The 144,179-nt window shown below is 42.8% G+C and overlaps 2 protein-coding genes and 1 pseudogene across 9 annotated transcripts in view, besides 3 other annotated features; all 3 read right to left on the bottom strand.

The window, feature by feature from the left end:
• Window positions 1-38,902, bottom strand: part of PHEX (phosphate regulating endopeptidase X-linked) — a 218,986-nt gene extending 180,084 nt beyond the window's left edge. For 3 of the 5 annotated variants that reach the window (NM_000444.6, NM_001282754.2, XM_047442159.1), the window contains exons 1-3: window positions 38,104-38,902; window positions 32,690-32,758; window positions 24,016-24,177 (exon numbers count right to left, since the gene is read on the bottom strand). In NM_000444.6, the coding sequence (NP_000435.3) occupies window positions 24,016-24,177; window positions 32,690-32,758; window positions 38,104-38,221 (349 nt within the window). In that variant the 5' untranslated portion in view covers window positions 38,222-38,902. Of the gene's footprint in view, window positions 1-24,015; window positions 24,178-32,689; window positions 32,759-32,832; window positions 33,073-38,103 lie in introns of those variants that run through there. The other 2 variants (XM_024452390.2, XM_017029579.2) reach the window with 2 other exon arrangements.
• SMS (spermine synthase) lies at window positions 76,390-130,518 on the bottom strand. 4 transcript variants are annotated; one of them, NM_004595.5, is made up of 11 exons: window positions 130,354-130,518; window positions 103,911-104,031; window positions 99,237-99,330; window positions 98,656-98,720; window positions 93,991-94,166; window positions 93,113-93,267; window positions 92,261-92,350; window positions 86,809-86,923; window positions 86,004-86,083; window positions 78,515-78,630; window positions 76,390-76,915 (listed from the first exon to the last, which is right to left on the bottom strand). In NM_004595.5, the coding sequence occupies exons 1-11, from the start codon at window positions 130,400-130,402 to the stop codon at window positions 76,876-76,878; spliced, it is 1,101 nt and encodes a 366-aa protein (NP_004586.2). In that variant the 5' UTR covers window positions 130,403-130,518; the 3' UTR covers window positions 76,390-76,875. The 4 variants fall into 4 exon arrangements, with proteins under 4 accessions (NP_004586.2, XP_011543870.1, XP_005274639.1 ...); XM_011545568.3 differs by lacking the exon at window positions 130,354-130,518 and adding an exon at window positions 129,860-130,230; XM_005274582.3 differs by lacking the exon at window positions 130,354-130,518 and adding an exon at window positions 111,238-111,371.
• Window positions 77,924-77,973: an enhancer, noted in NCBI's record as "active region_29487". NCBI's record gives its function as "activates an Ori minimal core promoter by ATAC-STARR-seq in GM12878 lymphoblastoid cells {active_cell/tissue: GM12878}" and the evidence as "EXISTENCE:reporter gene assay evidence [ECO:0000049][PMID:35858748]".
• Window positions 129,836-130,065: a silencer, noted in NCBI's record as "silent region_20701". NCBI's record gives its function as "represses an Ori minimal core promoter by ATAC-STARR-seq in GM12878 lymphoblastoid cells {active_cell/tissue: GM12878}" and the evidence as "EXISTENCE:reporter gene assay evidence [ECO:0000049][PMID:35858748]".
• Window positions 130,256-130,725: a silencer, noted in NCBI's record as "silent region_20700". NCBI's record gives its function as "represses an Ori minimal core promoter by ATAC-STARR-seq in GM12878 lymphoblastoid cells {active_cell/tissue: GM12878}" and the evidence as "EXISTENCE:reporter gene assay evidence [ECO:0000049][PMID:35858748]".
• On the bottom strand, window positions 131,090-131,748 carry CYTH1P1 (CYTH1 pseudogene 1; annotated as a pseudogene).

The following is a 144,179-nucleotide window of genomic DNA, read 5'->3' as shown; positions in this document are numbered from 1 at the left end:
CTTTATCATCCATTCCCAATGCCCTGCTCTTCTACACTGGGGAGAAAAAAAATACTTAGTTCTGCTCGGAAGCTGAGAGAGGACTATCAATCCTCACTCAATTCAATTCTGCTGCTCAGACAGGACATTTATTGAGTGCTCTAGAATACAAAAAGGAAATTCCAAAGGAAGGATGAGGCCCTTGAGGATTTTACAGTACCATGCTTAGTCAAGAGTTCATAACAGCCATCTGCAGCTCAGGCCAATCATTTAAAGTTTCTACAATATCTAAGACATATCCACCTAAAACATTTTTCAAAAACTCCACACATGCAAAGTTTTAGGCCTATGAGCAAAAACCTACCAAGAACCTTGATTGAGCTGACATTTGAATGAAGTGGCTCAGGAGCACAGGAACACTTAAAAACACCCTCCTTTGGGTTCTTTCTCCTGACCCTGCAATATTTCCATGTGCCTATTCTGAAAGGGGGCCTCTGGCTCTTTGCTAAGAGACCAGTGAATCCTGGAGCCACTTGCTTGATTTGCTTAATGGGTACTTTTAGAGACAGGGTCTTGTGCTGTCACCCAGACTGGAGAACAGAGGCATAATCACAGCTCACTGAATCCTCAACCTCCTGGGCCCAAGCCATCCTCTCACCTCAGCCTCCCAAGTAGCTAGGACTACAGGTGCACACCACCACACCGTGGCTAATTGTTTTATTTTTATTTTTGTAGAGATGGGGTCTCGCTATATTGCCCAGGCTGGTCTTCAATTCCTAGTCTCAAGTGATCCTCCTAACTCAGCCTCCCATAGTGCTGGGATTACAGGCATGAGCCACTACACCTGGCCAGCAACTGCATTCTAAAATCTTCACGTCAGTGTCAGCAAGGTAAATTCTCAATTTCATGCAGATTGTGGTAACATTTCTCTTTTGGAAATCAGAGGGAGTGCCCTCTGATTCTGGTGAAAAAAAGAACATGAAAAATTAAAACTCTGGAAAACCAAATCTATACTTTAAGCTTCCACATCTACATAATGAACAGAATGTTCTCTAGACCTAGATTTTTTTTAAAACTTATTATAGAATGGCCTGCTTTCTCCTTTGGTGGTACTTAAAAACTACCTTTGGATGGTCTATGGTTGAATGCTGCCTCTAATCCTACTATTTTTAGCTCTTGTTGATTTTCTAGGCTACAGATTTCAATTTGGTTTCCAGGCTCCTCAGTTTATTTACTATACTGAAAATTTTCATTTTTCTAACTCACACTGCATGGGTATTAAAGGTATTAAACCCTTATGCACTTAAAGCTGCAGACTCTAAATAAGCTTGCAAAGCTTATTGTTATTCTCATTAAAAAATAAAATTCAAGTTAACTAAGTCATGGTCCGTGGATCCCGTAACTCTCATATATTTTCACACGAATTGTGTGACACTCAGCTTGGCAGTTCCTCAGCCTCACGGCCAGTCAAGCATGGGATTAACTGAATCTGTATGACATACTGAAAAGCCAATAGGAGCTGATCTTTCTCATTCCTCTAGAAAACTCCCACCTAAATATAGGGATAGAAGCTGTCAGAATTATTTTCTCTGTTCATTTTTTATGATCTTATAAATGATAATTGTTGGTTAGCATCAGCTTAAGAAAAAGGTGCAGAGATGATTTTAAGGGGATTAAAATCCTCTAAATCATTCTAAATCATGGGTTACCAAATAACACAAAAATGTCCCTGTTAACACAAAAGACCTCCTTGTCCATAATGAAATTAATTATATAAAATTGCCAGATACTACAAAACTCTAACAGAAGATAACTCTTTTATTATGTTCACTTATAAGTGAATTTATAAGAATTATACTTATTATCAAGGTTATACTTCAAAATAATTTCAATTTTAGCATTATTCTTTGATAGCATAGCATTACAATGAATCTGCCAATCTTATGTTTTAACTCAATATAAATAGCTTTCCTATTTAGATATTTTGTATCTTAGCAGATAATTCCATGTAAGGTCTGTGCCAAACTTGAGGTTTAAAATAAATCTATCCTCAGTTTTTTCGTATAGCATTTTTACTACTAACTCTAATTATTTATATTTTTTCTCCCTCCTATTTGAGACAGTCTCACTCTGTCACCCAGGCTGGAGTGCAGTGGCATGATCTCAGCTCACTGCAACCTCTGCCTCCCGGGTTCAAGCGATTCTTTGCCTCACCCTCATGAATAGCTGGGATTACAGGCACGTGCTACCACGCCCAGCTAATTTTTTTGTATGTTTTTAGTAGAGTCGGGGTTTCACCACATTGGCCAGGCTGGTCTCAAACTCCTGACCTCAAGTGATCTGCCTGCCTCGGCCTCCCAAAGTGCTGGGGTTACAGATGTGAGCCAGCACACCTGGCCTCTGCCTCCTATTTTATCCATCTTAACGTTACAAGGAAAAAGCCGTGTATGTTTATATACTCCCTGCAATGGTCGTTCCTGAACAATCCTAAGACATCCAAGGACCAGTAACGACAGTGTTCATTTTTTAAGCACCTGCTCTGTGCCAGATGTATTGTATTAATACATAACCTCAATTAACCTGCCCAGCAATCCTAAGAAACATATATCATAACTCCATTGTGCAGGCAAGAAAACTATAAGAACTTGTCCAAGGAGACTCAGTTAGTAAAGGTTAGAGCTAGGATTTGGACTCAGGTCTCTGACTCCTGTTAATTCAAACATCAGATACCCAGAAAAATTCTGCAAGTTGCTTTCCTGTGAGAGAATGGGCCCCCAGTGGCTAAATGAGAGGCAGCTATGCCCTCATGGAATTCCCTGACAGATCTCTCCACCATAACTGAAGGAAAGACCTTCCCTGGTTACATCATAACTTCTTTTTGCAGTGGTGCAATGTCTTTGTGATGAGCCATCTACTCCCTTTGCCCTGTCACCCTATTTTTGACCAGGGACACAGACTCCTGGGGCACCTAACCAGAGGTAGGAGGCCTGGTGAGGTTAGAACAGAACAAAGTTGGCTGGTCCTCAAGGCTTGACCTCACATTTTGCTCTAGTCTAAGCCAGTGGTTTCTAAACTTGAGTGAACATTGGAATAATAAAGAGAGCTTGTTAGGCCAGGCGCGGTGGCTCACGCCTGTAATCTCGGCACTGTGGGAGGTAGAGGCAGGCGGATCACCTGAGGTCAGGAGTTCGAGACCAGCCTGGCCAACATGGTAAAACCCCATCTCTACTAAAATTACAAAAAAAAAATTAGCTGGGCATGGTGGTGGATGCCTGTAATCCTAGCTACTCGGGAGGCTGAGTCAGGAGAATCACTTGAACCTGGAAGGTTGAGGTTGCAGTGAGCCAAGACCGTGCCATTGCACTCCAGCCTAGGCAACAAGAGTGAAACTCCGTCTCAAAAATTTAAAAAAAAAAAAAAAATGGGAGCTTGTTAAAACACAAATGGCTGTGTTTTAACTTGAGTGTCTAATTCAGTAGGTCTGGGGTGGGACCCAGGATTTTGCATTACTAACAAACTGCCAGGTAATGTTGATGCTGCAGATCGGGGGAATACACTTTGAGAACAACTACTTTAAACCAACAGCACTCACCGGTCTTTCTTGATGCCTGCAATCCCTGGAAACATCACCAGCCCAGAATCCCACCTCTGCCTTTCCTACCCTACCTCAAATCAAAAAAGGAACTTTTGTCCTGTCTTTACTGATTTCCTCACTCTGCAGCTCCATTTTAACTCAGTGTCAACATTCTTCAAGGAGGACACTAAACACTTTGTTTTGTTTTGGAAACACCCTCCTTGCATAGGCCCATTTAGGTCTAAGTTTCTCAGTTCTGCCAACCTCAGCTTTAAAAAGTTCCCTTCTTAAACATAAAATGCAATAGGGGTTTGATGTGAGGGTTGATTCACAGATTCAAGAGTGGAAAAAAATATTAGCACTATGCCAGAAAGACTCTCAAAGTGAAAGAAAGAATACCATACAGGGTATTTCTTTCTTTTTTTTTTTTTCGAGACAGGGCCTCACTCTGTTGCCTGGGCTGGAGTGCAGTGGCGCGATCTTGGCTCACTGCAACTTCCGCCTCTTGGGCTCAAGCAATTCTCCTGCCTTAGCCTTCTGAGTAGCTGGGACCACAGGCATGTGCCTCAGTGCCTGGTTAATTTTTATTTTTAGTAGAGATGAGGTTTCGCCATACTGCCCAGGCTGGTCTTGAACTCCTGGGCTCAAGCAATCCACCCACCTCAACCTCCCAACGTGTTGGGATTACATGCATGAGCCACCACGCCCAGCCGGGTATCTATTTTCAATTCCAGTTTATACCACATCCTCAAGAGAGGAAGAGAGAGATAAACATCACATCCCTGAAATCCTAAAAAATCTGAGCTTCAGACAATTCCTCCCTCGTCTATGAAAGTGACATCAAAACACTGTAAACATAGGTTTAAAAAGCCACTTCCCAACTAACCCCTGTTTTCACTCCCACCTTCTATGAGGAGGTGAGAGAAGGAGGGGTTCTATTCCTGGCTGTTCAAACCACAATGTGTGGTCGAGGGAGACTGCTCCTCCAGAACTGGGTTTCCGACAGTGAGTGATTAGGGGTAAGGCTTTCTTTCCTTCTCTATCCAGAATCCTCTCCCCCAAAAGGGGGGAAGCAACAGCACCTTTGGCACAAGCAGTGAACCCAAAGGGGCAAAAGTGCTGGTAGAACGAGTACTAACTACCATGCCCACCAGTAGCTGCCATGACTTCCCTGGCAGATTTTGCCCCATGAGTGGGGGTGCTTGACAAAATACCTTCCTAAGTTCAAAGAAATCAAGGGCAACAAAGAAGAAGCAATGATCTTTCATGTTGACCTAAGGAGAAAATAGAGAAAAGGATAAACAATCATGCCTTGGTATTTTCTGTAACAAGGAAGTCAAACTCCACCTTCGTTTGGATACCAGACTAGAAAATAGATCAACATGATGGGGCCTGTAAAGCATGAATTGGTCGCCATTTGTCAGCTACCTCCTCCAAGCCACTCTCCACAGACAGCAGCAAGCTCTGGCAAAACATATCGCTCATTACATCCCTCAACATGACATTTACAAACGCCTTCCCATTGCCCTAGGATAGAGTCTAAAATCTTTACACGGCCTACAAAGCCTGTATGCTCTGGCCCCCGCCTTTCTCCTCAGTTTTATCATTTATGCCTCTTCCCTTCCAACTCAGAGCTCCAATCACACTGGGCTTCTTGGGTTTCCTCAAAGGCACCAGCTGGACAGAGTCTCTGCGCTTGCAACTCTTTCCGCCGGGGTTAAAACTGGAGACATTTGAAATGAGAGACCCATAATCTGTGGCGAACAAATTATATGGCTGGATTGGTTTGGGCAAGTCACATAATCTTCTTGACCTTCACTTCCTCAGATATAGGGCAAAGACAGAAATAAACAATGATGACTGCTGACATCACAGAATTAGAGTGAAGACAGTAGAGAAAACAAATGATTCTCTGAAGAAATAAAATGAGTATCAAGAAATGCTTGGGCCGGCCGGGCGCGGTGGCTCACGTCTGTAATCCCAGCAATTTGGGAGGCCGAGGCAGGCGGATCACGAGGTCAGGAGTTCAAGACCATCCTGGCCAACATAGTGAAACCCCATCTCTACTAAAAATACAAAAATTATCTGGGCGTGGTGGCACATGCCTGTAATCCCAGCTACTTGGGAGGCTGAGGCAGGAGAATCGCTTGAACCAGGGAGTCGGAGCTTGCAGTGAGCCGAGATCATGCCACAGCACTCCAGCCTGGTGAAAGAGCAAGACTCTGTCTCAAAAGAAAAAAAAAATGCTTGAGCCTTAAAGAAGTGAACTTGTGAATTTAGGATAGACCAGTGGGTAGTAGAAGCAGTTCAATTCGGAACTTAATCTAAATGGCCACTATAGGAAGTCTTTCTGCCTAGTGACATAGGTAAACTTATGAGTATATTAGCACATATTTGTGTTTGTGCTGCTCTCTTTCATAAATATCAGTCCCTACACCTATTTTAACTGTTCATGAAAATAAAATTTCCTTCTCATTTTACAAATTAAAAGGTTCATGAATGTTTTAAAAAAAGTACCTCTCACTGCAAATATCAATACCAATGAGGCTTTCCAAACAAACATATCTTCTTTGTGACAAGCTATTATCCAACCAGCATATAATTAATTTTCCTGTTACGGGTAGTGCCTTTTTACATGGAATGTTCTCTTGACGCTTTAAAGCAAATAGTCCATCATTACAAATTCATTAAGTATTCACATAGATGCTATTAATCATGATGAACTAATGTGGTATTAATGGGTAGGTTATTAATCTGCAATTACATGCAGATTTCCTAATAAATTCAAGTTTCCCAAGTTGGATAAAGAAAGCAAAGGAAAAGGAAATGAACAAATCTTTCATGAAACAAATTAAGGGGAAAAAAATCTCTCTCCCTGTACCATAAGATCAGACATACAAAATTCCTGCTTTCTTCCTTTGCATTTACCCAATGCAAGGCAAACAAATTTGCAATATATACATTTTCATCAAAATAATAATACAAATGGAAGAAAAATTAAAACATCCATGTACCCTGGAGAGGTACTGAATTTCTTCAGTGACATACTATGTCCTTAGACACACTAAAGCCTAGCTATTGAATGTGTGGTCCCCAAACCAGCAGCATGGGCATCGCCTGAGAACTTTCTGGAACTACATAAAGAAAACGTGGTACACATACCACGGAATACTATGCAGCCATAAAAAAGAATGAGATCATCCTTTGCAGGAACATAGATGGAGCTGGAGGCCATTATTCTCAACAAACTAATGCAGGAACAGAAAACCAAATACTGCATGCTCTCACTTATAAATGCGAGCTAAATAATGAGAGAACACATGGACAGAAAGAGGGGAACAACAGATACTGGGGCCTACTTGAGGGTGGAGGGTGGGAAGAGGGGAGAGGTTCAGAAAAAAAACAAACATCAGGTACTATGCTTAGTGTCTAGTGACTAAATAATCTGTACACCAAACCCCCAAGTCACAAGTTTACCTACGTAACAAACCTGCATAGGTACCCCTAAACCTATAATAAAAGTTAAAATATTTTTAAACAGTTATGTCTAAGTCAGGCTAAAAGAACTTCAATGAACACAAAATAAAATTCCAAGTGATAAAAAAGCGTCATGTAATAGCTTACTCTTTCTTAGCTCATGTGAAACAATGGTGCATCTTACAGTTGACAATATTTTTGATTTGATGAAATATGGTATTCATTTTGGTAAGGCTGTGGAAGACACTGCAGTGTTTGCATATTCTCTGGCTTAATTTGAAGTCAAATAAACATAACTAACAAAATTGACTATAACTAAATAGCTACCACTTCAGAAGAACTAGTATTTCCATTCTGGAAAGTAATAAATATGTCAGAAATACTGAAGCTATATTTGGATTTAAATGAAAGAAGCCAATATAGAAATTATTCCAAATGAATCCAAAAGCATTTTAAGGACAACTGAACCTCCGGGTGAGATGAGACATTTTAATTCTTCAGTATTGGGTTTCATATCCAGGGTTCAGGGGCAGAATCAAAAATTTGGTCCAGTGGGAAGGTGGACGCGACGCTTCTGGTGAGGGCAGCTTTGTGAACGTCCTGAGACACAGCGGGCTATGCAGCCTTCAGACCTCAGGCGAAACACAATTGCCTCCTTTCTTCACCCAGCACCTCCCACGCATTCCCCACTAGACTTGTCTCATTCTGGCAGCCACCTGCAGCTTTCAAACCCCAACTTCCTCTTCTCCACAGCTCAGAGATTCCAGGCTGACACCAACACCTTTGACCTCAATTAAAAGAGTAGAATTTTATGTCTGAATTTACTTTCACTGGTATGTATCCAGACCAATGTGTAAATCAGCAAGAGAAAGAAAATCTCTTTTCTTATATTATTCTGGAGACTTGGTCAACATGTTGGGAAATGTAAATGGAGAGAAATTAATAAATTAGTTGGGCATTGCTTGGCATTCATTAATGTCAACTAGCAAAGCATACTGCCAGAGCAGTCATTCTGAATGGTTCTCATCTCAGAAAACTCACAGAAACTTCTCTAATGTACAAAGGCTACAGTTTTCTACTCAGTTAGTTTGGGCACTGCCTGGTCGGGAGGGAGGTCGTTAAAAATCCTCACATCTAGCCAGGTGCAGTGGCTCACGCCTGTAATCCCAGCACTTTAGGAGGCCAAGGTAGGCGGATCACTTGAGGTCAGGGGTTCGAGACCAGCCTGTCCAACATGGTGAAACCCCGTCTTTACTAAAAATACAAAAATTAGCCAGGCATGGTGGCACACACCTGTAATCCCAGCTACTCGGGAGGTTGAGGGACGAGAATCGCTTGAACCTGGGAGGCAGAGGTTGCAGTGAGCCGAGATCACACCACTGCACTACAGCCTGGGCAACAGAGCAAGACTCTGTCTCAAAAAACAAGCAAACAAACAAACAAAAATCCTAACACCCAAGCAGCACCCCAGATCAATTCCATGAGAATCTCTGAGAATGGGCCTCAGGCATCTGTGTTTTATAAGCTCCCTAGTAATTCCACTGCACAGCAAGGGTTGAGAACCACCACTCTAGAATTGTACTTTTCAGTAGTCCCACGAGGCTACTGGGTATTGCAATGTGGCTGGTCCAAATGGAGAAGGGTTGCAAGTTTAAGATATGCACCACATTTGAAAGACTTAGTAAGAAAGAAAAAAGAGAAAATGCCTCATGGGTAAGTTTTCTACATTGATTACATGTAGAAATAACAGTATTTTGGATATATTGGGGTAGATAAAATATATCATCCCAACTGCTGACACGTTTACTTTTTAAAGTGTGGCTCCTAGAAAACATAAAATCACATGTGACTTGCATTTGTGACTCACATTATATTTCTATCGGACAATACTACTCTGGAAGGTATCTTTATAGGTCTCTAATTGTGTGAATATGGGTAAATTACTTAACCTGTTGTTATGGTTTGGCTCTGTCTCCACCCAAATCTCATCTCAAATTCTAATCCCCGCATGGGTGGTTCAGTGGCAGAATTCTCAAATTGTAATCCCCATAATCCCCACGTGTTGAGGGAAGAACGTCATGGGAGGTGATTAGATCATGGGGGCATTCTTCCCCCATGCTGTTCTCGTGATAGTGAATGAGTTCTCAAGAGATTTGATGGTTTTATAAGGCAGTTTGCCCTGCTCTTGCTCACTCTCTCTCACCTGCTGCCATGTAAGACATGCCTCCTTCCCCTTCCGCCATGATTTTCAGTTTCCTGAGGCCTCCCTAGCCATGCAGAACTGTGAGTCAATTAAACCTCTTTCCTTTACAAGTTACCCAGTCACAGGTATTTCTTTATAGCAGTGTGAAAACAGACTAATACACCTCTCTAAGCCACAGTTTGCCCAATCGTAAAACAGGAATAATATCACCTTCCTAGTTTTCAGGGCTTTTACCAGGCAGTAAAGGTCAAATGGCCCAAATCTAATCCTGGCTCCATTGCATATCAGCCGTGTGACCTTGGGCTAGTTATACTGCTTGGTGCCTCTGTCTTCTCATCTGTAAAATGCAGATAAATCTTACATCTTCCGTGTTGGGAGCTCAGTTCAGAGTCCAATAAATGATAACTAATGATATTATTAAATAAGGTCACCTCAATAAAGTGCCCAGCCCTGTTAGGTCCTGCCCTATGTGACATATTCTTACAACTTTTTTAATCTATTAAAGGCTCACTTCACAGTAATGAATTATCTCCCCATTAGTAGTAAATCAGAGGAGAAATGGGGATTTTGTCACATTGTAAAGATGCTTGACCCATCCACACCTCAGTCACAGTTGAAAAGTTCTCAGAATTGGGGGTGAGAGCATAGCTAAAACAATCTAATCAGAGAGTCTGGAAATACAAGGATAAAATTTTCAACTCAGTTCCACTATGAATGTTAGCATGCAACCAACTTTTCAATTTTTGTAGGGCTTCCATTCTGCCGTTGACCAATTCAGAGTATGGTAAAGGTAAGGGATTCACGCATCTCTCTAAGGCGCAGGACATCTGAGTCATCTGCTTCTGCTGTGAAATCTGAATGCCCCTGGAATTTCTCACAAAAATCCCATATTCTCAGCTCCATTATTATTCTGGCTTCTGGCAACCAACAGCAGGAACACGTGGACCCTTGGAGAAGCTTCAGGAATTGTTACCACCAAAGCTCACGTGGGTATGCCTCCCAACTGTTACCACCAAAGCCAGCTAGGATTTTTCTTTCCTTTCCAAACAGTCATCCTCTTTCAGGAAGTAGTTTTTCAAAAATATGCAATCCTTCTGAACAACTGCAAAGTAAAATACACTTAAACATACCAACCTTGTAAAACAGGACCTGGGTGTGGGCAGGTGGAAAAGTGTCATTGTGGGTGTATACGTCTTTCTCAGGATGCACATATCCTGTGTTATTAGTCATGCTGAGGAACTTATATTTAGTCAAAGGAACCTAAATTTAGCCCACAATCTTCTAAAGTGAAATGTTTCTTTCCTCCTACAACATTCAAGCTAACTCACAGGAAACTTTTCATAATGTGTGGCAATATTTATGCTACAAAAATGCCCCCTTGTCTGCTTTCCCATTCATTTTTTTCAGCCAATATTCCCATGCATAGCATTTTGCAGGCTATTGCTCCACTTCTCAGAAACCTTAGCATTCCCTGCTGCAAGTCAAAAATCTCACCAATGGATTTCAACATCTCTTATCTCCTGTCATCTCTCACCAAAGGCCCTGTTCATTCCTTCCTTCCAACAAAGCCAAGCTATATATATTGGATCTGACCCTTAGGACTTAGCTCCCAGCACCTCCAGGTTTGCAGTTCCCCTACTCCCTTACTCCCCACCCTTCTAAGTTCAATCAACAGCCCCTGTCTTCAACATTGAATAACAAGCTAGCTCTGTTGTACACCATGTAGTATCTGCTTATGGATAAACACTCTACTTGGTGTATTACTATTTCCAATCATTTGCACTGTTCATAAAAGCTATATCACTTCGAATAAGAATTGACTTTTTTTTTTTTTTTTTTGAGACAGGGCTTTGCTCTCTCACCCAGGCTGGAGTGCAGTGGCACAATCTTAGCTTACTACAGCCTTGAATTCCTGGGCTCAAGCATTCTTCCCTCTCCAACTTCCTGAGTAGCTGGGACTACAGATGTACACTGCCAGGCCCAGAATTGACCTTTAATGCCCTGCTTTCATGATAAGCACATGGCAAGCCTTAGTAATTTCACCTGAAAATATACAGGTTCCAAGGCATAGACAATCATAAAGACTGCATTTAATCAGTTCAAGGGTTGGTACTGGTACAAACTCCAGTTTCATCTAATATCCTCATAAACACATATTAACTGTCAGTAACATGCTCATTACCCCGGGAGTCTAGACAGTGAAGTACTCAAAGATTTGGGCATGAGTGGACCCATGAGGCCACGTAATAGTCAATGCCACTCCAAGCACCTGAATTAAGATGGATCAAGAGGCTGGAGCTAAATAAAACTGCCTTCTTGAATCTTGCTCTAGCAATCCTTACATACACTGGGGTTCTTAATGGTTTTTTCTGCCTACATCTCTTGAGCAGTCTGTTGAAACCTATGGACCATTCTGAGAATAATGTTTATAAGTACATAAAATAAGAAACATAGGCTTACAAAGAAAAACAGGTATTTCAAAACACAGCACAACTTTTTTTACTGTGTGAAATATATATATGTGCTATTTGATTAATTCATTAAATACCAAGCCCTAACTTTGAGTCTGACAACTACTATAATTTTGAAGTAGTGATACGTGTACATAACATTTCAAGATACCTGCAACATCTGCAATAAGGTAGAAAAATAATCATGATTGCTGTTGGTAACAAAGTCACAGGCACTGCTAATAGTACCAGGGTTTGTTGCCTACATTCATAATTAAAGAAAATGCTAAAATTCTGTGAGAGGTTAGTGAAAACAAAGGTGCAATTTTTTCCCATCCAAGTACCTGAATTGTATTGACAGCCCTCTTGTGGGAAGACTGTGGACTCAAGTTAAGGATCCCCTAGGGATAAGAAAGAAGAGAGAACAAAGGGAAATGAGGGCTGTGCACGCTGGCTCACACCTGTAATCCCAACACTTTGGGAAGCCGAGGCAGGTGGAAAACCTGAGGTCAGGTGTTCAAGACCAGCCTGGCCAACATGTTGAAACCCTGTCTCTACTAAAAATATAAAAATTAGCCAGGCGTGGTGGCAGGCGCCTGTAATCCCAGCTACTCGGGAGGCTGAGGCAGGAGAATCATTTGAATCGGGGAGGCAGAGGTTGCAGTGAGCCGAGATCGTGCTGCTGCACTCCAGCCTCGGCGACAGAGTGAGACTCCATGTCCGAAAAAAGAAGGGAAATTGGTAGAATTTTTTTAAGTGGCATCCAGAGAAGCTCTAGAGCGGCGTAAGAGGATAGTTATTCTTATTTTTACCAATTCCCTTTTCCTCTTCTTTCTCTTCCTGTGGGAGTGATTTAAAAATCACATGGCCTCCAATGAATGTGTTATCTGACAATTAGATTATCAAAACCGTCCAGGGTTTAGGGTCATGACCAAGGTCTGGCAATGCAAGTTGGGAATACGTACAAATGTCCTCATCTGCTGTTTTTTATCTCCAGCCTTGCCTCTTTCAGAACCAGCTTCCTTATTTACAGGCATGTGGGGAGTTTGAGAAAAAAAACTAGATCACAATATTTTATTTTAATAGTGATGTCAAGGTCTTCTTCTAAGTTATTTTTATTTGGCTGCAGAACATTTCTTAAGCATCTACTATGTGCCAAGTGCTTTTAAAACATTAATCCTTGTGAAATTAACAGTAGCAACGGATTCCATTTATTGAACCATGTGTAGAAGACTTTCTACGCATCTCATTGGATTTGTCCAACAGTATCACCAGATAAGAAACGGAGGCTCAGAAAGAAGTAGTTTGCCCATGGCCACACAGCTGATAAGTGGCAGAATCCCTTTTTTTTTTTCTTTTCTCAGAACCCAAACTTGAACCACCTGCAAGTTATTTTTCTTGTCTGTAACTTGCATCAGATCCCACCAACAGGGAGTCTTAGAAGGGCCCAGGCCTGTCTCATTGCCCACGTCCCTGTCCTGCCTTCCTGAGGCCCAGAACACAAATGGAAAATGACTGATGATTTTGCTTCCCCTCCTTTCAGGGGCAAGCCCCAGTTGCATCTCAAGAGTCTTCTGGGACTGTGGGCACAGGAGGAGATGGAGTGAAACGGAGAAGAAAAAGCCACTCCTCCCTACCCAGTCAGCTGCCCCCACAACTGCACTCAGCCAACCACAGAGGGCACATTCTTTTCTTCCTTTCTTTAGGAAGTATTTACTGAGCACCTCCTATGGCAGGCACTATGCTTGGTGCTGCGGTCACAGTGACACCCAAAATGGACAAGGGGCTGGTTCTCATGGAGTTTAACATCTACAGGAGCGGGGATGGGTGTAAGTGAGAAGAACAGCAAGCATGTACACAAATGACATCATTTCAGATGGTTATAAGGACCACAAAGGACACAAATACAAAGGGATTGGAGATTGGGTAGGGGACTTTCTTTTTTTTTTCTTTGAGATCGAGTCTCGCTCTGTTGCCCTGGATGAAGTGCAGTTGTGCAGTCTTGGCTCACTGCAACCTTGGCCTCCCCAGCTCAAGTGATCCTCCCACCTCAGCTCCTGAGTAGCTGGGACTACAGATACATGCCACCAGGTCTGGCTAATTTTTGTTGTTGTTTTTTATTCTGTTGGCCAGGCTGGTCTCAAACTCCTGGCTTCAAGTGATCTGCCCACCTTGACCTCTCAAAGTGCTAGGATTACAGCCGTGAGCCACGGCACCCAGCCAGAGGACTATTTTAAATAAAGGTGTTCTCTGAGCTTTCTCTAGCACTGAAATCCATTTGAGTTATTCCCAGATATTTCACCTTGCTAATAGCCTGTTCAGGGCTCTAGAGCAATGCTGTCTGGTAGAAATATTACCCAAACCACATACGTAATTTTTAATTTTCTTGTAGCTAAATTTAAATAAGTAAAAAGAAACAGGTGAGATGTTTAATGGTATATCCTATTTGCCTTAATATAACTCAAAATATTATTTCTACATGCAATTACTGATTATAAATGAAACTATCAATTAATGAGAGTGCTTTCATTTTTTAAAATGAAGTATTTAAAATTTGGTGTATATTTTACACTTACATCACACCTCAATTCCACCTAGCCATATTTTCAGGTACCCAAAAGCCACAGTGGCTAGCGGCTACCATGCTGAGCAGGACAGTTCTAGAGTATTGATTACAATACCTATGGGAACACTCATAAGATGCAGATTGTAATTTCCATGAGGATAGTCTAGGGGACATTATTATTATTATTATTATTATTATTATTATTATTATTATTTTGAGACAGAGTCTCGCTCTGTCACGCAGGCTGGAGTGCAGTGGAGCGATTTCGGCTCACTGCAACCTCCCAGTAGCTGGGATTACAGGCTCCCGCCACCACGCCAGACTAACTTTTGTATTTTTAGTAGAGACAGGGTTTCACCATATTGTCCAGGCTGGTCTTGAGCTCCTGACCTCAGGTGATCCACCCACCTCAGGCTCCCAAAGTGCTAGCATTACAGGCATGAGCCACCCCGCCCAGCCTAGGGGACCTTATTAATCTTTGTACTTCTGTATCCCTTGTGTCTAACACAATGCCTCTTGCTAGATATGAATGAGGAAGTATAAATTCTGGTTATTAGCAACAATCTCATGACCAAACAGACTTAGAAGGAAATACGACATGGTGGATGTCAGAGTAGAGAGAGAAAGAAAAAAAAAATGTGATCCTTAATGACATGGTTCAGTTGCTGGATCAGCCCTTACCTGAAGTCTACATAATTACTAGGCTTTTTGGTTACATGAATCAGCATATTTTATTGTTTAAGCCAGTTTGAGTTGGGCTGTCTGTTACTTACGATTGAAAGCAATTAGTGCCAGGAATAAAAGTAAATGCTTGGTAAATAAGACTATTTTCACAGAGTAGTACAATCAAAATGTTGTGCATTTCAATCTATTTGAAGTGGTGAACTTCCCGCCAGCTGAATATCATACAACTTAGAATGAATGGAATGAACAGAGCTGGTTCTTACCAAGCATACCCAACTTATTTGTAGTAGAAACCGCTAATGACAGAGGAGCTACATTAAAGCAATAGGGGAAGAGATCAGATCTTAAAATGGAAGGCTTAGAGCAGACAAGAGTCAAAAAGTAAGACAAGGACATGCACTGAGGGTGGAAAAGCACACATAAGAAGAAAACCTGTCTGGGAGCGGTGGCTCACACCTGTAATCCCAGCACTTTGGGAGGCAGAGGCAGGTGGATCAACTGAGATCGGAGTTTAAGACCAGCCTGGCCAACACGGCAAAACACCGTCTCTACTAAAAATACAAAAATTAGCTGGGCATGTGGCACATGCCTATAATCCCAGCTACTCAGGAAGCTGAGGCAGGAGAATTGCTTGAACCCGGGAGGCAGAGGTTGCGGTGAGCCGAGATCGTGCCAGTGCACTCTAGCCTGGGTGACAGAGCGAGACTCCGCCTCAAAAAAAAAAAGAAAACCTGACAGGCTGACTGTCAGAACTACCAAAACACAAGCTTTTACACACAGTAGTCACTCTGATGGCCTCTTTAGTTCATTTAGCTATTTAGAAAGAGAACATATCCTAGAGATACATTCACATCTTCCACAGAGCCTTCAGAAAAAAAAATTTCTATATTTGTCCAGTTTTCCAATTTTCAATGATTATGGATACATTATAGTTTACATATTTATGTGGTACATGTGATTATCTGATACAAGAATACAATGTGTAATGATCAAATCTGGGTAATTGGGATATCCATTGCTTCAAACATTTATCATTATTTTGTGTGTTGGGAATATTTCATATCTAGCACTAGGTCTGTTTTTTTTTTTTTTTTTTTTTTTTTTTTTTTTTTTTTTTTTGAGCTGGAGTCTCTCTCTGTTGCCCGGACTGGAGTGCAGTGGTGCTATCTTGGCTCACTGCAACCTCTGCCTCCCAGGTTCATGCAATTCTCCTGCCTCAGCCTCTGAGGTAGCTGGGATTACAGGCGCCCGCCACCATGCACAGCTAATTTTTTCTGTTTTTAGTAGAGATGGGGTTTCACCATGTTGGCCAGGCTGGTCTTGAACTCCTGATCTCAAGTGACCCAACCGCCTCGGCTTCCCAAAGTGCTGGGACTACAGGTGTGAGTCACCACGCCCAGCCCTAATCTGACAACTTCTTACCTTCTCCCCACACTCCATGCAGCACGCACACCTACCAATACTCAAACGGTATATCAGAGCAGGAAAACTATGAATAACAACAAACTTTTCAAGTAAAATTATTTAATCTCACATTCCAAAAGTCTTCAATACAGGCCCAAATCTTCATGCAGCACCCCTTTGCACATATAGGACTGTGGTGATATATTTGTAACTTGGCAATTTGTTGCTTTCTATGTGGCCACGTGAAAAAGAGCCAGCATGATCTGAGAAAAATGGGAATCTTCTCTGAAGGGGTGCACCCAGTTTACATAGGAGACTCACACAAAATTACAGAAGCTGAGTTTTCACTAGTAATAAAAAGCCCACCACAATGGATGCTTGGTCCTTAGCACTTCCCCACTGCATCCCCACATTTGCTAGTCTGATATTACTTGTTTCAAAGAACTTCATGAAGTGGCCGGGTGCGGTGGCTCACACCTGTAATCCCAGCACTTTGGGAGGCTGAGGTGGGCGGATCACCTGAGGTCAAGAGTTCAAGACCAGCCTGGCCGACATGAGGAAACTCTGTCTCTACTAAAAATACAAAAATTAGCTGGGCATGGTGGCAGGCGCCTGTAATCCCAGCTACTAGGGAGGCCAAGGCAGGAGAATCACCTGAACCTGGGAAGTGGAGGTTGCAGTGAGGTGAGATGGTGCCACTGTACTCCAGCCTGGGCAACAAGAGTGAAACTCCATCTCAAAAAATAATAATAAAATAATTTTAAAAAATTAAGAACTTTATGAAGTCAAAGCTCTACTATACATACAACATGAGGAAAATGACAATTCACTGTTTTCAATAATCTGAACTTCCTAATCACTAAATGACTTTATAGGAACTGAAGTTTTCAGATTTCCATTGTCTGCAAAAGATGATTTGGCTAGGATCATTTACAGAAAAAAAGATTATTTGGGGAGGGGGTGGTGTTTAATTACGAGAACTATTTGAATCTCAGCCAGAAGGTATTTACAAATAAATGGTCTATGAATCACAATCATCTCTTTCTGTTCATTAATGCAGAGTCCCTACTTCATCTTATTGTTCTGCTGAAGCTGGGCTTGAAAATAATATATTGCATTTCTTCACAAAATATTGGCAAAGATAGCTATTCCGTAATAGAGATGATCTGGCCGTACCTTGAGTCATCTGTCTTCTGTGTGACATAAGTGTTCTATCTCATTCATTGCCTCATGTTTCATAAGTGCTCATTTGCTAAATTTCCATCTGCTCATTCATAAGCAATGCATGCTGTGTCTTCTTCATGGTCACATGAAGACAAATTTGGGGGGTTTATAGAATGTGGATCTTAAGACAAACATATGATTATATTCGGCTTTTTAAAAAATCTCACTTCTTGGAGAGAATAGGAAGTAATTTTATTTCCCAAGTCGGAATCTGAGTCTTATATGCCATTTAAAGAAAAAAATTCACAAAGCCAGGTTGCTCACTTCAGTAGAGGGCAATTTTTCATCAGCCAGGTCTGTCAAGTCCATTTTATTTCACAAATTGGACAGCCGTATCTGTGTGTTTTCTATCAGCCTTAAGAAAATGGTATTCTTTCGATTGGTAGTATTGGGTTTTATTTTGGGATGTTCTCTCTTTTTATCAAGAGTGAGCAAAAATATCTTGACAGTATTCAATATTTTTGAAAGCACATGATATTTACACAAAGGATAATACCAGAATAAAACTTAAAGCATTTGATAGACATTACTTCATGAATCTTAGAACTATCTTTGAAACAAAGCGAGGAACAAAGGACAAATATTTACGGAAGGCCTGCTATGTGCCAGGAACTGGACTGGGTAATTTATATAAATCATCTCCTTTAATCTTCACAAAATCCCTATGATATGGGTATTCCTTTTTTTCCCCTTTTTTCAAAATATATATATTTTTTATTTCAATAGCTTTTAGGGTACAAGTAGTTTTTGGTTATGTAGGTTAACTGGATAATGGTGAGGTCTGAGATTTTAGTGTACCTGTCACCAAGTAGTGTATTTTGTACACAACCTGTAGTTCTTTTATTCCTCACCCTTCTCCCACCCTCCCCCCTTTGAGTCCAAGGTCTATTACACCACTCTGTATGCCTTTGCATACTCTGATATGTATATTCTTATCTCCATTTTAAAGATAAGAAAACTGAACTAGGTGAGATCAGTAATTGGCCCAAAGTGATATAGAGGGTAAATGAAAGGGAATCAGGATTCAAATCCAGCTCTTGATGTTTCTAAACTCATGTTCCAAGTGGCTTACAATGAAGAAAACATAAAAAATAACCTAAATAACACAGGCATTGATTAAGTAAATTATAGTATATCCGGCTGAGTACGGTAGCTCACACCTGTAATCCCAGCACTTGGGGAGGCTGAGGCAGGCGGATCACCTGTGACCAGGAATTTGAGACTAGCCTGGCAAACATGGCGAAACCCTGTCTCTATTAAAAATATAAAAATGATCTGGCCATGGTGGCGCATGCGTGTAATCCCAGCTACTTGGGAGGCTGAGGCATGAGAAACACTTGAACCCAAAAGGCAGAGGTTGCAGTGAGCTGAAATCGTGCTACTGCACTTCCAGCCTGGGCAACAGGGCAAGGCTCTGTCATAAATAAATAAGTAAATAAATTAATTAAATAGAATGTATTATATGATCCCTTAGAAGATATGTATAATTTTATACCTATATTTGCATTTAAAAAGTTGTTATTGCTGGGTGGTGAAGTATGCTTCTTTTGCTGTTTATTTGTGGTTGGTCTACGATGAGCCTGTATTACCTGGATAGAATGATAAATGAATAGATAGTTGGATGACTAGGTAGCTAGACTGACAGACACATAAATAGATAGATATAGAATATATTAAAAGATATAGATAGAATTTAAAGATTCAGTGTTTCAGGAAAAGAAATAAGATTTTTAGCACATTTGACATTTGAAAACCTCTATACACTTTAAGAATATCTAATCATCTGTAACATACTTGCAGAGTTCAGAAAAAAATCTATGTATCTGTATTTATATCGATATTTATCTCTACATTTATAGATATATTATTTTATCATATACTATCTGCCCATGTGTATAAAAGTATATAAGTATATATGTAGAGGATGATACACTATATATATATTTACAGATGGAAAATGAAAGTATATATATAATAGAACAAATGTAGTAAATGGTAATAATCAGGGAATCTGGGTAAAGGGTACATAGAAGTTCCTTGTGCTATTTGTTCAACTTATCAAAGTTTGAATTATCTCAAAATAAAAAGTTTTTAAATCTAATAGATATTTTATGCGGTTGTTTTTTGTTTTTTTTGAGATAGAATTTTACTCTGTCACTCAGACTGGAGTGCACTGGCACCATCTTGGCTCAATGCAACCTCCGCCTCTTGGGTTCAAGCGATTCTCCTGCCTCAGCCTCCTAAGTAGCTGGGATTACAGGCACCTGCCACCACACCCAGCTGATTTTTGTATTTTTAGGAAAAACAGGGTTTCGCCACATTGGCCAGGCTGGTCTTGAACTCCTGACCTCAAGCAATCCACCTGCCTCAGCCTCCCAAAGTGGTGGGATTACAGGCAAGAGCCACTGCGTCCAGCTATTTTATATTTTACCTATTTTTGTTAAAAAATACTAATTTTAAGAGATCCTTTTCCACCATTTGCTCTCCTTCTTGACATATGAAGCAAGAACCCTAATGTCAGTTTGTGAATTTGGCCTTTACAGTGCTTGTCATAGAGTAACTTGGGATTTATTGAATTATGTCTTTCCCAGAGCATAGAAACACATATAGGAAGCCTCCCACTTTGTTTGACAAGGCCAGCACAATCTTAATAACAGAATTCGACAAACCTAGCACACAAAACAATCACAAACCAATATGAATCATAAATATAGAGACAAATGTGTGAAACAAAATGCTAGCTTCTTCAATTCTGGTAATGTCTTAAAAAATACAAACCATTAATAGGCAGGATTTATTTCAAAATTATAAGTTTAGTTCAGCATGGGTAAATCAAGATAAGTTAAAAGAGATACTCCATCTGAGTCTCTTGATAAATGGCAAAGAGGCATTTTTCTTGAGCAGCAGCTTTTTGCAAACTAGGAACAACAGAACACAAAAAAGAATAACTATCTAAAACAAACAAACAAAAAAAGTGTACGTTTTCAGGGGAAATACTGGAGGCATTACCACCCAAGCAAGGCATAAGAAAATTACACCCATTATCATTGCTATTATTTCAACACCGTTCTGTTTTTTTTTTTTTTTTTTTTCCTGAGATGAAGTCTCACTCTGTCGCCCAGACTGGAGTGCAGTGGTGCAATCTCAGCTCACTGCAACCTCCGCCTCCTGGGTTCAAGCAGTTCTCCTGCCTCAGCCTCCTGAGGAGCTGGGATTTCCACCATGCGTGGCTAATTTTTTTTGTATTTTTGGTAGAGACGAGGTTTCACCATGTTGGCCAGGCTGGTCTCAAATTCTGACCTGAAGGTGATCCACCCGCCTTGTTCTTCCAAAGTGCTGGGATTACAGGTGTTAGCCACCACGCTCAGCCTGTTCTGGTATTTCTTAACTTTATTAACTATCTAAGAAATTCAAAGAAGCTACCAAGGAGCTATCAACTAATAAGACAGTTCTAATTGAATCCAATACATACATTCAAAGCTTTACTTTATACTAGGCATCAGGGATTGGCAAACTGTCTATAAAGGTCAAAGAGTAAATATTTTAGGCTTTTTGGGCCATCCAGTTTCCATTGCAACTATTCGACTGTACCATTGGAGTGCAAAAGCAGCCATTAATAATGCATAAGCGAATGGATGTGGCTGTGTTCCAATAAAACTTCCAGGCAGTGGACTGGATTTTGCCTACTGGCAATGGTTTGATGACTTCTACTTTATACCACAGAAAGCAGTTGATGGGAAAAAGTTATCCTTTAAAACATCAAAAAAATATAAAGACCTAGAAACAAACTTTTTTTTTTTTTGAGACAGAGTTTCATTCTTGTTGCCCCGGCTGGAGTGCAATGGCATGATCTTGGCTCACTGCAATCTCTCCCTCCTGGTTCAAGTGATTCACCTGCCTCAGCCTTCTGAGTAGCTGGGATTACAGGTGCCACCATGCCTGGCTAATTTTTTTATTTTTAGTAGAGCCGGGGTTTCGCTATGTTAGGCTGGTCTTGAACTCGTGACCTCAGATAATCCACCTGCCTCGGCCTCCCAAAGTGCTGGAATTACAGGCATGAGCCACCGTACCCAGCTGAAATAAACTTTCTAAAAGGCAATTTGGCTATATGCATCAAAAATGAAATTTAGAGTACTCTTTCAACCCAATAATTCCATTTCTGGAAATTTATCCTAAGGATACATTTAGATAAGGACATAAAGATGTGTACACAAGGATGTTTATTACAGTGTTATTTATAATAAGAAAAGTTGGCCAGGCGCGGTGGCTCATGCCTGTAACCCCAGCACTTTGGGAGGCTGAGGCAGGCCAATCACTTGAGGTCAGGAGTTCGAGACTAGCCTGACCAACATGGTGAAACCCCATCTCTACTAAAAAATACAAAAATTAGCCAGGCGTGGTGGCAAGTGCCTGTAATCCCAGCTACTCGGGAGGCTGAGGCAGGAGAATCGCTCGTTTGAACCCAGGAGGCGGAGGTTGCAGTGAGCCGAGATCGTGCCATTGCACTCCAGCCTGGGTGACAAGAGGAAAGAAAAGAAAAGAGAAAAGGAAAGAAAAGAAAAGTTATCTACTGACATAATCTATGTCTATGAGGAATGCATAGTTTTAAGTTACAGAGTAGTATGTATAATACCAACTAATTTTAAAAATTAAGTTAGAGTAGTATGTATAATATCAGCTAATTTTTACAATATATAGGTGTGCATATGAAGTTATGCATATGGACACACACATGCAACAAAACCTGGAAAGAAATATCCCCAGTTGCTTTATTAGCAGTTATTTCTTGTGACGGATTTATGAGCGACCTTTCTTCTAATTTTTGCTCTTTTTTTATTTCTTCAATGGAGCTGAGAAATAAAATTTTTGATTTTTAAAAGGAAGCTAGCAAATACAAAAACCCTGTGCTTAACAATTTACTTGCATTTCTATTGATTTTGAAGGAGCCTGTAGACAGTACCCTCCTCAAACAAAGCATATTGACACTGATTTTAACTTTTATGTTAAAATTCCAGACACCCCTGGAAAGTTATTTAAGTTATCGTTAACCACTTCATGTCCTGAATATAGAAATCTTTGGGTTATAACAAATGCAAAAGGAGCATATGCCTGGAAATCTTGTAGTTTTCTTATCTTTCAGTAATGTTTCTGTATGCATGACTGTGCGCGCGTGTGTGTGTGTGTGCACATGTGTGTGTACACATCTGTCTATTAAGAAAAGCCAGAGAAGGGAAATAGGAAATGGACAAGAATGGTAAATCAAAGACCAACATGAATTAATGTTCTACAGGGAAAAAAGTATTAGTAAACTCACTCCTCAAGGTCTTATTTATGATTTTATAGTATGAGAATTTTCCTTTTGGGTTAGGAGAAAACCCTGACATCCTTGTAAATTCCCATTTATAATTTTCCAAGACTAAATTTGGGTCTCCTAATAGAAAATATAAGTCCATGTGATTTATATCTAGTTGTGAAATTTAAGTACATTTTTCCTTACAATTGACAATAGGTATCTAATTATTTATTTTGCCAAGAGTTTTACTTATTGTAAAATGATACATATTTAATTTTCATGTATTTAAAATCTTGGGAAAATGTAAATGGGAAGGGAAAATGATTTTTATAATTTCTCAGGAGTTCTTTGTAGGTGTTACTGAATGCAAGTTACATGGTGTAACTCACAGTTGTCAAAAAGAGCCAAAAAAAAAAACCATACTATTTTTGCCTTCTCAAAATAATTACCTTATCTGGCTTTGAAATCTTCCTACTTCCCTCCTGAGGTGGCCTTCTCCAATAGCTTAGCATAAAAATTAGATCCAATGCTAACAGAATATCCTCCAATAACAGACATTTCCAACTTTGGCGGGGGGCAGGGGAATGTATTTGAGAACATATGTATGTTTCTATGCATCCACGTGTGAGTATGTGTGTGTGAGCTTGTCATTGCTAGAGTGGCCATGGGAGAAAAGTGAATCTCCCTAGAGCCAACTTAGAAGTTAACAAGAACAATATGACAACCACAAGGTCATCCAGAGTTCTCAAAAGTGATGTCAAAAGATGATGAGGTGTTAAGTACATTTTGTAAGCCATGAAAATCCAGGACACAATGAGCAAGAAATGAAGTTTACTCTGAATACAACAAATGAGTATATTGATATAATTTTCATTAACTATTCCTTTGCTTCCAATCTCAATCAAATGCTCTTTATCCTTTGGCAGTAGAATTTACTATTACCAAACATGAACATAACAACCTACATTAGTCTTATGTTGAGATCTGGGAGTCCAGAATTCTGCAAACTTTCCTTTCAATCTTTCATTTTAAAAATTCTTGGAAATGAATTTAGCATGGTAGTTAAAAAGTGAGAAGTCATGCTTCAAATCCCAAACTATGTTTTTCCTGTCAAATATTGCTCTCTATAAAGTGTATCACCAAACCCCAGTAGAAACTTACCCTTCAACTTGAGGTCAACATTATGTCTCAGCCAAGGATAAACCCCATAGCTTGGCATATCTTCGGGAATTGGATTATTGCTTATCCAGCCATCACAAGCGAACCGGAAGAAATTATCACAAGGATCCACAGACAGATTTACTTTACTTAAGATGGCAGCAGCTATTTAGAAAGAAAATCATAGGATTAATGACAAGCACTGAATGTTGTATACTGTTCTTTTCCAAATTAAACAACAATTCCATATCAACCAGTTTCCAAGCCTTGGCATTTATATTTCCCCTTAAATAAACTCTCTGAATCTACCTCACTATATGAAATGACTACATTCAAAGTGAATGGATAGGCCGGGTGCAAGGGCTCATGCCTGTAATCCCAGCACTTTAGGAGGCCGAGGCAGGTGGACCACCTCAGGTCAGGAGTTTGAGACCAGTCTGGCCAACATGGTGAAAACCCATCTCTACTAAAAATACAAAAATTAGCCAGATATGGTGATGCATGCCTGTAATCCCAGCTACTCAGAGGCTGAGGCAGGAGAATTACTTAAACCTAGGAGGCAGAGGTTGCAGTGAGCTGAGATCGCACCACTGCAGTCCAGCCTGGGGTGACAGAGTGAACCTGTCTCTCAAAAAAAAAAAAAAAAAAAAAGGGAATGGATAAAAGTTTGGTGGTATTATCATCACTGGTTTTTGCAGGGCCATCCCTAACATCTGTGGGGTATGGGACAAGAATACAAATAGAGCGTGTGGTCAATTGTTTGCAAAGATAACTGTGACTATTTCTTCTATCCTGCTTGTCCTTCTGCAAAGTGACCTTGCTGCTCTTCCCATCAAGTGGTAGAGTCTATTTCCCCTGCCTGGAATTTGGACTGACCTTGTCACTTGCTTTGACCAACAGAATTGGCAGAAGTAACTTTCTGTGAGTTTCAAAGCTAAGCCTTAAGAGGCCTTGCACCTTCCATATTAACTCCCTTTGAATGGAGCCCTTTAGCTGCCCTTTGAAGCAGCCTCCTGGAGGACAAGAGGACACATAGAGAAGAACCAAGCCAGCACAACTGCCAGGCATTGACTGAGGCCATCATTCGCCTTCCAGTCCAGGCGCCCATCTAGCTGAATGCAGTGGCACAAATGAGCCTAGGCAAAAATCGGCAGAGAAACCATCCACCAAATCCACAAAATCATGAGAAATATCCAATCATTTTTGTTCCAGGCCTCTATGGTTTGGGTGGTTTGCCTCACAGTGAAGGCTAATGGAAACAGAAGTTCATATGTCATCTATCTAAATATTTAAAAGTTATATTTACAAAATACTTTCAAATTCTTGAGCTCCTTGATATTCAGTGTAACTCTCAGAGAAATGAAGCCCCAGAAGAGACTCACAGAGATCCTGGAAGGGAGCTTGGGGCCATCAGGCAGGGAATTCTGGGGTGTAGAAGGAGAGGGCTGCCTACTTGGCTCCACAGACGCCTTGGCTGAAGGAGAGGCATGGCCAGAGGAGGGCCAAAGTAGGGTGTTCTAAATGAGGGACCCAGGTCTAGCAGTAGAACTGAGTATGTGTATAAGTTAACAGAAAGACACAATAGACTGATCTACCATTTTTTTCCTCTTTCATAAGCCCATACACAATTACATATAGAAGATAACCCACAGGTAGGAGATGTGTGCATAAATATGTAACCATGAACTTTAAAAGAAAACCCTTCATTACAAAATGAGAATTCCCAATATTGAACTCCAATGCTCTTCCAGCTGCCATGCAATTGCTGGCTACCATTCTAGCACAAAGTTATGTACCAATTGATTTTTTTAAAAAACCAGACAATATTTTAATGACATTGAAAAGATGACATTCTGGGCAATTTTCATACTTTAAATAATGCCAGAATATATTTTTGTTTGAAGTAATGAAAACCCAAAGAGATTTCAGCTAAATATGAATGAACTGCCCCAAAAAAGTACAATCTGTGTCAATTTAGATACATATCTTACAGTTTGGTTACATGTGTGGTTCCTCCAGGTTTAAAAATAAGGCTAGATATTTCTCCAGCCTAGACTTTCTACAAAAATTTCAAACAGCCTTTTGTCTTCAATGAAGTGAATAATATAAAAACATTCTAATTTCTATAGGGCCTCAAAATCCCCACCATTTTCAAACCTCCCCCAACAACACACACACACACACAAAAAAAAAACACTAGCAAAAAATTGGTTTAGAAGCCAAACACTGTGGCTCATGCCTGTAATCCCAGCATTTTGGGAGTCTGAGGTGGGCAGATCACTTGAGCCTAGGAGTTCGAGACCAGCCTGGGCAACATGGCAAAACCCCGTCTCTTAAAAAAATAAAAAAATAAATAAAAATAAAGACTTAGAAGTTTGATAAATTTCAAATTGGCTTAACATTTTCGTGCTTCAGAACTAGCATCAGTTGTCTCTAATTACATTTTTAATTACTGCTACTTTTTTATTTTTTATTATTTATTTATTTATTTATTTATTTTTTGAGACAGAGTCTTGCTCTGTCGCCCAGGCTGGAGTGCAGTGGCGTGATCTCAGCTCACTGCAAATTCTGCCTCCCAGGTTCACACCATTCTGCTGCCTCTGCCTCCCAAGTAGCTGGGACTACAGGCACCCGCCACCACGCCCGGCTAATTTTTTTTTGTATTTTTAGTAGAGACAGGTTTCACCACATTAGCCAGGATGGTCTCGATCTCCTGATCTCATGATCCACCCACCTTGGCCTCCCAAAGTGCTGGGATTACAGGCGTGAGCCACCGTGCCCGGCCACTTACTGCTACTATTTTATCATTAATATTTAATGTGCAAATGTGCTAGGACATAACAAAATCTTTCTTTTGGTTGGTATTTATAGTTACTGTATGCAGCCACAGAATGAATCTGCTATGTGACACCTCAGAGACATGGATCACACGTCTCAGTCCCACACAACATTTACAGTCACACAGGGGAGCCCTCACACGCATTTTTACCCACATGAGTACACTGTTTTCCAGCCTCCTTCTCAAACTTTCCCTGCCCCCAACCCTCAAATGTATCCTCTCCATCTCGCCAGTATTCTTGCAGGTACCTAGAAAAACTGCAAGGTCAGCTCTGACCTTGGCCCTGATACAAAAGTTGGGAAATACATCACTCACATTGAATTTGGAAAGAAGCCTGCTGAGTGAGAAAACTCTAGTTGCAGCCTCCCAATTCATCATTCACAATTCACAGCGGGGCACAGGGCTGCACTTTCTGCAGGGGAACTGTGACTTCAAATTGCAAGGGACCATAGTTGTCAAGACACCAAAACGCCTTTCCCCCTACTCAGCTCCATGGAGAAAACCCAGAGTCTTGTTTTAATAAAAGAAATATGATGATGAAGGAAATCTGTGAAAGCTCAGGCTGTGTACTCTTCCAAGTCACTATATATAAGGTTAATTGTCACACAGTCACCAGTTGCTGTTTGTGTGGTAGAGGTGGAGGCATCCTCCCTAAATACCAGCCTCTGTTTTTAGATTTAATCAAGGATGAAGGGAGAGAGTAGTAATAATAATAATTAACAATAATAAAATCACCAATATTGAGTATTTCCTTTTTGCCAGGACCTACGCTAAGCCCTTTTTTAGCAATATGGTATCGTCACAAACTCTAGTCAGACCACTTGTGTTTGAATGAGAGAAACACCATGCAGCAGCTAAGACACCTTAGGCAGGTGATTTAACCTGTGTCTTAGTTTCCTCACCTGAAAATGGGGATAATAATAGCACCCCATGGAATCATTATGCAAATTAAATATATGTAAAGTGCTTAGAATAGTGTTGGGCACATTACCATATAAATGCATGATGCCCAGTGAAGTCTGAATTTCTGATAAACAACCACCTTTTAGAATAAGTAGGTACCAAATAGTCCATGAGACATACACCAGAAAAAGTAGTCATTGTGTATCTGCAATCAAATTTCACTAAGCATCCTGTATGTACGTATGTATGTAGTTAGCTAAATCTGGGAACTGTAATTCCACAATCACTTATCTGAAACTCTTGAGGTTAGATATGTTTCAGAGCTCATAGATTTTTCAGATTTTAGAAAATAAATACATTGCATATAACCACAGATCATGTAATACTTCAGCAATGGCTGGAGTGGCAGGCCTGAAGCAAGTGCATTAATGTTTCTATAGGGAAACATATGCATATTCTTGTAAGTAGGATAAATGAAATCTGAAGCAGCCTCACATGAGTTAAGATCCAATTTTGCCATCAAAGGAATTGAGATCAGGCCCCCATCTTGCCAACTGAGAGTTACATCGTTTTCTGGGTTTGGGGTTAAGAATCAGCATTGTGAACCTAAATTACTGCTACTACCATTATTATTTTCTTTTTCTAATTTTTTTTTTTTGAGGCGGAGTCTCACTATGTTGCCCAGGCTGAACTGCAACCTCCCCCTTGGGGTTGAAGTGCAGATTCAACCTGCAATCTCGGCTCACTGCAACCTCCACCTCCCAGGTTCAAGTGATTGTCCTGCCTCGGCCTCCCAGGTAGCTGGGATTACAGACTTGCGCCACCACGCCTGGCTAATTTTTGTATTTTTAGTAGACATGGAGTTTCACCATGTTGGCCAGACTGGTCTTGAACTCCTGGCCTGAAGTGATCTGTCCGCCTCAGCGTCCCAAAGTGCTGGGGTGGCAGGCGAGAGCCACCGTGCCCAGTCCATTATTATTTTCTTTTATTCTCACGACTAGTATAAGTAAAACCTGTTATTCCCATTTCACACTTGGTGAGACTGAGGCTTAGCGTGGCTATATATTTAGCCCAGGATCATGTGGCTTGTAAATAGCTAAATCATGCTTCAAACCCAGTCAGCCTGTCTGCCCTTATCTGTGATCATGAGCATGCATGCCCTTTCCTTGTTTCTTTGCATTCTTTGCACAGCTCTTATTTTGAAAGAGGGATTAAAATAAGAGGACACAGAGAAGAGGAGAGTTATGGAGAGGAAGCATCTCAGAAGTGGTTGGCACCTGCTCAGAAATGGTCCAGAAGGCGATCAAACACTCTAGTCTTCTGAACTTTCAGCATGCACGCCCACGCACGCACAGCCTCTTGTTTAAGGCCCTGGCTTGGCCGTAATTCTCCTGCCATGTGTACTCACAGCTGTTCTGCAGACCCCTGGGCACACTGAGGCTCACGTTACACTAAAGAGAACTGGGTCTTTGGTGAGCCTTTCACTCCAGAAACAGCAAAATCAATATTTTTTTTCAACATTAGAAAGCCATTCGCCAATGTGAAAATTAAAAACAGGACAGCAAGGCAGAACACACTAGCTGGCAGAAGGCAACATCTTTGAATGTCAGTCTGTAAGTTTTAGTCTTGCATTATTATGATTCATAATACAGAACTAAAACTCATGAAATAAGTGGCCTTCCATACAAAAAAGTGTTCTAAACTCAAGTTGAAAATTTATGAGCTCAAAAATTCCCATTTCACACATCTGCAAGAACCCCACCACAGCCAAAGCACCAGGTGACATAAACTCTAAAACCTGTCCTGATAGTTCCGCCTGCTCTCTCACCCCACTCCATGACAATCTCTCACCACTGGAGAAAACCTCAGGTCAACTACTCAAGCCTGGAGCAGGAAAGGGCCTGGGAGTTCTCAGATAGTTCCAGGGCCAAAAAGAGTTGCCTGGCATGGCCCCATATCACCAAGGAAAAGACGGAAAGGAGCCAGACATGGACACGAAGTCCAGCTCTGCTACTAACTCAGGATGAGACCCTGGGCAGTTATTTAGCCTCCAGAAGCCTCCATTTCCTCATCTGTCAGTGAGGCTGGTGATAGCACTGACTTCATAGGGGTCTTATGAAGGTTTTATGAGATGGTGCCTGTAAGGCACTCAACACACAGCCTGGTTAAAATATATATATATATATATATATATATATATATATATAGAGAGAGAGAGAGAGAGAGAGAGATCACTTAAGAATGGAACAAAAAAAGAACTCTACTAACATAATTATCTAAGCCACTACCTTTGTATAAGGTCTCCGAATTTACAAGCTCTTTCACCTAAGTGTTTCCCATCTCAATAAACACCACTGCCCAACCATCACCAAAAATCTAAGCGTCACCCACAATTGTCTGCTTTTGTTCACAGCCTGCATCGAATCCTTCAATAGGCCCTCTACCTCCTAAACCTTCCCCCATTCTCCCTCTCCATCTCTTGAATTCAAGACAGCATCGTCTGTCACCTGGCGTACAGAAATAAACCTACTTGAGTCACCTTCTTCTATTCTTGCTCCCTATGGTCTCTTCTCCATCAAGAAAGACTCCCTCTAACTGAGCCCTCCACCGAGACATCTTTTGAAATGCTCCTAAGATGTATTCTCTTTCATAAAAGCCTCCAGAGGCTTTCGAGCACACTTAAGGAAAGCCCAAACTCACTGGCACTTGGGTCCCCCATTGACTCCTCATCACTTGCACCTCACCTAGCAAGCTCCTCCCGTTCCTCAAGTCCACCAAGTTCATGCTTCTATGCACCCTTTGCCCCATCTGTTCCCCCCACCTGGAAAGCCCTTGCCTCAGTCTTCACACAGCAGTTCCCTCCTCATCATTCAAAGGTCACCTCCAAGGTCATGTCCTCCGGCTTTTCAATCTAGCCATCCTGTCACTTGCTATCACATTGTTCTATCTTTTTTTTAATTTTCTCTATAACATTTTCCACTGACTGATATTCCTCTTTCTTTCTTTCAGAGATGGGGTCTCACTAATTTGCCCAGGCTGGCCTCCAACTCCAGGGCTCAAGCCTCAGCCTCCCATGTGGCTGGAACTAAAGGCACGTGTCACCACACCCAGTTTCATAATTTTCTCATTGTATTAATTGCCTTATTGTCTTTCTTCCCATACCTGGTTCACTGCTCTATTTCCAAAACCTAACTCAGTACCTCATGTGCAACAAATATTTGGTGAATTTGTTCATTAACCTTTTAAGGCCAAGAGGAAAGTGAAAGGGCCACATGCTTGTTTGATGACTTTCCTTTTGGAAAAAGGAAAAAAGTGTCCCTGCCCACTTAAAGAATGAGGGTGAGGGCTAGAATCTGGCTCCCTGAAATCTAGGCCCTAACACTGATTTAGGAGGGAAATCTAATAGCTGTGTGTGGGACCCCCAGGTTTCCCCTCACCTCCCCACCGCCGCTTTCGGTGTCCTAACCAAAAATTACACAATCCCCTGACCACTCTGTGACCCAGCCACCTGCAGGTTTGTTTTGTTTTGTTTTTTTTGAGACAGAAGTTCCCTCTGTCACCGAGGCTGGAGTGCAATGGTGCAATCTCAGCTCACTGCAGCCTCCGCCTCCTGGGCTCAAGCAATTCTCATGCCTCAGCCTCCCGAGTAACTGAGATTACAGGCATGAGCCACCATGCCCGGCTAATTCCAGCTGCTGGTTTTTCCCAGCAGGCTTAGGTCCAGACTGGACCCTTGAACATTCCCAGGCACTGATAAAGGTATCTAGGTTGATGCACAAAACACTGAAAGAAACTAGTACCGGCTCTGAGCCAAATTCCTTAAACCCGCATATAGTCTCCACACCCTAATGCCCTAAGTAGAACACCCCTTTTCTCTCACTGTCTTGAGGATACACTGCAGCACTTTCAACATAAGTTGCACTAATAAATGCTTTGGACTGACCGGCCGCCCTGGCATTTATTTAGTGCTTCTTTCTTTGGAATCCCAACTGGCCCCATCTCGGGATGGGATATTCCCTCATGGGAATTTCCCTGTTGCTGCTTTTGGGGCAACTCCAGCCATGAGTTTGATGGGATAAGACACTGTGGCAAAACTGCGGCCACTTTAAACACTCATCTTCACCCTGGGATATCCACTGATACACAGCCTGGTCACCTCAAGAGAAGTTTGACTTGCAACGTGTGACAGAAAAAAGAGATTCCCAGCCGGGCACAGTGGCTCTTGCCTGTAATCCCAGCACTTTGGGAGGCCAAGGCGGGTGGATCACTTGAGGTCAGGAGTTCGAGATCAGTGTGGCCAACAAGGTGAAACTCCGTCTCTACTAGAAATACAAAAATCAGCCGGGCGTGGTGGTGGGCACTTGTAATCCCAGCTACTAGGGAGGCTGAGGCAGGAGAATCACTTGAGCCCAGGAGGTGGAGGATGCAGTGAGCTGAGATCGTGCCAGCCTGGGCGACAGAGCAAGACTCCGTCTCAATTTTTAAAAAAGAGAAAAGGGACTCCCACTGACAATGGAAGCGTGGATTTATTTGCAAAGGAGCCTTGCTTAGAGGCAGGCAAGTCAGACCCACAGACCAGAAGATAGGCAACTGCTTAAGGTAAAGAGGAATTCATAGCCAGCGGAGCCATAGGAAGACCAATGTTCTCTGCCTGTGGGTCTTAAGAGAGGCCATTCAGCCTTCCAAGCCCCTTCCTGATTTCCTTGTAACAACGCTTAGAATACCACAGTTTTTGCAAGGAAAAAGAAAACAGGAAACCTAAGCTCCACTGTTTCACACCAAAACTTGAAAATAAACTTAAAATTTCTTCAAAATTGCATTTCGTACTTGGTAAACCTCAAGCAAACAGAATACTAAAAATACCACCTGTCTTCTCTTCCACTTCCCAAGGTACCATAATTATAACTTGACACAGGATGGAAAACTGTGACTTACCCGCTTCGATGCATTCTGGCTTCAGGCAGTACTCCTGTTTAGCTTGGAGACTTAAGAGACCTTGACTCACTGAAAAAACAGACCACAATAAATGGCTGAGTTGTAGCAGACCACCATCCGGTAAACCACCCTCGGAAACATACGCAAGATATTTGATATCAGTTCATCCTTCTCAGTGTTGACACGGTATTCCAAAACCCAGTTGGTTCAATGTCACGAAACCAGACTCTAGCTGCTAGCTAAATAACCTTGGTAAGACTCTTGGTTGCTTTGAAACTCAGTTCTCTCGTACGTAAGATAAGTGAGTATAACTAGACCAGAGCTCCTAAGAGTGTGGTCTCTAGAGCAGCAGCAGCTGCTGCTGCTGCACCTGGAAGCTTGTTAGAAAGCCACTCCAAGATCTTGACTCAGAAACCCTGGGGGTGGGGCCCAGCCATCTGCGGTTTAACAAGCCCCCCAGGTGATTCCGATACATGCTCAAATATGAGCACCACTGGGCGAGACACTCTCTAAAGTCGCTTCAGCCTCCAATTATCAGTGGTTTAAGTCTCATACTTTCACTCTATTGGTTTATAACTCCATGCCCATGTTCAAGATGGGAAAATTGAAACTTTTAAACTATGTCATTTGGAGCCAATCAGAGTGGAAATAGAAAGCTAGCATGTTTGGCTTTTAGAGTTCTGGATCTTATCTAAACCATCCATACAGATACGGACCAAAAAAGGGGTAGGGGTAAAGAATATACTGAACATATCTCAATCACCTATTGATAGCAACAGTCATTGTCCGCCTGCCCTGAACCCCACAAACTCTCCGCCCACCAGGCCCAGCTTAGCTACCAGACATTTGCAACTTTGTGGACCAAGCTTCCAGCTATTTCCTCCCTTCCCCCACTCCAAAAAAAAAAAAGTCTAAAATTGAAATAGCTTTTCACCAATGGCTTAATATCTCCATCTGCCTGGCAACATTATCTAAATAGGTGTCTGCAGAAGTACAGAAGGGTGCCCAATTTGTCAACCCCAGGTAGCACCTGGGCATTAGCAGATGTTAGTTTAAGATTTCAAAAGTATTTGTAGTAGCTGAGGAAATTCTGGGGAATTCATTCTTGCTGTGCTCTGTGAGCAGAAACAATGAATCATTTGGAGATGTGGCCATGGGGAGAGGGATGGTGGGAGGTGAATGGGGACCAAGGCCCTCTGTGGCAGAAAGCTCGGCAGTACCTATATTTCTGCTAGAGATGGAAGACCTGTAGATTACTACCCAGTGTGGCGAGTTTTTATTATTTATTAACCCACTCTCTAAATGGAGCCTGCTTTTCCTTTGTTCTTTTTCTCTGCTGCCATCCTCCAAACAGCCTCTTTGCATTGCATTGTGTTACATTAGAGATTCAAGAAAACTGCCGATGAAACATCTCAGTCCTATTTTTTTTTTTTTTTTCGAGACAAGAGTCTCACTCTGTCACCCAGGCTGGAGTGCAGTGGGGTGATCTTGGCTCACTGCAAGCTCTGCCTCCCGGGTTCACGCCATTCTCCTGCCTCAGCCTCCCGAGTAGCTGGGACTACAGGCACCCGCCACCACGCCCGGCTAATTTTTTTGTATTTTTTAGTGGAGATGGGGTTTCACCGTGTTAGCCAGGATGGTCTCGATCTCCTAACCTCATGATCCGCCCGCCTCGACCTCCCAAAGTGCTGGGATTACAGGTGTGAGCCACTGCGCCTGGCCCATCTCAGTCCTGTTTTTAAGAAAATAAGTTTCTTAGCAAAAAGGTGTGTTTTGATTTCTGTATAAAGCAAAAAAAAAAAAAAAGTTATGTAAAAAAATATATATGGGCAGCATAAAGATTAGTGTGCAATATTCCAATATGCCTGGGTGGCAGAACCTCAGGGGGAATTTTCCCCATCAGTCAATTTTTATATGTTGACCTAATGTTCTTTAGTGAGCATGTGTTCTTTTATATAATGCAAAAATAAGCTTTATTGTAAATAATATTTTTATAATTCTGGACAATACCTTCTTGATCCTAGCCTTATTTTAAAAAACAAAATAGCTAATAAAATCGTTAAAGACTTATTCCTTTCATGAGAGATAATTCTTGACCCAAAACCTCAAAGGAAGAAGTAAAATCAGGTATCTTTATCTAACGATGAGCAGAAGGAAGGTTTTAAATATAACTAATTAGGCCAGGCACGGTGGCTCAGGCCTGCAATCCCAGCACTTTGGGTGGCCGAGGTGGGCGGATCACCTGAGGTCAGGAGTTCGAGACCAGCCTGGCCAACATGGTGAAACCCCATCTCTACTAAAAATACAAATCTTAGCTGGGCGTGGTGGTGCACGCCTGTAATCCCAGCTACTCAGGAGGCTGAGGCAGGATAATTGCTTGAACCCAGGAGGCGGAGGTTGTAGCGAGCCAAGATCGCACCACTGCACTCCAGCCTGGGTGACAGAGTGAGACTCCGTCTCAAAAAAAAAAAAAAAAAAAAAAATATATATATATATATATATGTACGTGTGTGTGTGTGTGTGTGTGTGTGTGTGTGTATAATTAATTAATTGGGACACTGACAGACCCAACCCCTCAAGGAAGAGCATTATCTCCATGGATGGGGTTATTTTAAAATTCTCCAAATAAATGAGGATCAATAAGCCCAGATAATGTGAAGGTGTAAGTGAATGAAATAGAGACAATAAAGAAAATATTTTTAATATAAAAATTAAGATGTTACTTTTGAATGGTTAGGAGCTTTAAAAAATACATGTAAATAGCAGTTTGGTTTCTCATTGTAGATTTCTCTATAACCAGAGGAAATGCCCTTAGGATGCAGTGGAGTCATCCACAGATCAAGAGCATAAGAATGGCCAGAAAGCAGGGGTCAGCAAACTATGGCCTGTAGGTCAAATCCATTGCCTGTTTCTGTACAGCCCATGAGCTATGAATGGCTTTTACATTTTTTTCATGGTCAGGAAAAATAAAAAGGAAAATAATATTTCATGACATATGAAAAGTATATAACATTCCAATTTCAGTGTCTAGAAATCAGATTTTCTTGGCACACAGCCATGCCCATTTGTGTACATATTGTCTATGGATGCTTTTGTGCAACAACAGCAGAATTGAGTAGTTGCAAGAGGCCGTATGGCCCACAGAGCCAAATATATTCACTATCTATCTGGCTCTTGGCAGAAAAAGTTTGCCAGCCAGTGCATCTGAGAAACAGATTGTGGGGAGGAAAGAGAGGGGAAGGAGAAGAAGAAAGGTTTTCCATTCTGGTGCTCTGTAGCTTCTCAGAAGCCACTGCAAGACCACTGGCAATCACTCTTACTGTAGAAGCACTAAGGTTGCGAGGAGAGATTATCCCAGAGCCTCAGATACAAAGATGAGGTACGAAGGGATGCTAGAAATTGCAGGCATGTAAGTGAATGTGGACAGGCAGAGAAATATACCACAAAGTCAAGCAGGAAGCCCCTTGAAGAGACGACGACCCTAACTAGAATATTGTCATGAAGAGCATTGCCAGGCAGGTCCCTGGAGCTTTTCAGACAAGCACTTTGCCTGGGTGCAGAGTGGAGGTGGGTGGCAGAGTTGAGGAGAGGGACGGGGAGAGGGGGTAAGGGGGTGATTCTAAAATAGTGCAGAAATATTTGACAAAAAGAAGTGTCCCTGAATGTATACATCCAAATAGATATGGTCACCTGAAGCAATGCTTCTCAAACCTGCATTTGCAAACAGTCCCCTGGGGGTCTTGTGAAAATGCAGATTGTGAATCAGCGGGTCTGGGGTGGAGCTCAAGCTCCCCAGTGATGCTAATGCTGCTGGTCCACAGACCCCATTTTGAGAAGCAAAGTTGTAGAGGCCACAGCCTCAGTTTGCCCTTATTCTCTAACATCATTTGAGCTCCTCTTAGAGAGTCAAGGTGAGAGCCAGGTTATTGGGCACGCTGGAAAGTTCTCTTTCATATTTTATGCAGGCCTCCTTATCCATAATAGTAGCGTCTGGCTTGATGAATTTTACTTTGCTCTAAAAACATCGGCACTATTTCCTGAGAATAATTTTCTCTGAAAGAACAAAGATTTGCTGCCGCGGAGAATCTTTCAACCGATATGCCACGGCCTCAGGAGGTAATCATAAAAGTAGAGTTTTGTAAAAGTTTCGTGCAGTGGTAATATCGTTAAAAAGAGTACATATTTTTACATAAACAATAATTATTGGGATTTTTAAGTTTGGGAGCATTTGCAAAACCTAACCTTGCAGTCACGTTGCACGTAGCCTGTAGTCTTTTGGCATGCCCATAGAATTTTTCCTCTTGTTTGGAATTTCAGCAGAGGACCCTTGTTTAAACCCTAAGTGCTGAGAAATCTTACAAGAGTTTTCAAGAGCCACAGATTCAGTTGCAGGAGTAGGAGATTTCGCTTTATCAGAAAGCAATAAACCCATCTAATTTCCTAAATCTTCAGCCACAGAAAGCGTGGAAAGATGGTTTGCTCATTTTAGCAGTTTTCAACCACACAACCCTAACTCTTTTAAAGTTTAATTACTGGTTTACCCCTGCCAAAATAAACATGGCCTCCTGCAGGTTTGCTACATTTCAAACTGCACCTAGAATCTCCTCGTTCCTATGTAACGTTCAAGTTAATGAAGTATTATGGGTTGTATGAGAAAAATTAAAACGGTAATAGTCAAGGGTTCAGAAAGCCTAGAATTTTAGAAAATCCCTCACTCCTTTCCAAGATATTTGATTCTTTTTCATGGGAATACACTTCTATCATCCTATATACTCTCTGGGTACATCATTCTCACCAACAGTCATTAAAATAACTGAATCACAATATCTTTCAAATCTTGGGGGAAAACCTCTGTTTTCCTTCATATTAATTTGTAAATCAAATTGCATCTCACCAGAGTCACTGGATAAGAAAGGAATTGAAGAATATCATTAAAAGCACACTTTAAAGGACTGATTTGTGTTTTGTGAATTAAATTTCATGATTCGTTCAAGCAAACATTAATAAAAGTCAAATGGAAAGACACTCCAGCATGGTTTTCATCACAATGTAAAGTCTTTCCTCAAAATATAAATGAAACTATGTGACTATGAATTCACAAACACTCATTTTGCTAAATGTACCACATAAAAAATTTTCCACCCAATGCAACAGAATCAGCCAGCCACTCGAAGCCACTTACACCCACTTTGCCTTCTGGACTATACATTTGGTACTTGGGTGTATTTATTTATTTAGGCTCCTTAAAAAAGCCTTCTTTATCATTTGCATATTTGATAGAAACTAAAGATACACCACCTATGAACGCAGGCAAACAGCCCTATACCTGTGTTATGACAAGTTTTGCTACAATAAAGCACAAGGAAACTTCTCGACACACACCCAGTTCCCCCGGCCTCCTGCACTCCACTTACCTAGAAAGAGGATCGTGCCCAGAACTAGGGTGCCACCGACAAACACGACCAGGGCAATTCGAGTGCCTCTGTTGGCCTTCTTTCCAGTCTCCACGCTGCTCCCTGTTTCTGCTTCCATCAGAAGGGCCGTAGAGAGCACACGAGAAGAAAGTCACTTTTCGTGGTTTGGTGGCTGGTCTCAAGAGCGAGGCGTTGACATCCAAGGCTTTCTTGCTCTTCTACTAATGGACAGCTTAAGAAACTGCCGTCAGGAAATCTCCCCTCGCCACCCTTTCTCAAATAATTCTTCACAAATGAAAATTATAAAAACCAAAATATTGGTTGCCTTGGCTTTCCCCCTGACTAGACAAAACAAACAGTGTTGCTTTATCTTGGTGCTCTCCCTCAGCAAAGTCCCTGTTTGGCAGGCTCTTCTCTCAAGCGTTCCGAGTATATATGTTTTACTATGTTGCTGAACAGATGTTTTAGCTATTTAAATGTATAGTCACTTGGGGAGGAAAAAAACAATTGTTTTATCAAAACTGGATTCTCGTGAAACTCCCCCAAATCATGATAAGTTAGGTGGCCAGGATTCACCGGACCCACTTCAAGATCTCAATTAATCATGTAATTCTGTTGCAAGAATCATTCTGCTTGCCTGAATTGTCTTCATCAAAGATATTCTTTCAGTGTGTGAGTCCCTTTTTAAAGCCTTCTAAGAGTTCCTAGGATATCCTGGAGCATTTTATTTCAGGAACTTTGTGTATGATAGCATGTGCCAAAAATCAGTCATAGTCCAGTGCAGTGCAAAGTAGCAATTAAGACAACCTACAGAGGCTGATGGTTTGAACTGGAACTTTTTCTTAAAGGAAGGAGAAAAAGCACTTCCTCTTTGTGGTACTAAGAAGTGTACAAAAAAAAAAACCCACAAAAAAACACAAGTGCGTGAATTAAGTTTATTAGCAACTACAAAAGATATGATGAAAAATTTTTTCCTTGTGTGTTTTTGATGAAAAGTGCACCATGTGTTTTGTCTGCCACTCCTACTGAGGCAGCCATTCATTAGGATGTTTTTGTGTTTACATAAACTGTCCACTTCAGCAGATTCCCCAGGATGAATTCAAAGGCAATTGGTTTCAGGCCGGGCGTAGTGGCCCACGCCTGTAATCCCAGCACTTTGGGAGGCTGAGGCAGGGGGCTCGCTTGAGGCCAGGAGTTCGAGACCAGCCTGGCCAACAAGGCGAAACCTTGTTTGTACTAAAAACACAAAAATTAGCCGGGCATGTTGGTGAGCACCTGTATTCCCAGCTACTCAGGAGGCAGAGGTGGGAGAATCGCTTGAGCCTGGGAGGTGGAGGTTGCAGTGAGCCAGATCGCGCCACTGCACTCTAACCTGGGTGACAGAGAGAGAGACCCTGTCTCAAAAATAAACAAACAAAAAACAAAGGCAGTTGACTTCACTGGAAAGACTGATGAATGACTGGGTCTTTGATATTTTTGATTATGATAATGATTTAAACGATAACAATGTGCTTTCTTCATGGGGAAGGGCAACTGATATTCCAATGCTACCACTGAAATGATATAGATTTTATTATCCAAAGATATAGATATCGTTAACTCACAACACAATTACTACCTACCTGCTTTTGTTTTGCTGGAGGTCATAGGGCAGTGGGAGTGGGGGTGGAGAATTCAACTATATCTAGAAACCAGTAGAGCAATTATCTCAATGCAAAACTTGTGCGCATGGCTTTAGAGGTGACACAGGAGCTCAGCAGGTGCTGATGAGCTCAGTATAACATGGCCACACATTCATGGTCCTGTCTGGCTTGTCTTGGTCAGGGCTTAAGCCCTTAGCATGGGATTCTCTCAAGTTTTGGGGCTTATTCCATAATATACCTTACTTTCTGCTCATTTCATGTTGCGCCAAAGTCAGGGGGTCACAAGCCTTTGTCCAAGTTATGACATCATGGTGTGTTGTAGTTATCCTGTGCTCATTGGCTGTTGACATTATTTTGTTGCTGTTATTCCATAACACACCCTAGCAGGACTTTGGCCCCTAGTATGGGATTCTCCCAAGAGTTTTTGGACCTCACTCTAGAACACATCTTAGACCATGAGTTCCACAAAGTCAGGAACCATGTTCAATGTTGCAGCTCCAACATCGACATTTCCTGGCCCTTCACAGTGAAAAGGAGAGCAATAAAAATCATACAAGTTAGCCCTAGCCACTTACTCTTAACAACCAGCTTCAGCTGGGCGCAGTGGCTCACGCCTGTAATCCCAGTACTTTGGGAGGCCAAGGCGGGTGGATCACGAGGTCAGGAGTTCGAGACCAGCCTGGCCAACATGGTGAAACCCTGTCTCTACTAAAAATACAAAAAATAGCCGGGCGTGGTAGCAGGCGCCTGTAATCCCAGCTACTCAGGAGACTGAGGCAGGAGAGTTGCTTGAACTCAGGAGGCGGGTTGCAGCGAGCTGAGATCATGCCACTGAACTCTAGTCTGGGCGGCAGAGCAAGACTGTCTGGAAAAAAACAAATACAAAACAAAACAAAACAAAAAACCAACTTCGGGGCCAGAAGTGGTGGCTCACACCTGTAATCCCAACACTTTGGGAGGCTGAGGTGGGCAGATCACTCTAAGTCAGGAGTTCGAGATCTGCCTGGCCAATGTGGCGAAACCCTGTCTCTACTAAAAATACAAAAATTAGCCAGGTGTGGTGGCACGTGACTGTAATCCCAGCTACTCGGGGAAGCTGAGGCACAAAAATCGCTTGGACCTGGGAAGTGGAGGCTGCAGTGAGCTGAGATTGAGCCACTGCACTCCAGCCTGGGTGACAGAATGAAACTGTGTCTCAAAAAAACCAAAAGGCCAAGGTGGGTGGATCACCTGAGGTCAGGAGTTCGAGATCAGCCTGGCCAACATGGCGAAACCCCGACTCTACTGAAAGTACAAAAATTAGCCGGAGGTGGTGGTGGATGCCTGTAATGCCAGCTACTCGGGAGGCTGAGGCAGGAGAATCGGAGAATCACTGGAACCCGGGAGGCGGAGGTTGCAGTGAGCTGAGATCGCAGTACTGCACTCCAGCCTGGGCAACAGAGCGAGACCCCATCTCAAAACAACAACAACGACAACAACAACAACAAACAACAAACAACCAGCTTCAGCTTCAGGAACCTCACATGCTAATGTCTGCGGGGGGAGGAAGGGTGTCATCTTTCAAGGCCCTAATTATTCCTTCTCAATGCTCAACTAAAAGTGATACTTCATATAGGCATAGCACATTCGCTTTAACCTCATGGTAAATCTACATACTTGATAGCAAAGGTATTTTAACTCTGTTTCACAAATAAGGACACTGAGACCAAGGAATGGCCTCAGGTGGCATGGGAAAATCACAAATGGATAGATGGGGGATGGGATCATTGCCATACATGGCATGTCTGCTGCTTGACAAAGCTTCCTGTGCACAGCGAGAGGACAGTCACCCAAGCACGACACCAGGACTCACTTCTTTCCTCTTTCCTTCCTCCTCTCAATCTCCTCACAACTTTCAGTGTCCCCACTGACATTGAATAGTGGCCGTGAGTTCCTAGCTGGAGTAGCCTTCACCTGCCTTGAACTTGCAATTCCCCCAGAGGTGAGGGCAATTTGGGGATTCCCTGAAGTTATACCTACCCATCACTTACCGACAGGAATTCATTCCTGAACGGTCAACTGCTGAGTGAAAAGCCATTAAACCAAAAAAAATACTTTCATTAATTGTAATAGGAAAATTATGATGCATTCTATCCCAAACTAAGATATGCAAACACAGATAGAAAAATGTATTCATTTAACTTAATTGTAAATTTAAAAATAACTGAAAGACTGCCATTGGATTGTTTGTAACACTAAGGATAAATGCTTGAGGGGATGGATACCACATTCACCACGATGTGATTATTTCACATTGCATGCCTGTATCGAAACAACTCATGTACCCACAAATATATACACCTAATATGTACCCACAAAAATTAAAAATTAAAAAAAGTAATTTTAAAATGTATTACTTGAACAATGAAAACAAGTCTGTAAGAGTAATATAGAACTGTCAAAATATTGAAAATAAGCATAATTTGTGTAATGTAATGTAATGAAGGTTTCTTTTATTCACCAGAGGAATAAAGGAAAACTTGAGAGTGGCGGGACTGACAGAGGAAAGGATGTGGGAGAATCATTCATTACAAGGTACATTGTTCATTCTGTGCCATTTTCTGCATTAATTTTTCAGCCTTTTAGGAGATGATGATTATCTTGCCCTCAAAATAAACCACACTTAAAGTAACACGGAAAAAAAAAAGAAAAGAAAAAAAACCCTTTAGGGCAAAATAAAGAAGTTCAAAGCACAGGGAAATAATAGGTGCTCACAGGACTAAAGCAGGGGTCTGTACACAAGAGTACATGGGCCAAATTTGGCCCACTGCCTGTTTTTGTAAATAAAGCTTTTTTTGTTTTTCACCTTTTTGTTTTGTTTTGAGACAGGGTCTCGCTCTGTTGCCCAGGCTGGAGTGCAGTGGCGCAATCTCGGCTCACTGCAACCTCCACCTCCCAGGTTCAAGCGATTCTCCTGCCTCATCCTCTCGAATAGCTGGGACTACAGGTGGTGCGCCACCACGCCCAGCTAATTCTTGTATTTTTAGTAAAGATGGATTTTTGCCATGTTCCCCAAGCTGGTCTCGAACTCCTGGGCTCAAGCGATCCACATGCCTCGACCTCTCAAAGTGCTGGGATTACAGGTGTGAACCATCATGCCCGGCCTGTAAATAAAGTTTTATTGGAACAAGGTCACACCTATTTGTTTGTAGATTGTGCATAGTTGCTTTCATGCTGCAAGAGCAAAGTTAAGTAGTTTTGCAACAGAGACATTTTGGCCTTTGAAACTTAGGATATTTACTCTCTGGCTCTTGACAGGAAAAGTTTAGCAACCTCTGCACTAAAGAGTAGTAAAAGATGCTACCTCTAGCCGGGAGCGGCGGCTCACACCTGTAATCCCAGCACTTTGGGAGGCCAGGGTGGGTGGATCATGAGCTCAGGAGATCAAGACCAGGGTGAAACCTCTACTAAAAATACAAACATTAGCCAGGTGTGGTGGTGCGCGCCTGTAGTCCCAGCTACTCGGGAGGCTGAGGCAGGAGAATCCCTTGAACCTGGGAGGCGGAAGTTGCAGTGAGCTGAGATTACACCACTGCACTCCAGCCTGGTGACAGAGTAAGACTATGACAAAAAAAAAAAAAAAATGCTACCTCTTCACCCCATCTACATGGCATACAAAATAAAATGTTTATCCACACTTGACCTGTAACTCAAAATTGTTCCATTCGAGATTCTTTGAACAGAAACTGTTGTGTCAGGGAAACTGGTGAATGTGTCTTTGCCTGAAACTGTAATATTGAAACTATGATTTCAATATTATGATTTAGCATACGATTTAGTGTGTTTGGGAGTGAGAAGTCATTATTCTGGAAAAAAAAGGGGAGGGGGCGTTATTCTAAAAATTTTTACAACTATTCTAGAGATGTGAAAATTAGTTCATTGAAAAGTCATTATGCAAGGTAAGTCTGTTAATAGCCTGCTCTACACCCACCCAATTATTTCAATTAAGAACATTCAGGACTACCTTGGACATTCACTGGATCAATCAATGAATCAACGGAAGTTTCTTGAGCATTTCTCAGATGCCTAGCCCTGTGCAAACCCTTATGAAGCAAGACCAAGAACCCATGCCGGAGGTTCTGGACTGGTCAACTTGATGCAGGGATGAAAATACTGTATAGGAAACCCAACTTGGCCACATGACCCTAAAGCACGCAGGCCTGACCATAAGGGCAGTCAGTGCCCAGAGAAGCAGAAATCCCAGAGCGGTAGATTCATTGGGAAGACTTCCAGAAGGAGTGCTTGCGAGAATGGGCAGCTTGCAGGACAAGAGGAAGGCTTCCAGATGGACCGAGCCCCACCCCAAGAAGGGACTTGCCTGGGCATTTACTGCTCTCCCTGCAGGACTCACAGGTACAGTGATTTATCCGAGGTAACGGAATCCAGCAACAACAGCCCAAGCTGCTAACTGGCCGGGATGACAGCTGAAGCTGTCTTTATGTTAGACATGAGTGCATCTGGTCATTATTTGGATGTGCAGGGTCCTGTGTTTCAAGCAGTAAAATCCCATGCGGGCCATAATTTTAGTGAGAAAGAAGGAAGTGATTCAAATTCTGAAAAATGTTTTCATCCATCCATTGGAAGGAAGAGGGAGGAAAGAAGAAGGAAGGGAGGAGAGGGAGAGAAGAGCTATTAAAATAAATAGTGAAAGCTCAGATCTGGGGATTGTGGTGGGCTCTGTTACTTATTGGCAGGTCCTTCAGACTGGAGGAGTTCAAATCCCAGGCCTTTCACTAACGATATACATTACTTACATTGTATCTGATCTTTTTAAACATTTTCCTTAGGTAGGTGTTCTTATCTCCTTTTACAGATAAGGAAACTGAAGTTTGAAGCTATTAAGTGATTTGCGAAAGGTCACAGGGCCAGTATTTGTCTTAAGGCCAGAATGGTTTCAAATCCCAACCTCTTGTCTCTCTGCTGTGGTTCTTGATAAGTTTGCTTATCGGGTAATTAGTGAAGGCAGGTGTAGCATCTCAAAGTGACACTTGAGCAGAGGCAAAGCGATAAACTATGCTTCCTTTAATTCTCTTGTTTAAAAGAGTAATTATCAGGCTTTATTTCCTTAACAGGAACAGCAGCCATCATTTAATTTGGGGGGTGGGGGGTACATTTTTCAGTTGAGGAACAAAAATAGCAGTACATGAACTATCTCCTGATGTGTTGCTGCTAGTAATTGAACATTAGGAAGGAGATACGCATCTGAGAGGCTATCTATCCATGTGTTCTACTTGTTCATCTCTGAGCCTTAAAGGGGATTTTATCCATTGATTTTTTCTCACCTCCTTCCCACACAGCTACTATTTCCTCAGTGCCTGCTCACCTTATGTGTATTATCATCAGTCCTTAGAGCAGTCCTACAATACAGGAATCTTTTGCAGATAAGGACACTGGAGCCAGCTGAGGATAAGTAATATTCCGAAGGTCACGTGATGGGTAAATGACAGAGCCCAGTTGGAACTCAAATCGATGTGGCTCCTGTGTTGAAATGCACTTGGAATTTGCTTTAATCTGGTATGGTTAAGACAACAAACATGGAGACAGCCCTTGAAAAGGGTTTATTACTCACAGTTTGGAAGATGAGAGGGCACGCTGATACGGACAAGAGACAGGGAAATACTGGGTAGAAGAGGGCGGTTCCCTGGCAAAGTCCCCGCCCTCAAGCATGAAGACCAGAGGCCCTAATGAGGACAGGCATTTCTGTTTTCACGCCCAAAAAGTTGCCTTTTGGTCCACCACACCCCCTACCCTGGCCCCATATAAACCCTGAACCCCAAGCTCCAGAAGAGAACCCCAAGCAAAGAGAGGAGGAGGCAAGCGGACCAGCTGACCAGTGACGGCAGAACAATGCAGCAGAGAGAGAAGAGGAGGGACGTCTGGACGCCAAGGGGAGTTCGGCCAGGGGCAGTCAAAGAAGAGTCTGGTTGCTAGGCACCCCGACTCCAGGGGAAGACCACCTTCCCACTCCATCCCCCCTTCTGGCTCCGCATCCATTTCGCTGAGAGCCACCTCCACCTCTCAGTAAAACCCTGCACTCATCCTTCAAGCCCACATGTGATCCGATTCTTTTGGGACACTGAGGAAGAGCTTGGGATACAGAAGGCTGTCACACTCGCCCCCTGCCCTTGTGATAAGGCACAGGGTCCATTGAGCTGATTAACACACAAGCCATCTACAGATGGCAAAGCTAAAGGAGCACACTGTAACACATGCCCACTTGGGCTTCGGGAGTCACAAACACCCACCCATAGATGCTGCCATGGGGCCAGAGCCCAAAAGTGCTCACCCCGGTTCCTGCACCTGCTCATCTGCATGCTCCCCCTCCCGTAAGGGGTCTGAGCTGCGGGGGGCAACCAAACAGGCGAGCCACAACACTGTCTCATACCCTGCGAGGGGAATCAGGGAACTCTCTCATTTCAATGCCTTGCCACACAGGGCCATATGTGGGAGCATCAAGGAGCAGAAGGAGCAAGGGAAAACCATAGGCACTTTATTGTGGTTTTCAAAGAAAGGAATGGGCAAGGCAGGGTAAGCAGCTGAGCAGGTTTAGGATTGGGTGGATAGCATCAATAATTTCAGCAGGCTCTGGTCCCTAGAGGTGGTCTCTAGCACTCTCGTACCTAGCCCTGGGATGATTTAGGGTGGAAAGGTAGGGGTATAGTGTCCTTGACTGCAGGAGTCTGGTAAAAGGAAGTGGGGGGTATATGAACGTGGATTGGTTGATTTGCATATCAAAGGCATGCTCACAGGCAAGTCAGTTACTATCTCTAGGAATTAGCTAACCCTGGGAGGGACAGACCTTCCCTGGGTCTGCAAGGCACCAAGATGTCAACACATCATAAAATATAGAAAATAAAAAACATGATTGATACAGCTCCCAAACCCACAATATTAATACCTTTTCCAAAGCACTCCACTGCATAACAATTTTAAAATGAAATAACTATTCATCCAACTAGCGTTTACTTGCTGTATCCTCAAACTGGTCACACTCACCCTACTCCTTGGTTAGACTATTAACCTATAGAAGTTTGTATGCCCTTGATTAATAACAACCAATTGTTCAAGGATGGCTTACCTAGATGTTTATGAGGACAAGGGGCTTAGAGAAGCAGGTCTCAAATTTGAGTGGGCACCAGAATCTCCCGGAGGGCTGGTTAAAACACAGATTGTGGCCAGGCATGGTGGCTCACACCTGTAATCCTAGCACTCTGGGAGGCCGAGGCAGGTAGATGGCTTGAGACCAAGAGTTTGAGACCAGCCTAAGCAACATGATGAAGCCCCATCTCTACAAAAAATACAAAAACTAGCTGGGTGTGGTGGTGAGCTCCTGTAGTCCCAGCTGCTCAGGAGGCTGAGGTGGGAGGACTGCCTGAGCCCGGGAGGTCGAGGCTGCAGTGAGCCTTGATTGTGCCACTGCACTCCAGCCTGGGTGACAGAATGAGACCCTGTCTCAAAATTAAATTAAATTAAAAAACAGATTGCTAGGCTCCATCCCTACAGTTTCTGATTCTGTAGGTCTGAGATGAGCTGAAATTTAAATTTCTTTTTATTTTTTATTTATTTATTTTTTGAGACGGAGTCTTGCTCTGTCACCCAGGCTGGAGTGCAGTGCCACAATCTCGGCTCACTGCAACCTCTGCCTCCTGGGTTCAAGCGATTCTCTTTCCTCAGCCTCCCAAGTAGCTGTGATTACAGGCGCCCACCATCACGTCTGGGTAATTTTTGTATTTTTAGGAGAGACGGGGTTTCACCATGTTGGCCAGGTTGGTCTTGAACTCCTGACCTCTGGTGATCCACCTGCTTCGGCCTCCCAAAGTGCTGGGATTACAGGCGTGAGCCACTGCACCCGGCCTGAAATTTTAATTTCTAACCAGCTCTTGGGAGATGCTGATGCTGCTAGTCTGGGGACCACATTGTAAGAACCACTGGTGTAGGGCAACCATTAAATCTCTCTGCAATGTGGTAAAGTGGACTGAAGAACCAACAAAACTAAACATTAAACTTATGTAGTGAAAACAGTGATGCCATTCAAAATATTTAACAACCACCATGGCATGGCACTGACCAGGGGACTGGGGCCAGTTTCGGTGGCCCCTACTGTACTATCTTAGTTGCTGGATCTGGAGGGTTCTAGGAGAGGGGGTGGATTGGAGGAGGCTGCAGGGGGTCCAGAGGGGCAGCCATCCACAGCTAGTAAGGAGATATTTCACTATTTCACAACAGCAGCAGCCACACTGGTATGAACCAACTAAATTGCAGTCCTGAGTCAAATTTCAAATGGACTTTTGATGTTCTTAAAATCCTTCAGTGGCTGCTGTCAGTTTTTAGGAAAATGTAAAAATACTTCACATTGAGTTCCTGCATGATTGAGCCCACGCAATCCTCCAGGCTCACCTGTGCACGGCTTCTCAATTTACACCCTACACACCAGTCATTCTAAACCCCTTCAAGTTCTCAAATGCACTAAACTTTACCCAGCCTTTTGCGCTTTGAAAATATTTCTCGGCCGGGCGTGGTGGCTCAGGCCTCTAATCCCAGCACTTTGGGAGGCCGAGACGGGCGGATCACGAGGTCAGGAGATAGAGACCATCCTGGAAAACACCGTGAAACCCCGTCTCTACTAAAAATACAAAAAATTAGCCGGGCGTGGTGGCGGGCACCTGTAGTCCCAGCTACTCGGGAGGCTGAGGCAGGAGAATGGCGTGAACCCGGGAGGCGGAGCTGGCAGTGAGCCAAGATTGCGCCACTACACTCCAGCCTGGGCGTCAGAGCGAGACTCCATCTCAAAAAAAAAAAATTAAAAAAAAAAAGAAAACATTTCTCCTTTTGCCTGGAAAACCATTTCTTTAGGAAACTCGGGCTCATCTTTTAAGACTCAGCTCAGATTTTACCTCCTCGAGAAAATCTTCCCAGACCCCTCTTCTTAGTAAGGTCACAGGGTCACAGGATGTCAGGTTGTATTACAATAGTCTCTGCAGAAGTCTGCCCCATTAGACTACATGTAAGTTGAGATCAGACATTTACTGTATCTTATCAATTTTAACAGGGACTTTTTTTCAAGCTTTAACATTTCTAGAAGTAGAATGTACCTCGTAAGTGGTGATGTGGCATAATTTGACGGTATTTTTCTTTCTCGATGGTATTATTATGGTGGTATTATGATACATCTTACAATCTTACAATCGATTGAATCTTAGATTCGGTTAAATGTTTTTTTCTTCCCTGTATCCACGTTTTCTTATGCAACACTGAGCATGTAGAATACGCTTTGGCTTTCAGCCCCACTGTGATCTTCTAGTGTGTTCAGTGTATGGTTGGCAGCTGGAAGCCCACGAACTACATTTTCCAGGCTCCCTTGCCAGCTGAGTTCCTGTTAGACTCTGTCAAGGGAAGGCATTAATAGGAAATTCAAAAACAGGAGGAATGTAGAAGCCTGGTTTATTTTTTCTTTACTGATCCTGGGTTTATCCAGGGCCACAGGAGGAAACTCCGGGATCCTACATAAAGACCGCAAATGTGACAGCTGCAGGGGCACATGGCTGCAGATGACTGCAGACTCTGGCAGCATCAATGGGATTGTGGCTCCTAGAGTCCCACTCAGCAGTAGCAGCAGCAGCCTCCGAGGTGAGTGTGATGTGGACTTTAGGCCACATTCCTTTTCCCTGTTTGCTTCTCTAGTCTTAAGGGCAGTAGCGGCCTTTTGCAGTCACTGAACTCTGGGTAACATCCTCTCCTTTGTTCCTTCTGCCTTTCCACTACCTTTGAAACCAATTCCCTACATTAAATACACTTGTTTGAAATACCTAGAGTGGTTTCTGCTTTCCTCACATAACACTAACAGAGCTCCCTTCTCTTTTTCTTGTAACTGCTAACTGCACCATTCACGTTGATATACGTTGATTCACGTTGATACATGTTTCCACGCTGCCAGGCAGGATAGTGCAGTGTGACAGTGGTTAAATACCTGGTATTTGGGAACAAACTCCCTGGATTGGATTCCTGGCATTGCTACTTACTGCTATGTGACCTTGAAAAAATTGCCTAATCTCTCAGGGTCTCAATTTTGTCATCTGGCAATGGGAGATAATAATAAACTATGATTATAATAGTTATGAAGTGCTTAAAATGGTTTCTGATGAAGTGGCAGGCATTATTATTATTCTGTTTCTTAATATTTCATGTTTGCCACCCATAGATATGCCTTATAGATGTCTCCATTGTTTGTGTTTTAAAATTCTTATTTGGGGCTGTCTATGCCTATGGGAGGTATTCAGTCCAGACTTACTGGGGGAGGAAAAGAGGGAGGGATGAAGAAATAATGGAAAGAAGAGGAAATGAAAGGAGAGGGGATGGGAGAAGAGAGGAGTTGGGGGGAGAAGAGGAGAGAAGAGGTAGGGAAGGGAAGTGTTTTTTACCACAATTTAAGAAAACATCAGCTTTGGGAGGCCGAGGTGGGTGGATCATTTGAGATCTGGAGTTCGAGACCAGCCTGGCCAACATGGTGAAACCCCATCTCCACTAAAAATACAAAAATTAGCTGGGCAATAGTGGCACGCACCTGTAATTCCAGTTATTCGGGAGGCTGAAGCAGGAGAATTGCTTGAGCCTGGGAGGTGGAGATTGGGATGAGCCAAGATCACGCCACTGCACTCTGGCCTGGGTGACAAAGTGAGACTGTGTCAGGAAAGGAAAGGAGAGGAGAGGGGAGGAGAGGGAAGGGGAGGGGAGCGGAGGGGAGGGAAGGGAATGGAAAGGAAACATCACCTCTCCTTTGGTCTCTTGCTCTTCACTGCAGACCCTGGTCAACCTCTAACCCTAGTTGGTTGTGTTCCTATTGGTAGTAAGGACAGCAGGTGTCCAGTCTTTCAGCCACCTGGTGGTTGGGACCACGATTTGGACAGCTTTATACCTCTGGGACCTGACCGAGAAGGCATTTAACCTTGCAGGATGAATGCAACTGAAATCACAATGAGATTACCGAAGTCAGCCTGAAAAGGCTGGGTTCAGTATGTGATTTGTGTAGCCAGAACGAAGAGTAAGGAAAAGAGAGGAGCAATAACAGACTCTGTAGTTACTAGTCATGGTCAAGGATGATCAAGATAGTGGTTACCGAGTGTGGTTCACATCTCCTCTGATGGGTTGCCTTAAAACTTACTATCGAATTCCTTGATATCAAGTATTCTCTGAGTTCACCAAGCCTGACTTTATTCAAATCAAAACATATCTCACTTCTCTAGAACTTTCTGCCAATAGAATACTCAGTGGAAAAGAAAAAAAATGGATGGATGGACATAAAATAGGGCATCATTTACAAATGGGGGATGGAAACTAAGATACGATTTTCAAATTTTTACTGATTATTTTCAGTTTTATAATGCATTTGAAAGACCTCAACTCTAAAAGAGCTTGTTTGACATAATAAATTTGCCATTATTCTTCCAAACATAGCTTAATGAATACTCATTGTCCCTATTTCTAAAAAAACTATAATATAGGTCCCCATGCTCATCACTACATGGGTCTGAGCGAAGAGTACCCATGAGCGAAGATGGAGGGGCAGCCACATACCATTTAAAGCTGTAAATCAGGCTACAAACTGTTCAATCAAATACATTCCCTCCTCCTACCTTGGAAATATACTTCATACCCACCTGGAAGGCCTGATTCCAATTCAGAATTCTCAGACTCCTGGGAGTTTCAGATAGAAACGCGTTGGAGAGCGGGCCCCAGTCCTTGGCCCATCCCCTTTCTCTTTTCACATCCCCCATCCCAGCAGCACCTTGACAACACATGGGAGCCCAGGCACAGTCTTCCCTCAGGAGGATGGGATGACAAGCTGAGAAGGAGACCCCCATGGGCCCTGGATGTGAGCTCTGAGCAAGTTTAAACAGAACATTAGTAGTCTCAGAGATAAAAACTGTGTTTTAGAAAGGGACACAGGCACATCCCCTTGGCACTGCAGATCCTTCACTCCATGGTGAAGGGCATAGCCCCAGGATAGCCAGAGTGGAGCCCTCTTGAAGCCAGGACCCAGAGCAGGGTCCCTGTTGCCCAGAGCTAAGGGCAAAACTGTAGCTCCTTATCCCGTAGCTTACGATATTAAATCCTTTCCCACTGAAAATACTCAAATAGATTTAAATTATAAGAATTTTTTTAAAGCAGAGAAATACAGATCTTAGGTGAAAAGAGAGTGAGGATGAGTTACCCACTGCAAATGAGGGCCTTGACAGTTAAAGCAAAAAGGAAAATACCTCAGTTATGGGTTCTTAAATAATATACACATGTTCATTTGTTTAAGGAGACAATGTTTTTCAACATGTCACATTCTAGGAACGTTTTATTGTATTATTATTATATAAAACACAGATGATATATGAATTTCAAAAATGTAATACATTATGCAAACCGAAAAGATCATTCGTCTTCCAAAGGAGGTGATAAATACTACATTACACAGTAGACTGCCTCACTGATATTAGCCATGAATTCCATTTGGAGTTTACTGCTTGTCTCAAAGACTTAGCATTATTTAACTGCAATAACTTCCAATCATAACCACCCAGATGATCGATTCTGTTTAGTCACTGATGTTCCTGTAATGGTGAAAAGACTGTATTATTTTGTTTGAAGCTAGCACACCAAGTCTCATAGTATGGTATAATTAAGAACAACTGTTTACTTTTTCTTAAATCCAACACCCCTCACCCCCACCTCAAAAGCTAGACATTAAAGTACTAAATATAATGATCTTGGTAAACCAAATTGCTATGTTCCTGGCAGCCCTTCCCTGCTGTTTCCCCTAAACATTTCTATCTAAAAGGATGATGAATTTAAAAAGGAAAAAAGAAACATGGGAAATATACAGCTATCCCTTGACTGTATCTTCCACCTAACCATCAGAGTTTCCGTTCGAGTGCTTAAAAGCACTCACGCTCTCCTTCCTCTGTCCCTTTTTGGCCATTTTATTTTGAGACAGGGTCTCACTCTGTCACCCAGGCTGGAGTGCAGTGGCGCAATCATGGCTCATTGCAGCCTTGACCTCCCAGACTCAAGCAATCCTCTTGCTTCAGCCTCCTGAGTAGCTGAAACTACAGGTATGCGCCACTACACCCAGGTCATTTTTTGATATTTTGTAGAGATGGGGGTCTCACTATGTTACCCAGGCTGGTCTCAAACCCCTGGGCTCTAGCGATCCTCCTGCCTCTGCCTCCCAAAGTGCTGGGATTACAGGCATGAGCTGCCACACCCAGCCCTTTTTTGGCCATTTTACATGGTTACTTGTATTGTTTCAAATGTCCATGGGGCACACCACGCAGCATCAGGAGACAGCAGCCCACTGTTTTATGCCTGTGAGTTAGTCTCCTTAGACTGGGGGACATTCTTAAGGGCCTTTTGTCATCTTGCTTCACTTACCCATGCCAGAGCCTGAAATATAGTAAGTGCCCATAATGTATTAAATAAATAAATGATCACCTTATTGTCCTCAGGAACTATGTAACATTGAGAGTTATTCTGGCATGAAGAATATCAGGAGTTGTAGGCCGGGCGCGGTGGCTTATGCCTGTAATCCAGCACTTTGGGAGGCTGGGGAGGGCAGATCACCTGAGGTCAGGAGTTCGAGACCAGCCTGCCTAACATGGTGAAACCCTGTCTCTACTAAAAATACAAAAACTAGCCAGGCACAGTGGCACATGCCTGTAAACCCAGGTACTCGGGAGGCTGAGGCAGGAGAATCACTTGAACCCAAAAGACGGAGGCTGCAGTGAGCTGAGATCACGCCACTGCACTCCAGCCTGGGCCACAGAACCAGACTCCATCTCAAAAAAAAAAAAAAAAAAAAAAAGAAAAGAAAAAACAATATCGGAGTCCATTCTCCATGGAAGTGAATTAACCCGTGTGTTACCTTTATAAATTTTGAAATCTGAGAATCAGAAAGTCCAGCTATAAGATCCTGGATAATTCCATCCAAATCCCACTGGGTAGGGAAAGACATACAAAGAACTCCCAGCATTTAGTGGCAAAGACAAGACCGCCAAGGCATGCCCTTGTGAAAATGTTGTTTTTTTAAAATGCATTTTGTTTTAATAACATATTCTAATCATCAGGACACTAGCTCTGGCTATGTTTTGAAAAATGGTACAACACTGCACTTAATCCAAGGTTGTTCGGTTTTGTTTTGTTTTTGAGACGGAGTCTTGATTATTTTTTTAGAGGTGAAGTGAAAATACATCAGATTCTGGAAATACTTAAAAGGGAATCATTTTGAATGGGGTTGCAACAAGTGATCAATGCAATATGGCAGCTACTGCCTTTTTTCTCTTCTACTTTCAGCTACCTTCTTTTAAAAGCCCCCCCCCCGCCAAAAGGAATACCAGACAAATGACAGCCCTCATTATGAGAAGCAAAAGTTTAAAACACTGGAAGATATACAGAAAATCAGGTTAGGGAAAGGTTTCTAAAACAAGACACAAACACATATCATAAAGGAAACAGACTGACAAATTTGACTACATCAAAATAAAAAACTTCTGTGCATCCAAAAACACTACTAAAAATGAAAAAGACACACTACAGACTGAGAGTAGACACTTTTAACAAAAATACAAGCAACAATGGATTATTATCCTGAAGATTTAAAGTACAACTGATCAATAAGAAAATCAAAGCCCAATAGCCAAATGGACAAAAAGGCAGGCATTTTTCCAAAGAGGAACACTGGCCAATTAACTTACAAAAATATGCCCAGCCTCATTAATACTCAGGTAAATGAAAATTTAAACTACAAGAAATGACCATTTCACATCTCCAGACTGGCAAAAATTGATTGATTGATTGATTGATTGATTGTCTTGCTCTGTCACCCAGGCTGGAGTGTAGTGGTACAATCTCCAATCTCGGCTCACTGCAACCTCCACCTCATGGGTTCAAGCAATTCTCATGCCTCAGCCTCCTGAGTAGTTGGGATTACAGGCGCCCGCCCCCACGCCCGGCTAATTTCTGTATATTTGGTAGAGATGGAGTTTTGCCATGTTACCCAAGCTGGTTTTGAACTCCTGAGCTAAGCAATCCTCCTTCCTCAGCCTCCCAAAGTGCTGGGATTACAGGCGTGAGCCACTGCACCCGGCAGAGACTGGCAAAAAATTTAAAAGTCTACAATGTCAATTGGCAATGGAGCACTTTCAACCCTCATAACCCTAATCATAAGTGTAAATTGGTACACCGTTTTGAAAAGCAATTTAACAACATATAATAAATTTGAAGCCTGGAGATGCAGACATGTGGGAAGATGGAAGGTACTGGAAGAACTGTGGTTTTCTTTTTTTAAAATGAATGTGCAGGAATTACAAATTTCAAATCCAGGAGCCAAGCACTGGGTGGTAATACAGGAAAAGGGCACAAGTGTAGGTCACCTCTGATAAATTTTGCCAAGTATCTTTATAATTTCTAACAGTTTTGGTTTTTTAGCCCTTCACATGCAGTGACTTCAGTGGCTGGTCCCATGTTTTAAAGGAGCTCTTTGGCACACAACAAAACCCTATAGTAATGTGAATATTTTCCAACTTCTCCACGTCTTTTTCCTAGTAACATTATTGTGGTGTTCTGATTCTTCCATGAGGATATTGACATCAGTCTTACAAATTTTGAAGGCCTGTGAATTCAGGCCTAGTTAAATGCATTTGTTCCATGAAAGAGATGGCTGATCATCTCTTTCACGTGGATTTCTTTCTCCATGTATCTGTGCCAAGTTGAAACATAAATTAGTAACTACTATTACTGTTATGTTGAATCCCCTGTTAAGTCCTTGGCATGTTACTGGGTCTTCCACAGCCAAACCACCAGATATGTCATGCCTCAGCTTCCTGAGCAGCTGGGATTACAGGCACCTGCCACCACGCCCAGCTAATTTTGTATTTTTAGTAGAGACAGGGTTTCACCCTGTTGACCAGTCTGGTCTCGAGCTCCAACCTCCGGTGATCCACCCGCCTCGGCTTCCCAAAGTGCTGAGATTAGAGGCATGAGCCACTGCACCCGGCCTCATCTCTTTGATTGTTTATATTTTCATTTTCTTTTTATTGGGTCCCGTGTGCCTGCCCAACCCTGGGGTGCAAAGCTCAACAGGGCATGGGCCCTGTGACTTCCAGAGCTTACAGAGCTACTTAAAGTAAATATCTAACCTTAACCCTTTTTAACATACAAATGGAAGATCACCCTATCCTCCCTTAAATGAGTCCTTCCAGGATACATCGAGGACATCTAACATCTTTACTGCCCTCATTTAATTATCATCTAACATACCCAGTGAACTTGGAGACACATGGAGAAACTGGAGGGAAAAATTGAGCATTTGGGGAAATTAAAGTAATAGGTCTTAAAAATGAAACCAGTTTTGTACAATTGTTTTTTGTAAATGTAAATACTAAAGCAGGTGTGGCCATTAATATTTTTCCAGATTCTGCCATCTGATTTTTTTTTTTTTTTTTTGAGACAGAGTCTCACTCTGTTGCCCAGGCTGGAGTGCAGTGGCCTGATCTCGGCTCACCGCAACCTCCGCCTCCCAGGTTCAAGAGATTCTCCTGCCTCAGCCTCCTGAGTAACTGGGACTACAGGTGTGCACCACTATGCCTGGCTAATTTTTTGTATTTTTAGTTGAGACGGGGATTCACTATATTGGCCAGGCTGGTCTCGAACTCCTGACCTCGTGATCTGCCCACCTCGGCCTCCCAGAGTGCTGGGATTACAGGCGTGAGCTACCGCGCCTGGCCTCTGATTTCTTTTAAAGGCAGCAGTGGCACAACATAGTAGGCAGACTGGCTGCGCTGGTATAAATTCTGAGCTTGCCCACTAACTTTTGAAACCTGATACTTGGCCGGACATGGAGGCTCACGCCTGTAATCCCATCACTTTGGGAGGCCGAGGCGGGTGGATCACCTGTGGGCAGGAGTTCGAGATCAGCCTGACCAACATAGTGAAACCCCATCTCTACTAAAAATACAAAATTAGCCAGTTACTTGGGAGACTGAGTCAGGAGAACCACTTAAACCCGGGAGGTGGAGGTTGCAGTGAGCCGAGATGATGCCATTGTACTCCAGCCTGGGCAACAAGAGTGAAACTCCATCTCAATACACACACACACACACACACACACACACACACACACACAGAAAACCAAAAAAACAACAGAGTAAAGAGACAACACTATTGACTTTTAGTCCTGGAAATTTAGGATGATTTCTCAAGTGGGTCTTGATTCTACTACTAAAAGCAAGGAGTGGAGAGAAGGAACAACACTGCCTTGTAACTCTCAACTTTCATGTCAAAGGATGGAATACAATTTAGCCTGTGTTTCAGGTTCTCTAACTACCAAAAGAATATGTTCACCAGAGGGCACCTTTCCTCATTTTTCAGAACAATGTTCTTTCCAGGAAACCACAAATGTTAGCATCTCATACAATGTAGGATGTCTGTGCACTTCACAGTATTATTTTACATATAAGATGCCCATTAGTGCTTTTGGTTATTTCCTGCAAAGGTTTTAACATCTTTGCTAATAAAAGGTCATCTGTTGAATGCTTCACTTAAAGTGTGATACCAGGCTATAGGATTTAGTCTTCACCACGTTTGTCAGAGTCAAGCTAGACTGCTGCTATCCCTGAGAAAGGAACTTTCCTAGTTCCTAAAACACCTTTTTTTTTTTTTTTTTTTGAGACGGAGTCTCACTCTGTCTCCCAGGCTGGAGTGCAGTGGCGGGATCTCAGCTCACTGCACTCTCTGCTTCCTGGGTTCAAGTGATTCTCATGCCTCATCCTCCCAAGTAGCCGGGATTACAGGAGTGCTCCAACCCGCCTGGCTAATTTCTACACTTTTAGTAGAGATGGGATTTCACCATCTGGCCAGGCTAGTCTTGAACTCCTGGCCTCTTACAATAAATTCAGGAGTCAAATGGGGTAGATTGAAATCTCTTTGCCAATTATTCACTCCCCTATCATCCATCTCCTTGCCTCATGATTGGCAAAGGGTACTGCCCGGTCTCTTCGCCCTGGGTTTGGCTATGCGGTGTGCTATGGCCAATGGAATACTGACAGACATGGCACACACAGAGGCTTGACATGTGCTTGTGTCATTGTGCCCGTCCTCTTGTGCTCCGTGCCTTTTGCTGTGAGAACACGTCTCAGGTAGCCAACGATCCAAGGATGATGAGAGACATGTGGAGCAAACGTGGACCTAACACAGTTTGAAATAGGGCCCAGCCTAGATCAGCTGAACCCCCAGCCAACCTGCAGATGGCTGAGGAGAAAAATCAACACTTGTTGCTTGAAGCTGTTGACATTTCAAGTTTGCTTGCTATGCGGTATTATCGCAGTGACAGCTGACTGATACACAAACCTTCCTCCATCTGCTGTCTAATTATTCTGTAGACCATTTGAACTAGTTTCCTGGTGATGCTGTAACAAAGTACCATAAACTGGGTGGCTTAAACAACAGAAATTGTCTCAGTTCTAAAGGCTAGGAAGTCCCAGATGAAGGCATCAGCAAGGTTGGTTTCTTATGAGGGCTGTGAGGGAGACTCAGTTTCATCCCTCTCTCCTAGCTTCTGGTAGCCTCAGCTGTTCTTTGGCTTGTAGATGGTATTCTCCCGGTGTCTTCATATCATCTTCCCTCTGCACATGTCTCTGTGTCCAAATTTCCTTTATCAGGTTGGTGCAAAAGTAACTGCTGTTTTGCCATTAATATAAGGACATCAGTCATTGGATAAGGTCTCAACCTAAGGACCCCATCTTACCATCTGCACAGACCCTATTTCCAAATAAGGTCACATTCATAGGTACTGGGGATTGGGACTTCAACGTCTTTTTGAGGAAGACAATTCAATCTCTAACACCAGCCCAGATATCTTTCTAGCTTGGGGAGTTAGGGGAGGGAATAAGATTGGAAGGGCCTGATGGCTTTTTGGTTATGGAGAAACCTAAGAGTTTATTTTTTATATAGCTATAGCAGGGCTAAATAGTATTAGGCTTTGCAGTGTCTTCTAAACGTTCAGTGTTTTATAAAGTACTTGTAATAAATCACCTCCAGCCCTGCCCTCCCTTAACCTAAAACTTGTGCACTTTCTTTACAGCCTTCACCTTATAAAGTCTTAACTTCCCCTTCATGCTTCTGTTTCCAGCAGCCCTCCTAGTGCCCTGTGGCTTTTATTTTTCTTTGCTGCTAAAGAGGCTGCCCACGTGTTCTTTCCTCTACACATTGCCGTGGATATATCCCACACGTTGTCTATGACCCTTTACACAGAGGCTACAGCAAAAGTGGTCTATAAGCGCTGCCAAAAGCTGTTCTAGTACAGCATCAGGACAGAATCATATAACCTCTAATTCTTCCCCTTATTATTCTTTGTATTTTCAATAAACTTGCAAAAGACGCAAGCACAAAGTGAAGTTTGTTCCAGTTTTACTCTCCACAGAAATAAACTTACCTAAAGCCATGAAATCAAAGCACAATCCAGACTTCAGTAAGTTGCATGCTTAGGTGAATAAAGGGTATAATCCCTTATCCTTGTGTTTAGAACCTTCTAGCTGTCAGGGCAGTGTCTGCAAATGAACAATCCATACCCTTTCAGAATCCTTGATCATTTTTGCACTGCTTGTTGCTTCAAAGTCTCTCCTAATGGGCCTCTATCCACCAGCACTGTTTTGTAATCTTTCAAGGGCTGGGGGTCTCCATGCCTTTTGGGGAGAGCTTAAAAAGAAGCCCCAGATTAATGGTTTATCAAATTACCTTTCTTTAGTGCTTATTTTTATTGATACATAATATATTTTGGGGGTACATGTGATAATTTCGTAAGTCCATATGACTTGTAAAGATCAAATCACTGTCACTGGTATACCCATCACCTTAATATTTATCTTTTATTTATGCTAGAAACATTAGAACTATTTTCTTCTATTTTGAAATATACAGTAATTATAAACCAGACACCCTACTGATCAAACACTAGGTTTCATTTCTTCTATCACACTGTATATTTGTACCCATTAATCAACCTCTCTCCATCCCCTCCCGTCACCCTTCCTGGCCTCCAATAACCACCAATCTACTCCCTATCTCCAAGAGATCTACCTTTTTAGCTCCCACTTTGATACTTCTCTTACTGTGCTCTGCATGTTTCATTTAACGTGACCTCCAGTTCCATCCACATTTCTGCAAATGACAGGATTTCCTTTTTATGGCTGAATAACATTCCACTGTGTACAAATTCATTTAATCCACTCATCTATTGATGGACACTTGGGTTGATTCCGTATTTTGGCTACTGTGAATAGTGCTGCAATAAACATGGGAGTGCAAATCTCTCTTAAATATACTTATTTCCTTACTTTTGGATATATACTATATATCTATATAGATATACCATACATCTATATCTATATGTATTATATAGTATGGAATATTATTCAGCCATAAAAAGGAAATCCTGTCATTTGCAGAAATGTGGATGGAAATGGAGGTCACGTTAAATGAAACATGCCAAGCACAGTAAGAGAAGTATCAAAGTGGGAGCTAAAAAGGTAGATCTCTTGGAGATAGGGAGTAGATACAGATATAGATATAGATGTATGGTATATCTATATAGAGATATATATCTATATAGATATAGATGTATGATATATATATAGATGTATGGTATATCTATATAGATATATCTATAGTTTTTTGAGGAACCTCCATACTTTTCCATTGCAGCTGTTGTAATTTACATTCCCACCAACAGCATAGGAGGGTTCCCCTTCTCCACATCCTCACCAGCACCCATTATTCCCTTTTTTATAAGAGCCATTTTAACTAGGGTGAGATGATATCTCATTGTGGTTTTGATTTGCATTTCTCTGATGATTAGTGCTAGTGAGCATTTTTTCATATGCCTATTGGCCATCTGTATGTCTTCTTTTGAGGATATGTCCTTTGCCCACTTTTGAATGGATTTTTTTGCTGAGTTGTTCGAGCCCCTTATATAGTCTAGTTATCCACCCCTTGTCAGATCATTAGTTTGCAAATATATTCTCCCATTCTGTGGGTTGTCTCTTTTCTGTTTCCTTTGCTGTGAAGCTTTTTAGTTTGATGTAATCCCTTTTCTCTATTTTTGCTTCAGTTGCCTGTGCTTTTGAGGTCTTACACAAAAAATCTTTGCCCAGACCAACATCCTGACCATTTCCCCAACGTTTTCTTCTAGATGTTCCATAGTTTCAGATCTTATACTTAAGTCTGTAACCCATTTTGATTTGATTTGGAGATGGGGTCTACTTTCATTCTTTTGCGTATGTTTATCCAGTTTTCCCAGCACCATGTATTGAAGAGACTGTCCTTTCCCTATTGCATGTTCTTGGGACCTTGGTTGAAAATGAGTTCGCGGTGTGTGGATGTATATCTGGGTTCTCTTTTTTTTTTTTTTTTTGAGACGGAGTCTTGCTCTTTCGCCCAGGCTGGAGTGCAGTGGCACGATCTCGGCTCACTGCAAGCTCCGCCTCCTGGGTTCACGCCATTCTCCTGCCTCAGCCTCCCGAGTAGCTGGGACTACAGGCACCCGCCACCGCGTCCGGCTAAGTTTTTGTATTTTCAATAGAAATGGGGTTTCACCGTGTTAGCCAGGATGGTCTCGATCTCCTGACCTCGTGATCCGCCTGCCTCAGCCTCCCAAAGTGCTGGGATTACAGGCATGAGCCACTGTGCCCGGCCATCTGGGTTCTCTATTCTGTTCCACTGGTTGATGTCTGTTTTTATGTCAGTACCATGCTGTTTTGGCTACTACAGCTTTGTAGTATATTTTGAAGTCCAGTAGTATGATGCCTCCAGCTTTGTTCTTTTTGCTCAGGATTGCTTTGACTATTTGGGGTCCTTTGTGGTTCCATATACATTTTAGGATCGTTTTTCCTATTTCTGTTGAGAATGTCATTGGTATTTTGGTAGTGATTGGATTGAATCTATACATTGCTTTGGGTGGTATCAAATTGGCTTTTTAATCATATACATGAGAAAATTTCCAACCCTTGGAAATCAGACACACATTTTAGCAATTACTATGGCAACACCTATTGCTTTCACGGCCACTTAGAGCAGTACATTGATATTTACATTTAAATTAAGCAGTGGTTCATGCAACAGCTGTCTTCATTTTTCTGCAATGTGACCCATCCAATTTTCCATTTGACCATTACTCTAGCTCAGTAATACTCAAAAAGTGTGGTCCACATACTGGCAGCATCAACATCTACTAATTAGACTGTGAGAAATGCTGCCTCTTGGGCCCTACTCCCGAACTACTGAATCAGACTGTTTTAACAAGATCCTCACGTGATTTTCACGTGCACTCAAGTTTCAGAAGCACTGCCCTAGTTTTTCTAGTCCTACTTCTATTTTTTTTTTTTTTGAGACAGAGTCTCACTCTGTTGCCCAGGCTAGAGTGCAGTGGCGTGATCTCGGCTCACTGCAACCTCTGTCTCCCGGGTTCAAGTGATTCTCTTGCCTCAGCCTCCTGAGTAGCTGGGATTACAGGCACCCACCACCAGGCCTGGCTAATTTTTTTGTATTTTGAGTAGAGATAGCGTTTCACCATGTTGGTCAGGCTGGTCTCGAACTCCTGACCTCAAGTGATCTGCCCGCCTCGGCCTCCCAAAGTGCTGGGATTACAGGCCTGAGCCACCATGCCCGGCCAAGTCCTACTTCTAGAAAGCAGGATAACTACTGTTCCAACAGAACCTCTTGAAGTCCTCGGTCACTTTCCTTGTAAAACTAATTGGACAACCTTTTTAATCAGATCCTATTTTCAAATCTGAAATATTACAATGTGGGGCTCTTTGCCTTAATTCAAGTCTTTGAACCCACTCTCATCCCTCCCTTCTGCCACACACATCAGGGAAAGAAAAAAAAAAAGAAAACTCTTCAACGTCTGCAGTGTCTTAGCAGCAGCTCGGGCTCAGGAAGTCTTTAAAGCAGGTTCTTTCCCTGGGGCCTTTTATTTCTAAGCCAGCAGGACTGGAGTGCGGCTGTACAGCCAGCTGCCACACCATCCTCTTGCTCATATCTCCCTTTTTTGTTTCTCCTACTGCAGACATCATGGGCAGACCCTGCTCCTCTGGCTTCCGTAGTCTCTGGTGGGAGCCCATGCAGCTTTGGTTTCTTGCGTAGCAGACAGAAAGCCTCAAAGACATAATTTAACCACTAGGACTTCTGCTGCCTGAGGAGCTTGCCACCTTACTGCCTCCTGGGCTACACTGTAAAGCAGAAGAATGCTCCTTTGGGTGTTACGCGGGTCCCTGGAGCCTTATTGCTCTTAGGTCTTCAATTCTGTGTCCAGAAGTCTTGCTAGCATGGCCCTCAGGCAGATGGGAGATAAACTGTGCCAAAAGAATTCCTCCCCCTATTTTAAAATGTTTAACATTTTACTTGGAAATAACTTCAAGCTCAGGGTTGCAATAAGAACTTCAATAAATAGGATACAATATTTGTATTAAACTACATTCTAACTTGTCAACTGACAATGTCCTTTACAGCATTTTTTTTCCTCCAATACAGTATCTAGGATAGGGTCAGGTATTACATTTAGTTGCCATGTCTCTTTAGCCTCCTTTAATCTGGAATCTTTTCACAGCCTTTGTCTTTTTTGACATTAATACTTTTGTACCAGGCCTCTTTCTTAATAGAACATTCTTCCTTTGGGGATCTCAGGTTTCATGATTTGATTCAGGTAATGGATCCTAAGCCAAATACTGCATAGGTGGTGACAGACCCTTCTCAGAGTGTCACCTCTGGAGGCACAGGACGTCCACCTGCCCTTGTGGATGTTGATTTTCATTACCTGGTCAAGATGTTGTCCAATTTCTGCACTGTAAAGTTACTTTTATCTTGCAACATGCAGTAGGTGAAATAAATGCCCCCACCCTGCCACCCCGCCCCACCCCATGTAATCTCCAGAGCCTTATAAGAATGTTACTTTATATGGCAAAAGGATTTTGAAGAACTGGTTAAGGATTTCGAAGCAGGAAGAGAATCCTGGATCATCTAGGTAGGACTTGTAATCACAAGTGGCCTTACAAGAGGGACACAGGAGACAGAGATGGAAGGCAATGTGACAACAGGAGCAGAGAGACTTGAAACTGTTCCACTGCTGGCTTTGAGACTGAAATTAAAGAAAGAACACAGATTTTCCCAGGAGCCTCCAGAAGGAACCAACCCTGCCAACACCTTCATTTTAGCCCTCTAAGGCGCATTTTGAACTTCTGACTCTCCAGAACTGTAAGAGAAATCTGTGTTATTTTAAGGAAATAAGTTTTTGGTAATTTGTTAAAGGGGCAATAGGGAACTGATACACAACTCATAAGCAATCTATGGGAGATACTTTAAAGCCATGTAAATATGATCCTTGCTGAGATTTCCCTTAAGATCTAACACCAATGGATGATTCTTGCCTGATTCAGCCTTCATTATGATTATCAAATACTAGTTTTTCAATTTCAGCACTCCCTCTCCCATAACCACTTGCCACTAAACAGTAAAAAAGAGCCCCCTTTGTGTCCTACTTATTATCCATACATACTCATGATTTTTTTTTTTTTTTTTAGACAGAGTCTCGTTCTGTTGCCCAGGCTGGAGTGCAGTGGCGCGATCTCGGCTCACTGCAACCTCCGCCTCCTGGGTTCAAGCAATTCTCCTGCCTCAGCCTCCTGAGTAGCTGGGATTACAGGCACCCACCACCATGCCTGGCGAATTTTTTGTATTTTTAGTAGAGAGGGGGTTTCACTGTGATAGCCAGGATGGTCTCAATCTCCTGAACTCATGATCTGCCCGCCTTGGCCTCCCAAAGTGCTGGGATTACAGGCGTGAGCTACCGTGCCCGGCCATGATTTCCAATTTTTAAAACGTTTATAATTCATCACTATGCCTAATTATTTTGATGCACAAATCCTTAGTAGATTCATCAAGTGAGAGCCAAGGGCCAGGCTCAAACTAAACACAGGCAACCAAAATCAGAGTTGTGTGGCCTTGAACCCTGGCCTCTGCAGAATGGTGTCGGCACCTGAGCCAAAGACAGTCCTCTGTGGGCTGGCCCGGATCAAAGTGGAGGCCTGGTGCAGAAACTCCATCCAAATGGGTGGGGAATAAAGATATTCAAGACTCAGGTCAGTGAAGATCAAACAAGGAGAAAAGAGAGAAGACTCAGTCACAGAAATGGCTGACAGTCAAAATGGCTACAGATCCTCCACTTTTTCCATTTTCCAGTCTGACCACTGTACATCTTCTAGTTTCTGCTCCTCTTCAGCCCTTAGGAGAACCAGGAAGGAGCTGGACTTTGAGGACCCCTTTCGCCAACACAGCACTTTCACCATTACTGGGACTGCACCTTTGCTAGTGTCAAGTACACATTTTTGCTCCTTTGAGCAAAATGAATTTGCGGGGACTTCTCCCTTTATCATCACAGACTGCTTTTCTTCTTCAGCAAGCCCAGCTATGGGTAACTTCTTCCAGCCAACCTGTTTCCTCCATGTCCTACATGGAAAATGCAATTCTAAGAATTCCCTTTTACGGTACGCTTCAATCTCCCAAGGTTGGAAATACTGACTAAGTGCCTACTACATGCATGAAGCATCAAAGGCAAAAGAAGGACCCAGTGGCTTTCAGAGCTTCCATTTTAGCTCATGCCAGCTGGACTTGGGCTGAAGTTCTTGCTGCTCCTGCCCTCACTACACTTAAGTTAAAAACCTCCAGTTCTTAAGTGGCTGTCAGAACCCAAACCCAGGTGTCTGTATTCTTCCCAAGGCACACCATCTTCTTCAGACATTAAAAAATTAAACATACGCTCTTCTGTTCCAAGATGGCCAAATAGGAACAGCTCTGGTGTGCAGCTCCCAGCGTGACTGATGCAGAAGACAGGTGATTTCTGCATTTCCAACTGAGGTACCTGGTTCATCTCACTGGGACTGGTTGGACAGTGGGTGCAGCCCAAGGAGGGCAAGCCGAAGCAGGGTGGGGCATCACCTCACTCGGGAAGCACCAGGGGTCGGAGGATTTCCCTTTCCTAGCCAAGGGAAGCCAGGACAGACTGTACCTGGAAAAAGTGGACACTCCCACCCAAATACTGTGCTGTTCCCAAGGTCTTAGCAACCAGCAGACAAGGAGATACTCTCCCATGCCTGGCTCGGTGGGCCCCACACTCACGGAGCCTTGCTCACTGCTAGCGCAGCAGTCTGAGATAGAACTGCGAGGCAGCAGCCTGGCTGGGGGACGGGTGTCCACCATTGCTGAAGCTTGAGTAGGTAAACAAAGCAGCCCAGGAAGCTCAAACTGGGTGGAGCCCACCACAGCTCAGCAAGGCCTACTGCTTCTATAGACTCCACCTCTGTGGGCAGGGCATAGCTGAACAGCAGCAGACAGCTTTCGCAGATTTAAACGTCCCTGTCTGACAGCTCTGAAGAGAGCAGTTGTTCCCCCAGCACAGCGTTTGAGCTCTGAAAACAGACAGACTGCCTCAAGTGGATCCCTGACCCCCGTATAGCCTAACAGGGAGACAGCTCCCAGTACGGGCCTACAGACACCTCATATAGGCAGGTGCCCCTCTAGGACAAAGCTTCCAGAAGAAGGAACAGGCAGCAATATTTGCTGTTCTGCAGCCTCCACTGGTGATACCCAGGCAAACAGGGTCTGGAGTGGACCTCCAGCAAACTCCAACAGACCTGCAGCTGAGGAACCTGACTCTTAGAAGGAAAACTAACAAACAGAAAGGAATAGCACCATCATCAACATGAAGGACGTCTACACCAATACCCCATCTGTAGGTCACCAACATCAAAGACCAAAGGTAGATAAAACCACAAGGATGGGGAGAAATCAGAGGAGAAAAACTGAAAACTCTAAAACCCAGAGCACCTCTTCTCCTCCAAAGGATCGCAGCTCCTTGCCAGCAACAGAACAAAGCTGGACGGAGAACAACTTTGACGAGCCGACAGACATAGACTTCAGAAGGTCGGTAATTACAAACTTCTCCGAGCTAAAGGAACATGTTCAAACCGATCACAAGGAAGCTAAAAACCATGAAAAATGGTTAGACGAATGGCTAACTAGAATAAACAGTGTAGAGAAGACCTTAAATGACCTGATGGAGCTGAAAACCATGGCACAGGAACTTCGTGATGCATGCACAAGCTTCAATAGCTGATTCGATCAAGTGGAAGAAAGGGTATCAGTGATTGAAGATCAAATGAATGAAATAAAGCGAGAAGACAAGGTTAGAGAAAACAGAGTAAAAAGAAATAAACAAAGCTTCCAAGAAATATGGGACTATGGGAAAAGACCAAATCTAGGTTTGATAGGTGTACCTGAAAGTGACAGGGAGAATGGAACCAAGTTGGAAAACACTCTGCAGGATATTATCTAGGAGAACTTCCCCAACCTAGCAAGGCAGGCCAACATTCAAATTCAGGAAATACAGAGAACACCACAAAGATACTCCTCAAGAAGAGCAACCCCAAGAAACACAACTGTCAGATTCACCAAGGTTGAAATGAAGGAAAAAATGTTAAGGGCAGCCAGAGAGAAAGGTCGGGTTACCCACAAAAGGAAGCCCATCAGACTAACAGCGGGTATCTCAGCAGAAACCCTACAAGCCAGAAGAGAGTGGGGGCCAATATTCAACATTCTTAAAGAAAAGAATTTTCAAACCAGAATTTCATATCCAGCCAAAATAAGCTTCGTAAGTGAAGGAGAAATAAAATCCTTTACAGATGAGCAAATCCTGAGAGATTTTGTCACCACCAAGGCTGTCTTACAAGAGCTCCTGAAGGAAGCACTAAACATGGAAAAGAACAACTGGTACCAGCCACTGCAAAAACACGCCAAATTGTTAAGACGATCGCTGCTAGGAAGAAACTGCATCAACTAATGGGCAAAATAACCAGCTAACATCATAATGACGGGATCAAATTCACACATAACAATATTAACCTTAAATATAAATGGGCTAAATGCCCCAATTAAAAGACACAGACTGGCAAATTGGATAAAGAGTCAAGACCCATCAGTGTGCTGTACTCAGGAGACCCATCTCATGTGCAGAGATACACGTAGGCTCAAAATAAAGGGATGGAGGAAGATCTACCAAGCAAATGGAAAACAAAAAAAAGGCAGGGGTTGCAATCCTAGTCTCTGATAAAACAGACTTTAAACCAACAAAGATCAAAAGAGACAAAGAAGGCCATTACATAATGGTACAGGGATAAATTCAACAAGAAGAGCTAACTATCCTAAATATATATGCACCCAGTACAGGAGCACCCAGATTCATAAAGCAAGTCCTTAGAGACCTACAAAGAGACTTAGACCCCCGCACAATAATAATGGGAGGCTTTAACACCCCACTGCCAATATTAGACAGATCAATGAGACAGAAGGTTAACAAGGATATCCAGGACTTGAACTCAGCTCTGCACCAAGCAGACCTAATAGACATCTACAGAACTCTCCACCCCAAATCAACAGAATATACGTTCTTCTCAGCACCACATCGCACTTATTCCAAAACTGACCAAATAGTTGGAAGTAAAGCACTCCTCAGCAAATGTGAAAGAATGGAAATCACAGCAAACTATCTCTCAGACTACAGTGCAATCAAATTAGAACTCAGGATTAAGAAACTCACTCAAAACCACTCAACTACATGGAAACTGAATAACCTGCTCCTGAATGACTACTGAGTAAATAACAAAATGAAGGCAGAAATAAAGATGTTCTTTGAAACCAATGAGAACAAAGACACAACACACCAGAATCTATGGGACACATTTAAAGCAGTGTGGAGGGAAATTTATAGCACTAAATGCCCACAAAAGAAAGCAGGAAAGATCTAAAATCAACACCCTAACATCACAATTAAAATAACTAAAGAAGTAAGAGCAAACAAATTCAAAAGCTAGCAGAAGGCAAGAAATAACTAAAATCAGAGCAGAACTGAAGGAAATAGAGACACAAAAAATCCTTCAAAAAAAAAAAACAAACCAATGAATCCAGGAGCTGGTTTTTTGAAAGGATCAACAAAATTGATAGACTGCTAGCAAGACTAATAAAGAAGAAAAGAGAGAAGAATCAAATAGACGCAATAAAAAATGATAAAGGGGATATCACCACCGATCCCACAGAAATACAAACTACCATCAGAAAATACTATAAACACCTCTATGCAAATAAACTAGAAAATCTAGAGGAAATCGATAAATTCCTGGACACATACACCCTCCCAAGACTAAACCAGGAAGAAGTTGAATCTCTGAATAGACCAATAACAGGCTCTGAAATTCAGGCAATAATTAATAGCCTACCAACCAAAAAAAGTCCAGGACCAGACGGACTCACAGCTGAATTCTACCAGAGGTACAAAGAGGAGTTGGTACCATTCCTTCTGAAACTATTCCAAACAACAGAAAAAGAGGGAATCCTCTCTAACTCATTTTAGGAGGCCAGCATCATCCTGATACCAAAGCCTGGCAGAGACACAACAAAAAAAAGAGAATTTTAGACCAATATCCCTGATGAACATTGATGCAAAAATCCTCAATAAAATACTGGCAAACTGAAACCAGCAGCACATCAAAAAGCTTATCCACCACCATCAAGTGGGCTTCATCCCTGGGATGCAAGGCTGGTTCAACACACGCAAATCAATAAATGTAATCCATCACATAAACAGAACCAACGACAAAAATCACGATTATCTCAATAGATACAGAAAAGGCCTTTGACAAAATTCAACAGCCCTTCATGCTAAAAGCTCTCAATCAACCAGGTATTGATGCGAAATATCTCAAAATAATAAGAGCTATTTATGACAAACCCACAGCCAATATCATACTGAATGGCCAAAAACTGGAAGCATTCCCTTTGAAAACTGGCACAAGACAGGGATGCCTCTCTCTCACCACTCCTATTCAACATAGTGTTAGAAGTTCTGGCCAGGGCAATCAGGCAAGAGAAAGAAATAAAGGGTATTCAATTAGGAAAAGAAGAACTCAAATTGTCCCTGTTTGCAGATGACATGATTGTATATTTAGAAAACCCCATCGTCTCAGCCCAAAATCTCCTTAAGCTGATAAGCAACTTCAGCAAAGTCTCAGGACACAAAATCAATGTGCAAAAATCACAAGCATTCTTACACACGAATAATAGACAAACAGCCAAATCATGAGTGAACTCCCATTCACAATTGCTACAAAGAGAATAAAATACCTAGGAATCCAACTTAGAAGGGATGTGAAGGACCTCTTCAAGGAGAACTACAAACCACTGCTCAACGAAATAAAAGAGGATACAAACAAATGGAAGAACATTCCATGCTCATGGGTAGGAAGAATCAATACCGTGAAAATGGCCATACTGCCCAAGGTAATTTATAGATTCAATGCCATCCCCATCAAGCTACCAATGACTTTCTTCACAGAATTGGAAAAAACTAAAGCTCATAAGGAACCAAAAAAGAGCCCGCATTGCCAAGTCAATCCTAAGCAAAAAGAACAAAGCTGGAGGCACCACGCTACCTGACTTCAAATTATACTACAAGGCTATAGTAACCAAAACAGCATGGTACTGGTACCAAAACAGATATATACACCAATGGAACAGAAAAGAGGCCTCAGAAATAATAACACACATCTATAACCATTTGATCTTTGACAAACCTGCCAAAAACAAGCAATGGGGAAAAGATTCCCTATTTAATAAATGGTGTTGGGAAAACTGGCTAGCCATACGTAGAAAGTTGAAACTGGATCCCTTCCTTACAGCTCATACAAAAATTATTTCAAGATGGATTAAAGACTTAAATGGTAGACCTAAAACCATAAAAACGCTAGAAGAAAACCTAGGCAATACCATTCAGGACATAGGCATGGGCAAGGACTTCATGTCTAAAACACCAAAAGCAATGGCAACAAAAGCCAAAAAAGACAAATGAGATCTAATTAAACTAAAGGGCTTCTGCACGGCAAAAGAAACTACCATCAGAGTGAACAGCCAACCTACAGAATGGGAGAAAATTTTTGCAATCTACCCAACTGACAAAGGGCTAATATCCAGAATCCACAAAGAATTCAAACAAATTTACAAGGAAAAAACCAAACAAGCCCATCAAAAGGTGGGCAAAGGATTTGAACAGACATTTCTCAAAAGAAGACATGTATGCAGCCAACAGACACATGAAAAAATGCTCATCATCACTGGCCATCAGAGAAATGCAAATCAAAACCACAATGAGATACCATCTCATGCCAATTAGAATGGCGATCATTAAAAAGTCAGGAAACAACAGGTGCTGGAGAGTATATGGAGAAACAGGAATACTTTTACACTGTTGGTAAGAGTGTAAATTAGTTCAACTATTGTGGAATACAGTGTGGCGATTCCTCAAGGATCTAGAACTGGAAATACTGTTTGACCCAGGAATCCCATTACTGGGTATATACCCAAAGGATTATAAATCATGCTACTGTAAAGACACATGCACACGTATGTTTACTGCGGCACTATTTACAATAGCAACGACTTGGAACCAACCCAAATGTCCATTGATGATAGACTGGATTAATAAAATGTGGCACATATACACCATGGAATACTATGCAGCCATAGAAAATGATGAGTTCATGTCCTTTGTAGGGACATGGATGAAGCTGGAAACCATCATTCTCAGCAAACTATCACAAAGACAGAAAACCCAACACCCCATGTTCTCACTCATAGGTGGGAACTGAACAATGAGAACACTTGGACACAGGGCGGGGAACATCACACACTGGGGCCTGTCATGAGGTGGGGGACTGGGGGAGGGATAGCATTAAGAGGAATAACTAATGTAAATGACAAGTTGATGGGTGCAGCAAACCAACATGGTACATGTATACCTATATATCAAACCTGCAGGTTGTGCACATGTACCCTAAAACTTAAAGTATAATAATAAAAAGTAAACATACATCGTCAGTAGATATGGGATGAGGATTATAAAATATAAACACTGAAGGGAACATGCAATGCATGGGACATGTTGGCAAAAGCTCCCCCTTAGCATTGGGAAGATGGACAGAGGGGGAATTTCAGGTGCCAAATTTAAACTGGAGAAAGACAGAACATCTAGAAAGTATAAGAGGACATGGAATGTAGTGTAGAGCTGTGTGCGTGACCAAGTCCAAGGAGTGTTTCTGTCCCTTAGCAATGAACAGACAGGAGCAGTCTGAATCACTCAGCAAGAACCTAAGCTACCATCATAATCACTTACCAAGATTAGGACTATTTTAGAACAAAGTCAAGAAAAAAGTATTCCCTAATAGGTGGAACTAGGAATGATCTCTAATAAGTAACTCTATGGTCAAAGCCAAGGGCTACAGAGACTGACCTCCTGCCAGTCTTTTTTAGGAAATGGGGTGGAGCAACCCCCAACCCTCCCTTCTCTGGATATTGGAGGCCTTCCATTAAAATATACCTGGCCTGCTTCTTTCCTAGAAAGGCTGCCTAATTCACTTATTTTTACATTCCTGTGCAAAGTTGCACAGAGAAGGGTCTATTCCCTGATGCTTCATCATAAAAAAATTGCTCACTGAAATGATCACATGGTTGGTTGGTACATGGGAAAACTGTCTGCATTAATTAGTTGGCCTGAGCATCCCAGGACCCCCAGATACAGGAGCTAAGTCTACCTGTCCAGTCACATTTATCATCCAATTTCCCAGGGAAATCACATCCAAGAGGATTCAAATAGCTTTCCAAAAGCACTGGGCTATTTCTTGCCCATGTTCTATTTTTCATTTTTGAAATAATGAGTAAAGCAGAAATCAGTAGGATGACTACATGAGGTAATTGAGATTTTAAATGGTTCTGGCTGAGGAGAACTGATCTGCCAGTGTTGATTTCAGGTTCTGACAGAACGGTGAAGGGATCCCACCTACCCTTCCCCCACCGCTCAAATACAATGAAAACAATGGAAGCAAAAACTGTAGGTCAGGATTTCTTAACCTGGGGCCTATGGACAGAATTCTGTGACCCCATAAACTTGGATGGGAAAATGTTTCTATCTTTATCTTTACTAACTCCCACTGAAATTTAGCATTTCCTTTAAGCATGAACACGGGTGACAAACCACGTTAGTACACAGCAGTTCCTGTAACTTTGTCAACAAATCAAATGTGTTTTCATCACATTTCAGTTGCTACAGATCTTATGCGTATTACTACTTCACAATTATGGTGTGTGACCCACCACTTGATCTAGCTATGTAACAAATAAAGCAGCACAAATATTCTATCGTAAGTTTTTGGAAAATTTAACTTGTTTCTTGGAATCCTATTTTATGTATTTAAAATGTTTCTGAGAAGGAGTTCACAGGTTTCACCAGGCAGCTGCTGAATGAGTCCAAGGTACAAAAACAGTTAAGCACCTCTGATGGAAGCATCCATGTTAGAAATTAAGAATGCTGGAACCCGGATTCACGGGACCCTCAGGCACATTTCAAACTTGGACTGCTAGCCTGCCTAGTGTTATTAACATCTCCTTCACAAAGCTGTTTTAAGACAGAGCAGGATAATGTAAATGAAAGTGGTTTATTAGCCCAAAGAACAGCAAGGTTAAAGATTTAGTACAAAGACACGCGGCAAGAAGGTAATTGAAGGAGATAGAGTACTTCTTCAAGGTCACATATCAGCTCTTATCTATGAACTAGGTATTCAATAATGCGGCCCAACTGGCTTCTGGAAGAGTAGTACTCATATTGCTGCTCCAAGGCCAGACGTAGTGGCTGACACCTGTAATCCCAGGACTTTGGGAGGCTAAGGCGGGCAGATCACTTGAGGCCAGGAGTTGGAGACCAGCCTGGCCAAGATAGTGAAACCCCGTATCTACTAAAAATAAAAAAAAATAGTCAGGTGTGGTAGCGCACGCCTATAATCCCAGCTACTCGGGAAGCTGAGGCACGAGAAATTTGCTTGAACTCTAGCGGAAGTTGCAGTGAGCCAAGATCGCGCTACTGCACTCCAGCCTGGGTGACAGAGTAAAACTCGGTCTCAAAAAAATGCTGCTCCAAGATGTGGTAAGGAGCTTGTGCCACGGGGAAAAATCAGCACACTGCTTCTTTCAATGAGAGTCTTGCTGTGAAAAACAGGTCAGCTGAAGTGCAGCGCTTAGAAAACAAAGAGCTGGTTGACAAACTACACTTTTGACTGGTCCTGCTCTAGAGCCTTGAACACAGGCCAGTGATATTTAACATAAAACCCACACCCCCACAATTCCCCACCCTATCCCAGGAGTCATGGGACCAGAATGAAATTGATGTATCTACTGAGACAGATGGTAGAAATGCAAAGTCTTGCGTCAGCAATAGTTAATGCAAGCAAGGAAGTGACTATGCAGACTGTACAGGAAGTACTAGCACATTTTTATTTCGACATCAGCACTGCTCCAGCCCATTAAAAACACTGTCAACCCAGCCTTCCTCTAGCCCCGCTGGATCACCATTAGTCAAGTCTCTAAAATATTCAATCAATCACACTTCTACGAGAAAGCAGCATTTCACTTTTTAAATAAATTATTGACATCTGCTGATGTGTTAAATGGAATTTTAAACAGTCATATTTGTCTTGTCTCTAATTAAAAAGCAGCTATAGGATACTACAGTATATTCCAGTTTAAGTTATAAAGGAGACTGTAATACTATATAACACTACAGCCATTAAAGTAAAACAACAATGCTAGATCTTATAACATTTCTTTAAAAGTCAGCAAAAGCAGAGGGGATTTTCAGTTTTCAGAGTTCAGTTTGCATGCTTTTGTTTTAAAACAGTAACAAAGATGTTCAAAACATACATCATCCTTTCTCCAACACAAAGAAGTGAGTTGGGTCAAAATTCACTATTATCACCCTAAATGAAAAGACAGATATTTCCATTCCTTTCTTTCCTATTCCACATCCCTTACTGTCTCCTGAATCTATCTCCCATGGCCTGGCACAACCTGATCCACTCATTTCCACCTCTCAGGTCTTTGCAGGACTTGTGTCAACAGATTTATCAGTGGATCTGCTGCCCCAGCCTCAAGCTAGTCTTCAAGTACAAAGTCATGCCCAGTTATTAAAAACACGATATCCAGACAGCAGGTACATATACCTGGTTTCTTTTATAAAGTAGAAAAAAATCCAATTCTATTGACTCCCAAACAGTGTTCTACAGTAACAGTACCATCATTTTATATCTTACACAGTACACAGAGCTTTGCAAAGCACTATAGTAGAGTTGGAGGGGATGGGGAGAATGTCTACTAATGCTATTTTTAACCTATGTGCACAAGAAAAATTTAAGTTAAGTCTATCTAATTACAACATGACTAACTCCTTTCTTCTTCATCTTCTTCCATGACAATCTAATACAAAGAAAAAGTAGGCGGCCGGGTGTGGTGGCTCACACCTGTAATCCTAGCACTTTGGGAGGCTGACGTGGGCCAATCGCCTGAGGTCAGGAGTTCAAGACCAGCTTGGCCAATATGGCAAAACCCCGTCTCTACTAAAAAATACAAAAATTAGCTGGGTATGGTGGCCGGCGCCTGTAATCCCAGCCACCCGGGAGCCTGAGGCAGGAGAATTGCTTGAACCTGGGAGGCAGAGGTTGCAGTGAGCAGAGATTGTACCACTATGCTCCAGCCTGGGCGACAGAGCAAGACTGTCTCAAAAAAAAAAAAAAAAAAAAAAAAAAGAAAGAAAGAAAAAGAAAAAGTAGACATTCACTCATTTAAGAAAAAAAATGTCAGGCCACTACGCTCCAGCCTGGGTGACAGACCAAGACGCTGTCTCAAAAAAAAAATTTTTTTTTTTTTTTTTAAATACCATACTATTGATTCCTACACCTTGAGAGGAAGAACGTTCTGTGTTGACACCAATTCTACCTCAAAATGGACACTGAATATTTCATTTTTAATGCTTTGCTTATTGCAAATTCATCATAAATGACTCATTCCATTGATACAGTATAAACCTTTTATAAAAACAACAGAATAACCCACTGATGTCTAACAATCCAAGTCAATGTAAAGCTCACTTTTGATGTGGATTGTTACCCACACACACCACACCAAGCTGTTAGCTACCTGCACTTCCTTAGGAGTTTTCAAGTTGCTCATATTGCCATAGGCCTCTCCATAAATTCTGTCATACATCGGTGCAGCCAAGAATCTGCTCAGAAAGTTTCATAGCAGCTACCCAAAATGACTTTTATTTCCACATCTAATACACTGCTAAGAGTGGGACCAGAAATAAGCTTTTGACTTTCAACTTTACAGTCAGACAAAATCTCTTGCTAGCCTCAGGTCAATGGTATAATGAAGGACTGGTGAATGTAATAGGTTGTGTATCATTTAGCACGGTGGCAAATGAAGTCATTACTACTGTTCAAAAAAGGCCCCGGGGCCATCCTATTATAAAGAGATAAATGACATCGAGTGACAGAACTAAAAACAGACCAGGAGATACTGTTGCTCTATGAGATCACAAGTCAGAAAGAGGGGACTGGGCTGAAATAAAACGACAGAACACACAAAATGTCTCTTTTGTAATTTTAATTGAAGCAATCCTATTTTTTTTTAACTCTCTCTTATAAGCACCAAATTTTAATATCTAAGTCAATTTTTGGGGAAAGAAACACCATCAAGATCTTCCCTCCAGCAAAACAACGATGTTCACTCCTCCAAATATCCAAATTGAAGATCTACCAAAACAAAAACAAAAACAAAAGCCCACAGAGAAATAAAAAGGAACAAAAATCACATTCTAATGGGGGGGGTCAGTGCATTTAGCAGTCTTCGCTGTGCTGTCTAACCATCCTTCAGCTGACTTTCAAAAAAAAAACACCCTAAGCTCATCAAAATATACATTTTCCATTTGCTTTTTTAAATTAAAAATAATTATTAAAAAAAGGAAAACTTTAAGGAATTCACAATCAATTGCCTGACTCATTTTGATGTCATGTACAGCATATGGAGGTCAGGAAGGCTATTTGCAGCACATGTGATTAGGGGCTACTGATCTTCAGGGTTTAGCTTTCTTCCAAACAGTGTAAAATACCCACCTGGACAGGGAGTCAAGGAATAAAAGCAGGTAATTCAAGGAAGAAAAGACATCACTTGTAATTCGTTTGCTGGCCTACAAATTGAAAGATGGATGAAAAGCTTCATGGCTTAGAGCACTGTGGGAATGAGAACGAAGGACTTTGAATAAGGCCACTCTGCAGCCTGGGGACATCCTCACCACCTGGGAGGTCTGAAGGAGGTACTGAGTAGACAACAGAAGGCTAAAGGAACACAAATATTCTCTCAGGTAACACTACTGCTTCCAAAGTCTCACAAGTTTTAGGGAATTAGTATGAGAAGGAAAGGAAGGAAGGGGGAAAGGAGGGAGGGAGGGAAAGTTAGGGTAGCGGGAGATACAAGGGAGAGAAGGGGGAGGGAAGAGAGGGCAGGAGGAGGAGAGGGAAGGAGGAGGAGAGGGAAAAAAGGTCAGAGGAGGAAAGGAGAGGGAAGGAAGGAGGGAGAGAGAAGAACTAGCAGGTGGAAGACTTTGCCTCAAATGTTATCAACTGATTTCTCAAATCTCCCAACATGCAAACACAGGCCTGACAAAAATGCTGAGGGGAACCCTAAACAAAGGTGGACAGTTGGTAGGAGATGCTGAAGCTCTGTACAGGCTGTGGAGGGACACGGCCACCCAGCAGGCGGAGTACTCCCCTCCTCACATGGAGGATCTAGAGGGTTCTCATTGCCTCTTGCTGGCCATCTGGTCTCAGCAGGCAGTTTGCCCCGTCGGGCTCTGCCCCAGCCTGATGGGACCAGGCCTCACTGGAGGTCAGCAGCAGTTGCTCCCTTGACAGCAAAAAAACCCTGCCGTCACAGGAACCTGGACTTGGCAACAGCAGATAAGGAAGCCGTCATCTGCAGACTACAGCCCACAGCTGTGTTGCGGCACAAATTTCCAATGATAATGCTCATTTCCTTTTTTCTTTCTGTGTTTTACTTCTCTAGACTAACTTTACTAAGCGGAACTAACAGAGAACACCAATGTTAACCGTGCAGTCCCCAACATCATTCTAGTTCTCGATTTCTGTTGCAAATTAGCATCAAGTGTAGAAACTAGTATTAATGTCAGGTTATTTTAATGTAAGAGTAGAATGAGTGTCTTTAGACATTTTACCTGCCACAGGTAGGGTGGTTATTTTAGACTAGGGCTTCTCAAACTTTTCAGGTGCACATAAATCCCTGGGAGGGCTGGTAGAACAGGTCACTGGGCCCCCACCTCCAGAATTCCTCTGATTGGGCAGCAGGTTGGGGTGGGGCTTGAGAATGTCCATGTCTAACTAGTTCTTGAGCGATGCTGCAGGTCTGGCAACACCTTTGAGAACCAATGCTTTAGACCAGTAGTGCTTGATCATTAAAAGCACCTGGAAAGCTGTGGCAAGCCAGACCCCAAAACTTTTGAGAATGGAAGTCTAGAATCTCAGATTTTATTTAAAGCTTCTCAGGGGATTCCAATGTGCACCTAAGCTGGAGAACCAGGGCTTTATATACTCTATGGCTAAGCTAATTGTTTATTATTGTGATTTAAATTTTTTCATTGGCATATGATTTACTTGGGTGCTTTGATCTGGCAACAGAATGTCACGGTCAAAGGATACAATTCCAAGTATGAAGGGACACAGACGATCTCCTTTGAAAATTCCACAGGACAATACAGGCGCCCCAGCTGTTCTTCATAGAGCGACAGTGCTTCTGTCAGATTGACACAGTTCCCCTAAATCAAAGAGAGATAAGCAAATGGGATTCTTGAGTCCTTCCAAGGGCCCCACTCATCTGAAGGTCTTTAATAAAGGAGAACAATTCTAGCTTTAGATAAAAGTTCATCTTTAAAAACAAGATAAGGCTTCTGTATTTTCACAAATCACACTGCATTCTATTTATAGACCCATTAGAGCTCGTTATCCTTCTACCTCATTTACCAAGCCATTTCAAATTATTAGAATATGAAATGATAGAAAGCAGTGAAACCAATTTCTTATTAGTGACACTCACTGAATTAAAACCATGCAATTTGCAAAGATTCATACAAATAACTCATTCAAAGGAAATTTTCTCAATAACGGTCACCATTATATTACAAATGAAGTATCAAAAATATAGTGTTCCTGATTTCCACAATGGTTTAAACTACAATTCTCCTAAGAGTCTAAAATGTTGACACAGAACTATATTCACCCCCATTTTTTTCCTAGAATCTGTGTATAAGAGAACAAAAGTTTATTCAGGATATATACGATAGGGATATCCCCTAGTTGCACACCTTATCAAAAACTTTCTCTTAACTTCATTATTCTAACATTTCTCCCTTCCCAGTCACCCCATTTTCAGCATCTCCAGCAGCTAGGGGTAGTCAATGAGATATACTGGAAGTCTGCTGGTAGCTGCTGGAAAAGCTTTTGATTCTGAACAAAGAAAGAGCCACCGGCCTCTTCAACTTTCTTCTAAGCTATGACCTAGATGTGATATTTGGAGCTGCAGCAGCCATCCTGTGACCACAAGGAAAAAAAAGGTGAAGATAATCAAGAGATGCCAGCCAAGGTATAGCAGAGCTGCTGAATGGATACAGTATTTGCCTAACTCTAGAGCAATGCTTCTTACACCTTAATGTACATATGATATCATAGGGGATCTTGTTAAAATGTAGATTTGGATTAAGTCTAGGGAAGCATTTATCATCCTCTTAGCACAATTTTCCCCAAATGCTTTTCATTATGAATTTAGAAAACGAAAGTGGTATTTAATACCGCCTATTTCCTTTTAATCTCTGAAGTTGGTATTCACAAGACTACTGAATCCAGGTGGCTGATTCCGTTTCTTAAGAAAATTACTGTTCGCTGGGCATGCTAGCTCAGGCCTGTAATCCCAGAACTTTGGGAGGCTGAGGCAGGTGGATCACCTGAGGTCATGAGTTTGAGACCGGCCTGGCCAACATGGTGAAACCCTGTCTCTACTAAAAAATACAAAAGTTAGCCAGGCGTGGTGGCATGCGCCTGTAACCCCAGCTACTCGGGAGGCTGAGGCAGAAGAACCGCTTGAACCCAGGAGGTGGAGGTTGCAGTGAGCCGAGATGGCGCCACTGCACTCCAGCCGGGGCAACAAGAGCGAAACTCCAATTCAGAAAAAAAAAAAGTTACTATTAATTTGCCTCAAAATAGCCAAGTATAATGCAAGATGAAAATTATTTACAAATAAAGGCAGCCTGTGATGTAAGAACTCCTGAGAATGGCTTTCAAAACCAACCAGCCAGCTAGTCACGGGCAAGAGGTTAGAACTATTCTGAGAGCTGGCCTTGGTGGTTTTAACTTAGCACATTCACTCAACGTGACGTCATCCTTCAGTGTCAGCCTGTTTAGTAACCCATCATCTAGGGTCCTGCAGTGGGATATGGCCATGGCCAAAGTGCCCTTCGCCAGCATGTAATTTGGTTTCAACATCAAGTTCACCGTAAGAGCATATAAACACCACACGTGTAATTTAAGATTCACAAATAGAAAACTGCCCAGTTGTTTTTAGAACACATCACCACTGGGGAAGCTATAGAATGAAAATGCCACCAAGGTGCACAGTAAATGGCTTTGCCATCTTAAAATTGACACCACACTCTCTCTTTATAGAGGTTATATGGGAAGACTTCCTTACACAGACTGTGGTAAGAAAATAGGAAAGTTTCAATTTGTTCTTTCCCAACATTGTCAAGAAGTTTCAAAGAAGAAAACACACACCACAAATAGACACCTACCCCAAAAAAGTAACATGATACATTTCACTTTCCTGTCTATTTAAATGGAATGACATTTTTTCTTTTTAAGAGAAACAAATGGGAGATGCAGAATAAAAATCTAATAGCAAAGAATTAAGCACTCATTAAGGATAAGAAGAAGGGATGGAACAAGGGGTGGGGTCACACCTGGCACTATCGAAGAAAAAGGGGCTCACTGCCCAATGTGCTTGAAGTCAATATTAGGACACTGGGGTTTTAAGAAAAGCAAAGCTTATTTTAATTTCTTTTCAGAGACAGGGTCTTGCTGTGTTGCCCAGGCTGAAGTACAGCGCTGTGAACATAGCTCAGTGCAGCCTCAAACTCCTGGCCTCAAGCAATCCTCCCGCCTTAGCCTCCCCAAATGCTGGGATTACAGGCATAAGCCACCGTGCCTGGCCTAAGAAAAGCTTTTTATTGTAAGTCAACTAACAAGGAGACAGGAGTCCAGCTTAAATATGTCTCCCTGTGTTGGGCTTACGGGCAGTCCTTTTATTAGAAAAGGTTTAAGGGGCCAGGTGTGGCGGCTCACATCTATAATGCTAACACTTTGGAGGCAGAGGCAGGCAGATCACTTCAGGTCAGGAGTTCGAGAGCAGCATGGCCAACATGGTGAAATCCCATCTCTTCTAAAAATACAAAAATTAGCCAGGTGTGGTGGCTCACACCTGTAATCCCAGCTACTCGGAAGGCTGAGGCAGGAGAGGTGCTTGAACCCGGGAGGCAAAGGTTGCAGTGAGCAGTGATCAAGCCACTGTACTCTAGCCTGGGCCACAGAGTGAGACTCCATCTCTGTCTCAACAACAACAACAAAAAAAAGTTTAAAGGGTAGGTTCTGAGATGTGCAGGTGATTGATTCGTGGATGGAAAGCAAAGGGTAGATCTGGAAAATCCTCAGGCGTGTATAGTTATTTCTTTATGCCCACTAATGGGTCTTGTGTGCAAACTTGAGGGCGGGGAAGTGGTTAGCATGAAGCAAGTGGTGGAAACTTAGGCTGTGACATCAGCAAGCTTGTTCTATGCAAATTCTAATTGGCCATATTGGTTTTAACAGATTTTAGCCAATGATTTTCTCTCTTAAGTGGAGGGAGTTTCAGTGTTTCAGCAAGCTGTTTCTTTTTTTACCCGTAATCCTGCAAAGTCCAGATTTTATTAGTCATTGGTTTCTTTACCCCTTTGAGGCTTCACTATGGGATTAAATCCAAATTCGATAGCTTCAGTTCTAGAAAGTTCTTTTCCCCATGTTAGGTGTGGACAGGTGACATTTGCTTTTGTTTATTTTAGAGGTGGGGTCTTCACTATGTTGCCCAGGCTGTCCTCGAACTCCTGGGCTCAAGCAATCCTCCTGAGTAGTTAGGATTACAGGCACATGACACCTCAGTAACAGGTACAGAAGAATACATCCTTAGCAACTTTTATCCAGTTCAAAAGCAAGTAAAATTAAATAGTATAATGATTTAGGAAATCATACATGTAAGAACCATCTATAAAATGCAGAAATGGAAAAAAGTGAGACCAAAGATGGGTTGCTTCTAGAAGGCAAGCAGAAAGGAGAGAGAAATATAACTTACAGTTTTTTTTAAATGGGGCTGTGGGGAGACAAGAGAGGAAGGTCAAGTCCCAGGATCCGCCTCCTAGGTTCCATGAAAACACTTCCTCCCCAATTCAAATTCTATTGGCCCACTTTGATTCCCACGTCCCTCCACGATGCATTCCCCAGCTTCCTGGGATGCTGACAAGGCTGCCTTCAGGCAGCCACAGTAAAACCAATGACATCACGAACTCACAGCTAGCAGTTTTGGGTGGGAACATTTAGCTTTTGTAAAACACAACATTTTCATCCCACCCTTAACCTGACTCCTTTTTTTTTTTTTTTTTTTTTTTTTTTTTTGAGACAGAGTCTCCCTCTTGCCCAGGCTGGACTGCAGTGGCGTGATCTCGGCTCACTGCAAGCTCCGCCTCCTGGGTTCACGCCATTCTCCTGCCTCAGCCTCCCGAGTAGCTGGGACTACAGGCGTCTGCCACCGCGCCCGGCTAATTTTTTGTATTTTTAGTAGAGACGGGGTTTCACCACGTTAGCCAGGATGATCTTTATCTCCTGATCTCGTGATCCTCCTGCCTCGGCCTCCCAAAGTGCTGGGATTACAGGCGTGAGCCACCGCACCCGGCCAACCTGACTCCAGTTCTAAGCTGCACACTTGGGCAAAGCGGGTGGGCATGCCAAGAATCTGGGTTACCTCCTAAGCGTGTCACCTGGCAGTTAAAAAAAAACTGCACTGTGGCAACTACATCAACACATCCTGAGTCAAATCACTTGCTTTTTGACTTAATTACTACTTCTTGAAAGGGCTATACATGCCGGTCCACATAAATCTTACCATGTGACAGTGTCAATCACCAAATGTACTGAATGAACCCCAGGTGTTACATAATGAGACTGTTTTGTGGTTCCAACTGTAATGAACATGGGGACAGAAAACATGTCATATGTCTTTTGGACAATTCTTAGAAACCAAGACAGCCCTGGGCATACAATCCTTTTGATTTTGGTAAAAAGTCTATTGGCAAAGGCAAGATATCAAAGCCTGGGTCATTAATATTCACAAATGGGCTGTGGTAGTATTCTAAGCAAGTATTCTATTAGCCTTTCATACTAAGATAACAGCTCTCCATAGGAGGCAGCCTGCCATGCCAATATTCAGAACAAAAGAAGAACAGCCACTCGGCTGTAGTAGACAACAGGTGGACTTAGTGTGGCTGTCTTCTTTTGTCCTGCCTTTTGTACTACAGACTGACTAGTTTGTAGTGGATCCAAATTTTTTTCAGTCTCTTTTTGTTCAAGATCCCAGAGCCTCACATTTTTCCTTGATTAATTTAAGCTGCTTGAGATTTCCTTTTATGTATTTGCAGAAACCTAAAAGAAAAAATTCTGCCTGGGCACGGTCACTCATGGCAGTAATCTCAACACTTCAGGAGGCTGATGGAGGAGGATTACTCGAATCTAGGAGTTTAAGGCCAACCTGGGCAACATAGTGAGACCTCATCTCTACAAAAATTAGCCAGGCATGGCAATGGATGCCTGAAATCCCAGCACTTTGGGAGGGCAAAGCAGGATGATCACTTCAGTCTGGGAGGTTGAGGCTGCAATGAGTGCCACTGTGCCACTGCACTCCAGCCTAAGCTACAGACCAAGAACTTACCTCAAAAAAATGAAAAGAAAAAATTTCCATATGCTCTGCTTAAAAAGTACCCATCATGGCTGGGCGCAGTGGCTCGCGCCTGTAATCCCAGCACTTTGGGAGGCCGAGGGGGGCGTATCACCTGAGGTTGGGAGTTCGAGACCAGCCTGACCAACATAGAGAAACTCCATCTCTACTAAAAATACAAAAAATCAGCCGGGCGTGGTGGCACATGCCTATAATCCCAGCTACTCAGGAGGCTGAGGCAGGAGAATCGCTTGAACCCAGGAGGTGGAGGTTGCGGTGAGCTGAGATCGCGCCATTGCACTCCAGCCTGGGAAACAAGAGCGCAACTCCATCTCAAAAAAAAAAAAAAAAACCATCATAAGTCCAACTTGCTTCTTTACAATAAGAAAGCTTCATTTGAGCAGGTTTCACTGGTTTCCTATAAGACAGGGATCAGCAAACTTTCTCTGTAAAGGGTCTGATAGAAAATATTTTAGGCTGTGCAGATCATACAGTATCTACCACAACTACTCAGTACAAAAGCAGCCACAGACACTATGTAATAAATGGGCGTGTCTGCATGCCAAGAAAACTTTACAAACATGCAAGCAGGAGGCCAGATTTGGCCCAATGTTTGCAGACTCCTGCTTTAAATAGTTATATCCATCTACAGCATGTCTGTAAAAATCATTTCTAAATGTTGTGGGGGGCAGAGACACTCCATTCATTGATAGTGCTTTGCTGTCCTCAAAGCCTCTGAACAATTTTGCCAAGCGCAAAGTCCAAGATTAAGCACAATGTGCTTGCAGGTCTTGCACGCAGAGGGAAGAGGGGAACAACAGGATAGGCTGGAGCCTGAATCAAGATGTCTCTCAGAAATGCTAAGTTGTTTTCAGCATTAGTAATCTCAGATTCCATAAAATGTCCAGGATAGGGTCTGCTGGCAGACACCTCCTCAGAAGGTTAAAGTGAAAACCTCTACCTGTTCCTGACTTTTTTTTTTTTTTTTTTTTTTTTTTTTGAGATGTAGTCTTGCTCTATGGCCCAGGCTGGAGTACAGTGGTGCAATCTCGGCTCACTGCAACCTCTGCCTCCCAGGTTCAAGCAATTTCCTGCCTCAGCCTCCTGAGTAGCTGGGATTACAGGCTGCTGCCACCATGCCTGGCTAATTTTTGTATTTTTAGTAGAGACGGGATTTCACCATGTTGGCCAGGCTGGTCTCGAACTCCTGACCTCAGATAATCCAACTGCCTCGGCCTCCCAAAGTGCTAGGATTACAGGCGTAAGCCACCACACCTGGCCTCTTCCTGACTTTTAAATACAGTATACTAATACTGTGTTTATTTTTGAGTCAAGGTCTCACTCTGTCACCCAGGCTGGAGGGCAGTGGCACGATCACAGCTCACTACAGCTTCAACCTCCCAGGCTCAAACAATCCTCCCACCTCAGCCTCCAGAGTTAGGACTACAGGCATGCACCACCATACCCAGCTAATTTTTTAAACTTTTTGTAGAAATGGAGTCTTACTATGTTGTCCAGGCTGGCAGTACTTTTTTTAAAAAATGGCGGAGGGGATTTTCCTGTAAACTCAGAATAATTCAGAGATCCAGAGTGCAATGCTACATAAGTGCTTATCTTATGTTTATGCATCAAGGAATTTTGTACCAAGAGACTGGATTATCAATTAGCTGTCTTTGCTGTCATTTTCAAAATTTTGTTAAGGATTTCAATAGGAGATATATATGTATATTTTTAACCCCAATTAATGTAATCTTTAAAGTTTAAGTTTAGAATCCCCTAGAGAATGAGAAAAACACCACAATCTGCTTCCATCTGGTGGCAGGAGTTCACAGTACAGCCAGAGCTTTGTCATCAAGTGTATGTTGATGAGGGGAGGGGAAAAAAGAAAATCAGTCTGTGTCTCCATCTGGTGGCAGCAGCTCATACTACAGCGAAAGACCAGGGCTGATAACTCATTAATTCCCAACAGACAACAGGTCAACGTAGAAGCTTACTGTTTGAAAGAACATAATCCGATGATGCCGCTCTATCCTTAATAGATATACATTTCAAAAATGTGCATTCAGATTTCAAAACAGGAAAGTCTTAGAGCGTTTTGAGGGAAAAAACTGTTAAGTAGCCTACCTGTGTAAAATATTTCCCATCCTGTTTCAACACTTTCATTGAGAGGTCAAGAATCAGTCTGAGAAACTCCCATGTGGAATCTGAATGTTTAAAAGAACAAGTTTCATAAATATGGGTTTGTATGTATCCACAACATCTGAAGTAAAATATTCGAATACTCAATACCAAAAGAGGAAAAAGAAAAAGAGCCACGAGTGTAAGACCCACTATTCAAAGAGCTTGTTCATGAACGATAATGAAATTGATTTTGGATGCCAAAATCACATCCACCTAGCACTGCTCGCTCTCAAAATACCAATAGATTTGACACAAAGGCAGTGGCTGAAACGTGAAAGAAAACTGCTTTAAATAAGGGGGCAAGCAGCAAAATCCTGAGAGAAATTCAGAGCCTGCAAACTCAGCAGGAACTTGAGTTTATAGAAAAAAACACGAACTAGCTGTGATTTGGAACAAACATCTGGTTTGAGAAAGGGAATTATCTATGTCGTTGCTTAGATAAGTGACCAGTTTGTACCAATACAGGTTGAAAATCACATAATTTAAATAAATTGTCAAATGATTTACTGTCTCATTAATGTAATGAGTCATTTTACTTCATTTTTGTTTCAAATGACTGAATTAGTTCACTCATTGAGTGGCAGAACAGGAATTGAAGCCAAATCCAGTCATCTTTCCACCATGGACCTCAATTTAACTCCCTTTTTCAAAAACGTGAGAGAACTACACAATCTCTAGGATCCTTTCACCCTCACATGGTGCCAAGAGAAACATTTCCATCATAAATATCTTGGTTAAAAAAATCTACCTTCTTCTGGAGACGTGGAGATTGGAACAGCTGTCAAATCATTAATCACATAATCAAATTCTCTCCCTTCTTTGGCGTACCTCTTCAGTACCGGGATACAGTCTTCTATTAGAACCTTCCAGAAAGAACAGGAATAGATGAGTGAGCCAACATGTGGATGTAGTTAAACAAAAAACAATAGTAAAGGAAGGAGGAAAAAAGCGCCAAGTATGGGCTTATATCCACAGCTATCCACAGCAACTGCTACAGGAACCAAAAAACTTTCATCTATGTCTGTTAACAGCAAAAATTAAGTGCTTACCATATATGCTTTATATGCCTTCTCATTTCAATAAAACAACAATCCTAGAGGCACTATTATCATCCCATTTTACCAATGCAGAAACAAACTTGAGGTGTTATCCAGCTTGCCCATAGATCCACGAAGTATACCTATTACTATCTGAAAGCCAACTTCATACTTTCATCTCTAATCTATACTGCCTCTCCTATCACTATCTGTATCATCTTCTTTTAATTTTTATTTTTTTAATTAATAAACTATTTTTAAAAAGTTTTTCTAGAGACAGGGTCTCACTACGTTGCCCAGGCTGGTCTTGAACTCCTGGGCTCAAGCAATCTGCCCACCTCAGACTCTCATAGTGCTGGGATTAGAGGCATGAGCCACCGTACCCAGCCTAATTTTTCTTTTATACTAAGCACTGAATGACTTCATTGTTTATGGATTCACTTTTGCACCTTACTCAAACTATTAACATGTTATTTCTCAATTTTCTCTAACGCTTGGGCTACTGCTAATAAAGCTATATATAACAGCTCCCACCATCAGAGTCAATAAAGAGACCAGCTGGAATTCCCATACAGATCATATATAGTTAACACAGAAAAGAAGTTTGAGGTTGGCTGTATCTTTGAAGTACTGAGGCTCTATGCTGGGGACACATCTGGATCTAAGCAACATCCTGAACTAAACAGGAGTTACTGTCATCTTTTAGTTTTCTAATTCAAAAAAAAAATACATTAAGTAAAAGAAAAATTAAATATAATAGTCAGAAACCAAGAGTTTAAGAGTTTGCCAGGCTGGGGTCAGTGGCCCAACACCTGTAATCCCAGTACTTTGGGAAGTTGAGGTGGGCGGAACAATGGAGCCCAGGAGTACTAGAGCAGCCTGGGCGACATGGTGAAAGCCCGTCTCTAGAAAAAAAAGAAAAATCAGCTGGGCCTAGTGGTATCTGCCTGTAGTCCCGGCTACTCAGGAAGTTGAGGTGGGAGGATCGCTTGAGCCCGGGAGTTTGAGGCTGTAGTGAGCCATGATCATCGCGCACCACTGTGCTCCAGCCTGAGTGACAGAGCAAGACCTTGACTCAAAAAAAATTAAAAAAAGTTCACCACAATTCCCTAAGATAACCTATCCCATGTTATTTCTCATCATTCTTCTTATAGCCTCACAGTTATAATTTTAAGAAACTGGGACTTTTCTGTCCTATTGTTTTATAACTTGCCTCAATGCATCATACAAGTCCAACTATGGAAAAATATAGGAGGTACTAACACCACCGTTGCTTTCAATCCATGTATTAATCCTGTTTGATATGCTCATATTTTTTCCATACGTTCACACAGATTCTTACGAATACTTGCACACAAACACAAATGTATGTTCTCTTTTGTAAAATTTGAATCCCACACATCATTTGGAACTTGAACATTTCACCCAACATCTCTCCAGGTAATAACACACATTTTAAAAAATACACCATTCCACTAAAAACATTCTTTCTGTTGTCATTGCCAAGCCTTGGTCACTACAAGCACAGCTATAATAAAACCTTGTAGTGACACCTTTTTAACTGTGGGCTGTGTGCTCAAACACCGGCTAGAAGCCGTGTGTTCCGGTTTTGATAGCAATTCACACGCCAACCAGCAATGCATATGAGCACCTGTCTCCCCACAACCTCCCCAGCATGAGATATTGCCCCTCTACTAAATTTTGTGAAGTCTGTTGCTAATGTTTTCACAAGAACTTCCTGGGCCACCAACAGGGTTGACCGTCTTGTGGTACTTTTTTTTTTTTTTTTTTTTGAGACAAGTCTTGCTCTGTCGCCCAGGCTGGAGTGCAGTGATGCGATCTGGGCTCACTGCAAGCTCTGCCTCCCGGGTTCACGCCATTCTCCTGCCTCAGCCTCCCGAGTAGCTGAGACTACAGGTGCCCGCCACCACGCCCAGCTAATTTTTTTTTGTATTTTTTTAGTGGAGACGGGGTTTCACTATGTTAGCCAGGATGGTCTCGATCTCCTGACCTCGTGATCCGCCCACCTCAGCCTCCCAAAGTGCTGGGATTACAGGTGTGAGCCACCGCGCCCGGCCTGTCTTGTGGTACTTTTTACAGGTTATTTGACTTATTCTGAGAAGTACCAGTAAATATCCTCTATACCTTTTTAAATTTAGCTAACTTCATTTCTAAGTTGTAGGGACTCTGCATTATTCAAGGGATCAATTCCCTGTCATGCTTGTTACTAGTCTTTCTTCTAGTCTGACTTTTGGCTTGGTAATGACAACATTATAATACCATTAACAGTTTGAGTGTCCTATCTTTAAGAGATTTCTGAACTCCAAGGTTAAGTACTCTAAATTGTCTTAAATGTATTAGTTTTTACATTTAGAGCCTAAGTCACCAAAATTCCTATTTCTATTGTTAGCTAACTTGGTTCTCATGCAGATGGATAACTTCTTATACCGGCATCACACACTAACTCAACTAACGCTTTTCCCAAGTCAACTGAAATGTATCTTAGACCATATTAGCAGTGTGTAGGAATACATACTCAGACCTGTTCAAGTTCCTTTGACATTCCTAGGTCCTTGTGTATTCCTTTCATACTTCCTATTTGATTATCGTGCCTTATAGTACATTAACAACAAATAGGACATATTTCGCTTCACACTATGATTCTTTTTTCAAGTTTTCTTGGGTATTCTTAGATACTTATTTTTACAAATCAACTTCAAAATCAGTTGGTCTACTTTTAAACCCCTCCCCCCTCCTTGGGATTACTCATAATAAATTGGGAAGAATAGACATTGTTCCTTTTTTTTTTTGAGACGGAGTCTTGCTCTGCCACCCAGGCTGGAGTGCAGTGGTGCAATCTTGGCTCACTGCAACCTCCACCTCCCGGGTTCAAGCAATTCTCCTGCCTCAGCCTCCAGAGTAGCTGGATTATAAGCACCCACCACCACGTCGGGCTAATTTTTGTATTTTTAGTAGAGACAGGATTTCACCATGTTGACCAGGCTGTTCTCCAACTCCTGACTTCAAGTGATCCACCCACCTCGGCCTCCCAAAGTGCTGGGATTACAGGTGAGCCACCAAGCCCGGCCTGTTCTTTCAATACAAGAAATACAGCATGCCTCTCCACATATTCAGACTTTGATGTCTTTCAATAACATCTTAACATAATTCATACCAGTCTCACAATACCATTCTTGTTAAATATATTCCTAGGAATTTAACACTTGATTACTTTGAAAGGAAATGGGTGGGAAGGAAATCCTATTTAAATGAGTTAGCATTTAGTATAGAGAAAAAATCTAGGCTGGCTTTATCCAATCACTTTATCAAATTCTCATTAATTCAAATAATTTCCTACGTAAGTTTCCTGGATTTTCTAGTATTCACATCATCTACAAATAATTAGATTTATACTGTTTTCATCTACTTTACTATCTCAGCTACCTCAAAAAATAATGTTGAAAAAGATAATAGGCATCCTCATCTTCTTCCTATTTTCAGTGGAAATGGCTTTTGCTATCTATTATATTTTCTATTTTTCTATTTACCACAACCTAAGTTTCTATTAACGTTCAGGTAGTTTCATCTCTATTGCAATTTTATTTTATTCAAGTAATTTATAATTTAACTTTTATTTTAGATTCAGGAAGTACATGTACAGATTTGTTAGATGGAAATATATATATATATATATATATATTTTTTTTTTTTTTTGGAGACAGTCTCCCTCTGTTGCCCAGGCTGGAGTGCAGTGGTGCAATCTCAGCTCACTGCAACCTCCACCTTCCGGGTTCAAGCGATTCTCCTGCCTCAGCCTTCCATGTAGCTGGAATTACAGGCACACGCCGCCACACCTGGCTAATTTTACATGGCTATACTGCATTAGTTTTTATTTAAAATGACTGCTAAATATTCTCAAATTCTTTGTCATCTGTTATTTTCCTCCTTTAAATTATTCACCTAACGAATTAAGTTGACAGATTTCTTAAAATTGAAATCTTTACACTTCTAACTAAATCCTACTTGAGCATAATATAGACTTAATTTGCCAGATTTAGCTTATTATTTTACTTGGAAATTTTGTACATATGTAAAAGCAATCTTTAGCTTTGTGTACTACTTGATTTTTACTACTAAGGTTTCTTTTTTATTATTATTATTAAGGTTTTTTTTTTTATTAAGATTTTTTTTTTTTTTTGAGACATTCTCGCTCTGCAGCCCAAGCTGGAGTTAGAATGGCCATCATTAAAAAGTCAGGAAGCAACAGATGCTGGAGAGGATGAGGAGAAATAGGAACACTTTTATACTGTTGGTGGGAGTGTAAATTAGTTCAACCATTGTAGAAGACAGCGTAGCGATTCCTCAAGGATCTAGGACTAGAAATACCATTTGACCCAGCGATCACATTACTGGGTATACATACAAAGGATTATAAGTCATTCTACTATAAAGACACATGCACACGTATATTTATTGCGGCACTATTCACAATAGCAAAGACTTGGAACCAACCCAAATGCCCATTAAGGATAGGCTGGATAAAGAAAATGTGGCACATATATGCCATGGAATACTATGCAGCCATAAAAAAGAATGAGTTCATGTCCTCTGCAAGGACATGGATGAAGCTGGAAACCATCATTCTCAGCAAACTAACACAAGAACAGAAAACCAAACACCGCATGTTCTCACTCCTAAGTGTAAGCTGAACAATGAGAACACATGGACACAGGGAGGGGAACATCACACACCGGGGCCGATCGGGGGTAGGGGGCTAGGGGAAGGATAGCATTAGGAGAAATACCTAACGCATGCAGGGCTTAAAACCTAGATGATGGGTTCATAGGTGCAGCAAACCACCATGGCACGTGTATACCTATGTAACAAACCTGTACATTCTGCACATGTACCGTAGAACTGAAAGTATAATAAAAAAAAAAAGAATTAATTTTATTTAATTCAGAGAATCTGGAGTTGGTGCTTTCCCATCATTGGTACGTGTGCACCCTAAATACAAATATACATATAACTCATATGAAGAGACAGATGATGTATTTATCTTCTCAACCAACTATACTAAAAGCTGTTTTAATAAGGCACAATTCTGATCAATAACTTATATTATTAGTTCACTTAAAACTACATTATCCAGAAAACAATTACCTGATAGCAGTCTCCTTTAAGATTGTCTAAGACATCGCCACACGTTTTTCGCATGTATTTCTTACACCCATCAATCACCATTTGGTCAATGTCCGCAACAGGTTAAGGAGAATTTGGGTATATCAAAGAATTCTGAAATAGTAATACTTTAAAGAAAGGATTAAGACAAACAAAGGTTTTATAATACTAACTTGGGTATCACAAATTTAACAAAATGATGAATGAGGCAGTGACTTTATTTTCACACTAAGGACACTCAAAAGGAACTTAATCTTCTTTTCTCCTCATGAGATGGCTTTAGAGAAGCCATTTTGGAAACTGCTAGGCAGCAGACACAGTATCAAAGTCCTTTGCTCTTTAATCCTCAACTAGGTAGATTATTTGTTTGTTTTTGAGACAGAGTCTTACTGTCACCCAGGCTGGAGTGAAGTTGCGCAATCTTGGCTTACTGCAACCTCTGCCACCTAGGGTTCAAGCAATTCTCCTGTCTCAGCCTCCCGAGTAGCTGGGATTACAGGTGCCCGCCACCATGCCTGGCTAATTTTTGTAATTTTAGTAGAGGTAGGGTTTCGCCATGTCGATCAGGCTGGTCTTGAACTCCTGACCTCAGGTGATCCACCCGCCTCGGCCTCCCAAAGTGCTAGGATTACAGGCATGAGCCACTGTGCCCAGCTGATTATTTCTTTGTTGATGGCCACATAAAAGGGTACTGTTACTAAATTGTCTGTTCAAGGCAGTCTAGGTAACACATTTGCCTCTAGTCTGTGGTAACATTAATTTGAGTTGTGAGACACTGAAGGAAGGAAACAAAAGAAGCCCACTGAACTTGTTCTCTTATACAACAAAGGATATCTCTACCATAGTGACCATCTTTGGTTTTAGTTTGACTATTTCACACAATATGCCTCCGTCTCCACCTCCCAGAATGAGTACATCTTTGCCAGTGTAATCTTCTTTGCCACTGCCCATGATGGCCCGGGTATATGCCAAATCACTCTCTGCCAAATCTAGGGAGGAGAAACAGATCCAAATGGTGAGTCTACCTTAACACACAAACCACCTGGCCCCACCACACTGAAGAGCTGGGATCTAGACCAAAATGTAAATTTTTCATTTTCAATTTTTTAAAACTGTGAACAATTTGCAAGCTTTTTTTCCATTGAGGACTTTTTCATCAACCCTGATCATCTGACACCTAATACAAATGGACATTAGTCAGTGGGAAGAAAATCCAGCCTTAAAAATGTGTCAATATACCGAATAACTAAAAGCAATTACATCTTTACAAATGAAATAATATGATGTCTGTGAGCTGCTTCAAAATAATATGAGAGGGACAAAGTGGACTGGGGTTTAGGTAAAATAAGACTGGCTAGGAGGTGGTAATTGTTCACACTCGATGGTAAGTACATGTGGGTTCATCACACTAGTTTGTCTACTTAGGTTTGAATTGTTCTGTAACAAAAAGGTTTTTTTTTTTAAATATGCAAATGCATTTTCTTTTGAAATACAATCCAAATACTCATCACTAAGGAAGCAATGTCAAGACAAAGTTTATGTGAAAGCCCAGACAATCCACAGGTTAATATGACATAAATGTGCATCTCAAAAACCAGCAGTGTCAAAAACAAACTCAAACAAATCCACGACAGTAGTAATTGTCAGGAAAACACCATCATTCAACACATCACCACTTTGTTACGTGATCGGGGCAGGGATGGAATACTTACTAACATCCCCACTAAGGATGAGAATATTTCCAAACTGCTTCGAGTGTAGAATTTTTATATTTTGATAAGGTGAATCTTCGTCATATACCACTTCATCTATGTCATATTCAACCAGGCGCCCGTCGGCGGTGGGCCAGTATCTGTCGATGGCTCCTCCTCGCACTATGGGTGGTAATCTGGAAAAAGAGAAAAACAGAAATGTACCTTACTAGAACACTGCCTTACAAGTGGAGCTAGGATGAAGAGTGTGCAAAAGAAAGCCACATGACTGCCGACTTTTGACAAGCACAAAACGAATCCAAAGCTTGGGCTTTTAGTTTTATATAATCACGGCCACCACCAAATGTTGACAACTATTGTACACAGTTCACTTTTTAAAAAATCCTGTCATGCTTTAGATTTTCTCTAACAAAAAGCTGAAGGAGAAGATGGCCACTGCACACTTCATATTTCAAATGCTCCAGCAGCATCTGTCTCTTAAGACTATCTACATAACTACATGGACATTACCACATTTACACCAGTTCACATGGGTATGATATGGTTATCTAGTACAGAGTCCATCTTCAAGTGTCCCCAGTTATATCCTTTATAGATGTTCTGCTCTTGAATAAAGGCTCATACACTGCATTTCCCTGTTTTTTTTTTCTTTTTTATCCTCATGTAACGTATAATTTTTTTTTTACTGGTATGTTTCATGACACTGATATCTCCAAGTACAGACCAGCTATTCTGCTGAAAAATGACTCGTGGGTTTACCTGATAATCTCTCACTCTTCATGGTTAGAATCAGGTTGACATATATTACACAGGCATCACATCGGGAACACAAGATGTGTATCTGTCCTATTATTGGTGATGCTAAGTCTGTGATCACTTGGTTAAAGTGGTATTCATGGGCTCTCTCCATTTGCAAAGGTACCTTTTTCACCCTCTGAAATTACTAAGCAGGCTGTGGGGTGGTGCTCTGAAACTAGGTAGAAGTCCTCACCCCCCAACAAACCTTTACCAGTGGTTTTAGCATGCAGAAGATTCTGGCCTGAACCAGTTACTACTACAGAGGCTGCAAAATGATGATTTTTTCATTCATTCTTTTGTAAATACCCGGTATTTTTCACAGGATGAATGTACTAGAAGGTACCAGCAGAGGACACTAAATGACAGGAAAAAAAAGACCTGGAAAAGGGGCTTGGCAAGTCTAACCCAAACACAAAGAAAACGAGAGCTCACTGCATACATAACACAACTGCGTGAGTCATGTGTTCTCAAACACAGTAGTGTTCAACATTAAAACGCCATGATGTACAGCTGTAGACATGTAAAATGCTGGGATATGCGGCCTGACGTACTCTTATGAGTCTCTTTCCCTTCCCTGCTCACCAGCTTCCAAGAGTACAGTCTAAACCTGTTACAAGTTAACAAGGCTTTCTATGAGGGAATACTAACATCTATAAAGAACACCGAGATTGAAAAGGCAAACTCCCATAAATTCATGTCATCCTGACAACTCTTCATTTAACCACTTCTTCACCTTCCATGTGAACAAATTCAGCTTTCAGAATGTGAGGCATTCTAGAGGGTTTTTCTTGTAAATTGTAAAATGTGAAGCACCAATCAGGACAACTGCTAGAGAGCAGGCGAACAGGACTTGGAGGAAGCCTCTTCCACCCCTGGCTGATGGTGGGGAGTGAGGTGAGAGTGAGCCACCCATGGCATTGGATGAACGACAAAGTCACTCACTTCCAGGGGAGGAAGACTACCCTCTCCTTGACAGCCAGCCACCTATCGGCAATTACTGCACTACAGGCAAACCCACTGAAACTAAACAGTGCCTGTTCTCAATTGTGTCAATAGTGCCTTGGCTAAGGTGAAGAGCTCTTTCCTACATTGTAACTCTATGGTTTTTTTAAAGACTAGCAAAGAAAGAAGGATCTTAACAGGATGTAAATGCCATTACCCTGATGAAGTGCTCAACCTAGCATTAAAGGGCATCTCGCTGGTAGCCCTATAACGGGCTACCAGGAGGTACTGTAGAGCACCCTACCAAACTCGTTTCAACCTTCACTGCTGAAAAATGAAACTGGACTACACCAATTCAGGTAGATTATAGCCCAGGCCTTAGGTATACTGTGTAAATTGCAAGAACCTTTTAAAATCAAAGTTAATTTATGTGACCTTGTTTTCTTGTTTTTTCACTTGAAAGTAGAAAACAAAAATAAATTCAAGTACATCCCATAGCTTCTTAGTCGAAAATTCAGACTTAACTTATCAAAGGGGAATAATTTCAGATAATGTTACTGGGTTATTTGTTAATGATTTAATCTCTAACATTTAACCTCTGATCTTTATTCTCCAGATTTAAAAAAAAAAAAAAAAAAAAGGATAGCAATCCTTGTCCTTTTGAGGCCAGTAACAAAGGGTTTACAACAAGGTATACCCAATTTCTAGCTGTCGTCAACCTTATTTCATGAAAAGATAATAAAAACTGTGACAAGCATAAGCAAGGTATTTTGAAGATCTAAAGCTTAACTCCACTCTTAGAAAACTCCTATACCAAAAAAGGAAAAGAACCAGACTTCTCATGAATGCTGAAGCCCATAAATGTATGCTGTTTACTCACTCCTAGAGGCAACTGATAAAAATCAGACCACATTTTGATGTGGACCAATTCATTATCATAAAGTTAAGACCCTTTCTGACAGTGGGGAACCTGTTCATTCCAAATGGGTGCAGATAAGGAAAACCCTGCCAACAGGAAAAGATGAAATGTCCAAAAAGTGGTATGGGTATATGGGTGTGGATGTGTTTTTAAAGGAAGGTGAAGGGTAAGAGACATGGCTGGGGACCCTAAACTGAGCTTGGGTGCTCCAAAAGAGCCTGAGTGCTCTAACAGATCTCAAAAAAATAGTTCTATACTGTGGCGTCTTCTTTTCACTTTCAGTTTCCTGCTTTCCTCTTTAACTACAGAAGGTTAAACAATTACCTAGTTATCTTACATCTGCTCTGGAGCTTTCTTGTGGGCTGATCAAACTTAGCATGCTGAGTAATTAAGTACTTAAACATCCTAACACTTGCCAATAAGGATTCCTTCTTCTGGAAAGTGCCATGAACTGGAGAAACCTGTATTTCCGTTGCTCAGCAATGAGGAAGTCCCTCTGTGTTGGTCTCTGCAACTGAGGTTAATTTTATGAGCAAGGGACAGGCCTTCTATGCCTTAAGGCCTGATGAGGATCCACCAAGGCAGGGCAAGAGTAAATTGTCCTGCATTTGCATGCTGTGTATCCAAAGCACTTCTTAATTCCCATGATGTACCAGACACTAGTTCCTTCCCACGATGTCCGAATTGCATTCTTTTAAAATCTGACACCACTGGCAAACACTTCGGCAGTGTCCGATAGAAATTTGGATGATGAAAATGTTCCGTAGTTGTACTGTCCCACATGGCAGACACTAACCACTAGCTATTGTGACTAAGGAACTGAATTGTGTATTTTAATTAACTTTAAATAGCCATGTGGGGCTAGTGCCCATCCCACTGGATAGGGAGAGCTTCATTTTCCTCATGATCACTTGAAAATAACCTGCCTATGGCAGCTTAAAGTTGGTGGCCTATCAATTCTTAGTATCTTGGAAAGTTTTCTTCTTTGAACGCCTTGAGGCAAATTTTCTTATCACCCCACCCTGTCGGAAGTCTCTTAAAATTGCTTAACTTCACTCTGGGGCCTAGAGCCTGAAGGAGAAAAAGTGACCTTTTCTCTTTCCTGGAAAGGTTGAAGTCAGGTATTTGTTTTGTTTTGTTTTGAGGCGAGTTTCACTCTGTTGCCCAGGATGGAGCGCAGTGGTGCGATCTCAGCTCACTGCAACCTCCGCTTCCCGGGTTCAAGCTATTCTCCTGCCTCAGCCTCCTGAGAAGCTGGGATTACAAGCACGTACCACCACGCCTGGCTACTTTTTCTATTTTTAGTAGAGACGGGGTTTCACCCATGTTGGTCAGGCTGGTCTCGAACTGAAGTCAGGAGTTTTCTAGCTCCCTTTGATGAGGTGGCAGCTCTACCTGGGTCTCCACTTTAGGCAGTTCCAACTCCTTGGAGTTGGTCCATATCCCCTTTCTGCCTTAGTTTCATTTTACCTAGCATTTGTGTGTGTGCATCCATGCACATGAATGTTCATACACTGTCTTGTTTTGGTGTGAGGGGCCCAGTAGTTCAGTTCACCATGTTGCCAGAAGGAGGTGCTGAGTTTGATCTTTTCCACATCTTAAGCAGACACTACTGGGGACCACACTGCCATTCTGAATTTTTTTTTTTTTTTTTTTTTTTTGAGACAGTCTCATTGTGTCACCCAGGCAGGAGTGCAGCGGTGCGATGATCTCAGCTCACTGCAACCTCTGCTTCCTGCCTCCTCGGTTCAGGCCATTCGCATGCGTCAGCCTTTCAAGTAGCTGGAATTACAGGCATGCACTACCACGTCCAGCTAATTTTTGTATTTTTAGTAGAGACGGTGTTTTGCCACATTGGCCAGGCTGGTCTCAAACTCCTGACTTCAAGTGATCCGCCTGCCTCGGCCTCCTAAATTGCTGGGATTACAGGTGTGAGCTACCGCGCCCAGCCAACTATGATTGTTTCAATCGATTAAATATAAAAGGACATTCAAGAGTGGACTTACCGTTTCACCCGCCCAGTACTGTCCTGACTCAATTCTTTCATTCTTTCCTCTACTTTGTTCAAAATCTACAATTAAAAGAAAAATCAATGGGCTTGTAGAATAAGCTGCATGGAAGAACTAAATTACAGACCCAACGACTGAGGCCATGTTGACAGAGCTGTGCAAGATTGACCTGTCCCTCCTCCTACCCTCTAGCAGCCTGTAGACGCCTGGCCCAATTCCACTCTCCCATACCAACTATCCCTTCATGTTGCTGACCTAACCTTAGCGTAAGTTAGCAACAAAGTAACACGGAAGAGGAAGGCTAAAGGGTACTGCAGCTATAAAATCCTGGTTAAAGGTTTTCTATTCCCTCCAGTGGAAAATAAGATTACTCATACTAAGGCAGTTAAAAGGGAACGCTGACACCCAGGTTCCTAAAAACAACTAAACAACTACTTCTATTCTAAAATCACTTATGTGGAGGGAGGAAAGTTTAAAATTAACTGGAAAGTAAGCAATGAAGAGAACATTATTTTAACACTAAGCTAAGCAGATACTATGATCCTTAAACACTGAGTAAATGAAAGTGAAAAACCGACACTGTCGATCTCTTCTTTGCCTTGCGCATCACCATCATAACTCTGAAGGTCCAGCAACACCAATCCATGTGGGTAAATTCTCAAATTGGCAAAGCTACAAAGGAAAATATAATTTTAAGCTTAAGAATTGTATCGGGGCATTAAAAAAAAAAGAGAGAGAGAGAGAGATGTCACCCAATTAAAAGACCACTGCTCTTTATTTCCCCAAAAGTATACAGTTAAGCTTTTTGCTTTCTTACTAGGGCTGCGTCTTGCGGGGAGAAACTACCAATCATTTGTGGAAGGTTTAGAGGGCATTACCAAATATTAAGGTTTTCAAAACTGGTTCTTGGGCCCAGAAAGTGATTCAGTAGCAGTTCTGTGAATCTGGTTTTTAAAAAGGTTCTCTAGGTAATTTTGCCAGGTTTAGTAACTACTGCCTTAAGAGGAAGGGAGTGTGGAGAAGGGTAAACTGGTTTTTCTCATTAACATTCAGAGTTCAAACCAGAGCCATTTTTTCCTAACTGCAGGCTGGTGGTAGGTAAATTAATTTAGTAGGCACTCTGGAAAATCCAGGCCAACTGCCTGCAAACCTAATCCATCCCACAGTATGTTTTTGTAAAGCCTGCAAGCTAAGTTAAGAATGGTTTACATTTTTAAAGATTTTTAAAAATGTGACAGCAACCTTTACACAAAATTTTCTGACCAGCCCTTTTTCTTAATGAAATAAACATATTTGAGTGTATCACATGCACCAAGATGTATTTGATGAAACTTCTGTTTTAGTTATATGCATGTTGGTTTTTTTTTTTCTGAGATGGAGTCGCACTCTGTCTTGCCCAGGCTGGAGTGCAGTGACATGATCTCGGCTCACTGCAGCCTCCACCTCCTGGGTTCAAGCGATTCTCCTGTCTCAGCCTCCCGAGTAGCTGGGACCACAGGCGTGTCCCACCACACCTGGCTAATTTTGTATTTTTAGTAGAGACGGGGTTTCACCATGTTGGCCAGGTGGGTCTTGAACTCCTGACCTCAGGTGATCCACCTGCCTTGGCCTCCCAAAGTGTTGAGACTACAGGCGTGAGCCACCATGCCCGGCCTATGCATGTATTTGTTTTGCATTTACACAGATGTGTTATTTCCAGGGTTATGATTACCTCCTACTACAAATTATAGGTAAAGAAATGTTTGAAAAATACTAAATTAGAAGATCAATTCTGTTCAGAGAATACAGACAGTGTGCTTGGATTAAAAAAAAAAAAAAAAAAACTAAAAATAATAAGCTAAGCATGGTGGCACACGCCTGTAGTCCCAGCTACTTGGGAGGATGAGGCAGGAGGATTCCTTAAGCCCGGGAGGTCAAGGCCTAAGTGAGCCATGATCGCACCACTGCACTCCAGCCTGGGCGACAGAGTGAGACCCTGTCTCTATAAAAAATTTAAAATAAAACAAAACTAGTTAATTTTTCACCTTCAGCCCTTAAGTGACCTCAGAAATCAAGTTCTTCCCCAGAGTCCACAAACTCTTCTACACCAGAATGAGAGGATCATCTTTCCTTTCCCTCCTTCACCAGCAGCAGAGAGGAGAGGGGGAAGGAACAATAGAGAAGTAAGGTCCCCTTTATCCACTTGGGTGGTTCTAGCATGAACACAGAGAATGCTAGAAGGCAGTGTCAAGGATTAAGGTGCTACTAGGGATAAAACCAGAAATAGAGGGGGGAAAGTGTGCCTGGGGTCCGGGGGCAGGGAATAGAGAACCTGAATAAAAGGTGGCTCAGGTCCTTTCCCCAAGCCCATGCATGGGTAGGAGAGGTGAGGTTTCAGGACAGGCACCTCGGGGTGGGTACCAGTTGACCAAGTGAGAGAGGAAGGAGACCAGGTAGAAAACTCTTAAAAACTAAGCTGGCCAGGCGCGGTGGCTCATGCCTGTAATCCCAACACTTTGGGAGGCCGAGGCAGGTGGATGGCTTGAGCCAGGAGTTCGAGACCAGCCTGGGCAACGTGGTGAAACCACGTCTCTATTAAAAACACAAAATTATCTGGATGTGGTGGTGAGTGCCTGTAATTCCAGCCACTTGGAAGGCTGAGGTGGAGAACTGTTTGAACCCGGGAGGCAGAGGTTGCAGTAAGCCAAGATTGTGCCACTGCACTCCAGCCTGGGCAACAGAGCAAGATTCGGTCTCAAAAACAACAACAACAACGAAAACCCTAAGCAGTTCATTTGGGGTTTTTGTTTTTGTTTATTGCTTTTCGAAGCAGTTTCCGAACAGCTCTTGTCACTCAAAAACCCCTTCTGGGAAGAATTCTAAGTCTCCTGTACAACTGGAATTGGTGCCTATGGTAGAAACTTCAATAACTGTCATACAGAGGTAGGCAGGGCCCAGCAGCAAAGGCCTTTAGGAGATAAGAAGTGCAACTTTTCACCTGGTGCTGGCTGAGGAGCCTGCCACCGGAGGCGGTGGATGATGAGTTCCAATTTGCTGTAGTCCCCAAAAGATGGACCACAGTAAAAACAGTGAGAGGCGGCAGGTACAGGGAGGGGCTCAGTGTAATCCTGCAGGAGCCAGAGGGCTCTAGGACAGCTACAGCCTCTGCTTCCAAGAGACCATCCATCAACTGGGTCACAGCAGGGAAGAAAAGGACACAGGGGAGAGGAGGGTTTGGTGGTGGTGTTCATATGAGGAAGAAATCATCATCTTAGATACATTTGAGGTATCGACTAAACACACAGGGAGGTTTGCTACACAGTTAGAAATACAAGCCTGGGCTTGGGGAAGAAGGGGTTAGGATGTCTTTGAGAGGTATCAGGATAGAGAACACCAATTAATGCCACAGGGGTTGGCCATGGAGACTTATAGAGAGAATAGTGGAAGGGGCAGTGAGCTCAAAAAGTACAGGTTTCCCTCATCTCTAGGTCTCTGGAATATCATGGAGGTGGGTACTTTTTCCTTTAATAGAGAAACAAAGAGAGAAAAAGTGGGACATTAAGGAAGCCACGTGGAATTCCAGTACTGGGTACCCACTGAGGTAACAGAATAAAAGCCATCGAAAATACCCCATCCTGGAGTTCACATTTTTATTTATTTTAATTTTTATTTCCATAGGTTATTGGGGAACGGGTGTTGTTTGGTTACATGAGTAAATTCTTTAGTGCTGATTCGTGAGATTTTGGTGCACTCATCACCTGAGCAGTACATACTGCACCCTATTACATTTCTAAATTAATAGTGCAAATTACTAAGAATCTTAATTAGTAGTTTTACATACTAAGCCAGTCCAGATATAATACAAACCAAGATTTAAGGAAATACCAAGAGCTCAACGCACTGGTTTCTTGTTATCAGTCATTTCTTAGTTTAGGTTTTCTTCTGCATTTTACCATGGTCTGCGGTAGCTGATCATCAGTCATAACAGTGCTACTCCAAGTGTGGTCAGCTGTCCAGCAGCATCAGCATCCCCCGGGAGCTTCCTGGAAATGGAATCTGGGCCCTGCCGCAGATCCACTTATTGCTTCAAGAACTCTTACGGTAGGGGCCCAGGAGATCATTGCCTGCCTTTTCAAACTGCTTATGCCACCAGGGGTTCTTGGTCCTGGCCACATAGAACCACTGGGGCTTTGGAGAAATCCAGATGTCCAGGCCCTGTGACCTCAATTTCTGGGGGAAATGCACGAGTGTTTCGTGAAAGCTCTCCAGAAACAGAGTAGAGAAGGGACCTGGGCTCCCCCCAACCGTAATAACACACTTACTTACAGAAATACCAGGCTCTAGGAGCCAGGAAGATGGCAAAGCGCTGCTTGAGGCTCTGTTCGGGCTGCCCCTGGGGCCCTGCAGCACTGCTGCTGGCCATCCTAGAGCAGGCAACCTCAGCCTGCACCCACCCTACTTCGAGCTGAGCAAGGGCATCTGCAGCTCAGCATCCTGCAGCGAGAAGGCCTCGGCATGCCCCCTACGGGCCTCTGCTGCAAACTAGTGGGTCCCCACAGGTGGTGGGCACCCCAACCAACCCATCCATCTGGACCCCAGCCCCTCCGATATCATCTCTGCTGACCAGAGACCTGGAAAACACTAAGATAAGCAGCTTCCTATGGTAAATCTTACTCCAGGGACTTAAGAGGCTGAGTTCTACCATAAACTTTTTACTCCAGGGAGTTGACCTACCGCTTGCAGGAGCCCAGTGAGCGATCCTGCCCGTCTTACTATTACGCTAAAGTCCCCGCCAAGAGCGGGGCTCACCAGCCACTTCAGGGTGTATACATTAGCAGGAGGCCTCACTGAGTCTGCACACCACTCCCTGGGTGCGTACCTGTAATGACACTCATCTACCTCATGAACTATTCACGTCACTCCCTTCAAAACATCACCTGCAGCTGCCCTTGGGGGAGTAAGCCACAAAACTTTTCCTGGGCTGCCTCCCTTATGCCCACTCTGGGCATCAGTCTTAACAAAAAACTTGTCTGGGAAACATGTTTGGCCTCCTGTCAATCTCTATATACATGAGAGCTTAAGAACCTGTGGTCAGTAACGCTACCAGGAGATTCTGATGTGCAGCTACGGTTGAGAAGCACCAAGTTCCATTCCCATCCTAAAAGATGTCAAAGGAGAAAAAAAAATGCCGGATGCCACCCCCATCCTCCACTCTGTCACCCTCTCTGCTCATAAGTGACCAGGTATGAAGAACAGCACTGGAGACTGCTCACCTGCCGTTCTTGTTTGTGTAGGTTGCTAAATAGCCATGGTCCTGCCAGGTGTGCACCGACTCCGCCATCCCCTGCTCCTGGAAAATGGACTGGAGGCCTTTTAGAATGGTCTCACCATCAGCTGGAGAACAAGGGGAAGAAGGCAAGATGGTCAGAAAGAAACGTTCAGAAGGAAGGCCAATGAGGCACAGTTTGAGGACTGAGCTTAAAAATAAATAAATAAGTAAATAAATAAATAAATAAATAAATAAATAAATAAAAATTAAAAAACCTGAACAAAGTTGTCAGTGTCACTTATCCCTTGTCATGACATGAGCGATAAACATTCTCCACCCTGCAAGGAAAGGCAACGCAGACCACCAGATTACACGACGGTAAGAACACAAAAGCCGACCACAAATAGCTGCGCCAAGGATGTAGACATATTCAGCCTAGAGACAGCATAACAAAATATTCACCCTAAGCAGAAATTAAAGAAATGCAAATAAATTCAAGTACAACAAATGAGATTCCACTTCAGGTTAAATAAATTAATGAGGACACATGGTACTAGAAAGGGGATACCTGTCCACTGCTGATGAGTAATATAAATGACAAGCTTTTTTTTCCCCATGTTTTACAAAAAGGATGTGCTGCTTTTATAACTGGAAAAAAATATCCAACAGTAATCCTCAGTAACATAGCTCTAAATGGTAGAAACTGGACAACGATTCCATATGGGACAACCTGCTGGCTTGTCGGTCTCCCCACCCCACCCCCATGGTCGCAGAAGCCAATCCTCCTGTCTCCCATCCTGCCCAGTGTCCTACTCCCAAAAGTGCAATCAGTGTTCCCAGGTAAAGTACATTAACCTCCGCAGGTTCACTTGAAGCCAGGATCTTCAAGAACATCCAACATTACAATACTTAGAATAAGGGGTAAATGCAATTTTTTCTTCTCTAGTTCTATCTACAAAGCAGGCATTCCCTAATAAATGTAAAACAAAGAACCAAGATATGACAAGAGGAATTACTCTTTACTTTCCCACCAGCCCTCTGAAGGCTGGCTCCTGTGAGGGGAAAAATATCAAAATGAAACATCTCTGTGACCTGAACAGAGGTAAAAGAAAAAAACAAAGAGTCACAGCTGATTGCAGTGTGATTTGCCAAGAAAATTACATTAGAATTTCTGCCATAAACTAAGTAGTGCCGAAACTAGAACTGGGAAGTTAAGGATTTTTTCACTATGCATAAAGAGTCTATCTCTAGTGACTTAGAACTGTGTTCCCAAGGCCACTGAATGAAGGCTACAAACGGGAAGTTTAGAGGCCAAAGTGGACAGATATGACTTATTCTGGCCTGCACAGACTTTTTTTATTTTTTGAGACAGGATCTCCCTCTGTCGCCCAGGTTGAAGTGCATTGGCGCAATCTCGGCTCAATGCAACCTCTGCTTCCTGGGCTTAAGTGATCCTCTTGCTTCAGCCTCCCAAGTAGCTGGGACTACAGGTGCGAACCACCATGCCCAACTAATTTTTATTTATTTGTTTTTTTTTATTTATTTATTATTTTATTTTATTTTATTTTATTTTGAGACAGAGTCTGGCTCTGTAGCCCAGGCTGGAGTGCAGTGGTGTGATCCTGGCTCACTGCAAGCTCCGCCTTCCAGGTTCACACCATTCTCCTGCCTCAGCCTCCCGAGTAGCTAGGACTACAGGCGCCCGCCACCACGCCCGGCTTTTTTTTTTTTTTTTTGTATTTGTAGTAGAGACGGGGTTTCACTGTGTTAGCCAAGATGGTCTCAATCTCCTGACCTTGTGATCCGCCGCGCCCGGCCCATGTCCAACTAATTTTTGTACATTTTTGGTAGCGATGGGGTTTCACCATATTGCCCAGGCTGGTCTCAAACTCCTGAGCTCAAGCAATCCACCTGCCACAGCCTCCCGAAGTGCTGGGATTACAGGCGTGGACCACCGCACCCAGTCCCTGCACAGACTTTTTAAAAGTGTAAATCAGTTGCCATTTAAAAATCAGAAGATTTCACTCTCTCCCACTGTAGTGGGTATAATGGTAGCACCAAAAAGATATATCCACATCTTAATCTCCAGAACCTGGGGATGTGACTTTCTTTGGAAAATGGTCTTTGTAGATGTAATTAAGTTAAGGATCTTGAGATAAAAGCATCTGGATTATCCAGGTACCCAGACCCTAAACCCAATGACAAGTGCCCTTATAAGAGACAGAAGAGAAGATACAGGGAGAAAAGGGGGCAGGTGACATAAGACGGAGGCAGAGATTGGAGTGATTAAGAGCAACATGCCAAGCCCAGGACAGCTAGAAGCGCACCAGAAGCTGAAGAGGCAAGGATGGATTCTCCCCTAGGGCCTTCTGGGGAAGCATGGGCCTGTCACGTTTTGATCTGGAACTTCTGGCCTCCAGAGCTGTGAGAGAATACATCTCTGCCATTGTAAACTATCCAATTTGTAGTACTTTGTTACAGCAACCCTAGCAAGCTAATACACCTGCCCAAAATTCGTTTTCAACTTTAACAATAGCAAACAGAATACTAAAAGTGGCAGTGAAAACATAATTTAATATTCGGAATTGTCAAGCAGAGCAGTTGATAGCCCAGCCAAAACTCATGGACAACATCTGGAACAAAACTAGATGACAGAGTGTAACCCTAAATCCCCAAACAGGTATAGGTAGAAATAAATGGGCCACAGCCCTGAGACCCTTGGGGTATCAGCAATTGAGATAGGAAGAAGAGAAAAAGCAACGGGACTTCAGACAGCCCTAAGAACTAGAGCAACCCCTTCCAAAAGTCACCAACAGGTGTTCACCCCCAAAGAAGTGGTTTCCTCCCCCTCAGAATGCAGGGGTCTGGCTAGCCAAAGTGAGGATGCAGCTGAAACTTGCAAGGACTTGGGTAGGGCTGGATGTCAGGGTGGTCAAGCCCTACAGATGGCCAAAATGAAAGAGCCTCCAAGAAAAAGTCCCACATCAGGGAGAAACTACCAGCGCAGAATCCATGTCACACTCCCACAGCAGCACAAGCATCTATAAACACCGAGCAGCGGTGGCCCAATGAATCCTTAAGCTCTCATTTGTTCCTAGCAAAACTGTGCCTTTGGGAAAGTCGTTTGGCAGAAAATAATCTAGCTTGCTTTGCTATTCTGAAATTGGTTTCAGGAAATTAAAAGCGAAGGTCTGAATTATATCCCCAGAACTGTAACATTTAAGACTGAATTCTACTTCACAAAAAAAAAAAAAAAAATCTGATTTCAAACTTGGTAAGATAAACTAACCTTGTTCAGTTTGTGTTTGTCACTGAAGTGTGGTTGGCCAGCCCACTGTGGAGGTGGCTTGAGTGTACTGAGCCAGGCAGAACTTTCCCTGAATCTGAAGAGCCATTCTGAAATTAAGCAATCCCTCCTTGGCTAGAACAGATGTTTTCTGTTTTGAAAGCATATAAAACAAATCATCACTCCTGGTAAATGGCCTCAAGATGGTTCTGTTGGCACATTACAAAACAGAACCCGAACCCCCATGCTGGTGAACGAACAATCTAGACAAGGCCACCCTGCGTGTAATTGACCAGGCTGTGCAGTGAACGAGGACCCTGGCCTGGGTGGCTGAGCTGGGGTGAACCTCATCCCTTAGGCCAAGGAAAGGGGGTGTCTTTGTCTGATCTATGCAAAGGCTTTGACTGCTGGCCAAGCCCAGTGTAGTGGCCATCCCCTTTTTCTAACTGGCACAATTAACAGAAAGGCACCGTGTGGGCTAAAGAAAGTCCTCCGGCCAGGTTTCAAACTGAAGGAAAAACTACACAAGAAATCCGATTTGAAGTATTACTTGTTCCCACACTATAGGCTTACCCGCCAAGTTCAGTAAAAACAGGCCAAAGCTGAACGTGTTTCTGGAAGCTCATTTACCCACAAGCCCTATTCATTTGTGCGGCCGCCTGGTCCCTGTGGGCATCTGAGTATGCTAGCCCTGCCAGGAAGGTGTCTGCAGGGCCTTATGGGGACACCACCATTTTGCCCACCATTCATCTCCCTTCATCCTCACCTTCCTCCTGATTTGGGGCCTCCCTGTCACCCAGCCCTTGGGGAAGACACTCCAGGAAGGGGAGCTAGAGCTGAAAACTCCGCAGTAGTATCTCTTTCCAAATCAGGGCTTTTAAAGTGAAAACAAAGCAAAAGCATGAGGTGGCTCACTTAGTCATCTTGATCCCAGGTGCTCAATAAATGTTTGGTGGCAAATAAAAAATTATTTTATTTGGCTGAATTCATCATCCTTTATTACTGTATCTTTGCAGAGGTTCAAAAACATCTAGACCAGTGGTTTACAATCCTAGCTGTGCATTTTCATTCACCCAGGGAGGCCAGGCATGGTGTTTCATGCCTGTAATCCCAACACTTTAGGAGGTCAAGGCAGGAGGATCGCTTGAGCCCAGGAGTTCGAGACCAGCCTGGGCAACGTGGTAAAATCTGTCTCTACCAAAAATACAAAAATTAGCCGGACATAGTGGCATGCCCCTATAGTCCCAGCTACCCAGGAGGCTGAGATGGGAGGAACACCTTAGCCTGGGAGGTGAAGGCTGCAGTGACCCATGATTGTGCCACCTCACTTCAGCCTGGGCAACAGTGAGACCCTATTTCAAAAAAATAAGTAATAATAATCACCTGAGGAATTTTTAAAAATTCCAATGCCACACATTAGGCCAATTAAGTAGAAATGTGGGGGTGGGCCCCAGGCATGAGTATTTTCAAAAGCTCCCTGGGAAATTCCAATGTCCAGCCACAGTTGAGAACCACTAATCTAAATCACCCAACACAAAAAAAGGAAAAGAAACCCCCTACCATTTCCATACCAGTTATACTCAACTCACCAAAAAGTTATAGAAAATGCTCAACAGAGGGGCTGAAAAAAGTTAGAACTCTTTACTAACTGAAGCCATGGGTAACCTGTCACATGCCCCAGAAAATGCTTTGTAATTATTCCAAATTTCAACCTTTATGCCTGTCTAGTATGGAACTTGTAAAATGACCCAACAAATCAGACTTGCTCTATCAGGGTTCCTTGATATCAGGGGTAAGGTTAACAACGTGGTAAGAAAGGCTGCCCTGTCTTTCACAGGACTTTGGTAACCCCAGCCATACCCACTAAATGTCAGGAATGCCCTTGCTTGTCAATAAAAGACCCCACACCCCAACTGCCCCAAGGGCAGGAGAGGGGCAATACAATCCCTTGAGAACTACTAGATGCTCTATACACAGGTGAAAACGAGCCTGAGGTCAGAATATACCCAAACTTGAGAACACAGGATAGCAAGGTCGTAAGTGTCCACAAATCAGAAGAAAATGTGAAGACAGGTTCAAATGCTAACAGAGCTCATCACACTACTTTGAAGGAGACATAGTCATCCAAATTAGGCCAATGAAATGTTCTTCTTTGGCAGAAGTTCTCTGAAAATTCACTTCAATGGCCAGGCTAGAACAACATATTGTAACTAGTAGATCAGTCAGCCTTCCAAAGCGCTCAGAAACACAGTGACCTCTCCCAAGGCAAAACGTGTCCTTTGTCTACTGAACAACGCAATGTCCCCATTTCCAGCCCACTGCCTACTTTGTGTGTTTGTTCAACAACAACTTAAAATGAATAAACTGGTCCAAATTAAATACACCACTACTAAAGGAAGGGAAGGGAAGACAGGAAGGGAAAAAAAAGAATCAAGGCCTAAGCTTCACCCTCCTGCCTCATTTTCTACCAGGGAACCATTTACAGGCCCGTCTTGGAGAAACTCATTCTTCTGACCCGGAGCATCAGCTCCAGATGCCCAAAGCACAAATCTGTGTATCTAGCTGGAACCTGCCTCCCGTGCAACTGCTCCCAGCACTGTTCCAATCACAAGTCTTGGATCAAAATCAGGCTTGTTACTTCCCTACTCTCATCGATGGTTACATCACCAGCCACTTAACATTCCCCATAACAGGCTCCCCCAAGCCTCCCACCAGAGCCTACCCCAACCAAACTCACTGGCCAGGACTTTTCACTTACAGACCTAACTTCCTCATAAAGTAGAAACACTACTTTGTAGGGTTCCTATATAGAACCCAGAATCAACATCAGTTCCTTCCTTCCCTCATGGTCTTGTACTGCTATTTAATCACTGATCCACATGGTATGCAGCCCCATGTGCATAAAGTAGATTAGCTGTACTAGCCAACCTTACTAGGCCAGGGAGTCACTCTGAATCAAAATCGAACCTGGCACCAAAAAAAAAAAAAAAAAAAAAAAAAGACATGCATATAATATTCCTGCTCCTCCTTCAGCTTTGAGAATCTAACATCCTCCTCAACAAACTAAATTCCATTAGAGGCTGCCCTAAGGAAATATGCAATTCTCACACATCCAGAAAGACAAAAAACAATAACAAAAAAACCTCTCTCTACTTGTGACCTTGGCTTGTGGCTGTTTTTTCAACTTCAAAAACTTTAGCTAAGAAAACTCAGGCCATGAGCACACAGGGCTTTCTGAAGGCTACACAACTCCAACTGTCTTGTGTGTTGTCAACACCCCTCCCCTCAGGCAGAGCCATCAGATTCCACAGGCCAGAGCCTTGACGTTGTCCTCTGCAAAATGAGGCGGTTGGAACAGAAGATTTAGCTCTCTCATGGTCAAGGTCATGTATATTTTAACCACAGTACAAACTGTATTAGTACGGTCATTTAAAATAAGCTTTTATTAATACAGAAAGAAGCAATATGTGTATTTTTAAAATTAGAAAATATAGGCAACATGCAAAATGAATAAAATGTTTTCATTTCTACCACCCTCACTGAATGTAGAACTTCTGATCTGAAATGAGCCTTCTGCTGTACATGTTTGATAATCTACCTTATTGTATACATGATCTATACATTAAAAAAAAAAAGGAACAGAAGATTTACATTCACATTCCTTTCAGCTCTCTCATGGTCAAGGAGCACCTGGCTTGTGAAATTGGGAGATGAATTTCTATTCTCGCCAAGCATATTTTTAGTTATGAAGGCTGAAAATTTCATACCTCACTATCAAAAGCCCCTTTCCCTCCTAGGTCTCTCCCAGAACTGGCTCCAAGGGGTGTTTAGTCATCCCCATCATCGCATCATGCCAAGTGATAAGACCCAAAGCCGAACCTCCAGCCCACCTACTGCTCCAGCAACTGCAGCCCCAGCCACCAAAGAACTGCCGAGATTTCCAGAGCTCCAAGCCCTCACTCACACTTTATTCTCAGTGCCCCTACACACACACACACGGATGTACACACAGACAGTCACTCACGCCTTCCCCGCCCATGCTTACCACTTGCCACCTAAGTCCAAGGGCCCACCTTTGGTCAGGCTTATACCCGGCCCCTTCTTGCCTGCTCCTTTCAGGGATCTGCACTCTCTCCACGGGAAGATGGTGTGCGAGCTGGCTGGCAATAGAGCCAGTCTGCAACTCCCCCGCAAGGGGAAGCACAAACGCAGGCATCCTTTCCCCTAAACCCCAGATCCTAACGTCAGATAACCTGACAGCCAGGCTCAGGTTGTGCACAATGTCCCTTCACACATAAAGCAGCTTTCTGATTTTTCTTGATAGACCCCTAAACCTAAAAGAGGAAAGGAAACTGGATTCCAATCCAATTTGAAATCAGGTAGCTGCTTTAAAACCACGTTCAGATGTTTCTAATCTTGATACTAGTGGTGGTTACACAACTGTATGCATTGGTCAAAACTCAGAACTGGTACACTAAAATTTACATAAATTATACCAAGTTAAAGAAGTATCTGTTCAGAAGTCACCAACACCACTGGCATAACCCCTCTGAAAAGAATGACAAAGAGCGCGGCATCCCTCAAGTCTCCTTTTCACCCAAGCCCATGGCTGAGCACTGCCTAAGGGTCTGAGAGCATCTTCTGAACTCAGAATGTGCTAAGTCCATCAAAAGCACGAAGACTGACAGGCAGCAGGTCCAGATTACAGAAATCAAGTGATATGCAAAAAAGACTTCAATTTCACAAATGAAAATTCTAGTTTACAATTAAAAGTTTAACTTAATTTTAAAAAAGGATCTGCCTATTAGACTTCTCAGATATTAGAAGCTTAATGAATTTCTAGGTCAAGCAGGTGGTCCTTTGGCATGCCTTACTTAACAGCTTGGCTTTATAGCCCTATGTCTAGTCCTTTTTACAACAGCTGCATGATGATGAAATGAAGCTCATGACACACAACCCAAGCTGACACAGATGTTCACAGTAGCATGATATGCAATAGCCAGAAAGTAGAAACGACCCAAACTTCCATCAGGTTATAGATGGAGAAGCAAACTGTGGTTATCCACGCACTATTCAGGCATAAAAGGAACGAAGTACTGATACACGCTCCATACAACACGGTAGGACCTTAAAAACACTATGCTAAGTGAAATAAGTGATTCTATTTGTTATGTCCAGAAAAGGCAAATCCTTAGCCGTGTGTGATGGCACATGCTTGTAATCCCAGCTACTTGGGAGGCTGAGGCAGGAAAATCGCTTGAACCCGAGAGGCGGAGGTTGCGGTGAGCCGAGATGGCGCAATTGCACTCCAGCCTGGGCAACAAGAGCAAAACTTTACCTCAAAAAACAAAACAGAAAAGGCAAACTCATAGAGATGTAAAGCAGATTAGTGGTTGCCAGAGGCTGGGAAGAATGCGGGGAGGAATAAGGGTGATGGCTAAGGGGCACAGGGTTTGTTTTTGAGGTGATGAAAATGTTCTAAAGTTGATTGTCATGATGGTCACGCAACCGCAAATATCCTGAAAGCCACTGAATTGTACATGTTCGATAAAGGAGTTATATAGCATATGAATCATATCTCAATAAAGCTGTTCCCCAAAAATCCCAAACTAACACGCTGAGCCTTCAGAATCCCACTTACGGCAAGGTTGCCAAGGCAACGGAGAAGACTCAGAAGTTGGTTTCTCCACTGGCAAGCCACACGTAGAAGAAAGAAACTGGATCCTCATCTCTCACCTTATACAAAAAACCAACTTAAGGTGGATCAAAGACTTAAATCTAAAACCTGAAACCATAAAAATTCTAGAAGATAACGATAACATCAGAAAAACTCTTCTAGGCATTGGCTTAGGCAAAGAATTCATGACCAAGAACCCAAAAGCAAATGCAACAAAAACAAAAATAAATAAATAGGACCTAATTAAACTAAAAAGCTTCTGCACAGCCAAAGAAATAATCATCAAACAGATAACCCATAGAGTGGGAGAAAATATTTACAAACTATGCATCTGACAAAGGGCTAATATCCAGAATCTACAAGGAACTCAAATAAATCAGCAAGAAAAAAAAAAAAAACAAATATTCCCATCAAAAAGTGGGCAAAGGACATGGGCAACAGACAATTCTCAAAAGATAAACAGCCAACAAACATGAAAAAATGCTCAACATCACTAGTTGTCAGGAAAATGCAAATTAAAACCACAATCAGATACCACCTTACTCCTGCAAAAATGACTACAATTAAAAAGTCAAAGAAATAATAGATGTTGGCGTGGATGTGGTGAAAGGAAACACTTCTGCACTGCTGGTGGGAATATCAACTAGTACAACCACTATGGAAAACAGCATGGAGATTCCTTAAAGAACTAGAAGTAGAATTACCATTGCATCCAGCAGTCCCATTACTGGGTATATACCCAGAGGAAAAAAAGCCATTATTTGAAAAAGAAGGCCGGGCACGGTGGCTCACACCTGTAATCCCAGCACTTTGGGAAGCCAAGGTTTGAGGTCAGGAGTTCGAGACCAGCCTGCCCAACACGGTGAAACCCCGTCCCTACTAAACACAAAAAAACTAGCCGGGTGTGGTGGCAGGCGCCTGTAGCCCTGGCTACTTGGGAGGGTGAGGCAGGAGAATTGCTTGAACTCAGGAGGTGGAGGTTGCAGTGAGCCGAGACGGTGCCACTGCACTCCAGCCTGGGTGACATAAAGAGATTCTGTCTCAAAATAAATAAATAAAATAAAAATGGACCCAGCTGAGCCATTCTCAGATTATTAATCCACATAAACTGTGATTATGTGTCAGGTGACTAAATTTGTGGTAACTTACTGTACAGCAATAGAAAACTAATACATACATTCTTATGCAAAAAAAAAAAAAAAAAGTAGTTGGTTTCTCCTCCTCCTCCACCACAAGCTGCCCACCAGGCACGGGCTCAGATGCAACACGCATCAGGTAAAGGGGCTGCAAGGAGTGGTCTTCTCTACCTGTCCCCATCTATCATAGACTACCAAGTATCTGAGTGGCTGCGGTGTGTAGGCACTGTCACTGCACAGTGAGGTGGCTGGTGCCCAGCTCCCACACAGCTTTCCTAACACTAAAGTGCCTGCAGCCAATCTCAGGCCTCCATGAGGTATGGCTGCAAAATACAGACAGGGGCCAGGCGTGGTGTTTCACGCCTGTACTCCCAGCATTTTGGGAGGCTGAGGCTGGAGGATCACTGGAGACCAGCCTGGGCAAAATGGCGAAACTCCGTCTCTGCTAAAAATACACCGGGCACGGTGGCTCACACCTGTAATCCCAGCACTTTAGGAGGCCAAGGCGGGCAGATCACAAGGTCAGGAGTTCGAGACCAGCCTGAGCAACATGATGAAACCCCGTCTCTACTAAAAACACAAAAATTAGCCGGGCGTGGTGGCGCATGCCTGTAATCCCAGCTACTCAGGAGGCTGAGGCAGGAGAATCACTTGAACACAGGAGGCGGAGGTTGCAGTGAGCCGAGATCGCGCCACTGCACTCCAGTCTGGGTGACAAGAGCAAGACTCCATCTCAAAAAATAAAAAAATAAAAATAAAAATAAAAAAAAATTAGCCAGGTGCAGTGGTGCGTGCCTGTAGTCCCAGCTACTCGGGAGGCTGAGGCAGGAGAATTGCTTGAGCCCAGGAGGCAGAGGCTGCAGTGAGCTGAGATCTTGCCATTGCACTCCTGCCTGGGTGACAGAACAGAGACAGTGGCGTGAAAAATTTACAGGACTTTTTCATAGAATGGTTTCTGATGTTCACAGAGAAGAGCAACCAGACAAGAAAAATTAACTACAGAAGAAAAACACAACACCAACACAGAAATGACACCCAAGCTCTTTTCATGCAAACATGCACTAAGGGAAGCCATGTGGGCATGTTTACAGAGTACCAGCCACAATGACTACTTCTTAAAACTCAATGCACTAAGTTATAGCATAACTTAAATGTGTTGCTAATTATTTCACTGCCCTGCCTTGTCATTCCCACTGCAAGGGAGAGCATTTCCCACAGACACTGGGACTGGGGAGGGCAGCATCTTGCTGGTTGTCAAGTGATTCAAACTCACCCATCCTCACCCTTCTGATTTAACCCGTATGAGAGTCAAGACTCAGAAAACAAGGCACAGACAAAAGACAGTATACTAAAGCCTGCCTTTCATCTGGAAGGAATATTATCCATTAGTTTGTGGCTATGAGACACTGAATAACCAGGCCACTTGACCTCTCCTGAAAGGAATCATGCAAACAACGTAAGGTATCCTACGATGCTCTTCAGTGGGCCCCGTCAGCTTAAGGACCATGTTTTTTGAGAAGAGGAAGGAACTCTGGCCCAGAGCGGTGGAAGAGAACCAAGGCAGAGGATTAGGAAAAGAGATCAGAACCCACAGAAAAGCAGGGGGTGGGGGTCATGCTACAACCCAACAGAAAGGAGAAGTTAGAGAAGTAACAAAAAGAAGGTTTTGAGAGGGGACTTGCAGTGTTTGAGGTCAGGGAACAGGAGATGACTCAGGAATGCATCTGGACCAGGTAAAGTGACCAGCCCTTACTTTTAGTTCAAAATTGGCATGTGACGTGTGGAGACGGCCCCAGCCACCAACCTACATTCACCCCCTCATCACAGAGGGGCAGGCTGAAACAGAGGACACAGGTTGGCCCTGGTCAAATGACAATGGTTTCCTTTAGCTCCGTCCAGAAGGGGAAACAAGATTTCTTTGCCAAAGTAGAAACCATGGGATTGCCAGTTTTATTATCTGGGAAGGATGAAATATGCTTTCTGAGCACTGTAGCACTATCATGAACATCCAGCTTTCTTCTCACTAACCTTAACCGGGCAGAATCCCTTACAGGTCATACCATTTTTGTGTTTAAAAATAATTCAAGGCCGGGCGCAGTGGCTCACGCCTGTAGTCACAGCACTTTAGGAGGCCAAGGCGGTCGGATCATTTGAGGTCAGGAGTTCAAGACCAGCCTGACAAACATGGTGAAACTCCGTCTCTGCTAAAATATAAAAATTAGCCCGCTGTGGTAGTGGGTGCCTGTAATACCAGCTACTCGGGAGGCTGGGGCAAGGGAATCCCTTGAACCCAGAAGGCAGGGGTTGCCGTGAGCCAAGATCACGCCACTGCACTTCATCCTGGGCAACAGAGCAAGACTGTCTCAAAAAAAAACAATACTTCAAGGGTTCTGTCTGAGCATCTATGCCAGGCTGTGTATCAACAATGAAATAGCATTTCCAAAGATAAAACAGTCTGGACTTTGGGAATTGTGTGATGTCAAAAAAAAATATCACATTTATATTAGACCGTACTTGATACACATGTCGCTGAGGAGGTCCCTCTGCCTTCCCTTCCTGTGGCTTTACCAGAGTATATTAGCCAAGACCACATTCAACTGGGCCCCCAAGGAGATTACTCAGCACCTAGGAGGTGCTGGACAAGTAAGTGCCACTGGAGAATAAAGATGAAAGACAGAGGACACAAGTCAAAACTACTCAAACACAGAGATGGCCGTGCACTATGATGGATTCCAGACGAGAAGGCAGCCATGTGAAGGGCTTGGAAATCTGTACTTCCAAATTTTTCCAGATGGCTCTGAAACGGGCAATCAAAATCATTGCACCTAGATGGTCTAAAGGCAGGAACGGGCAAGCTTTTTCTGTAAAGGGCCACGTGGTAAAGCATTCTGGCTAAATCAGGTTTCTGTCACATATTCTTTGGTGTGTGTGCTTTACAACCCTTTTAAGATGTAAAGATCATTCTTAGCTGGAGGGTCACACAAAAACAGGCCAGATGAGCAGAATCTGGTCCAAGGACTTCAGAACATTCTTAGCATTTGAAACTAGAATAATCTGAGGAATATTTCCTATATTCAAGTTAGCAATTTATTGTGTTGAAAAAAGAACAGCTAACAACCAACATAACTAAGACTCTTGCTTTTTAAGGAATACGTCGAACATTATCAACTAGTATCAACAGAAACTGCATACTAGAGAATGAGAATACTTAAGAGTACCGAATTCCACTTTAAAATCTCAAATTCCTAATCCACACTAGTACTTCAAGAACCTAGAAAAAGAGAAAAGTCCAAAGCAAAAAGAGAAGGATAACAGCAAAAAAAAAAAAAAATCAATAAAATTGATAAAAACTAGAGGAGAAAAAAATTAAGCAAAGAGCTATTTCTTTGAAAAGATTATTAAGATAAACTCTAGCAAGACTTACAAAGAAAAAAAACCAGATTGCCAATATTAGGAATAACAGGAGATATCACTGTGGATACTCTGCAAGCACCAACAGGATAAGGGAATACTACAACTCTACACACATAAATGTGGCAACTTAAGAATGAAATGGGGCAATTCCTCTAAAAACACAAACTAATGAAATAGGAATTAAAAGAAATTAAAGAATGTGTAAGCAGAAACTCAGTTGTATGCAAGAAAACCCAGTTCCCGCTGAGAAAGAGAAAGAGCTGGAGTCCTTTAAAAATTAACTGCTTGTTTTTCTGTGGCTAGTGAGCCTTATCTCTCCTCCTTTCCCAGGCATTGTGAAGACCCTGTTTCTCTAGCTGTGCAGCTGCAAGGTCACTAGACAAACTCAAGTCGTAAAACATGTTTTTCCTTAAAAAGTAAGAAATGATGTAATGCATGTCTCAATTAACTGAATAACTGTCTTTGTTTCTTGCTTCTGTAATATGCTCCCCCCTGCACAGATCTCCCCCTGCCCCCACGAAATGCTTAAAAGGTAACTTAACTCTTTGTTCACGGCTCAGTCCTTTGAATGTTAATCCGACTGGGCCGGTGCACCTAAATAATAAATATCCTCCTGAACCCCATTGGTCTCTCTGATGCCTTACCAATCCGGCTACACTACCACAACTCACCGAATATGAAATAACATGAAGAGTCCTATAACTGTTAAGGAAACTGAATTTATAGCTTAAAAATTCCAGAAAGAGGCCAGGCATGGTGGCTCATGTCTGTAATCCCAGTACTTTGGGAGGCCAAGGTGCGTCAACTGCTTGAGGTCAGGAGCTTGAGACCAGCCTGGGCAACATGAGGAAGCCCTGTCTCTAAAAAAAAATACGAAAATTAGCCAGTGATGATGGTGCGTACCTGTTGTAGTCCCAACTACCTTGCGGGGCGGGAGGGGAGGGGGGTGAGGCAGGAAAATTGCCTGAGCCCTGGAGGTCAAGGCTGCAGTGAGTTGAGATTACACCACTGCATTTCAGCCTGGGTGACACAGCAAGACCGTCTCTCAAGAAAAAAAACACTCCAGAAAAGAGATCTTGAGACAAAGATGGTTTCACTGGAGAGTTCTACCAAACATTTAAAGAATTAACACCAATTCTACACAATCTCTTCCAGAAGGGAAGGCCTCCCTATTTTATGAAGCCAGTATTATGCTAATACCAAAACCAGACCAAGACAGTCCAAAAAAGAAATCTATGGACCAATATCCCTCATGAGTATAGACACAAAAATCCTTGACAAAATCATTAGCAAATAGGATTCAGCAATATAGAAAAATATGCCATGACCAAGTGAGATTTATTCCAGGTATACAAGGCTAGTTCAACATTCAAAAAAAAAAAAAAACAAACAAACAAACAACGTGATCCACCATAATAGGTTAAAGAAAAAAACCCACATTTTATATTAATTTATGCAAAAAAGAACCTGACAAAATCCAACACTCATTCAAGATAAACACACAAAAATGGGAATAGAGGAGAGCTTTCTCAACTTGATAAAGGGTATCTACAAAAAACCTACAGTTAGCATAATACTCAAAATGGTAAAAGACTGCTCTCCCCATAAGGTCCAAAAACAAGGCAAGGATGTCTGTTCTCACAGCTGCTATTCAAGGGTAACCAAAGTATAGCCAGCACAGTAAGGCACATAGATTAACAACCTGCCCAAGGTCACACACACTAGTAAGTAGTGGAACCAGGATTCAAACCCCAACAGCTGGGCTCCAAAATCCAGTGTTTTTACGTACAACATTGTTATATATGCAACAAGAATAAGCAAGCCATTTGTACCACACATCAAAGTGGTTATCTACTTGTGACAGTATCACAGTTGTATCCCCTCTTTCTTTACATTTCCCTAACCCCATAGTGTAAAATGAGCAGATGTAGTAAAAAGACAAATGCACAAACCACTACTTGAACAGTTCCTGCAGCCTTCTGAAGCAAAGCCAGACCCTTTGTTCAAAGAAATAAATTACAGGAACTCCACTAAAAATTTAGCAGTCACAAAATGCTTAAAAAAAAAAAAAGCCCCTAAACCTGACAAAAACAAGCAATGGGGAAAGGATTCCCTATTTAATAAACGGTGCTGGGAAAACTGGCTAGCCATATGCAGAAAACAGAAACTGGACCCCTTCCTTACACCTTATACAAAAAATTAACTCAAGATGGATTAAAGACTTAAATGTAAAACCCCAAACCATAAAAACCCTAGAAGAAAACCTAGGCAATACCATTCAGGACATAGGCATGGGCAAAGACTTCATGACAAAAAAACACCAAAAGCAACTGCAACAAAAGCCAAAATTGACAAATGGGATTTAATTCAACTAAAGAGCTTCTGCACAGCTAAAGAAACTATCATCAGAGTGAACAGGCAACCTACAGAATGGGAGAACATTTTTGCAATCTACCCATCTGACAAAGCTCTAATATCCAGAATCCACAAAGAACTAAATTTATAAGAAAAACATAACCTCATCAAAAAGTGGGTGAAGGATATGAACAGACACTTCTGAAAAGAAGACATTTATGCAGCCAACAAACATATGGGAAAAAAGCTCATCATCACTGGTCATTAGAGAAATGTAAATCAAAACCACAATGAGATACCATGTCATGCCAGTTAGAATGGTCCTTATTAAAAAGTCAGGAAACAACAAATGCTGGAGAGGTGTGGAGAAATAGGAATGCTTTTACACTGTTGGTGGGAATGTAAATTAGTTCAACTATTGTGGAAGACAGTGTGGTGATTCCTCAAGGATCTAGAACCGGAAAAACCATCTGACCCAGCAATCCCATTACTGGGTATATACCCAAAAGATTATAAATCATTCTACTATAAAGACACATGCATACGTATGTTTACTAAGCACTATTTACAATAACAAAGACTTGGAACCAACCCAAATGCCCATCTATGATAGACTGGATAAAGAAAATGTGGCACATATACACCATGGAATACTATGCAACCATAAAAAAGAATGAGTTCCTGTCCTTTGCAGGGACATGGATGATGCTGGAAGCCATCATTCTAGGCAAACTAACACAGGAACAGAAAACCAAACACCACATGTTCTCACTCATAAGTGGGAGCCCAACAATGAGAACACATGAACACAGGGAAGGGAACATCATACACCTGGGCCTGTCAGGGGGTGGGGGGCAAGGGGAGGGAGAGCATTAGGACAAATGCATGCAGGGTCTAAAACCTAGATGACAGGTTGATAGGTATAGCAGACCACGATGGCACATGTATACCTATGTAACAAACCTGCACGTTCTGTACTGCATCCCAGAACTCAAATTAAAAAAAAAAAAAAAAAAAAAGTCCTGTCATATTCTTGCATCTCATACCAAAGGGAGTTAATAGTAAGCTCTTTCCTCTCTCTTCTCAACATCAAGCCTCCAGCTCCAAATTAGACAAACCCCCACGTAGGAACAAACACTTGGACTGAGAAACCCATGACCATCTTCCTCAAAATTCCACATGCAACTGGGCCACTTAGCTACTGCCTTATACAGTTAAAAGATTCAGTGTTAAGCCATTTATAAAACTTCAGCCAGGTACTGCAGTGTGCACCAGTAACATTAGTGACTCAGGAGTCTCAGGCTGGAGGATCCCTTGAGTCCAGGAGCTCGAAATCAGTCTGAGCAACACAGCAAGACCCCATCTTTGAAAAACAAAAACAAAAAACTATGCCACTACTGTTTTCCAAAGCATGATCCAAGGCACTGGCCCTGAAAATACACGTTGAATATCCTTTATCCAAAATGCTTGGGACCGAAAGTGTTTTGGATTTTTTTTTTTTTCCACTTTGGAATATCTGCATCACACTCACTGACTCAAAGTCCCTAATCTGGAAATCCCGAATCAGCATTTTTTTGTGTTATGTCGGTGCTCAAAGTTTCAGATTTTGGAGCATTTCGGATTAGGGATGCTCAACCTGTACTCTAAGAAAAAGGATTGAGGAACAGTTCTATATTCACCTCTGCACTGTAAGGCCAGCAAAGGAATTTGGAATGCCCACAGGCACATAAGTCTTGTTTGAACACTGTGATCTACAGTCCTTCTAGAAGGGAGAATTCAGAATTAAATACAGCAGTGTTCTAGGAATTGCTCAGGATTCTCACTGGAGAAATTTTCATTTATGAAAAAAAATGGAGTCATGCAACACAAGTAATTGATATCTTAAATCAAAGTGTCCTTTTAAAATTCTGCTTTAATCACTTAGGGAGGAAGCCCTTTAAATAAAGTAGACCAACCTTCAAAACACAGGGCAACCCATTATTTTCTGCCTCTTCTCTTGCCAGCAGAGCTTTCGTTACCCTTCAAGTAAGTTAAATTCACACCTCTTTATAACTGAGCATCTTTATCCACTGGCACAATTTCAAAGTACTCTGCCCTAAGTATTGCAATTAGTGTTAGGTATTTTATGTATCATTTGATACTCTTCCAAACATTTTATTGGACATTCCACCCAACGACACAGTGTGTGGGATTTTAGTATCATTAGCACCTTCATGGAGAGGGAAAAATTAAGGTGTGTGTAAAACTACCCAGAGTCAAGTCAGTTCAGGAATCTAGAACATGCTACTGGCTCTTACCAGCTCCTTTTGAATCTGTGGCTTAGCACGTAAACACATTTATCACCAGTATCACCACTAGCTAGCTCGGTGGCTCCTTCCGGAACACAGATGACAGTGTCAATTTAATGAAACCCAGGCCCACCACACCTCAGGGCCGCAGGGTTGTTTTTCCTGGGGTCTGGAAAAGTGCCTAGCTGTAAGGGTTTTAAAGAGCATTTGTGCATGGTTTACATACGTGGTTCGCAGATTCAATTGAGGAGGTTTTCTGACTTTTCAAAAGAACTGAGTCTATACCATGAAATGGTGGTCGGAGCCACAGTGCACACCAGCAGGCTTAGGTTACAACTGCAGTGAAATAGTGAATTAAAACACCTGGAATATGCAGACTCCAAAAACTAAACTAAGAACTTTATTGACGTTTTTAAACAGATGCTAGTAACTTTATAACTAATCCTTATCTGTGAAAGGTTAGCATAACCATGGTGATCGCAATTATAAAGCCCATAATCTCCAATCTTCTGGGTATGAAATCCAAAATCAAAAGCTCTAACTTTTTAAAGCTATTAGAGAACACAGCATTTTAATCTTTATCTCCTGAGAAGGTAGCTAAGGCCTGAAACTACCAATTCAAACAAAACGGAGTAAATTACATACTAAGGGGATGAGAAGATTCCCAATTGGTAACTCCTCCACTGCAAATGCAAAAGTGACTTTCTTAAAAAAAAAAAAAAAAAGACACATTGACTGACTACTGGTTATTAAATTAGAATGTCTCATGCGGGGCTTCAGATTACTTGAAAAAGTACCCCTCTCTTGTTAGCCAGGATGGGGGTCACTCCTAGCGCCTTGATTATGGAGTCAATTTCTTAAACAGCTGTCATCCCTTCCAAAGCATTTTAAATACTGAACTACCCAATGAGAACTAGATGAGGATTACAGATATGAAGTAGAAACTAAAATCTTACCATATGCTACCTCCATAGGTTTAAGGAAATCGGTATAACTTGGAAACTACAATCTAAAAAGAATCATTGTGGTTTACTCAATTTTTTAATGGCAAGCCCACAAAACTAATTCCCGGCAACATGAGGTTATTCAGCCTGGAGTCATATAGAGCATAACCTGTGCAATTAAGAATCTTTTGCAGAGTTGGGAAAAGAGCATTTAAAAAAAAAATCACAAAGCAAAAGCGCATGCCAAAGGAAGGCAATGCCAACAAGGGATCTCCCGGAAGCAGCCCATAAAATATTTTCAAACACAATTAACGCATGAGAATTCCTATGTAAAGCACACAAAAAAGTCTTCTCCAAAGCTGTCAAATCCTGAGTCCAGGTGCTTCCTGGCTACCGGGAAGCACAAGGAATATACTGGGGGAAGAGGAAAAACCGGGTAGAAATTGACCTTGTATGTGTTGATACAGAGTTTAGACTTCATCCATGGGGTAATAGGGACCCACGGAAGAGTTTTTAAATGGGAAAAGGGACAGGGATCCTGTTGAGTTCCTAATGATCGGGCCCATCCCCAAACGGAGACAAATGGGGAGACTGTAGCCAGGAAACTAAAGTAAGGAACAGGTGATGAGCAACAAATTTGAGAACATTGGCAGGCAGAAGCCACAGGACTTAATGAGACTGACTAGGCTGACTGGTTGGGCTGAGTGAGGTAGGTGTGCCAAAGGTTTCAGACAAGTTTTTGTTGTTGTTGTTTTAAATAAGGAACCTACTAGAGGAGTTCTCATACTTTAATCAGCAACAGAATTACTGTGAGGCAGATGATTAAAAATGCAAAATCCAGGAACTCACCCCCCTCCACCAACTGTGATTCAGTCCGTGTAGAGTAGGGCCCAAGCATGCATTCCCCACTCCCAGTCATCAGCCCCGAAAGGCTGCATTGTTAAAGCAACAGCGTCTGTGCCTGCGGTGTTATCACAATGGGGGATTAAAGTGTAGTGGGACAGGATAATAATGCTGAAGGAGCGGGAGGAAGGAAGCTTTCTCTACTCTTGAGAAAGCTAGATGCAATCTGAACTACATTGTTTAGGTTTTATTATTTAGACAGTTATAGCTATTTAAAACACACAAAGAAGACATGCTTCCACCAGAAGGCAGCTCAAATACAGGGGAGCGTGGGAGCTGGTTAAAAAGAGCGATGGTTCAGGAAATCAGGGAGGGAAGGTCACCTCAAACCACAGGCTCAGTTCAGTAGGAAGCAATGACCAAGCTCCTAACAGAGCCCAGTGCCAACCTTAGAGAAAGACAGGGCCCATCCTCCTTCCCTGCCTAACAATTTGTGGGCATAACTGACACTTCCAAGAAGGACCAGGGAAATTTTGCTGATGATCTGTCATCCAAATTACTGAAATGGTCTAGTATGAATTTAAACCAGGGTTTCTCTGCCTGGGCACTATGGACATTTTGGGCTGTCAATGCCGCAGGGGAGTTGTCCTGTGCGCTGCAGGACGTACTAGATGCTAGTAGCATCTCCCCAGTTGTGACAACCAAAACTGTCTCCAGAAATTGCCAGATGTCACCCACGGAGGGAAGCACCCACATTGAGAATCACCGCCTTAAACTAAGAGGCTTCAGAATCGTGGAAGCAGAACCAGCCTTCCAATCAAACAAACATGGCTTTGAATTCCAGCTCTGCCACTCAAAAAGTAAAAAACCTCAAGATTAGGCCTATTTATTTGTCTTTAAAATGGGGATAACAAGACCTACCTAGGGTTATTTTGAGGATTTACCTAAAATTAATGCACAAAGCACTCAGGGCACTTAGCCCCTGTGGCAATTACTAAGTACAACTTTTATGTTTTCAAATAGTTCAAAGAGCCGCTTTTGTTTTTGAAGAATAACTAGGGACATGTGCCTCCAGCATTGGCCTTGGGTGGAAACCTACACCCCCTAAAAGGAACGGGCTGTCTCAGTCCTCCCCCTCCCCAGCCTGGGGGTCTCAACCTGGGGTCCATGGATGCCCAAGGGGCCAATGGATACAATTCAGGGGGCCTGTGAACTTGAATGGAAAAAAACACACAGACTTATTTTCACTAATAGAAATTTAGCACTTTCTTCAGTTATGCTTGGAGGCCAAAAAATCACACACTGTCAACTACACCTGGTCATTGTCACAAAAAATCAGGTTTTTCTCCTTGCCTAACAATTTGTTAAATATCAATTTTGCTCAGCTCTACTTATGAAACTTACTAGCCTTGCTGCCACATCTTGTTATTTGATGTGTTAATAAAGAAGCACATGAGCTGGGCGCGGTGGCTCACACCTGTAATCCCAGCACTTTGAGAGGCCAATGCGGGTGGATCATGAGGTCAGGAGTTCGAGACCAGCCTGGCCAACATGGCGAAACCCCATCTCTACCAAAAATACAAAAATTAGCCGGGTGTGGTGCCGCGTGCCTGTAATCCCAGCTACTCTGGAGGCTGAGACAGGAGAATAGCTTGAACCTGGGAGGCAGAGGTTACACTGAGATCGTGCCATTGCACTCCAGCTCTGGGCGACAGAGCGAGACTGTAGGGGGTGGGGGGGGGGACGGGAAGCAAAGCACATGTTACCATACCACACGGTGGGGGTTTTGTATTTTGAAGATTGGGTTATTTCACGCATCTAAAATTCTTACTCTGAGAAGAGGTGCACAGGCTTCCCTGATGAGGGTCAAGGGTACAAAAGAACCCCCTGCCCCAAACCTTCTCCGCTAAGCCCGTAATTCCCAAGTAGCCTTCTGTTCTTAAATTATTAAACAAGGTTATAGAATTTGTGAATTTGAGCGACACAAATCTCCTTGTGTCCCTGCACAAATCATATAGCAATGGTCCAAATGACAGACCTAACAGTATCTGCCACGTTTCTGAATTCTGGACCATCCTCATAATTCTACAAGGTAAATGAGCATCTCACTTTCCCCTAATGGACATGAACCAGCATTCCACCTTTACCATAACATAAACTTGGTCTATTTAATCAGCGTGTACCAAATATCTACCATGTACCAGAGCTGTCTCCAGGATACAGACCCTGGTGGAGGTCTGCCTTCAAAAGATACGCCCAGCCCAGGGGAAAAAAATGGACATAGGATTGCTAGACCTTTTCAGAGCTGGCTGGCCTGTTAGAGACCTTCCACTCCAACATGGCAAGAAGAGGTTACAGCAGCTCACTCACCACTGTTTTTGTGTGCGGGTTTTGCTTTTTTGACACACAGTCTCTCTGTCGCCCAGGCTGGAGTGCAGTGGCACAATCTGGGCTCAGCGTAACCTCCACCTCCCTCGTTCAAGCCATTCTCTTGCCTCAGCCTCCAGAGTAGCTGGGACTACAGACACAGGCCACCAACACCCGGCTGATTTTTGTATTTTTAGTAGAGATAGGGTTTCATCATGTTGGCCAGGCTGATCTCAAACTCCCGTCCTCAGGTGATCTGCCCACCTCAGCCTCCCAAAGTGCTGGGATTACAGGCATGAGCCACTACGCCTGGCCCTTGTTTTGTTTTTGAGAGAGTTTCACGCCACTGTCCAGGCTGGAGTGCAGTCTCCACTTCCTGGGCTCAGGGGATCCTCCCGCCTCAGCCTCCCAACTAGCTGGGACTACAGGTGCAGAAAACTCACCACACCTGGCTAATTTTTTTTCTTTTTTTTTTTTTTTTTTTTTTTGTAGAGACAGGTTTTTCCCATGTTGCCCAGGCTGGTCTTGAACTCTTGGGCTCAAGCGCTTCGCCTCCCAGAGTGCTGGAATTACAGGCATGCGGCATCGCGCCGGGCCTCTCACTCACTCTCTGGATACCCAGGCATCCTGCCTAGCACATAGGGCTAGGAACAGATCACATTTCCTCCACCAACTCAGATATGCCTAAACTATCTGAACATGGGACAAGTTTATTCCTGTTAGCCTCAGGCTAAGTCACAAAATGTTTTTCGGGCTCAAGAGTCCTTATAGTCCAATACTTCACTTACAAGATGACCACAGATGAGTTGTTTTTTTAAAAGCAAAAATAAAAATTTCCTGGGTTACACCTCATCAGCCACAACACTAAACCAGCACCACCAAGCCCAACCTACAGTTGCTCTTGGTGGTCTGGTGGCTGCTGCGTTCCCAACACAGTAACAACATCATAACTAAGTGGTTCAAGTTTAATTCCACTAAAATCACATCATGGAACTGGAACATTAGAAAGGATTACTGACAAACGGGGAAAAGAACATGAATCCAGGCTCCACAGGCATTTGACTCACCCTTGAGTCACATCCAATATTCACATGCCAAGAGTAATGCCTTTTGACTCATTATCAATTAAGTGTTTCTGGAGACCTCACAAGTCGATTTTTCACCAAGTTCCCCTTACTAAAAACTAAGTGAACTTAGATCCCAATCTAGCCAGGATCTCTTTATTTTTCAAATGTGGATACTGACAGGACGATGTGCTTCACCCCAAATAAAGTGATGGAAGAGAATGCAATATGAATCGGAGTTCTTACGCCCAGAACACTTGTAATGACTCAAGGTCTGACAGATGCATACATACACACATTCCCCACCCCCCCACACACACGTAATAGTTCTTTCTAGAATGTTCGCCTTGCCATCAAAGCTTTCTCATCTTTAAGAACAGACTGGGAATTAAAATATTAACAGCTTATGTTTCATCTTTCCCTCTTAAGAACGTTCTATTCTGATCTATACACGTCTTTATCGTCAATCTTTTTACTTCCTCTTTGCACAACTAAATTAAGATGCCACTTCCACACCTTTCCAACTTCAAAAACGTCAGTTTCTCCTCCTCCCTCCCACACGATACATCCATGGTTCTCCTGGACAGTGTCAGCCCCAAGTGTTAAAATTCTCTCACTTTTTCTTCATTCGCTCTTTTCCCACTTTAACAAAACAACAAAAACATCCTATTGTGAACCAGCACTTCAAGAGACTAAATCTAAATTTGGCCAAGGAGGTTTAAGGACAAAGGGAAGTGCCAGAGTCTTTGGGCTCCATGCTGAGATCACCCTCCTTAAAGCATAAAAGAAAACCCATGGACACACCGGCACGGTGGCTCATGCCTGTAATCCCAGCCCTTTGGGAGGCTGAGGCAGGCGGATCGCTTGAGGCCAGGAGTTTGAGACCAGCCTGGCCAACGTGGTGAAACCCTGTCTCTACTTTAAACAACAACAAAAAAAATTAGCTGGGCGTGGTGGCTCGAGTCTGTAATCCCGGCTACTTGGTAGGCTGAGACACAAGAATTGTTTGAACCCAGGAGATGGAAGTTGCAGTGAGCCGAGATCGCACCACTGCACTCCAACCTGGGCGACAGAGTGAGACTCCATCTCAGAATTAAAAAAAAAAAAAAAAAAAAAAGTTAAGAAAATCCATGGACGATAAATACAGGTGAGTGTTCACAAGGTGCTCACAACAGGGACACTTCCCAGACTCACCCCTTACTAGCTGGGTGACCCTAATACACTATTTCTCCTCACCGCTAAATTCAGTATGCTAGAGCTTTCATTAACCATTCAGCCCTAAGGCTGGCAGGGTTATTAATGAAACCTTGGCTCTTCAGCTCCACCACTCAAGCACCATTTCATCTCTAGCAGTCTCCATGCCCTACCATCCTCACCTAAGAAATGTGGGAACTAAAATTAACATGCTTTGTTTTCTCTAAGTCACTTCAGACCACCTAAATACACTGACATTGCTTAAAAACCCTACAGTGTGCTCCACAGCTACCCCCTTAAGAGTAAAAGCCCGAAGAGGTGTACACTTTTTTTTTTCTTTTTAATGGACAGGGAAGGCTCAGAAAGGTTAACATAAACCCAAGGCCACACGCAGAGCCCATCAGGAAGAAGCCAGACTCAAACCCAGGTGTTGCTCCAAATCCTCAGTCTTCACTAGATCTTGTGCCTTCGGAGATCCTTTAAATTTGCGGGAGAAAATGCAAAGTGAGTACTCAGAAATTCAGAAAGAAAGGAACAGTGTTAAAAATGGTAAGAGAAAAGCCTGCTCTATCCAATTCGAGGAAAACAGTGGGAAAAGCAAGGTATGAGCGAGACACTCCAAGTGGAACCTATGGGAAGTGCAGATTCAAGTCTGCGGCAGTCACAGGTTTAAAAGCCACCAGAAAAAGAAAGGGCAGTTCTATCCTTCCCGCGACTCCCACCCCCCACGACAGAGGCACCCCGAGAAAAGAAGCCTGCAAATTATCCTTCCCCTTCAAATTTCCTGCACACAGTTCCGACTTTAGCAGGCCTCTCTCTTCTGGTCGGGTTTTTTTTTTTTTTTTTTTTTTTTTTTTTTTTTTTTTTTGAGACAGGGTCTTGCTCTGTCGCCCAGGCTGGAGTGCAATGGCGCGATCTTGGCTCACTGCAACCTCCGCCTCCCAGGTTCAAGCGATTGTCCTGCCTCAGCCTCCCGAGTAGCTGGGATTACAGGCGCGTGCCACCACGCCCGGCTAATTTTTGTATTTTTAGAAGAGACGGGGTTTCACCATGTTGGCTAGGCTGGTCTCGAACTCCTGACCTCGTGATCCGCCCGCCTCGGCCTCCCAAAGTGCTAGGATTACAGGCGTGAGCCACCGCGCCCGGCCGGCTGTCTTTTGATAGCTCCCCGATTCGGGGTGTAAACGATTCCCGCGCCCAGACCTCATGCCTCCCCACCCCCAATAATAATAATCGTTTCCTTTTCCCGTCCCCCAGTTCCTTTCCGGGGGATCCGTCTCCTACGCAGTCGGCTGAGAATTCTGCAAGCGCTGCGCGTCCGCAGACCTTTCCCCAGCCCCAGCTCCCTACGAGGGGAAACCCCCGCCCCCAAGAGGGAAATTTACCCGCCTGCAAGAACAGGAAAAGGTCGCGCGGGCAGCCCCGCTCGGCGCACGCCCCCAGCCCGGGCTCGCCGCGCGGGTCACGCCTCGCTCCGCCGCAGTCCCTGCAACCCTCGTCCCATGGGGGGTCCGCCCGCGCCCGGCAGCCCGGGGACTCCCCGAGCGGGAGCGCGAAGGCGGCGAGCCCGCGTGGGAGCGCGGGTGGACGGCCAGGGCCCGGAAGGGCGGCGCGGCCGGCGGGCACCCGGGACTGCCCCTGCAGGCCCCGAGCTGCGGCCGGGACGGAGCGCGGAGCCAGCAGGAGCGCGGCCTCCGCCCGACCGCCGGTGCACGCGGCCCCGCAGCGCGCTGTGCGTGGCAGTCCGGGAGAGTGCGGCGCCGCGCGGGCCGCCCGCATTGTTCGGCCCGCGGCGCACGCCACGCCCGACCCCCGCCCCAGCCCGCCAGGCGGCGGGAGCGGCGGGGATGGCCACGCAGGTGGCGGCGGGCGCCCTCACCTTTGGCGCCGAGCATGAAGTCGAGCGTGCTGTGCCGTGCTGCTGCCATAGTGAGGCGAGGCCCTGTGCCATGCCTGGGGGAGCAGCCGCGGGAGACTGGGGGGCCGCGCGGCGTGTCAGGCTGCGGCCGGCTGGGAGTGTGCTGCGCCCGGGGAGGCCAGGACTAGGAGGTGGGAGGGGCCGCCGGGAGCGACCCGGGGCGCGGGGGCGGGGCCGGTCCCGCTCCGGGAGGGAGGAAGCCGGGACGCCTCCAGCCCCGAACTTGGAGCGCCGGGTGTGAGGCCTCGCTAATGGTGGAAACGTGGGCGCCGTGCTCCCCGGCGTGCGTCACCAATGGCCGCGCCCTGCTCCAAGGCTCGCGCGGCCGCTCCCGCCATCCGTTAGGTCACCTTAGGTTTAAACAGCGCAGCAGGATTTCCGGGGGGCCCACCCCTTACGCCTCCCCACACACCTCTCCCCAAGCCAAGGCCCCTCTTATTTCCTGGCGGAGTCGGGAAAATCAAATGATGAGATCCACCCCTGTAGTCTAAGAGTACTGCCTGCCTTTTCTTACAATGCTGCAGTTAAACCCATTCGGATTATTACCATTATTAGCAAGGGTCTGCTTTGCATTTGAGGACTGAATAGAAAGCGCTTGGGCATTTACGTTATCCACAGTTTCACGCAAAATAAAATGAGGGAGAAGCCAGTAAGAGGACAGCATTGTTGTTAATATTGAATTAGGAAACTGCAGACTCCGGAGTTGCTTGTCTAGCAGGACTCCTCCATCACTGGCGCCTCTATTAATGGCAATAGCCTTTGCGGGGGGCTTATTTTTGACACTGGGGTTATGGCTGCTGTTCAACAAAATGATGGCAAAGGGGAGACAGCATGAGCGTCTGAACTAAAATTATTCTTTACTGCACTGACAATATCCCTGGGCAAATGCCTCCATCATCGTGTCAGGCTTTTGTGCCTCTCACGGCCACAGGAATTGCTGTAATGGTTAGACAAAATTTAAATCCATGAACTCATGTACCTCCACAAAAGCAACGAAGAACCTGGATATTAAACTCACCTCTTCCCCCAGGCAACGGCTGTTTTGCTGAGTTCTTCACCTTTCTACAAAAACTGGGCAGTGTCTTCACAAGTGTTCAACAAGGGTCTGTTGAACAGACCTTTCTCTGTTAAGAACTGAATCTTTTTCTAGTACCTGCATTAATTTTTGTCTACCCATGGCCACCTGTTTGTTATTCTGCATGTCTTACCATTCTTCTCTGTGTCCTAGATTCTCAATTTTGTTAGCTATTGCAATTCTCATCCTTCAGTTAGCTATGTCAGTCTGCAGCTCCTCTTTCTTCCTGGGATGTTCTTCACTTCTTGCCATTCCCCTGGAGTCAGGTCACTGACAATAGAGTTGTCTTTGTCCTGCATGTTGCAGGAGCAGTAGGGCTCCATGGGCCTCAGGTGTGCCTTTCCCCACTCAGCACCAGTGTGGGCCTCACATCAAAAGGGCCCTGCACTTGGTTTAATTCTCTGCTGTTGCCATCTTGAAATTCTTAACTCTCGAACAAGGGGCCCCGTGTTTTTATTTTGCCCTTGGCCTGCAAACTGCGTAGCTGGTTATGCTCTGCAGCTTGTGTCTGGCAGCACAGGTGGCCCTCGGGCTCGGGCTTGAAATCTCATCCCCAGCACTTGTGCCTCGCCTTGTTTCCTGCAAGGTACAAAGCAGAGATGAAAAACCTGAGATGCTTTTGCTTAACTTATCAGACAGCCATAGCAAAAGTGGAGTTTAACAAATGTTTCATTGGCTGGGCATGGCAGCTCATGCCTGTAATCCCAACACTTCGGGAGGCCGAGGTAGGCGGATTGCTTGAGGCCAGGAGTTGGAGACCAGCCTGGTCAACATGGCAAAATCCCGTCTCTACCTAAAATACAAAAATTAGCTGGGCTTGGTGGTGCACACCTGTAATCCCAACTACTCGGGAGGCTGAGCTATGAGAATCACTTGAACCTAGGAAGTGGAGGTTGCAGTGAGCCGCGATCATGCCACTGCACTCCAGACTGGGCAACAGAGCGAGACAGTCTCAAAAAACGAAAAATAAAAAACCACAACAAATGCTTCATGATGTTAGCACAGCATCAGAGTTAAATTGGCCTCAATATGGAACCTACATTGTTGGGATAACATTAGGAGTTATTGCAAGGATGTTCCCAATGCACGTCCTACTTACCAGTAACATAATCCTGCTCGAGGCCTCTTTTAAACACCTCCAATTGGGCCGTGAGTACCTATTTGGATTCAGGAACATGTTCTCATTACCTGAGTTTTATAATCTAGGCCCTTGGCTTCCAGGCCTGTTTCAGGACTAATAATCATTTTGTTTGTGGTAATTGTGTTATAGTCGACCAGTGGATCCTGTGCAGAGTCTTAAATACTGCACAGCTGTTATCAGACACTTCAGCAACTCGTCCTGCAACAAAAGACTCAGCAGAGACTAGATTTACCCTAGTCCGACTAGAGACTGCATTCTTGAAACAGTCTTGCCAATGGTGAAAATGTGGATATCGTGGATTCATGTCCTGCAGCCTGCCGCTGGACTACTCTTGCCCGAAAAGGAAGACTGAGAAAGAGTAAAGCAGTCCTGCCTTCACGGAGCTGGCCAGGCACTCACAGCTGTGCCTGGATGTCCTGTTGAACAGAAACAACTCCCGAAAACACCAACATCAGGCAAGGCCACTCTATGACCAGGGTGGGACAAAACACAAACAAGACCACTCTGTAATCATGTCTGAATATAGAGAAAACATAAGCCTTGTCCAAACCACAAATATGACCAAACACCACCTCTCCCCCCAGTCCTGGCTAATATGGGTGACTGCTACTTCTTTACCAACCACAGCTGTAGCCTGGCTCTAATTTTCTCTGCTTCTAGAGGACATTTATTAAACCATCCAATCACAGAATTCCCCCCACCCCAGCCCCCTGCACCAGCTCCCAATCCAGAGCAACACCTGGCTTCCCTAAACGCTCCCCAAAACCACCTGACACAGTGTCATGCCAGATGCCTATTAACTTCAGTAGGGAAGGCACCAGGTTCAAGCGGCCAAAGAAGAGACTCAAAGACATAGAGTTTATTGGTAACTTACATACGGGGACGATCCAGTGGCAGTGGGCTCAACAGGAGAACACCCTCCCCCTAACAACCTGGCAACCTTCATTTACCCTAAACTAAGGGCCTCAATCCGCTTCAGGACCCACACTGCTTTGGCCAGGCCAGAGGTTCAGATGTTCCCCATAGATAAGGAATGACTCTCTGGTTGGCCATGCTGGGAACTCCAAACACACATTCAGGTGCACTTGACATACAGGGTCATTCTCACCTGACAGGTTATTGCTGTCAGGTGCCTCTAACATACCCAGGTGCAAATCCTCTAAGTCATCCTTTCTCGCACCCTCTTATTGAGAGCCCCTGCCCCATCACTGCCCCTATTCCCATGGTATGTGTTTTCCCCGCCTGCAAGGAGAAGAAAACTGCTTGTTCAACTCTAGGTGTGTTCCTGGGAGTGTGTGACTACAGTGCAGTGACAATATAGACAACAAGATGAAGTCCAGGCTTAGGGTGAGAGCTTTGGTGACCCACTTAGCAAAATGCTGGTACTAAGTATTAGTCCTATCCCTACCTCCCTTTCAAATGGGCCCACTTGCTTCTGAGCAGACAGGCCAAGCTGGACATCAGCAACAGAGTTTCTAAAAATTCAGAGAAAGAGCCACATTGTCCTACACAGTGAGCAAGTGTGTACTGGGAAGAAGGAAGTCAAAAGCAGAAAAGAGCCCTCTGTTAAAAAGGAGGAGGTGGTGGTGGTGGTGGTGGTGGCAGTGGCTGGGTAGCTGAGGTGCTAATTGGAAATATCCATAGGCTATTGGCCTGCACTGTAAGGCCACCCATCATGCTGCTGTCCCAAACTTTCATTGCAGGGCAGGTGAGGGAGCTGATGGGGGTTGGCAGTCCTTAATAGCTGCCCTGGTCATCAAGCCTTTTGTTTCTTTTTTTTTTTTAACATAATTTTTTTTTCACCAGTTCATTTGGGACCCTTGGAGACATTCTGCCTCCCTGGCCCCTGTGTGCCGCTGTGGTGAAATCACTTCCCCTCTTAAAAACTTGGCATTAGCTATTAGGGTTAGAGTGGCTGACAAAGATCTGGATCACTCCCCGCCATTTTTTCAGATGAATGTGGGACTCACCCAGCTATTTTAACACTATTTAAGATTTTGATTAAAAAGAGTATGTAAGGCCAGGCGTGGTGGCTCACGCCTGTAATCCCAGCATTTTGGGAGGCCAAGGCGGGCAGATCATCTGAGGTCAGGAGTTCAAGACCAGCCTGACCAACATGGTGAAATCCCATCTCTACTAAAAACACAAAAATTAGCCAGGCGTGGTGGCAGGCACCAGTAATCCCAGCTACTCAGGACGCTGAAATGGGAGGATCGCTTGAACCGGGAGACACAGGTTGCAGTGAGCCAAGATCGGGCCACTGCACCCCAGCCTGGGTGACAGAGTGAGACTCCATCTCAAAAAAAAAAAAAAAAGAAAAAAAGTATGTAAGCAATAGGGGGCTAGGATCTTTACAGCGATTCTCAATTTCAGCTGCACACTGGAATCACCTTGGGAGCTTTAAACATACTGCCACTGCCTGGGGCTAGCCCTAGTGTCTAATGAAATTGGCCCCAGGTACAGCCTGGGCATTGGGATTGTAAATAAATAAATAAATAAATAAATAAATAAATACCCAGGAGATTCCAGTGTAAAGCCAAGAGAACCACTGTCAAATCAAAAAGCGGTTTGTATCACAATAGATCTCACTCCACGTCCACAAGGATGGCTATATGTGAGTAAATAAAGAAACACATTTTAAAAGCCAGAAAATAAGTGTTGGTAAGGATGCGGAGAAATTGGATCCCTCGTACATTGCTGGCGGGAATGTAAAACGGTGCAGCTGCTGTGGACAATAGTTTGGCGGTTTATTGAAAGGTGAAACAGAGTAACTGTATGATCTAGCAACTCCACTCTTGGGTATATACACAAAAGAATTGAAAACAGGTGTTCAAACAAAAACACGAATGTTTATAGCAACATTATTCCGTCATTCACAATACTCAAAGGTGGAAACAATCCAAATGTCCATCAATAGATGAATGGATAAACAAAATGTAGTAGAGCCATACAATGGAATATTATCTAGCCATGAAAAGAATGAAGTCCTGATGTATACTACAACATGGATGAACCTCAGAAACATCATGCCAAGGTAAAGAAGCCAGACACAAAAAACCATATGTTGTATGATTCCATTTATATGAATGTCCAGAATAGGTAAATCCATAGAGACAGGAAGCGGGGGGGACAGGGGAAGTGACTGCTGTATAGGTAAGGGTTTCCTTTTGGGGTGACGATAATGTCTCGGAACTAGATGTGATGGTTGCACAACGTTGTGAATGTGCTAAATGCCGCTGAATTGTTCACTTTCAAGTGGCTAATTCGATGTTATTTCATTTTAATTCAATTAAAAAAAAAAGAAGCAGCTTATAGTCACACCAACTTTGAAAGGTAAAGCTGTATAGTAATTTTTAATAAGCAGACTTCATCACCCAAAAATTTCAGGTAAATGCCTAATGGGAGGGAATTGAAGTGAGGTGTTGGCCAAAAAAAAAGCAAAAATGAAGGCTGCTGGGAAACCAGCTACCTGGTTGTGGTTTTCCCAGAGATGTGTGGACAGGTGGGGATAATCCTATAACCCAGAGGCCTAGCACTTTACAAGTGTTACAAGTGTTACAAGTGCCTGTGGAGACTGAAAGAAACGTTTTTCTCTGTCTTGGCCCCAAGACCACCACTACCCCTAAGTTCAGGTCTTCTCTCATTTCACCACAAAGTTTAAGTCAAAAAATTCTTTTTTTTTTTTTTTTTTTTTTTCTTGAGACAGGATCTTGCTCTGTCACCCAGGCTGGAGTGCAGTGGTGCGATCTTGGCTCACTGCAGCCTCAAACTCCTGAGTTCAATTGATCCTCCCACCTCAGCCTCCCAAGTAGCTGGCACTACAAGCACGCACCACCATGCCAGGCTAATTTTGTTTATTTTCTGTAGAGACGAAGTCTCACTATCTTGCCCAGGCTGGTCTGGAACTCCTAGGCTTGAGATCTTCCCACCTTGGCCTCCCAACGATGCTGGGATTACAGATGTGAGCCATCATGACTGGGCAAGTAAAAAAATTCCAAATATTTGATGGCCTAAGAGGAAAGACATCTCACCAGTGAAGCCTATAGAATGCCCTGGGGTAAATATCTTTCTTGGGCCACAAGGAAGGTGAGGCCAGCTCCTCTAACACTTACCTGCTTTGATACCTTCTTCAGCTTCCAAAACAAAATTATTTCATGCTTACAATAGTTCTAAGAGGTAGGTGAAATTATCCTCATTTAACATATGGGTCAACTGAGGCACAAAGAGGTTAGGTAGCTAGAAAGTTGGAGACCCAGGACTTGAACCCAAGCGGGTGGCTCAGGAGTCAGGCTGTTTACCCCCTCACCTTGCTGACTCTGATCGCCCTGCCTAGTTGTCCCAAAGTGTCTCCACTTTTCTTAGGACTCCACGAACCTCAGGTGTATGAGTCTGCTTACCTCCCACCAGTAGGCACCCCCGTCCCCATCAATGTGTGTGCGATTGGAGGAGGGTGTCCTCTCTCCCTGCTCTCTGAAGCTATTCCCTAATTCCACCAAACAACTTCTGGGGTGAAATTCCTACCCCTACCTATTACTAGCTGTGTGACAGTGTACAGGTTCATCAGCCTCTCTGTGCTTCCTTCCCTCTCTCTAAAATGGAGCTAATAATTACCTCATCGAGGTAATAAACACCTCATCAAGTTATTGTGAGAATTAAATGAATAGATACCTGGCAAACACTGAGGGCAGTGTCTGACACATGACTAGTATTCATTAAATAGCAGCTCCATTGAAGATTTTGTTATGCAGGTGTCACACTCCTTCAGGACTCCTTACTTTTTACGTATCTTTATTTCTATTTTTTGTTTGTTTGTTTCTTGAGACAGAGTCTCCTCTGTCACCCAGGCTAGAGTGCAGTGGCATGATCTTGGCTCACTGCAACCTCCGCCTCCCGAGTTCAAGCGATTCTCTGGCCTCAGCCCCAGAGTAGTTGGGATTACAGATGCACACCACCATGCCTGGCTAATTTTTGTATTTTAGGTAGAGATGGGTTTTCACCATGTTGGCCAGGCTGGTCTTGAACTCCTGACCTCAAGTGATCCACCCACCTCAGCCTCCCAAAGTGCTTGGGATTACAGGCATGAGCCACCGCACCTGGCCTACTTAACATGTATTTGATACAACTTAATAGTCAGGGGCAGTCTCAGAAGCTGCTTGCAGTGGCATTTGATGTGAAGCACCATTCTGCACGGTGGCAGCACCCTGTCTCTTCACCTGCTAAATCTTGGGTACCTGGAACACCCTCCTTTCTCCAGTGGAAAAATCCATACAGGAGCATTCAAGCAGGCCCAGTTCAAGTGGCGCCCCCTGGCCCAGGCAGAGCTGCGCACTCATTCGCTCACCTCCGTGTTTCCACAGCACAGTGTTCAGCCTGCCAGTGAAAAACAGCCCAACTTGTATTAATGGTACCATGTTAGCTCCCTGCCAGCTCCCCAAGAACTTGACCTGTTTCTCTCTCGCCAACACTCCTTGCTTAATGGGACTACAGTCCAAAACGTTTGAGGCCAAGGTTAGGAGCTTACTAGTTAAATAAACTAGAAAGGGACCAGAACCCTGGTGTCCTGGTTCCCAGACCAGAGCTCTTTTCATTAAACTAAACTTTTCATGAAATTGTCCTCACGTCTAAATTCCGTTATTGAATACCTAGGATAGACCACGGCATTTGTAAAGTACTATGAGTTATTTATATGTGTTATTTCTAACCTTCCAAACCCCGCAAGGTTCATTCTCTCATTTAAATACAGTATTGAGACACCGAGGTCAAGTGACTTGCTCAAGGCCTCATGCCAGTCTGTGGCAGAGTGAGGCTTGGCTTCAGGGTCAGTCTGACTCAGTCAGTAGAATTTCTAGTCTGTCATCATGTTGCTACTCAGTACAGGAAATGAGCATCGAAAAAAGCCCTGAATGGCTCTTTTAAAACACACTCATTCTACATGCAGACAACTGTTATTTTAAGGAAAGTCTAGAAGAAAAAGAGAGATTACATTTTGGCATGCAAAGGCAAAACAATAAATATTCTTTTTTCCTGTTCCTGGATCCCATTTCAACGTCTTCAAAGCAAGTAAATTTATGCGTGTTGACCCAACTCTGATTTTCAAATCTTTTGAAACTCCATTTTCAACTTCTTCCCCGTGGCACAACCAGTCCCATGACTGCCCTCTGTCAGACTCTTGAGTATCTGCCTAAAATCATTACGTAGCGATCACTGCTAGGATTCACTCCTCTCCACTAAGCCATATGTCTCTTCTGGTTATATTGTATTGCCTGGCATATTACAATGTTAGTTATAAAGGCCTTGTACTTTAAGGATATATTCATATCAGTATTTTAAAAATATGTTCATTTGGCCAGGCACGGTGGCTCACGCCCAGCACTTTGGGAGGCTAAGGTGGACGGACTGCTTGAGCCCTTGAGTTTGAGACCAGCCTGGGTAACATAGAAAAACCGGGCATCTACAAAAAATACAAAAAGTAGCCAGGCGTGGTGGCATGGGCCTGTAGTCCCAGCTACTTGGGAGGTTGAAGTGGGAGGACTGCTTGAGCCCAGGAGGCTCCAGTGAGCCATGATTGTGTGACTGCACTCCAGCCTGAGTGACAGAGTGAGACCCTGTTTCAAGACATATATATATATATATATATATATATACACACACACACACATATATATGTACATTGTGTCTGGAACTTTGTCCTTTAATAATCTTAAATTGCATTTTATCAAGCTTATTTACAAATGTATAGTTTTCTCATTTTTCTCTGAAAGTAATAGATTTTGTTTCAGTGTAAGTATACTTGTTGACAGTAAAACTCCACAAGTTTTTTAAACTTGCTTCTTCTTCAAAAAAAAAAAAGCAACCTAGGTTATTGCTCTTTGGTTATTTGCAATTAATCAAAAATAATTTAAAAGCCTCTAGTTATGCTTGTGTAAAAAAGAAAATTTTGCTGCAATGCAAGATGCCTTCCAAATTGAAAAAATAAAGCTAAAAGAACTTTCCTTTGCTATGACAAAGCAATGGTGTGATGATCACCAGTTGGGCCAAACAGACACCATGTGCCTTCTGCTGTGATGCACTGAGAACTCAACATCCTTTCTGTAATCTTCTTGCCAAAAATGCATAACCTGAATCTAATCATGGCAAAATATCAGACAAATTCAAACTAAGGGAACTTCCACAAAATTAATAGTCTATGCTCTTCACAAAATGTCAAGGTAAAAAAATACAAAGAAAGGGTAAGGAACTGTTCTAGATGAAAAGAGATTATAGAGATGTGACAACTAAATCACAATGTCCTAGACCAGAAAAAAAAAAAACCATAAAAGCCATAAAAGCCATTATTGGGACAGTTGACCAAAGCAGAGGAAGGACTGTGGATTAGACAAGAGCATTGTGTCAATGTTAAATTTCTTGACTTTGATCAGTGTACTGTGGTTATGTAAGAGAATGTCCCTGTTCTTAGGAATTACACACCGAAGCATTTTGTATAAAGGGGCAATATGTTTCCAATTTACTTTCACATGGTTTGAGGGAAAAATATGCATGTACAAATAAAAAGAGAGAGAAAGAGACTGATAATGCAAATGGAGCAAAATGTCAACAATTGTCAAAGCTGGGTAAAGGTATATATACAAAATTTTTTGTACTTTTTTTGCAACATTTTGTGCACGCCTTTAAAACTATATCAAAATTAAAGGTTATCAAAAAACAATAGATGTATAGAAGATAAAAGAATATTACAAAAGAAAAAGAAAAAAAAAGCAATGCTCCTGAAATGTACATGACACAGCAGAGTCTAAGGCATGTTTAAATCTTTTGTTAATGGGCAAGTTTGACTTAAGAGAAACATTCTACATTTTAAAGTGCAGGGTTGAGGAGAAAAAAGGAAGGTTGCCTTTTTTATACTTTCAGCCCATTGTTCACAGACTCAGTTTAAAAAATAACAACAAAAAACTAACACATTCCTCCCTTGGGAGATTCATGCCCCATTCAGCCACTCTAGCAGGCCTCTAGGTCACCCTCCCACCTTCATTGATGACTTTGATGCAGCCGTTACCTCAATGCCTGCCTCATCCTGGGTAGAGTTTTGGCTTTTCTGTGCATGAGGCAGCCAGTGCCCTATTTCAATTCTTTGACCTCCTCAGCACCAATCATTCTGGATGCACTTGTGGGTGAGGAGATCGAGGGTGGGAGGGAGGAAGTGGAGGAGTTAGGAGGAGGAGGCAGCTGGTGTAAAGGGAATGAGGCCACTCACAATATGTGTGCTATACCCGTTCTGTGACCACATCAGGACCTTCAGTCCCCTGACCACCTCATTTCCTCCTCACTTGATCCCTCACCTTCTCATTTTAGTTCTCTCCCCATGGTTGGTCACATCAGTCACATCATGTCTGATGTGACTTCAACTCTTCAATCCCTCATCCTTTGACACTGCAAACTCCCAACCCTGGACCAATCCAGCCTTTTGCCTTCTCCTGTCCTTCTCAATTGTTGTTCAGGATAATGGAAAACCTCACACTGGTGCTGACTCATATATACTCTGTGTGTGTGTGTGTGTGTGTGTGTGTGTGTGTGTGTGTGTGTGTTCTTCAATGCAATTGGGCTTTCATCCCGTTCAGCAATCCCTGTTGACCTTTTCTCAGTTCTTTCATTACTTGATCTTTGTTTTTATAATAGATTGTTGAAACCTCCTCTTCCTGTGGCTTCCATGACATCACTACCTTCTGGTTCCCCCTGCTTCTTCAATTTGATGGTGCCTTCACCAACTTCTTCCTGTCTCCATGTTTTTTCTGTAAATGTTGAGCTTCTCACAGCTTCCATCCTTGGCACGTCTTCTCTCTTTTCCCTGTACCAATGGTTCTCAAATCTGGCTGCATATTAGAATCAACTGGAAAGCTTTAAAAGATTGTCATGCTTGGGTCTCATCCCTGATTTGTCTGTGGTATGTCCCAGGCATTGGGTTATTTTTAAATGCCTCCAAGTGATTCTAAGGTGTCGGCAAGGTGGAAAACCTCTTTCTCCAGGTGATCTCATCTATGCCTACAGTTCTAGCCACCTGTATGCAGATTCCCAAATCTCCATCCCTGGCTCCTACTCCTTCCCCTGAGCTTTGGACCTATTTATTGTTCCTCTTTACCCTCTACAATTTCAAAGTCAAATGGCCAAATTGAACTCTTTACCTTCTTCCCCTGCTTGGTCTTTCTTGCGCAATCTCAAACTTGAGACATTTACACGCTCATAAATAGCGAATAAGAACAGACTCTGTACCACAGCCCACGGAGCTGACCACATCAGACACTTTGGACTCATTCTTGATTCCTTTCCTTCATTTCCCACACCCTATCACCAAATCTTCCTTTCCCACACCAAATCTTCCTTAAATTCATCTCATCATTTCCCCCATGCCCTCTTTCTAATTATCTAAATTTGGGCCTTTATTCTTTCTATCCTGTACAATAATAATTGGCTCCTTGCAATTCATGCCTTGCTTTCTTCAACTGTTACTTTTCCAGAATACAAATCTAATAATGCAACAACTCCCTCGGTAAAACTCTTCAGTGGCTGCCAGTTGCCTACAGAATAAAGATCAAATGCTACATGTGGCTTAAAGACATCTCATGATCTAGCTTTAGCCTGCCTTTTGTCACTCAACTCCTATTATTCCTCCAAAGACACAGGACTCTAAACTTGCTAAGTTGCTGTAAGTCTTAGACATAGCATGGTCTTTCTCTTTTTTTTGAGACGGAGTCTCACTCTGTTGCCCAGGCTGGAGTGCAAGTGGCACAGTCTCGGCTCACTGCAACCTACGCCTCCTGGGTTCAAGCGATTCTCCTGCCTCAGCCTCCCGAGTAGCTGGGATTACAGGTGCCTGCCACCATGCCCGGCTAATTTTTTGTATTTTTAGCAGAGATGGGGTTTCACCATTTTGGCCAGGCTGGTCTCAAACTCCTGACCTCGTGATCCGCCTGCCTCGGCCTCCCAAAGTGCTGGGATTACAGGCGTGAGCCACCGTGCCCGGCCAGCATGGTCTTTCATGAGCTAATAATGTTAAGAAAAGTTACCCAAAATTCAGAAATAAGATTACATATTAAGTAATAAAAAGATTACTCTCTGGTCTTTCTGTGTCCCGCTGGAGTATTATTTAAAAAGTAAATCTACGCTGCCTAATGCAGAGCAGTGCTGTCCAATTGAGCCACAGATACAATTTTAAGTTTACTAGTAGCCACATTAAAAAATAGGTAGAAAGAAGCCAGATAAGGCCAGGCGCGGTGGTTCACACCTGTAATCCCAGCACTTTGAGAGTCTGAGGCAGGTGGATCACTTGAGGTCAGGAGTTTGAGACCAGCCCTGCCAACACGGTGAAACCCCGTCTCTACTAAAAACACAAAAATTAGCTGGGTGCGATGGTGCACGCTTGTAATCCCAGCTACTCAAGAGGCTGAGGCAGGAGAATTGGTTGAACCCGGGAGGTGGAGGTTGCAGTGAGTTGAGATCGTGCCACTGCACTCCAGCCTGGGTGACAGAGTGAGACTCCATCTCAAAAAAAAAAAAAAAAAGAAAAAGAAAAAGAAAAAAAGAAACCAGATAGATTGCTGTTAATAATGCATAAGATTTTACCTAATGTATTTAAAATATTATTCTTTCAATATGTAAAAACATTGTTAATGAGATATTTTAGATTGTCTTTTTCATCCTAAGCCTTTGAAATACAATGAGTATTTTACACTCACAGCACATCTTCAGATGCTAGATTTTCACGGGAAGTGCTTCTTCTGTATTTAGGTTTCATAAAATTTGCATTTGGAAGAAAGGTGGATTCACATATCCAAGGTGTTTTAACATACCTAAAAGTTTTCCTGTAACTGAATTGAGTAGCAAAAATTATTTTCCTTTAATATTTGCATCCTCATTGACAAAACTAGCTTATTTTTTTAGAAGAAGTGATTTTACTTTGAAGAGAAAGGATGTCAGTTTCAAAATCATGTCTGTCCAAGTTAAGTAAATTCACTAATTTGTGTCAACTCCATATTATTAACATTGAATTCAAAGGGGTATTGCATGATTTGAGAAGCAGTTCTAAGTTTATCAATATAAACAAAGCATTCTTTAAAATTTTCTATAGTTTTTGCAGCCAATTTACATAACTGTCTATTAATAAAGTCTTATGCATATTTGATTCATGTTAGAAAAAGGTATAAAATCATTATTATCGACTTGTATCACAAAAAAGTTCAATTTCAACATTAATCCTTTAACTGTCTAGCTAAGTCACAAATAAGCTTTTCCTTTTCTTGGAGTTTTAAATTTATCTTGTTCCTATGCAGTGTGATATCCGTGAGAAAACACATAAATCACATTGCTATTTTTTTTCTTTGATTGCTGTATATTTGGCAAGCACTCCTTTTGTTTCAAGAAAATTTGAATTGGAGTTAACAGCTTGGTAAAACTCTATGGCTTAACCAATGAGCACTGGCAATGAACACAAGAGTAAATTCATTGTCTTTAATTTCTTTCAACAGTTCTTGAAACTGGTGATGAGTCACACACAGCATTTGCACGTATATGCTGAAAAATGTT

Source organism: Homo sapiens, chromosome X, assembly GCF_000001405.40.
Source record: "Homo sapiens chromosome X, GRCh38.p14 Primary Assembly".
Taxonomy (NCBI): Eukaryota; Metazoa; Chordata; class Mammalia; order Primates; family Hominidae; genus Homo; species Homo sapiens.
The sequence above is the reverse complement of the archived record's forward strand: the minus strand, read 5'-3'. Positions and strand labels throughout refer to the sequence as shown.

Excerpts from the sequence above, each read along its gene's own strand:
- SMS (NM_004595.5), bottom strand. The coding sequence starts at position 130,402 with ATGGCAGCAGCACGGCACAGCACGCTCGACTTCATGCTCGGCGCCAAA. Across the intron at positions 92,351-93,112 it reads AGATGGTCACTATGGTAGAG|ATTGACCAAATGGTGATTGA; the intron begins ATATCCTTTGTT and ends CCTGTTGCGGAC. Across the intron at positions 78,631-86,003 it reads ATGGGAAATATTTTACACAG|GGGAACTGTGTCAATCTGAC; the intron begins GTAGGCTACTTA and ends TCTTTGATTTAG.